Raw genomic sequence first — 144,179 nt, forward strand, 5'->3', positions numbered from 1 at the left:
ACATTACAGGCAAACTGTTCATAATAACAAGTCTCCCAGAATAGAGCAATCTCTTGGTATTCATAAAGGACTTTTTTCTGTCTGTCTATTTTTCGTCAAAATCCGCAAGGGTGCCTAATAAATATAATATTCATGTGCAGGCTATTGTAAATATTATCTTTGTAGACTGTTTACATATCTATTCGTGTTCCACAATGTGAGAGCTCTTCATAGATACAGTAAACAAGTATTTGTAAAATAATAAGAGGAGTTTACCTCGATATAGTACGTAGAACTCTTCCGTATGATACTCTCCAGAAATTAAAACGAAAAAATCGAAAACTTACATTACATTTTTGCGTTTTAATTTCTGGAGAGTATCATACGGAAGTGTTCTACGTACTATATCGAGGTAAACTCCTCTTATTATTTTACAAATATTAATATCAACGTAGAATGTATTGAGTATTACAGCTCTGATTCATACTATCTAAGTAAAGAAGTATAGATAAGAGGAGATTACAGAAGTAGAGCAGGATTTCAAAGATTATTTAGTATATTGTAAAGTTTATTTTAATAAGTTATTTTTTCTTGTAATAGTTTGATTTTTTTTAATATTATACATATAATTATTTGAAAGTTTCTTTTATTAATAATTAGTAAATTTTTAATGGTTATTACAAGACACACCTCGAACCCTTCGTCAGAGGGTACCATGACTTATAAGGGTCTAGCCGATGGAAATTCCAGGGTGAGTCATGATTTTATCCCTTGCAGAACCTGTGGCATGAATTGCAAGGTCAGCCTAGTAGATAATCCTACTAGGATTATCTTATATTAATCACTTGGAGATTCTTTTTTTTTGTCACCGTTGTAAGGAGTGTACCGGCCTTAAGTTACAATTTGTTGCATTGCTAGAACAATTTGAGTCACTAAAAAAACGGGTGCTTGCCCTCGAGAATAATATAACTAGGAGCGCGTCAAGGACTCAAGACTCTAGCAACATACCAAGTGATGCACGCCCGATTCGGGCCCCAGAGCAGAATAACCAGGTTCAAACTACTCTGATTCCAAAGGACTTGGTTCTATTAGGAGACTCCATTGTCAGGGAAACGGGAAATATTTTTTGTAAATATTTTTACCAGAGTAACTATTAATGATGTCACCAACAGATTGTCAGATTATAAGGGGGCTAAAGAGAATATTATTATTCATATAGGGACTAATGACATTAAGCATACACAATCTGACAATTTGTTAGACAAATATAGGACCATGCTGAAGAAATGCCGCCAGTTAGGTCACAATGTATATCTGTCTGAAATTCTGCCCAGGCACGATAGGAGGGATTATATATTAAAAGCATTATGGATTAACTCAAGACTTGAGACTCTGAAAGGCTTTTGGGGGGGGGGGGATTTTCTGTCAGCTTGGTCCGCACATGCAGGTAGAAAGCATCTGTTTTGTAGAGACGGGACACATTTAAAAAAGGTGGTGCAAAATTTTTGTAAGTATTATTGAGGATACTTTAAAGGTTCAGGGAAACTGGTAGTTTTTTTTTGGGGGGGGCAAGGGTAATATAGATACGCGTTTATCTGATAATATTGGTCAAATTAACGCTTGCACATACTTCAAGAATTCTTGTTTGTTACCCTAACAGAACATGTTAGCAGCAACGTTTCTGAGGGCAGCCACGTTTCAAATGAGCGGGCAGCTAATGCCAGGGGAGCGAGCTTAAATAACTTTAAGGGGTGTGCCAGGGTAGTTAACTATACAAGAACACTAAGTCTTAATTGCTTATACAGTAATTTCAGAAGTGTCGTCAATAAAATGAGTGAATTCGAACTGCTCGTTAAGACAAGTAACGCTGACATAATAGGGCTTACCGAAACATGGTGCCACCCGGAGATAGAGGATGACGAGTTTCAGTACGGATGTATAATGTACAAAGGATAGGGGAGATAGAAGTGGTGGTGGGGTTATGCTTCTTATCAAAAGCACCCTGGACGTGACTAAAGCTTCCCCGGATTCAGACGTTTCGCATGCTAGTATAGAATCTGTATGGTATGAAATAGTTGGAAGCAAAGGTATAATGAGAGTGAGAGTAATCTACACCCCAGGTGATTGTGAAGATTATGATGAGAGCCTCTACATGCAAATGAAATGGGCAAGTAAGCGTGAATGTCTTATTATGGGTGATTTTAATTTTCCTCTAATTGATTGGAGCAAATGGGAGGGAAACTCCACATGGGGACAAAATTTTTTTAATCAACTAGATGATTGCTATTTGTATCAACATGTCCGGGAAAGTACTAGGTAGAAGAATACTCAAGACCTCATCATCACCCATGAACCAGATGACATAACAGGGCTGACAGTACAGGAACCAATAGGAGAAAGTGATTACGGAGTTCTACGGTAGACGATGAAGAGAGAGGTGCCAGTAGTTAAAGGCAAAGGAATGGGTTATAATTTCATGAAAGAAAATTACGATGCCTTAAGGTGCTACATGACCTCAATTAACTGGGTAGATATCTCTCAGAGAGCGAATACAATTGAATTATGGTATACCTTTAAAACATTAATCATAGAAACTTTGAATGCGTATATACCATTAAAAAAATACTCCACGAGGAGGATTCCATTTTGAATGAATAATGAAGTTGCCAGATTACTTCAACAGAAAAGGACAACAGGGAAAAGTTACAGAGCAATAAAAAGTACTGAAGCCTCACAGCTACAAATTGATCTGTAATCGTGCCACAGAAAAGGTTATGCTGGCAAAGGCATATTATGAGAAATCGCTGGCAAAAACAGAAAAGGGGGGGGGGGAAGGGTATTCTTCACACATAAATGCAAAGAAGAGAAGAACACACCAATTTCGACAGTTATGTAATGGACGTGGGATAGTATTAGATACCCCAGCTGAAGTTGCAGATGAACTCAATGGTTTCTTTGCATCGATATTAACAGAAGAAAAACCCTTTCCGTCAATGAGAAATTATGGGAGTGAAGTTGAAAAAAATGTAATTAATGATGTTGAAATTTCACATGTTTATTTAATGAAAAAACTTTCGAGCCTACAGGCCCGAAAGTTTTTTTGATGGCATATACCCTATAATCTTAAGGGAGGCGGTAAGTGAGTGCATTGAACCATTGAGACTAATTATGCGAGCATCACTGGACTCGGGAGTGATTCTGTTGGATTGCAAAAGTGGCAATGTATCTCCAATACATAAGGGCGGTTCTAAGAGTGAAGTGGGAAATTACCGGCCGGTTAGTCTGACTTTAGTAGTAGGGAAAATCATGGCGAAAATGAAAAAAGATGCAATTCAGGATCATTTAGATAGAAATGGAACTCTGAAGGATATTCAGCATAGTTTTGTAAAGAGAATAATAGCATTAGCATTAGTAGAGGCATATGATGCAAGAAAGCCACAAAAAACCACTACTCCCATTTCACCCCTCCGTTCGTTGGAAATACCTGTCCAGCTGAGCCTTAAATTTGTTTAGGCTATCAACTTCAACAACAAGCGATGGGAGTCTATTCCACAAACCAACTGCCCGCTGGCTAAAGGCAAATTTCCGCACATCTATCCGACATCCGTCCTTCCTCAATTTGAATTTATGCCCTCTCAGGTGATTATTCTGAGCAAGAGGAAGAATCCCATCGGCATTGAGCATGCTCAAGCCATTCAAAGCCTTATACACCTCTATCAGATCACCTCGCCGAGGCTTAGTCTCCAGGCTCTGTAATTTGCAAAACTTAAGCCTTTCTTCGTAAGAGCAACCCTTTGTTCCATTCACTAATCTTGTTGCCCTTCTCTGTACTCGTTCCAGCAGCTCTACATCCTTCTTGAAATGAGGCCTCCAGACCTGTATACAGTACTCAAGGTGTGGCCTGACCAATGCCTTATACAAGGGAATAATCACATCCCTGTCCCTGCTAGAAAACTTCCTGTATATCATTGACAAGACACCATGAGCTACTCTTGCAGCTCGTCTGCACTGCTCAGAGAACTTCATATCTGCCTGCACAATTACCCCCAGGTCCTTTTCATTCTCTACCACTGTCAGCGTAGTACCACAGAGTTGATACGTTGATCTGGGGTTACTGTTTCCCATATGTAGTTATGTAGTACTTTACATTTGTCAATGTTAAACTTCATTTGCCACCTCTCAGCCCATCTACTCAACCTTTCCAGATCCTGTTGCAGCAACATAGTATCAGTAGTGTCCTTAACAACCCTGCCAACCTTGGTATCGTCTGCAAAGTTGGACATTAAGCCTGATACACCATCATCAATATCATTTATAAATACAGAAAACAACAATGGACCCAACACTGAACCCTGAGGAACTCCACTAATAACATTAGTCCACGTTGAGCAGTGTCCATTGATTACCACTCTCTGTCTTCTGCCACTCAACCATCCCTTTATCCATAACAGCAATTTGCCTCCAATGCCACACTTCTCCAATTTGTGCAGCAGTCTTCCATGCGCAACAGTATCAAAAGCCTTTCTAAGATCCAAATATATAATATCAAAGTTATTCCCTGCATCCAGTTCTTTTGTGACTGCATCATAGTATCCAATCAAATTGGTCAGACGAGACCTGCCCTTAACAAAACCATGCTGTGTCTGAGCTATAACTGAATTCTTGTCCAGATGATCCTGCAGTGCTTCTTTAACCAGTGCATCCATTAATTTTCCTGGAACCGAAGTTAAACTAACAGGTCTATAATTACTTGTGTCAGCCTTTGATCCTCCTTTGTGAATTGGGGTTACATTTGCACATCTCCAGTCCATGGGTACCTCCCCTGAGTCCAAAGAAGCTCTCATAATTATGGCTAGGGGTTTGCATACTTCCTTTGCTGCCTCCTTTAATATAACTGGATAGATCCCATCCACCCCGGGTGCCTTTTTTATGTTTATCCTCAACAATTTCTCCTCCACTTTCCTCTCAGTTATTAGAAAATAATCTAGCTCACTGCCAATGTTTACTTCACCTACGACATTCCCCTTCCTGAATAACTCCTCATGTGTGAAATCATGTTTAACTAATCTGGTTAGGTATTTTTACAGGGTCACTCAAGAGCTGGACTTTAGGAATAATTTCGACATTGCTTATTTGGATTTCAGCAATGTATTTGACTCAGTCTCACATCAGTGGTTACTTTATAAGCTGGAACAGGTTGGAACCACAGGGAAAATCCTTAGATGGATAACAGCGTGGCTTCAGGGTAGGAGGCAGAGGGTTGTGATAAATGGTTATTCCTCAGATTGGTGGGTTGATGCAAGAAGTGGGGTTCCCCAAGGATCAGTATTAGGACCACTGTTGTTTTTGATTTTCATAAATGACATCGATGAAGGGATAGAGAGCGTGGCGAGGGATAGAGAGCATCTAAATTTGCAGATGATGTAGAGATTGGTAGAGTAGTTAATGATCGCCGCCAAGCAGAGCTTCTTCAAAATGACTTAGATAGACTTCAGGAATGGTCAGAAAAATAGCAGCTATGCTTTTATCCAATAATGTGTAAGGTATTGTACCTGGTGAAGTGTAACCCGAAAATAACTTATACACTAGGCGGATTTGAACTAAAGCTGGTAGTAGAGGAAAGGGACTTAGGCGTTACGATACGGTCAGACTTTAAGTTCTCTGAGCATTGTAGACAGATTTCAAGGAAGGCCCATGGTGTCCTATCGACGATTTGTCGAACAATCGCTAGTTCGATAGATATAAGGACGTCATAATCCCATTCTATAAGGCTATTGTCAGTTCACACATGGAATACTGTGTTCAGGTATTGACACCGCACTTAAAGAAAGACATTGTGCTTCTTGAACTGGTAACTCGCCTGGGGAGATTGGAAAAATGGCGTCCATATGAGGAAAGATTTCGAATATATGGGTTGCAAAGCTTGGAAACTAGGCACTTTAGAGTAGAATTGACTGAGGTGTTTAAGGGTATGAGAGGCATAAGCAAAATGAATGAGGACGAAATTTTTAACGGTTATAAATTATTCTAGAACTAGGTACCATAATTTAAAGTTACGGGGGGATGTTTAGACTGGATTACAGGAAGTTAATTTTTGCCAGCGAGTTATAAATTGCTGGAATAAGTTGTCTACATGGGTGGTAGAGGCTGACAGTTTGGGGAAATTCAAAGGTCAGCTCGCCTACGGAGGAGAGAAATGCTTAGGTTTACGATTTACTTTTCTCTTATTTATTAATTATTATTATTAATTTTTTAAAATTTTCTTCTTATCATTATTATTTTATTATTATCATTTTTTTTTTTTTTTGCTGGTGCAGCATAAACCATAGGCTTTCTTGCACCACGTGGCCATTGCTGATAGTAATATTAACACCAACTGTGATATCCTGTTGCGACAGGTAGGATGATTTGTCAAATGAAGTTTAACAATGATAAATACAAGGTACGGCATATTGGTAGAAGCAATTCCAGAATAGCATTTTCAAGAGTTATAGAAAACGTAGGACGCTAATAAGCAAATTTATTGTCTTGTTATGGATGCAACAGAACACGTTTTGGTAACAGAGGTAGAACCATGGATGGACAAGATATGTGGTGAACAGCTTTGGGCAGAGATGAGAAGATTCGATTAGCATTAGCATTCGTTGAGGCATAGGAGGCAAGAAAGCAAATTTATACAGCATCAGCCAAAAAAAAAAAAAAAAAAACCCTTCCCGTTTCACCCATGAGGTCACTCCAAACGTTTGTCTAGTTCAGTCTTGAATCTATTTAAGCTATCAACTTCCGCAACAATAGATGGAAGTCTGTTCCAGCAATAAACTACCCGCTGGCTAAAGGCAAACTTCCGCACTTTTATTCTACGACTGTCTTTCCTCAATTTCAATCAATGCTCTCTCAGGTTCTTAATCTGAGCAAGCAGAAGTATCCCGTCAGCACTGAGCCTGCTCAATCCATTCAAGGCCTTATACACCTCGCTCAGGTCAACTCGCAGGTGCCTAGTTTCCAGATGCTGCACTTTGGACAACTTAAGCCTTCCTTCGTAAGCACACCCCTTTGTTCCTTTCACCCATCTTGTTGCCCTTCTCTGTACTCATTCTAGCAACTGCACATCTTTCCGAAATTGAGGCCTCCAGACCTGTATAGAGTACTCAAGGTGTGGCCTAAATACAAATGGATATCATTGATAAATACCCAAAACAACAAAGGGCCAAGCACCGAACCATGGGAGACTCCGCTAATAACATTAGTCCACGTACAGCTGTGTCCATTTATTACCACTCTATGCTGTTTCCCACTCAATCATTCTTTTATCAATTGCAGTAACTTGCCCTTAATGCTATACAGCTCCAATTTGTACAACACTCTTCCATGTGCAACAGTATCAAAAGCTTTCCATGAAATCCAAGTTCATGATATCAAAATCATTATTGCATATACACTTGCGTGTACACTAATGTTAGGAGTTTACTAAATAAATTTGATGAATTTGAGGTGTTGCTGAAAACATCAAGGGCAGATATTGTTGGGATATCAGAGATGTGGTGTCACACAGATAAAAGGAATGCAGAACTGGAATTTGGGGAGTACAATGTGTACAGGAAGAATAGACAGTATAGGAAGAGCGGAGGGGCTATGCTATTAGTTAAGAAACACATAAAATCCAAGGAGGTGCAGCCAGTCGACATCGCTGGACAGTGCAGTTTCGACTCATTTTGGAGTGACATAAGCACTGGGAAATCAAAATTGAGAATAGGCTGTGTTATAGGCCTAATGACTCTGAGGAGCATAACAAAAAACTGTACAGGGAAATAGAGTAGGCCAGTAAATCAGAGAGTCTTATAATGGGGGATTTAAATTTCCCGGATATTGACTGGAATTTGTGGGTTGGTCAATCACACACTAGCAATGCTTTTGTGGATTTATTGAATGTTTTCCACAGCAGCATGTTCGGCAGGCAACAAGAGGAGGTAATACTCTTGATCTGATTATCAGTAGTGATTCTTCATGCATTAAGAATCTGCAAAAAAAAGGAACCATAGTTGGCAGTGATCACAGTGTGCTGAAGTGGGATTTACTCAAAGAGATAACTACCATCAAGGGTAACTACCATCAAGGGGATGGGTTTTTGTTTTCGAAAAGGCAACAACTGATGTCTGAGACAGTATTTAAATTCTATACAGTGGAACCAACTGATGATGTTACCAACAGCCAATTCAAAATGGGAAGCATTCAAAGAACTTATCTTGGTAGCTACTAGGCTTTACATACCAATTAAGAAATATTGTTCAAAGTTTAGACCTAAATGGGTGTCAGATGAACTAATGAGATATATGGCAGAGAAGAAAAATGCATGGGATACATATAAATTAATGGGTAACATGGAAGTCTATGATAGCTATAAGCTGGTCTGTAACCAAGTCACAAAGGAGATTAGGCAGGCAAAGGCAGATTATGAGAAATCCTTGGCAAAGGATGCAAAGAATAACAGAAAAGATTTATTTGCCTATATAAACTCTAGAAGGAAAGGGATGAATCAGATTGGTCCACTGGATATTGATAGTTCAACAGTTGAGGATCCTGCTCAGGTGGCTAACAAACTAAAGGAGTATTTTGCATCTACATTCACAGATGAGTTATTCAGGGAGTGGAATGCCAGAGGTCAACTAAATTCTGGCAGTGAGCTAGATGATTTTGTAATAACTGAGAGAAAAGAAGATGAGAAATTATTGAATATAAACATAAGAATGGCACCTGGTGTGGAAGGGATCTATCCAGTTATATTAATGGAGGCAGCAAAGGAAGTAAGCAAAGCCTTAGCCATAATCATGAGAGCTTCCTTGGACTCAGGGGAGGAACCCACGGACTGGAGTTGCACAAATGTGACACCAATTCACAAAGGAAGATCAAAGAGCGACAAAAGTAATTATAGGCCTGTTAGTTTAACTTCTGTTCCAGAGAAATTAATGGAGGCACTGGTTTAAGAAGTACACTGTACTGCAGGATCATCTACACAAGACCTCAGTTATAGCTCGGACACAGCATGGGTTGTTAAAGGGAGGTCTTGTCTGACCAATTTGATTGGATACTATGATGTGATCACAAATGAAATGGATGCTGAGAATAACTTTGATATCAGATATTTGGATCTTAGAAAGGCTTTTGGTACTGTTGCATATGGAAGACTGCTGCACAAATTGGAACAGTGCAGCATCGGCTGCAAATTGGCTGATAGGCTTGCCTGACCGAATTGATTGGATACTATGATGCAGTCACAAAAGAACTTAATACTTTGATATTATATATTTGGATCTTAGAAAGACTTTTGACACTGTTGCACATGAAAGACTGCTGCACAAATTGGAACAGTGTGGCATTGGAGGCAAATTGCTGCTTTGGATAAAGGGGTGGTTGAGAGGGAGAATACAGAGAGTGGTAATCAATGGATACTGCTTTCGTGGTCTAATGTTCTTAGTGGAGCCCCCAGGGTTCAGTGTTGGGTCCATTGTTGTTTATTTTATTTATAAATGATATTGATGGTGGTATATCAAGCTTAATGTTCTAGTTTGCGGACGATACAAAGGTTGGCACGGTTGACGATACTGACGCTATACTGCTGCAACAGGATCTGGAAAGGTTTAGCTGATGGGCTGAGATGTGGCAAATGAAGTTTAACATTGACAAATGTAAAGTACTACATATGGGAAACAGCAACCCCAGAGCAATGTATCAACTCTATGGTACTACACTGACAGTGGTAGAGAATGAAAAGTACCAGGGGGTAATTGTGCAGGTAGATATGAAGCTCTCTGAGCAGTGCAGACGGGCTGTAAGAGTAGCTCATGGTGTCTTATCAATGATATACAGGAAATTTTCTAGCAGTGATAAGGAGGTGATTATTTCCTTGTATAAGGCAATGGTCAGGCCACACCTTGAGTACTGTATAGAGGTCTGGAGGCCTTATTTCATGAAGGATGTAGAGCTGCTGGAACGAGTACAGAGAAGGGCAACAAGATTAGTGAACGGAACAAAGTGTTGCTCTTATGAAGAAAAGCTTAAGTTTTGCAAATTACAGTGTCTGGAGACTAGGCACCTGCGAGGTGATCTGATAGAGGTGTATAAAGCCTTGAACGGTTTTAGCATGCTCAGTGCCGATGCGATGCTTCCTCTTGCTCAGAATAATCACATGAGAGTGCATAAATTCAAATTGAGGAAAGTTAGATGTAGGATAGATGTGCGAAAATTTGTCTTTAGCCAGCGGGTAGTTGGTCGTTGAAACAGACTTCCATCCCTTGTTGTGGAAGTTGATAGCCTAAATAAATTTAAGGTTCAACTGGACAGGTATTTTGAACGAACGGAGGGGTGAAATGGGAGTGGTTTTTTTTTTTTTTTTTTTGGCTGATGCTGCATAAGCAAGCTTTCTTGCATCATATGCCTCTACTAATGCTAATGCGAATGCCAGTCCTAAAATAAATTTAAGGCTGAGCTACAGGTATTCGGAATGAACGGAGGGGTGAAATTGGAGCGTTTTTTTTTTTTTTTTTTTTGGTGATGCTGCCTAAGCTTGCTATCTTGCATAGTATGCCTCTTCTAATGCTAATGATAAAATTGTTTTTCATCCAGTTCCTTTGTGACCACATCATAGTATCCAATCAAATTGGTCAACCAAGTCTTTCCTTTAACCGACCCATGCTGTGTATTACTGCTGTCTTGTCTACGTGATCCTGTATCACCTCTTTAACCAGTTACTCTATTTTTTGTCCCCGGAACAAAAGTTAAAAGCAGGTCGATAATTGTTTGTGTCGCCCTTTGAACCCCATTTTGGAATTGGGGATATAGTTTTACAGCTCCAATTCATGGGGACCTCCGCTGACTTTAAGGATGCTCTCATAATTATGGCTAAGGGTTTGGTTACTTCCCTTGCCTCCTTCATTATAACTGGCATATTCCATCTGTCCCAGGCACCTTTTTTATGTTTAACCTCAACAATTCCTTCTCCACTTTGCTCTCAGTTATTACAAAATCACTTATCTCCCTGCTAGAGTTTGATAAACTTCTGGCATTCCATCTTTGAATAACTCCTCATGTGTGAATGTAAATGCAAAATACTCATTCATTTTATCAGCTACTTTAGCTGGTTCGTCAATAGTCTAACCATCTCTGTTAAGTTGTCCAATCTGATTCACTCCCTTCCTTCTACAGTTTACATAGTAAAGAACTCTTTGCTGTTTTTCTTTGCATCCTTTGCCAAAGATTTCTCGTAATCTGCCTTCGCCTGATTAACCTCATTTGCGACTTGATTACAGACTGGCTTATATCTGCCATAGGCTTCTGTGTCGGCTGATAATTTATATGTATCCGATGCATTTCTCTTTTCTGCCATGAGCTTCATTATTTCATTCGAAATCCATTTAGGCCTGAACATTGAGCAGTATTTCTTCGTTTGTATGAAAAGCCTAGTAGCCTGCAAAATTAAGTCCCTGAAGGCTTCCAATTTAGAATTCACCATTGCTAACATCATCAGCTGATCCCACTCTATAGAATTTAAAAACTGTCTGAGACCACCGTTGTCACCTTTACGAAATCAAAAACTCTTCCCTTTACCTTTGATGGTAGTTACATCTTTAAGCAAATCCCACATCAGTACACTGTGATCACTGTCACCTAGTGGTTCCTTTATCTGGAAATTCTTAATGAACATGTAGCTGTAGAAAACAATCTTCCAATAAATCCACAAAAGTCTTGCTAGCGTGCGAGTGACCAACCCAAGAGTTCCAGTCAATATCTGGAAAGTTAAAATCCTCCATTACAAGACATTCTGATTTACTGGCCTATCAGCAACTTGCTCTCTAGGCTGCTGCTCATTAAAATAGAAGCAGTGCAAGAATCACTTTCACTTCTGCCTGTGGCCACCGTTAATCTTTTCTGTGAATCTCCCAATTCTGGTTAGTCTGTGTACCCCCCCCCCAAATCTAGCAGTTTTCCAACCAACTCAACACCTGCACAAGACGAAATATTTTCACTTTTACCGCGTTCAACATTGAGTTTTATTTGTGTAATAAGTATTTCAAATAAGTGTTTGTGTAATAAGTGTTTCTGCCTTAATATAAGCATAAAACGAAGCCGGAGATTTGAATACAAGGAAATTGCAATAGTCTGCATGTGGATCATTGCTTGGATCGCTACCGATTTTGATAAGTTGGAACGGCGAAGGAATACAAAGAATAATACTAAAAGGTTTATAAGAGTTCAATAAAATAATTAATGAAAGTGAATTTTTTTGGTATTAAGTGATACTATAATTAGCTAAAAACGACGAATTGCAAATAATAGAGCAAAGTGGAGACTCCAACGTTGCACTGCCACAGCCAACGCCCAAAAAGAAGTACAAGAAATACGCCACCCCGAAGTTGGGAAGGGAGACAAGATCTCAAGGCGAACATAAAGAACAACAAGATAAAGAGGATGCACGAACAGAAAACAACGAAGAAGCAAGCAAACAGCCTGAATCCCCAAACATTGACCCCAGGCTGCCGGAAGGCTCTGTGCTAGACCAGGTACTGGCCCTTCGGGTAGAGCTCGAAAACAAACTAAAAGAGTCAACGAACAGAATCACTGCAGCCCTCAGAGGCGAGATTGTGGGAATCTGGACTAAACTAGAAACAGTCCTCCACAAGGTCAACAGCGAGGCAGAAAAAAACGCGGCCAAATTAGAGGCCTACCCGGAATGTAGGGGCACACAAATGCAACAGCGCGCCCCTACCTACGAAAATGCGCTGAGGAACCCACCAACTGTAATAAATATACCAGCTAAGGAACAACCAGAGAAAAAAACGCTACTCCCAACGCCTAACCTTGTAATATTAAGACCCAAAAACACCGAGGAAATTGGTACAAGTGACGAAATCAAAAACAAACTAATAAGCACTATGAAGGACGACTTCCAGCAAACAAGAATAAGAGGAATACGCAAACTAAGGAGCGTAGGACTCGTGATCGAAACCGAGTCAAAGCGAGAGATGCAAGAGATAATTGAAAACCCCAAGATTGCTGCCCTGGGCCTAACAGCTGAGCCACCAAAAAGAAAAGGTCCGGCGATAATAATGTATGACGTGGGCAAGGATGTCACACCTAACCAACTAGCGTCTGAGCTGTACCACAGGAACTTACAGAGCAAAATCCCGGGAAAGGACCCACAAGAAACAGTAATACCCAAATACTTCATACAAGCGAGAAACGGAATAAATAAAAATTGGGTAGTTGAGCTTACCCCGGAGGCCTGGAAGGTCCTGAAAGACCAAACAAGGGTTTTCATTGAATGGGGAAGCTACCGCTATCACGAACGAGTAATCATACCGAAATGCTACCGTTGCGTTAAGTTTGGCCACACGACACACACATGTGCGCAAACCACCCCAACATGTGGCCACTGTTCTGAAAAAGGCCACGATTTTAACGCCTGCCCCCACAAAGATAAGGAACCCACCTGCGTTAACTGCAAGACTATGAAATTAGACCACAAGCACTCACTTAGGGACCCGAAATGCCCTACATACCAACGAACCAAGACCTTATACCAAAGCAGGATCAACTATGGGAACGAGAATTAAGAATTATAACACAAATATGCTGAAAATAATCCAAATTAACGCATAACGGGCCAGATCAGTGGCTGACCAGTTACGGACCAAAGCCGAAGACGAAAACTTGGATGTCATTATAGTCCAGGAACCGTATACACATCTAAAGCGGGTCGCAGGGTACCCACACAATTATAAAGTGATCCACACGGATGACGACACCCCATGCCCATGGGCTGCCGTTCTGGTAAGAAACACCAACATCAGCGCAACTAAAATCACACAGCTGTGTACTCCATGGGCTGCTTGTGCACAACTTGGCACAGCATTAGGATCTCTATATGTGGTGGCACTCTACTGCAGACCGGGACAAGATATAGGCTTTGTAATCGACTACCTCCGATGCCTACAGGACACCCTACCAAATCAAAGAGTCATTATTGGAGCTGATGTCAACTGTCGCTCCCCGGCATGTCACAGCCTCACCCCAGACAGGTGAGGAAATGGACAACTCTTAGAAGACTACCTTGCAGGATCCTATCTAACTGTACTAAATCAACCCCACCATCTGCCAACATTTTCGAGCACCCTCTGGGAGGCCACAATTGATGTCTCCCTGGCCACCAGGAGTATGGCCGGACATGTGACTAATTGGAGGGTGGAGGAAGCATGGACCACCTCAGACCACCGGGCAATAACCTTTTCAGTTGAAAGACAACTAACAAGAATAACTCAAACAAACCAACCACAAATGAGATATGCAGTCGCAAAAGCAGACTGGACACTGTATAGAGAGTTGCTCACCACGGCAATTAGACACAATCTGGAAAACATAAACCCCCGGAGCGACCCGGATGACCTTCAGAGGGAAACTACAAAATTATTACTAAACATCAGTGATCGAGTGATAAAAAAAAAAACCCCAAAACCTGGCACAGTACCCTGGTGGACACCAGAAATTGCAGTACTACGACGACAAATGCAAAAAACAAGAAAAGACTTCCAGAGAGCTTGCAGAACCTGGCCTGAAGATGAGGTGGAGGTCCTGAGACAACATTACAGAGAAGCTAGGAACCGTTACACAGACACCATAAAAAAAAGTAAGAAGGGTTCTTGGGAGCGCCTAGTGTCTACTTCTGGAAACACCGACCCCTGGGGCATAGTCTACAAGGTGATAACCAATAAGCTTCCCAGGGGCGAGGTCATTAGTACTACCAGGACACCGGAGGGAAACCTAACGACCACTTGGGAGCAGTCAATGGGCAACATACTGGACAAAATCTTCAAGGAACCAGCAATATTAACCATGCAAGAACAACACGAAATTTGCAAGGACAACGCAATCTATAACACCTCGACAATTGAACCTCCCTTCACCCTGGAAGAGCTCAGTGAGGCTGCCACCAAGATCAGAAATCGCAAATGCCCAGGACTGGACATGATCGAACCAGAGATCTTGAAGAAAACTGCAGAATTTGCACCGCACTTACTACTTACTCTCTACAACAGGTGCCTGGAAACAGGCAAATTCCCCACAGCATGGAAAACAGCAAACACCAAGTTGTTACTTAAAAATCCTAACAAAAAACCGGACTGCCCAGAGTCATATAGACCTATTGCACTGCTCTCAGTGGTCAGCAAACTATATGAGAGACTGCTGCACAAGCGAATCAAAAACCACTATGAGAGGACAAACCTGGCAGCTAGGAATCAGTTCGGATTTAAGCCGGATTCCTCCACAGTGGATGCACTTGGAAACTTGCTTCGGAAGGCATAGGAATGCAGAAAAAAATACCTACTAGTCATTTCAATTGATTTTGCTGGGGCGTTCGACTCACTATGGTGGCCGAGCGTCCTAGCCAGACTAAGGGTGGCTGCAGTCACTATCAACCTATACAAGGTAATGGAGGACTACCTATCTTGCAGGAAAGTAGAAATAAATGCCAACTACCAAAAAGTCACAAGATCTGTATACAGGGGCTGCCCGCAGGGGTCTGTCTTGGGGCCACTCCTTTGGAATATGGTTCTCGACGAGCTCCTGAACCTGGACCTGGGGCTGATCGGAGCCCAGGCCTTTGCAGACGACCTTATTCTTACCATTGAGGCTGACTCAAGAGCCCAACTGGAAACTACCGCAAACCAAGCTCTGCAGAAAATACAAAATTGGGCTACAAGAAACCAGTTAAAAATTTCACCGACGAAAACCACATCTATTCTACTAAAAGGAACCCTGCAAATACGGCGTCCACCCCAAATTAAAATAGAAGGTGTGACCATTAAACTTGCCAACCAAATGAAATATCTAGGAGTTATCCTAGACAAAAACTTATCCTTTCAACTTCACCTACAATATATAAGGACGAAGATAAGACGTTACTCGGCACTGGTGGCGAGGGTTACGAGAAAAGACTGGGGATTAAAAAAAAACAGCACTAATGTTGTATTATAAGGCAACCTTCATCCCTGCGATAACTTATGCTGCTGCAGTGTGGTACAGCAAAACGACGCTTGCAGTCAATAGGAGAACTCTGGATATGATACAAAGGACCATTTTACTAACAACCACACGAGCATGCAGAGCAGTAAGCACACCAGCGTTGCAGGTGCTTGCTGCAGCGCTCCCCCTCGATTTGGAGACTGTAAAAGCTGGCTTGCTCTTCCTGCATGCCAGGGGGGTTGCTGCCACCTTCCAGGATTTCATAATTGACCCAGCGAGTAGTACAAAAACAGAAAAAGTCCGATTACAGGCTTACCTACTTCGGGAGTGGCAACAAAGATGGACCGATACAACAAAAGGAGAAATCACAAGAAAATTCCTTCCCAACCTCAGCAAAATACATCCCAAGCAACCAGCCTGATACTTTCCGGGGAAGCATTTGACTTCGCTCCTTACTGGTCATGGTCCCTTTAAGGAGAAGCTGCTTGGGTTCTGCCTTGTTGAGGACCCCAACTGCACATGTGGGGAGATCGAGAACTGGAACCACTTGGTCTACGACTACCCAGAATACGAAGATCTCAGAGGCATCCTGATCACAAAGATACACTACCTTCCGAAAGGACTGGAATCCCACTTCATTGACACAGAAGAGGAATACAGAGCACTTTCTCAATATGCGCAGGACCTCTTCGAGAGGAGAAAACTGCTAATTACCATAAATCGTGTCTGAAGAAAGATCACCACAAGTTAAACTGTACAAGACCATAAAATACTATCAACAGAGTTACTACAGAGAAAAACCTTGAGACAAGCGAGTGAAAAACACAAGGACGGAGCTTACCCCATGAGCGACTGGACTGAAATCGACTCAATATTGAAGAAAAGAGACTTAACGCAGCACAGCTGCCAAACGCCATTTGGCGACTTGAAGAGGGCACCCTAGCCTCCTTCATCTTTAATACCCATATCCCCGGTGGGGGAGAGAGACGGTCTTACTGTCTCATCCCCTTCTCGCCATTCCCACTTTCCCTTCTGGTGGGGCATGGGCATGCCCCACTGTGACTTGGGGTTGCCTCCTCTCTCGACTCCATACTTCTGACTTTTCCCACCAGACTTCAGTCTCCCCACCCACTCTACCTGCACATACGCAAGCGAATGCCCTACACATCGGAATTGATTTAATCATCTCCAAATTACGTTTTCGCCCATACACTCGGCGTTTCAAAAATTTAGCGTTATTCCCCATAGAATTTACAAAAAATAAAAAAATAAAATAAAAAAATATATATATATTTATATCTTAGTTTATTTTTTAACTTTCTTTTCCTCTTTTTTTTTTTTTTTTTTTTTTTTAGGTCCTAGCCGCTGAAATCTCAGGAAATTAAGCGGCAGGACCTGCCAGAGTAAATCTTAGTTTACTGGGGTTTCCTGGTCTGCCTCCACGGGGCGAAAGTGGGGCAACGTTAGGCCTCAGTAGGGGTCCAGCGGCTAAACGACCAGATGAACAACGGTACATGACATTACACATATACAATATCCATACACTTTTAAATCTCTGGCATTGCCCAGCGAACTGGTTCACTCACAATGAAAGCAATGCGGAGATGGGGGAAACCCCTGATGCCGTTTGACCCTAAACGCACTTTACACTTTACACTTTACACTTTACACTATAATTAGCTGGGTGTAGATTCAAACTAAGGGAGAATAATTTCAGACTGAATTGTAGAAACGTTTCCTTAGCTATCATTAGTTGTTAAATGTAATTAGTTGCCTCTGCAGTAGTTGATGTTGACAGTTCTGAGAAATTGCACTTTGCTAGATTGTTCTTCGAAATACACTTTGTTCGAATGTACTTAAATCAAGAGGGAGAAATACAAGGGTATTTATTTAATTTTTTGGTTTGTTGTTGTTGTTGTTGTTGGTGTTGTAAGGTTTGTTGTTGTTGTTGGTGTTGTAAGGTTTGTTGTTGGTGGTGTATTAGGTGCATCAGTGAAGTAGACCATGTTGTGCCTTATGGCCATGCAACAGTCACCCGAGACTGATAAGTTATCCACATTGTGAAAAAAAGAAAGAAAAAATACTATAAAAATTCCTGGTGTCATTGAGGAATTTAAATTTAGGCTTTTTTCCTCGCGGTATTGGGAGCGCAGTGGTTATAACCACTGTGCTGCTCTTGAGGGCTTCCATGCACTGTACAGCTAGTGATACTACCAAAGTTCTGGAAATAACTGTAGTGGGGAGAGGCACTTCTGTTCTGATTTATAATAAAACTGCCAGTGCGTTTGGACATGCTAGCGTATCCAGGGCCGTGCTGTAGATTTTCTCAGTATGATGCAAGTCTTTGAAATGCCGCCCCTTAATGGTTCAAATTGTATTTTGATTTCGCTGCTTATGCCGCCCCCTTACGGTGTCGCCTGATGCGGCCGCCTCTCTGTATCATAGCACGGCACGGCCCTGAGCGTAACTGCATAAAGCGCCCATTGTGTGTTCTCGTCAGTATCACAGTTCGAATGATCACTGTCCTTCTAACACCGCGTGAAAAAGATCTGAACTCGGGTCTCGTCAGTGACGGGAGGAATTTTTACCCTTTTTCACAATGAACCTGTGTTAGCCGGTCTCAGGCGAGGATAGCATGGTTTTCGCCCAGTCTCTCAAGTTTTTTGTCCAACAAAACAGAAAATCGATCTCAGAACACACGCAATTTACAGACAGTATATAAGGAGCAATATGGAATTAGTCGCTGATGTTCGTCAAACCCTACTACAACAACAACAGCCTATTGTGTTCAGTAGTAGTAGTAGTGGCATGTGATGCAAGAAAGCAAGTGTATGAGCTTATGCAGCATCAGCCGAAAAAAAAAAAAAAAAAATCACACCATTCCCTCCAAATGCCTGTCCAGTTCCTCCTTAAATTTATTTAACCTATCAACTTCCACAACGACAGATGGAAGTTTGTTCCAGCAATTAACCACCCGCTGGCTAAAGGCAAATTTCCACACATCTATTCTACATCTGTCTTTTCTTAATTTGAATTTATGCCCCCTTAGGTTCGTAATCTGAACAAGTGGAAGGATCCCATCAGAATTCAGCGTGCTCGACCCATTCAGTATGTCCATCTGTCCGCATGTTCGATTCCTAGTTGATGGATTTTCATTAAATTTCGCTCTTTTTGAAAACCATTTCTAGCCATCCCAAATTTCATTAAAATTGTACAACCAATATAAATGCGGAAATTATTATTTCTTTGTCCACCCTAACCATGTAATAACTCGACTCTCAGTTAGTGGATTCTTATGAAATGAAATTTTATATTTTGCTCTTTTAGAATGACTTGTAGAGCCTTCCAGAATTCATTAAAATCGGACCAATCCAGCAATTATTATTTCTTTCTTCTTTTCTTTTTTTTTTATTTTTTCATTAGTATTACTTAGGTTATCCATATACCGTATATTGTAGCCAAAGCACTGAATAATGTATTTGTTGTAGTGCAATAATTAGAGAAATGTATGGGCAATATGATAGATGCATATAAATGTAATGTTCTTAGGTTTATAAAAGTTGTTCCTTTTTGCTTGTTTTTTTTTCTTTTTATGTTTGTTATAAATCATAAATTATTACTGCACTATTTGCTAACGCGCCTGAAATAATGCACGGCGTACGTTAGCTGACTGTTTCATTTACAGTTTTTTTTTTTTTTTTTTATGTATCGCAATATATAATAAAATCGAAGTAGTGTTTGCCTAAAAAATTCTGAAAAATCTGTGGAACAGGACTTGAACTTAACATTTCTAGTTGAGCTGAAAAAAAAAAATAAATAAATAATAAAGTTCCTACCCATAAACTTGTTTTAAAGAAGTTTTTGGAGGAAGTAAGCAATAACCCTGGGGGCTCACATCTGGTGAGTATGGGCTTGGTACACCTAGGATCCTGAGCTGGATATCATCATTCTTCTACTTTTTGACTCTCTCGCGGTAACTTTTTTTTTTCCTGGTGCAGCATAAGCCTCAGGCTTCCTTGCACCATATGGCTATTAACAGCAATAATAACAATATGAATTTTCAAGTGAAAGAAGGTATAGAAAGTGTTCCTGGTGAATTAGCCATCCATCAACGATGGAAATGGTTGATAATGTATGAGAACCGTTCTTGCAATCGAAGAATATTTAAACGTTAGCAGAACAGTTTGGGAGGGATAAAGAGAATTCTTCTCAAACTTATTTAATCACACTTTGGAGAAGAAAGTGCCAAAAAAACGGGGCGCCTCCGTAGCCAGGTGGGAAGGAGCAGCAGTGCATAGTAACACTTTTTGATTAGACTGGGTTCGTGCCCGTCACTACTAAATACGGAGGATGCGGAAAGGTCAGGGAATGACCACCGCATATTCCGGAGCAATATGGCCTTAGTTGCTAATGCTCCTAAAAACCAAATAACAACAACAGCCAAAAAACGGATCTGAAAACGGAACATCCCATTTTTTGATTGGGATCCAAACTATCAAACTTCACTGAACATTTTTGGTCATTGAAGGAAATCCGGCAGATCCTCTAGTGAGATGTTCTAGAGCAGGGTTTCTCAACCCAATTTCGCGAGAGATCGTGATTGAAAAAAAAAAAAAAAAAAAAATGAACATCGTCGTTTTGAACTTCGCGAATGTTAGCGCTCGCAATGATGGACAGTAAGCGAGTAGCCCCGTTAGCATTTCGTCTTTCAGTCCCATATGGAATAGTGTAAAAAAACGTTATGGAAACCCCCCCCCAAACGGCTGTTGTTGTAAACTTTGCAAAACGTGGATTGTTTTATAATTTATTAGCGTTTGTGTTTTACAAACATGTCTGACGGTCGGATATGGCGATTTTTTAACACGAGGTGTATGGGATGGAAGAAGCGGATTCTAGACCTAAGCCTACGGACAATTCTGATAAGGTTAGTGATGAAGAATTACAATCTTCTGAGTCATTTCACTGCACTAGTGCAACAAGGGATGAAAATGTCCTCCTTTACAATGAAAGCTATTTATCAATGGGTTTTACATTGGCTGGTAATCAAAGCTTGCCCTATTCCACTGTGCGTCGTCTGTGGCAAACAATTTACAAATACAACAATGGCTCCAGCAAAATTGAAAAGACAACTACAAATCACAGCCATTTGACAAGCAAAGGTGCTGATTATTTTAAACGGTTATTGGAGCTAGTTGATAAAATAAAATTAAAATTAAAAATAACGTTATATTAAGAAATTCTAGCAATTAACCAAGTGTCACATTAACACTATTGATTAAACAGATTAAAGTATTGATGACATAACTCCAGGGGCTCACATCTAGTGAGTATGGGCTTGGAAAACCCAGGTCCTGAGCTGGATGTCATCATTCTTCTCTTCCTTAGTGATTCCTTTCTACTTCTGACTCTCTCTCTCAGGGTAACTCGGGGAATTTTTTTGTTTATTTTTATTTTTCGCTGGTGTAGCATAAGCCTTAGGGTTACTTTTTTTTTTTTTTTTTTTTTTATGAAAACTCCAAACACGAAAGGTATCAAAACCTATAGTACTTAGTACCGTGCATGGGTTGAAGGAGAAGTATGGGGGGAGGGGGATGCCGGGAACTTTGCTCTAGAGACTAAACATGGGTTTCACCACTTCAAGCCTCCAATAAGCAAAGTGGCGGTATTTCACCGGTTGATGAAAGTCATCCACCACCTTACACTTTGCACGATATGGCTAATAATAATAATAATGTCACATGATGCTGAAGAGGTTTTGTGTAATAAACTGAAAAACAACCACAGCTGCTCTATCCAGGTTGATCAGTCAACAGATTTCACCAATAAATGTCATCCTGTAGCATTTGTAAATGATGGTGAAATTCAAGAAAATGTTTTCTGCTGCAAAGGCCAAGGTATATTTAATGTTTTGTCTTCATATCTGGAAACAAAAGGTCTGTCTTGGAGGAACTGTGTTAGCATCTACACTGATGGTGCCCCATGAATGGTTGGGGCTCCACGAGAGGTTTTGCCTCTTGTAAAAAAAGAAAATCCTAACATTATTATTATTATTATTAGCCATATGGTGCAAGGAAGTCTGGGGCTTATGCTGCACCAGCCAAAAAAAATTTCTGAGTAACCTTTGTGTGTGTGTGTGTGTGTGTGAAAGAGAGAGAGAGAGAGAGAGAAGTAGAAGAAAATCACCAAGAAAGAGAAGAATGATGATATCCAGCTGACGACCTCACCAGATGTGAGCCCCTGGGGTATTGTCACAACTCACTTCTTTCTTCGCAGGTTGATCCTGGTGTCAGAAACTCTTGGAGATGAAAAGAAAAAAGTTCTTCATGATGCTACAAAAATGGTTAACTTTATTAAACAAAGACCAATTCACTCAAGAATGTTTAAAATGCTATGTGAAAACCTGGACAAAGAGCACATAAATCTCTTGCTACATACAAAAATCTGGTGGCTTAGCAGACGAAGAGTTCTCAACAGGGTGTTTGAGCTGAAAGGTGAATTGCGAGAGTACTTTCATGAAAATAGTAGGCCAGATTTTGCTGAGAGCTCTAAAGATGAAGAATAAGAGTAGGAATAAGTCTATTTCTCTGTACAATGAACAATTGTACAGAGAAATAGAGTGGGCTAGTAAATCAGAATGTCTTATAATGGAGGATTTTAACTTCCCAGATATTGACTGGAACTTGTGGGTTGGTCACTCACACACTAGTAAGACTTTTGTGGATTTATTGGATGATTGTTTTCTGCAGCAGCATGTTCGAGAGGCAACCAGAGAGGGTAATACTCTTGATCTGGTTATCAGCAGTGATCATTCGTGTATTAAGAATTTGCAGATAAAGGAACCACTCAGATAAAGGAACCTGCTCAGATAGCAAACAAACTGAATGAGTATTTTGCATCTACATTCACACATGAAGGTTTGAAAATGGCAGAAGGTTATCAAATTGTAGCAGGGTGCTTAATGATTTTGTAATAACTGAGAGCAAAGTGGAGGAGAAATTGCTGAAGTTAAACATAAGAAAGGCACCTGGGGTGGATGGGATCTATCCAGTTATATTAAAGGAGGCGGCAAAGCAACTAAGCAAACCCTTAGCCATAATTATGAGAGCATCCTTGGATTCAGGAGGTCCCCATGGACTGGAGATGTGCAATGTATCCCCAATTCACAAAGGGGTATCGAAGGGTGACATGAGTAATTACAGACCAGTTAGTTTAACTTCTCTTCCGGGTAAAATAATGGAGTCACTGGTTAAAGATGCATTGCAGGATCATCTAGACAAGATTTCAGCAATAATTCAGACAGCATGGGTTTGTTAAGGGAAAGTCTTGTCTGACAAATTTGATAGGATATTATGATGTGGTTACAAAGGAACTGGATGCAAAAAATAATTTTGATATCATATATTTGGATTTCAGGAAAGCTTTTGACACTGTTGCGCACGGAAGACTATTGTACAAATTTTAGCAGAATGGTATTAAGGGTATGTTGCTATAATGGATAAAAGAATGGTTGAATGAGAGAAGACAGAGGGTGGTAATTAATGGGTGCTGCTCTTCATGGCCTAATGTTATTAGTGGAGTCGCACAGGGTTCGGTGTTGGGTCCTCTGTTGTTTTGTATATTTATCAATGATATTGATGAAGGTATATCAGGGCTTAGTATCGAAGTTTGCAGATGATACAAAGGTTGGCAGGGTTGTTAATGACAGTAATGGCAGTGTGCTACTGCAACAGGATCTAGATAATTTGGGCAGATGGGCTAAGAAGTGGCAACTGAAATTTAACCTTGGCAAATTCAAAGTACTGCATATGGGTAGAAGTAATCCCAGAGAAACGTACCAACTGTGTGGTACTGCACTTAAGGTCGTAGAAAATGAAAAAGACCTGGGAGTAATTGTGCAGTCAGATATGAAGTTTTCTGAGCAATGCAGACAGGCTGCCAGGGCAGGTCATGGGATTTTGTCAATGATATATAGGAATTTTGCTAGCAGGGAAAAGGAGGTGATTGTCCCTCTGTATAAGGCAATGGTCAGGCCACGCGTTGAGTACTGCGTACAGGTCTGGAGGCCTCATTTTAGGAAGGATGTAATTTGCTTGAGCGTGTACAGAGAAGGGCAACAAGATTGGTGAGGGGAATGAAAGGATCCTCTTACGAAGAGAGGCTTAAGTTCTGCAAATTGCAGTGGCTGGAGACTAGGCACCTGCACGGTGATCTGATTGAGGTGTATAAGGCTTTGAATGGGTTGAGCACAGTGAATTTTGATGGGATCCTTCCACTTGTTCAGATTATGAACCTAAGGGGGCCTAAATTCAAATTAAGAAAAGACAGATGTAGAACAGATGTGCGGAAATTAGCCTTTAGCCAGCGGGTGGTTAATTGCTGGAACAAACTTCCATCTGTCGTTGTGGAAGTTGATATAAATAAATTTAAGGAGGAACTGGACAGGCATTTGGAGGGAATGGTGTGATTTTTTTTTTTTTTTTTGGCTGATGCTGCATAAGCTAATACACTTGTTTTCTTGCATCACATGCCACTACTACTACCTTGGTCCGACACTGTTGACAAGTTCTGTGATTTCTTTGAAAGAAGAGTATCCTACCATTTATAGGAAAGCAATGAACATTTTGCTGCAGTTTTCATCTTCTTACATGTGTGAGTAAGCGTTTCTTGCTTAACGAGAATTGAGGGCAAGGATAGAAATCGTCTCATTTCAGTTCAAGATGAAATCCTTGTGTATTTATCTCAAATTCGATCCAGAATTGAGCATTTGTGCAACAAAAAACAAGCACAGGTTTCACATTAAAGAAGTAAATTTCATTCTTTATTTTTAGTTTCAAAAATAACACTTTTTATGCATATATAGGCCTATGAACGATATCGAGAAACCAATGCATGTATGATAATTTTGTAATTGCTAAGTCTATATTTGAGACTGATCATGTCATACTAAGAAAATAATTTTTCCAAGTATTGTATAAAATTGTCTTAGGCCATATTTTTATTCATATTGCTTTAGCTTATTTAGTAGCTTTACTATTCAATATTGTCAAATATTCATGTTGTTAATAACATTAATTAAAATAAATTTACCACTTTTATTTAAATTAAATCTACTGAGCCCACCTTTAGAAGAGGAGGCTAATAATTTGGCCAAAATAAACAGGTCCACATAAAAATATCATTCTCTACTCAAAAGAGCTTTGATAATTATTATTGGATTATTATATCTACAACTTACAGATCATGCTAACATACTGTGAGCTGTAGATATAATAATTTTTATGCAGGGGTTCCCTGAGACCTGAGAATTATTTCAAGGGTTCCTCCAGTGTAAAAAGAATGAGAAAGGCTGTTCTAGAGGGTGTGGTCTGATGGTGGATAGAGAGAGATGCTGTTGTGGATTCAGAACTGAGTGGAAAGTTCAGGAATCCCAGATACAAGAAAGAATGTTCTGTGAACAGATAGAAGAGAGGAGGGGAGGGTCCTTGCCTGGATTTACACTACCCCAAGAACTCCCCATGTTTGGGTTAGTTCATTAATATGGAGGAGTAAACCAGTGTGGTATATTTCTATCTCAACCACCCTCCAAACTTTACCTTGCATTTCAATGCTTAGAAATATATATCAGTGTATAATACATTTATACTCATGGAAAAAAAAAAGATTGGTACCATGTTGTCTTTAGGTGGAAGTGCCATGCTTGTCTGGCTGATGTCTGGAGGTTCTCAGGTTATGTGATGGCTGGGGAAGCAAAGTGCCTGGAATCAACCTCATGACCTCCTCCTGGAATGCCATTGGAATGGAGTGGTTGTGGTATGCCTACCTTAACCAGCAGAATTGCGACCCTATGTTCTGCTAACGTAGATTTGCTTTAAAATTGTAAAGCTGTAAAATTTGCTTATTGTAATTGTAAAATTTGCTACCCTGAATGTTGACCAATCAGAAAGCAACGTTAAAAAAATTTTGTTGGATAGGCAAAGTAGGCATTGCCTGTAGGTGATGCCTACCTTGCCAACCCAACTTGTGGTGGCCCTGATCTTGAACATAGGTATGGAATGGGAGCTAGGGAACAAGGAAATACATGAGGAAAGTTATCCTCCATTTGATGTTGCTCCTTGGGCTATGCTGAATGTCCCAGGCTTCCTTTAAATTCTCTTCTTTGGGGTTAGAATGTGTGTTCTGTGATGGATCTGGTGGTTTTCATTTATGAAGTGGACTGCTTCCACCACCCCAAATGTCCTTCTGCGTAGTATGAAGTCAAATGTAGTATTAGTTGCACTGACAGCCCACTTGGTACACTGTCTTTGAATTCTTTTGATAGAAGGGCAGTAATAATGCTTTGAGAATCTGCTTCAATTTTTTGTTACCTCTGAAGAACACATGAACCTCTGTCCTTTTACTATTCTGGAGCCCTGATACTGGTGGAAAAGTTTATCTGGGTGACCAGTGTAAAGGCCATTCTGGGAAAGCTGTAGAGATCATGTAAGTCAGTAGCTTATTAGTTTTTTTCCATTTCCCAATTTGCTTATTACAGTTGAAGATCTTGAAGCAAAGATGTACAGTTTAGTCTAAATTTTCTATGGAATTTAGACAAATTAAATTAATTTATTTATTGAAACAAATTAATTTCTATAAATTAAAGTGTTTCTATTATTCTGTTTAGCTTTAACATTAGAAGTACAGAACATTAGAAGTACAGGACCAGGTGTGGTGCATCACTGCCACCATCCTAGAGCTGGCATTGCAAACTTTAGAAACACTGTAGTTCATTTAAGTCCATAATATATGTATACCCATAGCAAAAATAAATTGCTGTTGTGTTGTCTTTTAGCGAAAGTGTCATTCTTTACTATGAGTTGTCTAATTGTTAAAATGCATTTTTTCTTAATAAGTGACCAGAGAAATATTGGTGTGACTGGCCGACGTAGCCGAGTGGTCAGGAGCACAAGTGCAGTAGCACACGCTCTTTGAGTGGACCTGGGTTCAAACTTGTGACTACTAAATACTATTTAACATTTGTATTGATTGATTTATTGTAAACTCCACTGACCTGGTGGTCATGCCAGAGTATAAACAAGAACATATAAAAAATGAAGACCCCACAAGGGGCACAAATCAACTGGATCTGATTTTCACTTCTATTGCCTGTACACTCAAAACTCCTCAAGATGGTTACTTTAACTCTTACCATGACCCAATCTTAATACAACTAGAACCACCAATTGCAAGTTACAACTCAAAAGGACAGGTGATACGAAGAACAATCTATAGTCCAAGTAATGCATCTGTATGTTTCCAGATGCATTACAGCAGCATCTCTCATCCCATAGTATGTCCTTGAATCCTGTGATACCCTATTAGCAGTCGACCTGTTAACTCAATGGATTATTATTATGCAATGCCTCAAAGACAGTCACTATTGCTCCCCACTCTAGAGCATGGTGGTCCCCACATCTAAACTCCAGCTTTCAACTAAAGCTGAAACTCCATAAGCAATGGAAGCCGACCGGGCTAGCCGAGTGGGTAAAGTACCTGCCCGGCAACCCAAAGGTCGCGGGTTCGATTCCTGCCTCGGGCTTGGATCAAAGTACTGCAAAAACCTTGGGAGGTGCAATATGGCCACAGAAGCCGATGCGCCAACAACTACCAAATCAAAAAAATCAAAACCATAAGCAATGGAAGCAGTCTGGTGAAATTAATGACAGAATAGCCTTTTCAAGAGCAAGAGACATTTTCAACTGCCAAAAATAAATCCCAGGCCATCAAGAGCTATTTTGATCATTTGCTAGCAATAGGTAAGATACTGTACACCAAACAAACCACCAGTTTCCCAGTGCAACTCGACCCCCAGAGGTGGATTGATTTCATAACCAGATTTGAAGAAGTCGCGGGATCCAGCAGTAACCTCGACCACATATTCAATCATGACAAACAGAACTCTCTGACAACTATCACCATATCAAAGCACCAAATCTTTACAGCCTTGAATTCAACCCTGTCCTCTACAGCTGTGGGTGCTGATGGAATACGCAGTTCATGTTGAGATGCCTGGGACCATATATTATCCAGCCCCTCGTTATCAATTTCAATGCAGTGCTGACAAGATGCATCTTCCCCCATCAATGGAATGTATATCTGGTAAGGCCATGCCCGAAAATAAGAATGTCGTCATTGGAAAAGCATTTCAAACCCATCTCCAATTCCTCATGTCTCCTGAAACTACTAGAAAGAGCCCTCCTTCCAACTCTAATAACGCACATACTTCCAGATGCTCCACAACAAATTCATTTTTCATTACCAAATAGGTCCACCCTTACCAATCTGTTTGCCACCACCCACAGCATCCTTACAGCATTTGAGAGAAAAGAACTCCTCATAACATACCTCGACATTGAAGGAGCTTTTGATGCTGTTCAGGTACCTGCCCTTCTACAACTGCTTGAAGACCACTACTCTATAGGCGGGGATGCATTGCACTTCCTCTCATCACTCCTCAACCGTACTATCATACTCCATCATTCAAAAAAACCCATACCAAGCAAATATCTACAGGAGTAGCACAAGGGGGAGTCCTCCCAGGTCTCCTCTTTACTGCCATTATCTCCCTTTTCATAAGCCAGAGACCAGATGTATTGTCTTACACAGATGATTTAAAAATACTGACCACCATCCAAGCAAACACAGACCCCTCTAGGATCACAGAGGAAATTAACAGTGTCTTTCTTGCACTAGCAGGCTACCTTAAACAATTTGGCCTTAACATTAACCTAGCAAAGTCTAAGTGCATGCTCTACTCCCTTAAGAAAGAAACAACAATCATCTTGCTCAACATCAGTGGAGTTTCCATCCTGACTGTTCCATATTATTTAGATTTGGGGGTTGTCTTTGACACAAAACTCAGATTCAACAAGCACATTGACAAACTCATCAGTCGTGCAGCTTACCTGAAATGGAGAGTGAAACAACACCTGCATTACGTCTCATCTGAGTGGAAACATTGGTGTAAAGCTATGGTCAGCCACATTCCGAGTATTGCACGAATGCAGTACTCAATTAGGGAAGTTAGAAAGCCTCATTTTCTCAATAAATATTTCTTCTGGAAGGAATATCTCCTCTACAGATTCATCCCAATCCCAAGTTGCATGCAACATATTTTGATTATGGTTTCATAGATTTAAAATATTAATTTATTGACAGATGTTTTAAATTGTATAGTATATTAATTATATTTAATTGCATTTTTTATTTATTTATTTATTTAAAGTTTAAGAAACTACATTATTTTAGTTGATTATAATCTTAACTTATTTTTGTGCTTTCTGTTTCAGTAATAGGGACCATCTGTTTAAAACAGGAACCTGGTTTTTTTTTTTTTTTTTTGTAATGAGGTGACAGAAACTTTTAGCCATGCCTGTGTGCACAGTATTTAACCATGGGCATCATACTTAGAAGCAAGGAGTTTTTCAGAATCTACCAAAGCCAAGAATGGCATATAGGTATGTGCTGTTACCAATTTATTTGGACAGTGATGTATTATACTACTAACTTACTACTGTTATATAAAAGATATCAGTGATCTGTTTTATCTGTCTAATTCTATCTATGTGATTAGAAAATTTATTGGAAATATCATGCCACTATTGTGCAGGACTTCCTTACTTTGTTAATCCTTTGTTATGGATTTTGTGGAATGATGATAATTGTGTCTTGGTATATTCTGCCATGCAGACTAGATGATATCCATAATTTCCTAAATATAGATGGAAATAGGCTTGATGGTCTTCCTATTGAATGGTTGAATTCTGGACTGTCTTGTGTGCACTATCTTGTTGTAAGTAGCCAATGCTTATGACAATTAATGTATCTTCATGGACATGCTAAGGCTACTCAGCCATATGGCTGAATGGATACTGTGTATGTACAATGATCAGATCAAAAAGTTCAGTAAATGATCTTAATTATTGAATGTGAAATGTATCTATGTTATCTAAAAGATTGTGAGCAAGGCTTACACTGAAATCTTCTGTGCATGTATTTACTAAATCTGTTTTGCAACCATCCTTTTTACAATTTAAATTATAATTTATGTTAACTTGTGCATTTTTGTAAAAGAAAGAGTAAGCATACATCAGCAAACTCAACCATTTAAAACCTTAAACCTTTCAATCAGGTCTCACAGATACCTATTTTCCAGACACTGCCAGTCTAGCTGAATACTGCTTTGAATATTTGTCACGTGTACTAAAAGTGGTGAAATTTGAATAACATGCAAACGTTACCTTTTGTTGTAAACTTGGAAAGTAAGCCACGGAAACACATGAAATTTTTGTTACAGTTTACAGTGATGATACTATGATGAAACAATGGAAAACAAAGTCATCACCAAAGCCAAAAAAGTGCAGAGGTCAAAATCATATGTGAAGGTCATGCTGATTGCATTTTTTGACAACAAGGGAATGGTATTTAAATTTATTCTGTAATGTGTCAGTGTAGCCTCTTGCCAAGAAGTTAAAAACCATTAAGAGATGCAATCTTCAGTAAATGATCCAAAAAATGCTGAAATGGTTGGCTTCTTTGCCACGACAACATGCTATTTCTTACATTATTTGCCATTTTGTAGTTTTTGACTGGCAAAAACATCAGGTTAATTTTCCTGATGATCAGAACAAATTGCCTAAAAGCACTCACAAAAGATTTCAAAAATGCTTTGATCAGTCCCAGGGACAGTAGAATAAAAGTGTATTTCCAAAGGTTATACTGCATTATAATTTTATCTAAATATAAATATAAATAATTGAATAAAATGAAGTATTTGTGATATTCACTGAAGTTTTGATTAAATCTTGTATGCTTTTTTGAAACAGAATTCAAGCCCAACTGCGAAAATATAGGTTTTTTTTTTTTCATTATTTTTGACAAAAAATCACTGAATGTTAACATTTAACCATTTAAAACAAAACAAAAAACTGATGTTTTTTCAAATTACTTATTTAATTTTAGATTTTGCTTTTACACTTTGCTATATGGGAATTGGTTCATAGGTAGGATTACCAAATAACCTCCTCAGAAACCAGGTGACAACTTTCAGTTTCACATATCTGCAGCTTTGTTTTCATTTGTCTTTCACATATTGACAAAAAATTACTTTAAAGTTCGAGGAGATAGACTTGTTAGATGGTTTCCATACAAATACTGACACACACACATGGAAATTTTTGTACAAAAATTTATTTTTGTAATGGACATAGATTATACTAAAAAATGCTGATCTAAAATACAATGGAACTATATTCAAAATGACAATTTATAACTTTAGGATTTAAATTTGGTTGCACAGTGTTTATTGATCTTTTTTTAACAGAGAAAACTTCTTTCACATTCAAATAATTGAGAGGTACAGTATATTAAAAAACAAAGTTCCTTTGTACAGAGTTATCAGAGATTTTTTTTGTCTTTCCATAGAAATTGAAATTTGGCTGAAATAGTTGAACCATTATTATTCTAGATATGTAAGAATAATAAAGATTACAAAATACAGTTACACAAAAATGGTAACAACAGTTGCAAAATTTATTAAAACTTGAGAAAACAACTATAATGAAAATGGAATTTAACTAAAATTACACTAAAAAATGTATAAAATGATAATAAAACTTACTTAATTCAAAAATACTGGGCATTTAGATGTCTGGTATATGCTTGAGTAGTTTACCAGATAGTAAGCTCAAATACTATACTCGCTCAATCAAAATTGTACACCTGCTAATCTTTATCACAAGTATAAAGCAGCCCCAATGACACTCTGATCATTCATTTGCTACACGAATGTTCTCTTAAATGGCAGTTGTGGTTTAATGCTATATAAATTTGCTGATGCTATTGAAGCAGTATTAGATGGGTTGGACAACTTCTAGTCTGGGTAAATATATATAGACTAATAGTTTTATGGCAGCAACAAGAAGTGGAGGTAAATTGATTCTTGCTCTGCTTCTATTGGGGCATGCAGCAGCCTTAAATATATATGCAGTAGCAATCGAGATCTAAATGGATGTCAAATGAACTGATGAGGCAAGTGGCAGAGAAGAAAATGCATGGGATGATTATTAAATTTCAGGAAACATAGAAACCTACAGAAAGTGTAAAGTAGTCTGCAGTAATTTCACTAAGATGAATATACAACTAAGGCAGATTATGATAAGTCCTTGGCTAAAAATGCAAGGAAATGTAGCAAAGAATCTTTGCTTATGTTAACACTAGAAAAAAAGGGATGAATTCATTAGTCTATTAAATGACAGGACAGGAAGGGAGAAGATGTTATGCTGTTAGTTAAGAAACACATAAAATCTAAGGAAGTGCATCCAATTGATGTTGGTGGACAATGCAATGCAATGTTGTTTGTTTGGTGTGGCATAAGTGCTGGGAAAGGAAAAATGAGAGTAGGTGTGTGTTATAGTCCTAATGAATCTGATGAGTATAATGAGCGATTGTGCAGAGAAATAAGAGAGGGACAGTAAATCAGAATGTCTTATAATGGGGGATTTTAACTTTACAGATATTGACTGGAGCAACATGTCTGAGAGGCAACCAGAGGGAGTAATACTTTTGATCTGATTATCACCAGTGATTATTCATGCATTAAGAATTTGCAGATAAAGAAACCACTGGGTGACAGTGATCACAATGTACGATGCTGGAACGAGTACAGAGAAAGGCAACAAGATTAGTGAATGGAACAAAGGGGAGCTCTTCCGAAGAAAGGCTTAAGTTTTCCAAATTACAGTGTCTGGAGACTAGGCACCAGTGAGGTGATCTGATAGAGGTGTATAAAGCCTTGAATTGTTTGAGCATGCTCAATGCTGATGGAATTCTTCCTCTTGCTCAGAATAATCACCTGAGAGGACATAAATTTAAATTGAGGAAAGACAGATGTAGGATAGATGTGAGGAAATTTGCCTTTAGCCAGCGGATGGTTGGTTGGTGGAACAGACTTCCATCCCTTGTCGTGGAAGTTGATAGCCTAAATAAGTTTAAGGCTCAGCTGGACAGGTATTTCGAAACGAACAGAGGGGTGAAGTGGAAGTGGTTATTTTTTATTTATTTATTTATTTATTATTTTTTTTTTGGCTGATGCTGCATAAGCTTGCTTTCTTGCATGAAATGCCTCTACTATTGCTAATATTACTTAAAGATGTAACTACCATAAAGGCTAAAGGGAAGGGCTATTGCTTTTGTATAGGTGACTACAGGGGTCTCAGACAGTTTTTAAATTCTGTACAGTGGGATCAACTGATGATGTTACCAACGTTGAATTCTAAATGGGAAGCCTTCGGGGACTTAATTTTGGAGGCTATTAGTCTTTTCATTCCAACTAAGAAATACTGTTCAAGGTTTAGGCCTAAATGGATGTCAAATGAACTAATGAGGCTCGTGGCAGAGAAAAAAAATGTATGGTATGCACATAAAGTATCAGGTGACACAGAAGCCTATTGCAGATATAAACTAATCTGCAGATAAAGGAACCACTAGTTAGCAGTGATCACAGTGTGCTGAAGTGGGATTTACTCAAAGAGGTAACTACCATCAAGGGTAAAGGGAACAGTTTTTGCTTTCTTAAAAGTGACTACGGTGGTCTGAGACAGTATTTAAATTCTATACGGTGGAACCAACTGATGATGTTACCAACAGCAAATTCAAAATGGGAAGCATTCAAAGAATTAATCTTGAAAGCTACTAAGCTTTTCATACCAACAAAGAAATATTATTCAAGATTTAGACCTAAATGGATGTCAGATGAACTAATTAGACATGTGACAGAGAAGAAAAATGCATGGGATACATATAAATTAACATGTAACACAGAAGCCTATGATAGATATAAGCTGGTCTGTAACCAAGTTACAAAGGAGATTAGGCAGGCGAAGGCAAATTAGGAGAAATCTTTGGCAAAGGATGCAAAGAAAAACAGCAAAGAGTTCTTTACTTATGTAAATTCTAGAAGGAAGGGGATGAATCAGATTGGTCCACTTGATATCGATGGTTCAACTGTTGATGATCCTGCTCAGGTAGCTAACAAACTAAATGAATATTTTGCATCGACATTCACACATGAGGAGTTATTCAGGGAGGGGAATGCCAGAGGTGTATTCAGCTCTGCCAGTAAGCTAGATAATCTTGTAATAACTGAGAGTAAAGTGGAGGAGAAATTGTTGAAGATAAACACAAGAAAGGCACCTGGAGTGGATGAAATATATCCAGTTATATTAAAGGAGGCAGCAAAGGAAGTAAGCAAACCCTTAGCCATAATTAAGAGAGCTTCCCTGGACTCAGAGGAGGTACCCATGGACTGCAGATGTGCAAATGTGATCCAAATGCACAAAGGAGGATCAAAGGGAGACACAGGTAATTACAGACCTGTTAGTTTAACTTCTCTTCCAGGGAAATTAATGGAAGCACTGGTTAAAGAAGCATTGCAGGATCATCTAGACAAGACTTCAGTTATAGCTCGGACACAGCATGGGTTTGTTAAAAGGAAGTCTTGTCTGACTAATTTGATTGGATACTATGATGTAGTCACAAAGGAACTGTATGCAAAGAATAACTTTGATATCATATATTTGGATCTTAGAAAAGTCTTTGATACTGTTGCACATGGAAGACTGCTGCACAAATTGGAGCAGTGTGGCATTGGAGGCAAATTGCTGCTATCGATAAAGGGATGGTTGAGTGGGAGAAGACAGAGAGTGGTAATCAATGGATACTGATCATCGTGGACTACTGTTATTAGTGGAAACCCTCAGGGTTCAATGTTGGGTCCATTGTTGTTTTCTGTATTTATAAATGATATTGATAATGGTATATCAGGCTTAATGTCCAAGTTTGCAGATGATACGAAGGTTGGTAGGGTTGTTAATGACATTAATGACAGTACACTGCTGCAACAGGATCTAGAAAGTTGAGCAGATGGGCTGAGAGGTGGCCAATGAAGTTTAACATTGAAAAATGTAAAGTACTACATATGGGAAGCAGTAATCCCAGAGTAATGTATCAACTATTTGGTACCACACTGACAGTGGTAGAGAAAGAAAAGGACCTGGGGTAATTGTGCAGGCAGATATGAAGTTTTGTGAGCAGTGCAGATGGTCTGCAAGAGTAGCTCATGGTGTCTTGTCAATGATATACAGGAATTTTTCTAGCAGGGATAAGGAGATGATTATCCCCTTGTATAAGGCAATGGTCAGGCCACACCTTGAGTACTGTATACAGGTCTGGAGGCCTCATTTTAAGAACGATGTAGAGCTGTTGGAACGAGAACAGAGAAGGGCAACAAGATTAGTGAATGGAACAAATAGTTGCTTTTACGAAGAAAGGCTTAAGTTTTGCAAATTACAGTGTCTGGAGACTAGGCACCTGCGAGGTGATCTGATAGAGGTGTATAAAGCCTTGAATGGTTTGAGCATGCTCAATGCGGATGGGATTCTTCCTCTTACTCAGAATAATCGCCTGAAAGGGCATAAATTCAAAAATTGAGGAAAGACGGTTGTAGGATAGATGTGCGGAAGTTCGCCTTTAGCAGCGGGTAGTTGATTGGTGGAACAGGCTTACATCTTTTGTTGTGGAAGTTGATAGCCTAAATAAATTTACGGCTGAGCTGGACAGGCATTTGGAACAAATGCAGGGGTGAAATAGGAGGGTTTTTTTGGCTGATGCTGCGTAAGCTTGCTTTCTTGCATCGTATGCCTCTACTAAAGCTAAATGTCAATGTCATAACTATTGGAGATACTGCTCATGTTGCTGATAAACTGAATAAATATTTTGCATCTACATTCATACATGAAGACATTTTTAGGGATGGCAATTCAAAAGTATACCAATCTCTAACTGGGTGATAAATGATTTTGTGATAACAGAGGAAATCAGAAGAGAAATTGTTGAAGCTAAAAGTGAATTTGGCACCCGGGGCTGATGCATTCGGTCCAGATATATTAAAGGAAGCAGGAAACAAGCTAAGCAAACCTTTAGCCACCATTACGAGAGCATCCTTGGGTTTAGGGCAGATCCCTACAGATTGCAAACAAGCAATTTATTCCCTATAAATAGAGGGGAATCAAAGGCAAAATGAGTAATTATGGATCTATAAATTTGTCTCCTGCCTCAGTGAAAACAATAGTCAGTGGTCAGAGCAGTATTGCAGTCATGTGGTAATCACAGGACAGATTTGTTAATGGAGATCTTCTCTGACCAATCTGATTAGCTACTGTGATGTAGTAACAAAGGAACTGGATGAAAAATATAATTTTTACATTACATTTGTAGATTCCGGTAAAGCTTTTGATGCTGTTCCATATGAAAGACTACTGTACAAGTTGGAGCAGCGTGGTTGGTTCAAGTTACTACTACTACACTGGATAGAGAGATGGTTGAGTGGTAGAAAGCAGGGAGTGATGATTAATGAACACTGCTCTTCTTGATCTAATGTTATTAGTGGAGTGGACCTCTTATTTTTTTCAATATTTATTAATGGTATTGAGGAAGACATATCAAGTTTAATGTTAAGTTTTCTAATGGTACAGAAGTTTGCAGAGTGTATAATAACAGGAATCAGGATATACAACAAGATCTAGAGAAAGTAGGCAGATGAGCAGAGAAGTGGCATTTCAGGTTTCACATTGAAACCTGAAATGATAAATGCAAAGTAATCCCAAAACATACCATTTGGGTAGTACCACACTCAAGGTGGTGGAGAACAAAAAAAAAAGAGTAGGGATAATTGTGCAGTCCAACAAACTGTTCTCTGAGTAGTGCAGACAGGCTACTAGGACAACTCATGGAGTTAGTGTTTATGTTGTAAAATGATGCAAGAAAGCAAGCTTGTACAGTATCAGCCAAAAAAAAAAAAAAAACAAAAAACAAACTTCCCTTATCACCTCTCCATCCCCTGTAATAGTTTGTCTAGTTCTTCCTTGAATTTATTCAAACTACCTACTTTCATGGCAACAGATGGAAGATTGTTCAATAATCAAATACCCACCAGCTAAAAGCAAATTTCTGCACATTTCTCTTGCAACTATCCTTCTTCAATTTGAATTTATGCCCCCATTGAGTGTGTAGTCTTAGCAAGAGGAAGTGTGTCATCAGCATTCAGCTTACTCAATCCATTCAAAGCCTTAAACACCTCATTTAGATTTCCTCATAGGTGTAGTATAGTATTTCATATTTCAGTGTAATACTTTGCCATCACAGACAAAGTGGTGATATCCTGTTGATTAAGCTAATGGTTGGGCTGCATAACTCAGTATTGCATACAAGGATGCTATTTGGTGAAAGGTGAAAAGAGGAGTAACAAAATTAGTCAGAGGCACAGAACGGTACTCTAAGAAAGACTTCAGCAGTTCTTAAAATTGCAGTTTCTGGAAACTTTGCACCAGGGAGGTCATTTGAAGTGTTTAAGGCTTTAAATGGATCGTGTAAGCTAAATGCAGATGGCATCCTTACTATTTCTTGTGACACCTATCTAGGGATATAAATATAAATTGGAAAAGGATGATTGTAGGATAGATATGCGAAAATTTTAAAATTTGTTTTCGGTGAGTAATTGATTGTTGGAACAAACTTCCATCTGGCATTGTAGAAGTGGATAGTTTTAAGGAAGAATTAGACAACTTAAGGGAGATAATTTAAGGAAGAATTAGACAAATTAATAAGGGATGGACAAATGATGTGAGTATTTTATTATTATTATTTTATTTTTTTTATTTTTTGGGTGCTGTAATACTTACTTCCTTGATTATTTGCCATTACTAATGCTAAATGCATATAGAAAATAATAACCCTAATATAACCTATGAATTGTGGGGGGAGAAGTTACAGGTAGTCACTGATGAGAAAGATTTAAGGATGTTGATATGAGGAGATAAAGATCTCTGTGCACTGTAGCCAGGATGGTACATGGTGTCTTTTCAATAATTTATTGAACTTTACATGTAGCAAGAAGTTAATTATGATTCCATTATATTCCATTACATGAGTCTGATGAAGAACAATTGGAAACTTCATCTTCTAATGGCAGTAGAGGTGAGCCACACTTAGAACACTGTGTTTGGGTCTAATGTCTGCATCTGAAAAAAAAGAAAAATTGCACTATTCTAAAGGAACTGAAGAAGAAGGGTAACTTGGACCCATATAAGTAGTGCGATGCCCCATCAGTATTAGGAAACTAAATGCTGATGCAAAAGGACACCATCAGCATTTAGTTTACTCAAATACATTTAAAGACTTAAGCATGTCAATCAGGTCTCCTCAGAGATGCTTTAATTTGAGAATGCTAAAATTTGCAGAGCTGAAGTCTTTCTCAGTAAGAATATTCTTTTGTCCCCCCTCTGGTAGGTACAGCTCCTTGCACTCTTTACTGGACTTATAAAGATCACAAGAAGCTGTATTTGCAAGAAAAGACTGGCTTCTGGGCATATGATGTGTGGAGTGGGGATCTGTTTGAGGTTTATGAGGTCCTAAAGGGGATGAGTTCTCTCAATTGTGATATGTGACTTACCCACTTTTCTTTGATGTATTTATAAATATTTGCTTTATTGCTATCAGATTTTATTGAAATAAAATGTGGCAATAATATTTGCCACATTTTCTTAAACAATTCTGCTGCATTGTCTTATTACATTGTCTGCAGAATATTACCACAGTGTATTTCTATTCCCAGCTTAATGAGCCGTATAATTCTTTCTTTTAAGTAATAATTTTTTTCAGATTAATATATATGAACATAATGTGTCTAGTGTGTTAAATAATCATAATAAAATGTGTATGATTTGTTTATAATGTTTTCTCTTTTTTCTAGTGTGGATGAGATTTCTTTGGCTGTTTGTAGTCATCACAAAGTGTTTATGCTCACGTCTTCAGTATCCTGACTATTTTGAGTCTGATGACCTGTATTATATTCGAAATCCATACAATGAAGAACGATTGGAAACTTCATCTTCTAGTGGCAGTAGAGGGGAGTCACGCAGTTCTGGGCTATTTAATTTTCCCGATCCTTCAGCACTACGTGGAAAACCTAAGTCTCATTTAGGTAGTCATGCTGATAATCCGTATTCATTTTCTCAGTGGACACCTATTGGACCTTCACAACTTAATAGACACGATAGACAAATTTTCACTCATAACTCTCAGCAAAACAAAGATGATGAAATTATTGAAACTGCACATCAATTCTCACCTCCCTATCTGCAGCCTAATTATGATTATAAAGAAAATGACTTTAGAATTTACATGAAGAAATCCATCCAGGTTGGCAATGCAGCACCACTAGGTTCAGATAAAAGGCATTCCGATGAAGAACTGAAACAAACAACACTTTATTCGGTGGATCCTAGTAACTTCAGAAGAGGAAGAAGTAATGGCCTTATAATATCTGCACCAACAATTAGTAGAGGCTACCAGCCAGTTACAAGACAACCACCTCAGCCAAAAATACATTACTCGTTTACTAATTCTGGCTCAGATCGACAAAATATTGGCCGAATAGTAATGCCACAGTACTCGTCTGTTTCAGGAAGAAATGATAACTTTGACAGAATTTCCGCACATTGGACAATACCAGCTGACAAAAGCAATAAGCAGAAAATTATAACTAAATTAGTGAGTGCTAATCAAAAGAAACAAGAATCCATTTCAGCATTACATGAGGCAGATCTTTCCATCAACAAAGGGATTGACAGAGGAGCTTCTACAACACTGGAAATGATCAGCACACCTAGCAGTGGTAGCATTCTCTTAACACCTGGTAACATTGGCTTAAAGTATTCCACTCCCGAAAGTCTGGCTCAGGTCAATATGCATACCGAAATTACACAAATCACATCCTTTAAATCTAATGAACATAATGGAGAACTGTGGTCCCCTGATTTATCTGATGTCTTAATAGATCCAGATATTCCTGGAAATACTGAAATATCAAAAAAAATATTCCCTTCTGTGAAACACATCACCACACCACTTCCCATTGAATACAATCTTAGTAGTGTAAATAAACTGAGTACTTTAACTCCATCTAATAAAATTACCATTTCTAAAAGTTCTGCCACAGCCACTACTCACACCATCCCATTAAAAAGCTCTTCTTCTGATGAAATAATAACATTACCTGAAATATCAGTGGATGGCACAACTACTTCCTCTTCATTTCAAATCCCTTATGATATTGTGGACAGAGATTTTGGTCTTTCTGTAAGTGCAGAAACTGGCGGATCACAATCATTTGTAACTCAAGGAATTCCTCAAGGAGACTTAGATATTAATAATGGTGAAAGCAATAACACTGGACCATCTGTAAATAAGAATGGAAGGATGAAACTGACTTCGGGTGTCCTTGCAGCAATTCTTGTAGCAGTGCTCATTGTTTTAGGGCTAATGACAGGTAAGATAATCTTCACTGCACCGAATTGATTATATATGTTCTGGATGCAACAAAAATTAATACAAAGTGTATATTCTCCTTTTTTTTTTTTTTTATTAAATATTAAGTGTTCCTGGAGCAGTCATGCAAAAAAAGAGTATAACTTAAGTGGCTGCATGAGGTTATGCAGTTTAAGCACTTATAATATGGCCCTCATTGAATACATCTCACTTTTTTTTGTTGTTGACCAATAATATAGGGATTTTAAATGCAAATAATCCTAATGGAATATAATTTTTATTCCATTAGGATTATTTTTTAAGAAAAAAGATTTGAACATAAGTGACTGTTTTGGAGCACTTTTTGGAGTGCTATAACAGCTGAAAATATATATTTCTTGTTCATAGATTTTGTTATTTATGTACCACAGTCAAACAGATTGATATTTTTATTTATTTATGTTACAATCTAACACTTTACTATCTGTAGTTCTTTAAAATCTGGCACAGTGTACAAAAAAAAAATTTTTACTTTAAGAATCTACACACAAAAAAGATAACATATCTCTCATTTAGTGGTATTGCTTATTCAGTTAACATTTATGTCACTTTGGAACAGCCAAGAGCAAAGAGAGATAAAATGCCAGTGTGGGTACAACTGAAAAAATATATGCTTAATTATCTATGGTTAATCTCTTCTGTAAACACTGGCTTACTGATGTGTGCAAACGATAGATTTAATTCCATACAATTAAAGTTTATGCAGCCATTATAACTAATCATAATGTTGTCAAGTGCATGACTAGTTATAATGGCATAAATTAAATTAATTGAATTTCTCAGTTTCTCCACAGTACATTATTAAAATGTCATGTAAATTGATAAAGATTGTACATACCTCATTATAATTTTTTTTTATCCTCCAATACAAAAGTATTTTTCCTCTGGAGGAGCACATCCATTGATATTCTCTCTGATACTGTACTAGGCATGCATTTAAAATTGACCTTTGCTGTGACTTAGTTTATTTGTTTGCATTTAAAAATCTTGAATTGTTTACATTTTTAGCCACTAGCACTACGTTTTGCTCATTATAAATGTTTACAGATGTAAATAAATTTTGTTGTTAGTGCTTAACATTGAACGAAATAGCTTCTCCAAAATTGCTCATTCGCTAGATTTACCTCTCTAGTATCTGGAAAAATTTAAAAATCCAACACTGCTTAATCTTCAGATTAAGCAGTGTCGGATTGTAGTATGGTATTAAGGGCAAGTTGCATATCTCAATGGAAACCATAATTAGAATGCTTGAACAAAACTCATAAGAAAGAAACATGGAGAGGGGGAAAAAATTTAAACAATGAATAAAGTAAATAAAAACAAAACTGAAAAGTCTACATACCATATAACACTTCCATATAACTTGGAATAGTTATAAGATTATTCATTTCATATGTATTTTTAACTTCATTTAAATGTCATTTTAATCTGTCTCTTACTGATATTCACTAATTTCTCTTTCTCTTTCTCTTCTTGACATTTGTTGCTCCAGGCAAAAGTTTTTGCCATTTTGTAATATTGTGAATTTAAAATAAAAATATTAGTAAAAATAAAAATAGATCTTGCAATAACTGAGAGTAAAGTGGAGGAGAAATTGTTGAAGATAAACACAAGAAAGGCAGTAGACGTTGTACTCCCCAAATTCCAGTTCTGCATTCCTTATATCTGTGTGACACCACGTCTCTGATATCCCAACAGTATCTGCCTTTGATGTTTTGAGCAATACCTCAAATACATCAAATTTATTTACCAAACTCCTAGCATTGGTGTACATGCAAGTATACATGCACCTGTTCCTATTCTTAGATAATAATGGATGTTATTTCACTTTATTTTTGTTGTTCCAAATCTTATTTTTCTTCTCTCATCATAAATGAACAAAATATTGCTTATTCCGATAGTTATATGGGAGTGAATCTGTTAGAATAAGCCACATTTCATTCTGTATGAAAACTTCTTTTAATCGTTTAAAAGACAAAGACAAGAACAAAATCTAAATCCACTTTTCTAGCCTTTCTCTCTGCAAAGTCTGTTGAGTTTTCTACTTGTTTTTTGTTTGTTTACTTGATATCAATTACAGGTTTTGTTGAACTGGTTATAAACATGTCATGGAAATTATGTTACAAGAATGTAGGCTGACACCGTTACATGTAGAGAATTCTATTTTCAGACCATGAATTTTTATTATAAGTGACTGTCTTGTTGGGAAGATATAGAATACATGCATAACTTAACAAACAATTTCTCTCTGGTAACTTAGAAATTTACAACCCAGTTTTGTTAATTTCATAAAAACTTGGCTTACATTTGTGTCTTCTGATATCTACAAATTACTCTTATGAGATAAATAAAATTTCACCATCTACAAACCAGAAACAAGTTTTGACTTAGATCATGAGAAATAAATAAGTTTCTCTCATTTGACAGATTCAAACTCAGGTTTTTGCATTTTGAGAATAGTACCAGATCCATATGTTTGCTCCCTGAAGTTGTGTAAACTCCTCCTTCCTTATTAGATAACGTAAATGGACTTTTCTATTGTGATTGATCTTCACTAATAAGAAAAGAGAATAATTTCAAAACATAAATATCACTGTTCTTCTCTACATTGATCACTCTTCAGTAATATGACACTTGATATTACCTTGTAAAAGTAGGAATGTTTTATTTTGATAAAAATTTTTGCTTTTTACTTCAATATTTTTGTCTTTTTAGGTTGCTTATACTCAAAAAATGAATAATGAATTTTGATTTTATTTAAGATTTGTATCTTTTATAATTTAACTATTACTTTTCTAATAATTATGTTGTTTTATCTGTAAAGGTGCTGCTGCTTATGTTTTCCATAAGTGGAAGTTTGGTAAGCATTCTAAAAAATTAGAGAAGAGATCAAAGACATATTCGCCAGAGTATATCGATGATAATTTTGTAATAGGAAACTACATCAATCGCCATGTGTATCTGCCAAGGGTAGGAGTTGAAATCTCTGTAAAATTTCTCTTTATTTAAATTTCCTATACATCATATGCTCATTGACAGTTTAGAATTTTTAAATATTAATACATTTGTAATAAATAAAACGGAAGTATAATGTATTAAAAACTAAATATTTATATGGTTTACTTCTTATCAATACAGTATTATCAATTTGTCTTTTTTAACACACTTAAGCAGACATAATAAATCAGTGAAGTATGTCCTAAAATGCTGATGTGCTTTAAAAGCTACAAACCAATGAATTGTTGATATTGTTTGGAAAAAAAAGCAAGTTATATTAGCTGATGCATAATTTTGATACTAAGTAGATAAGGTATTCGGCGCCTCCGTAGCCAGGTGGGCAGGAGCAGCAGTGCATAACACATGCTTCTTGATTAAACCAGGGTTCGAGCCTGTGACCACCAAATACGGAGGATGCAGAAAGGTCAGGGAATGACTGCTGCATATCGCCGGAGCAATATGGCCTTAGTTGCTAATGCTCCTAAAAACAAAATAACAAACATAACAAACAAGATAAGATATGCACAATATGGTCAGCAATGAATGATACCAAGTGTATGTTCAAAACCAAAATTCAGGTTTAATTGGCAGCACTATTCCACACTATAGAGTTAAATACCAGATAATATATATTCGAAAAGAATGAGCATATTTCACAGCTGGAGCAATATTTATAAAATTGAAGTGCTTTGATATTGCACAATATTAAAGCACTAAGCATCTGGAAATTTCTGTGTTCGAGTGATTCTGAGAATCTTATATGAGCTTTTTGTTTGATATCCAATAAGTTTCTTGCTTCTTTTAACCATTTGTTCACTTTAAAAAAATATAAGAAAAGACTTAGAAATGAGAATAGTTTTGATTTTTTCTTCCCTCCCCCCCTTTTTTTTGTCTGCAGTAACTCCACTAGTTTCAACCACTGCTCAATTACCAAGTGGCAGATTCCTTAGCTCCACTTCGTAGCATCAGAGCTTATGTGGAAAAGCAAATCCCAGGATTAAACGGAGCAAAATCTGGATAACAACACTTCTCCTCCATCTGAGCTTTAGGGACTGATCATATTTTGATTTGAACAAAACTGGCTATGATGCATCTCGGTCAATTTTCTGATGGTACCGAGGCAGTGTTAGGTGGGTTTGAAAACTGCTAGCTTGAGGGAGATTCACAGACTAAAAGATTAACAGTAGCTGCAGGCAGAAGCGAAAGCGATTTTTGCACTGCTTCTATTGTAATGAGCAGCAGTATAGAGAGCAAGTTTCTGGAGATTTCGAGAGCTGCTGGGAGTCATCATGGAACAAGTAAATACATAGGCTGTGTTAGGGTAACTAAGAGTAAGAACAAGTGCATGTATCTTTGCATGTACATGAATGCTAGAAGTATAGTAAATAAATTTGATGAATTTGAAGTGCTGATCAAGGCATCATGCAGATATTGTTGGGATATGGTGTCACACAGATATAAGCAGTGCAGAATTGGAATTTGGGGAGTACAATGTGTACAGAAAGGATAGACGGTAGGAATGGAGGAGGGGTTATGCTGTTAGTTAAGAAACACACAAAATCTAAAGAAGTGCACCCAGTTGACATCGGTGGACAGTGCAATTTTGAGTCAGCTTGATGTGACACAAACACTTGGGAAAGGGAAAATGAGAGTAGGAGTGTGTTATAGACCTAATGACTCTGATGATTACAATGAACAGTTGTGTATCAAAATAGAGTTGTCCAGTAAATCAGAATGTCTTGTAATGGGGGATTTTAACTTCACAGATATTGATTGGAATTTGTGGATTGGTCGCTCGCACACAAGCAAGACTTTTGTAGATGATGCCAAGCTTATAACTATTTAGTATAAGGTATAAGGTATGTTAGTGTCTAACGGCTCCTGGGATTTCTCCCATCTCCGCGGGTGTACATTGTATCGGGGCCAGAGATTTGAAGTGTGTGGGGGTCATGTGCTGTATATTGTGTTGTGCCCTTTGTTCCTCCGGTCTATTAGCCGCCGAGCCCCTAGTGGGACCCGACGTTACCACACCATGCCACGGGGAGGCTGACCGGGTGTACCACTGTAGCTAGAGTACTCTGGCGGGTCCTGCCACCTACTTTCCTGGGATTTCAGTGGCTAGGACCAGATTTGAGAATGAGATGATCGCTGTTTCTTGAGCAACGGTTGTAATTTTAACAGAGCATAGGGTTGTTCGCTGATAACTTGTTCTAGGGCCAAATAGGTCGGGCAGTAATTTTGATGTTTTTAGATTTAGACCTGTGGGGAATGTGTGTGTGTATATATATAAATATATGTATATACACACACACGCACACATATATATATATATATAAACTAAATAAAAAAAAAAAAAAAAAAAACGTTGTGCAAGAGAAAAGTAAGGGAGGAAGGCAGAAGACTGGAGGGTAGGAAACAGAAGAAAGGGGCCAATAGGGAAGATGGCCCCTGATGACAGTGTGGCATGCCCAGTGCCTCACCAGAGAGAGGAGTGAAAAAAAATCATTCTGTAAGAGAAAAATGGGGGGGGGGGAGTAAAAGAACGGATGGCAGGAAACAGAAGAAAGAAGCCGAAAAAAAAAAAAAATAAATAAAAAAAATAAAAAAATAAAAAAAAAAAAATGAGAGAGAGATATACTCCACAAGTTCAGGGTAGGTACAGCTAGCACGGCCAGTTAGTTGGAGCCGACAACTTGCTGGAAATCCAGCAGTGTGAGTGCTGCTATGGTGGATGGGTCATGTTCAGTAAGGTCTAGTTCAGGTGCCGTCATTGGGGCTCCATTTGGTGAGTCTGTGTCGCATCCAGACCGAAGGCTGGTCCAGTAGTCCATCAGAACGAACAGTGGGGGTGGTCAAAACCGGGAGTCCAAGATTGATGGTAAAGTCCAGGGATCGATGCTAGGCCTCTTCTTGATGAAATGTGTCACATCTGGTCGAGAGAAGTTTGTCCAGAAATCAATGATGAGGAATTTGTCAAGGTATGTGCGGACCCTGTCTTTTATTGCACTGCTGTTCAAGTCTTGTGCAAGTTGGTCCAAGGCGTTAGCATCCATGGCTCAATGATGCGTAGCAACAATTGGCAGTCATGGTTGTTATGACCTATTGATTCGGATACTAAGGTGGTGGTAGCGCTTTCTGCCTGGTAAATAAGTCCATTGCAAATTGAGTCAGAGCTCGGTAAGTTTCTTCATTCTGTAGGGTGAGGTGTTCTTGAATTTGGTAGTTGAAGCGTAGTTTTGTTATTAGGATCCTCCTGAAGTCCTCGTAGATTCCACAGCTGTGGGCAAGGTGCTCCCACGTCTGATCCTCTCCACAGTGGCAGCGGGATGATTCTGAAATTCTGAAGTCATGTAGTTTTTTCTGGAAGGAGCCATGTCCAGTGAGGAGGTAGGTAGCATAGAGTCCTGGTGAAAACCAGACAGGTGTGAGGGGGTAGGAGGCCCTGACATCAGGGAGGAATCTTTTGGTGACAGCGCCTTTAGTTGATGCCTGCCATCTTTCTTGCCAGGTGTCTGTTAGATGTTCATTAAGTCTCTTCTTTTCAGCATTTCTATTATTTGCTGGGTCAGTGGTGAAACCTGCACAAGTAACTGCTCTTCCTTTGGCTATTTGGTAGAGCAACCCATGACGAACAATCTCCAGGTCCAGTGGAAGAGATCCAGTGAGGACCTGGAGCACATGGGTGCTGACAGTGCGACAGGCACGCGAGGACAGAAGGAGAAGAGAGCGCTGGATAGTTCCTAGGCGCGATCTGTTTACTACAGTATTGGCCTTCTTGTACCAGACTCCAGAAGCATAGGTGATAACCGGGATGAAAACTGCCTTATATAACTATTTAGTAGTTAGCTACGAGCAGATCTGATGCATTTGCACTAACTTGTAAGCATGACTTTTTTTGTAGATTTATTGGAGGATTATTTTCTACAGCAACTTGTTCGATGGGTAACCAGAGGAGGTAATTATTATTATTATTATTGGCCATATGGTGCAAGGAAGCCTGAGGCTTATGCTGCACCAGCCAAAAAAAAATTCCCGAGTTACCCAGAGAGAGAGAGAGAGAGAGAGAGAGAGAGAGAGAGACAGAAGTAGAAAGGAATCACTAAGAAAGAGAAGAATGATGATATCCAGCTCAAGACCCTGTGACTCCTCCGTAGCCAAGTGGGCAGGAGCAGCAGTGCATAGCACACACTTCTTGATTAGACCGGGGTTCGAGCCCACGACCATCAAATATGGAGGATGTGGAAAGGTCAGGGAATGACCACTGCATATCCCCGGAGCAATATGGCCTTAGTTGCTAATGCTCCTAAAAATCAAAATAACAACAACAACATCAAGACACTGAGTGTGCCAAGGCCATACTCACCAGATGTGAGCCCCTGGGGATGTACTCTTGATCTGATTATCAGCAGTGATGACTCAATGTATTAGGAATTTGCAGTGATCACAGTCTGCTGATGTGGTATTTACTTAAAGATGTAACTACCATCAAGGGTAAAGGGAAGGGTTTTTGTTTTTGTAAAGGTAACTATAGTGGCCTCAGGCAGTTTTTAAATTCTATACAGTGGGACTGACTGATGATGTTAAAAACAGTGAATTCTAAAGGGGAAGCCTTCAAGGAATTAATCTTGGAAGCTACTAGGCTTTTCATACCAACTAAGAAATACTGTTCAAGATTTAGGCCTAAATGGATGTCAGATGAACTAAGGAGGCCCGTGGCCGAGAATAAAAATGGTGGGATGCATATAAATTAGCAGGTGACACAGAAACCTATGGCAGATATAAGCTAGTCTGTAATCAAGTCACAAAGGAGGTTAGGCAAGTGAAGGCTGATTACGAGAAATCCTTGGCAAAGGATGCAAAGAAAAACAACAAAGACTTCTTTACTTATGTATACTCTAGAAGGAAGGGAATGAATCAGATTTGTCCACTTGATGTTGGTGGTTTGACTGTTGATGATCCTGTTGAGATAGCTGACAAACTGAATGAGCATTCTGCGTCTACATTTACACAGGAGGAATACTGTAAGGAAGGGGTGGACAGAAGTTTACTAAAATCTAACAGGGAGCTAAATGATTCTGTAATAACGGAGAGAAAAGTACAGGAGAAATTGTTGAAGTTAAACATAAAAAAAAGGCATCTGGGGCAGATGGAATCTATCCAGTTATATTGAAGGAGGCAGCGAGGGAAGAAAGCAAACCCATAGCCTTAATTATGAGAGCATCCTTAGATACAGGGGAGGTACCCAAGGACTGGGGATGTGCAAATGATCCCCATTCACAAAGGGGGTTCGAAGGGCCATGTCAGTGATATATATTGTCATTGGTATATATTGTCAATGATATACAGGGTGTCCCAAAAAGGTGTAACCAATTTTAAATGTTTGTAACAAATGTAATTTTAATGATAGAAACACAAAATCTGCGCTAAATGTAAGAAAAACAGTTGAAGTTTTTATGACATTCAACATGTGCACTACTTGTCACACGAACAATATCTAATCGGTAATAAAGTTCATCCCACATTGTTTCAAGGACGTCACGTTTAATCATGGTAATTGCATTTGTAATTTTGTGCTTTAAGTCTGCGATATCTGCAACAGGGGTCTTGTAGACTGTGTCTTTGATGAATCCCCATAAGAAGAAATCACAAGGGGATAAATCTGGTGAACGTGATGGCCATGCAATGGGACCATCACGCCCAATCCAACAGCCAGGAAACTTGTCATCAAGAGACCTCCTCACACTCAAAGCCCAATGTGGCGGTGCTCCATCCTGTTGGAAAATAATCCCATTTGGCAGTTCATCCAATTGAGGATATACATAAAGCTCAATCATGTCCTGGTAATAAAATCCGCTCTCACAGTCGCTTCTTGAAAGAAAAAGAGTAAAATAACACGATCAACCATGATTCCACACCACACATTCACCTTTGGGCTATCTTGCTGATACTCATGCGTGCAGTGTGGGTTTTCAGTCCCCAAATTCTGACATTTTGCTTATTCACCTTTCCCGAAACATGAAATGTGCACTCGTCTGTGAAACAAATCCGTGTGATTACACGTTCATCTTGTTCCATTTTTTCCAATATGTCTTCTGCGAATTGTTTACGTTTCACACAGTCATCCCGGGTTATGTGCTGGAGAATCTGCAGTTTATAAGGGTGCACTTTCAATTTTCTTTGCAACACTCTATGCACTGAAGTCTTGGGGATGGCCAGTTGCTGTGCTGCTGTTCTAACAGATTTTCGAGGACTATGAATGAATGCGACTCTCACAACTTCCACTCTTTCCTGCATCAATGCTGGTCGACCAGGGCTTTTCTTAGGATGGACGCTACCTGTTTCCTTGAATAGCTGATACCACTTTCTGTTGCTGTTATGGGTTGGTGGCTTTATCCCGTATTTACTCCTGAAATTATGCTGAACCTGCGTTTCAGACCGGGTGTCAGTAAACCACCCCACTATCTGTGCTTTAGTCACGGGATCCATTTGTTACCTCTCTACTTAAACTTCAGGACAACCGTCACAATCTGCAAAAGAAAAGAATGGATTATTAGAACAGATTATTGAAATAAAAACTTCAACTGTTTCTCTCACATTTAGCACAGGTTTGTGTTTCTATTATTAAAATTACATTTTTTACAAACGTTTAAAATTGGTTAGACCTTTTTGGGATACCCTGTATATGTCATTGGTATATATTGTCAATGATATATAGGAATTTTGCTAGCAGAGACAACGAGGTGGTTATACCTTTGTATAAGGCAATGGTCAGGCCACACCTTGAGTACTGCATATAGGTCTGGATGCCTCATTTTAGGAAGGATATAGAGTTGCTAGAATGAGTACAGGAGAAGAGCAACAAGATTGGTGAGAGGAACACAGGAGTTCTCTTAAATTCTATAAGTTTAAGTTCTGTAAGAAAGGCTTAAATTCTGTAAGTTTCAGCATCTTAGGACTTCTTTTGACTCTGGGGATGTCTCCACAGACTGCAGATATGCAAATGTATCTCCAATTCACAAAGAGGGATCAAAGGGTGACAAGTAATTACAGACCTGTTAGTTTGACTTCTATTCCAGGGAAAATAATGGAGTCACTGGTTAAAGAAGCATTGCAAGATCATTTAGACAAGACTGCAGCAATACTTCACACACAGCATGGGTTTGTCAAGGGTAAGTCTTGTATGACCAATTTGATTGGATACTGTGTGGTCAGAAAGGAACTGGGTGCAAAAATTAATTTTGATATCATATACTTGGATTTCAGGAAAGCTTTTGATACTGTTGCACATGGAAGACTACTGTACAAATTGGAGCTGTATGGCATTAAGGGTAAGTTGCTACGATGAAAAAAAGGATGGTTGAGTGGGAGAAGACAGAGAGTGGTGGTCAATGGGTGCTGCTCTTCGTGGCCTAATGTTATTAGTGGAGTCACACAGGGTTCGGTGTTGGGTCCTCTGTTTTGTATATTTATCAATGATATTGATCAAGATATATCAGGGGTTAGTGTCGAAGTTTGCAGATGATACAAAGGTTGGCAGGGTTGTTAATGACAGTAATGGCAGTATGCTACTGCAACAGGATCTGGAAAAGTTGGGTAGATGGGCTGAGAAGTGGCAACTGAAGTTTAACATTGTTATAATTCTGAGAGATAGATGAAAAGAAAGAGAAATAATCTATCATTAAGAGAGGAAGCAGATCAATACAAATAGATGTAAGTCCCTCCAGCCATGTCAGTTGTAGAGCAGGCCTGAAGTATATTTTCATCCCAACTGCAGTTCCCTAAACAATGTATATTAGAACGTGCTAACAAAATCCAAAACATTTCTGTCAGTTGCTTTCTATATCCTTTCAGCCAAAACCTGTAAGATCAAAAGTATCAAGTTCTTCTGAGTACAAGGACACTGTACATCCTACCTTCCCTAAAAGGGATAGCACAAAAAATGATTGCAGTTACCATACAGCAGCATGTTAAAGAGGCAACAAGAGGAAACAGTACTCTTGATCTGGTTATCAGCAATAATTCTTCATATATTAAAAATCTGCAGATAAACAACCCACTGTGTGGCAGTGATCCTACTGTACTGATCTGGACTTTATTTATTTATTATTTTTTTTTATGAAAACTCGAAACACTAGAGGTATTAGAACTACAGTACTTAATACCATGCATGTGCTGAAGGTTGAGAAGATGAAAGAAAATACATGTTGACATTAGACATGAATTTCTGTAGATTGTAATTTGCAGGAAATACATATGAAGGAAGGTTGTTCCAGAAAAGAGAAGATGAATGAGTAAATGAGGAAGAAGAAAAGTTGGTTTTGTAAGTTTGAAATTGGACAGTAATAGCATGTTGACTGGTTTTGGCACGTGTTCGGATTGTTTTGAAAGAGAGAGTGTGTGAATTTTAGAAGCCAATTCAGAAAAACAGTGCCCATGGAAGTATCTATAGAAAAGGCATCAGCAGAAACATAATGTCTGTGAGACAGAGAGGGGAGACACTCTGTTAGAGATGAGTCATTAATTAGCCTAACTGCCCTCTTTTGAATAGAATCTAGAAGCCTGAACGAGGTTTTAGGGGCACTATCCCAGATATGGGAACAATTTTCCATGGTAGGGGGATTTCCGATTTTAGCATTAGTAATGGCATATTATGCAAGAAAGCAAGCTTATACAGCATCAGCCAAAAAAAAAAAAAAAAAACCACTTCCAATTTCACTCATCCATTCGCTCCAAAAGTTTGGCCAGTTCTTCCATGAATCTCTTTAAGTTATCAACCTCCAAAACAACAGATAGAAGTTTGTTCCAGCAATCAATGACTCACTGGCTAAAGGCAAATTTATGCACATCTATTCTGCAACTGCTTTTCTTCAATTTAAATTTATGCCTCGTGAAGTGCATAATCTGTGCAAGAGGTAAAATCCCATTAGCATTGAGCTTGCTCAAACTATGTCTTTTACACCTCATAACCTCAGAAATATGTACAAACTGTGTGGTACTACGCTAGTGTAGTACGACACAGTTTGTACATATTTCTGAGGTTATGAGGGTAGTGGAAAATGAAAAAGAGCCGGGGAGTAGCTGTATCAGATATGAAGTTTTCTGAGCAGTGCAGACAGGCTGCCAGAGCAGGTCATGGGGGATTTGTCTTTTTGATTACAGTACTTACTTTACAGTGCTATTAAGATCCTTGGATGGCATGTATTCTTTCCTTTATATAATAATGTTCCATTCATTTGAATTATTTTCTAATTTTACAGATTTATCTATAGTAGTAACTGTATGATGAGCTTTGTTACCTTTTCTTATTTGAATAACAAGTGTTTCTCAAGCTTAATTGTTTCTTATTGTGGTTATTTAATGGAAAAACAGAAACTTGTTTCTTGAAAGGGCTCATTATTTTAATGCTATTTTAATTATATCAACATTTTTGGAAAATAAATTTTAAGAAATAGTGCTTTGTGAACAACCCATCTACGGTGGCTGTCAGAAAGTTTATGTTCTAAGTACTAAAGTATTGACTTTAAATTTCATATAGTTAATATAAACATTGGAATTATGTTCAGATTTTGTAAAGGAATCATATTTTATACAGGAATTTAAAAAGTAGATGTCACAGTTGTCTAAATAAAAACTCCATCCTTAATGCATAGTGAAAAACTACAATAAAAATTTCCCTGTTTTTTTTTTTTTTTAAATTTTAATACTCAGCCTTATTAAATTATTCTACAGACATTTCAATAATTTTAGCAGTCAAATAAACTTTTGTCCATTGGTCGACTGTGTGGTACTACACTGACAGTGGTTGAGAATGAAAAGGACCTGGGGGTAATTGTGCAGGCAGATATGAAGTATTCTGAGCAGTGCAGACAGTCTGAAAAAGTAGCTCATGGTGTCTTCCCAGTGATATACAGGAATTTTTATAGCAGGGATAAGGAGGTGATTATCCCCTTGTATAAGGCAATGGTCGGGCCACACCTTGAGTACTGTATACAGGCCTGGAGGCCTGATTTTAATAAAAATGTAGAGCTACTGGAACAAGTACAGAGAAGGGCAACAAGATTAGTGAATGGAACAAAGGATTACTCTTACAAAGAAAGGCTTATGTTTTACAAATTACAGTTTATGGAGGCTAAGCACCTAGAGGTGATCTGATTGAGGTCTATAAAAAAAAAGGCCTTGAATGGTTCGAGCATGCTCAATGCTGATGGGATTCTTCCTCTTGCTCAGAACAATCATCTGAGAGGGCATAAATTCAAATTGAGTAAAGACAGTTGTAGGATATATGTGCAGAAGTTTGCCTTTAGCCAGCGGGTGGTTGATTGCTGGGACAAACTTCCATTTCTCGTTGTAGAAGTGATAGATTAAATGGATTCAAGGCAGAACTAGACAAACATTTGGAGCTAATGGATGGGTGAAATGAGAAGGTTTTTTTTTTTTTTTTTTCGCTGATGCTATGTAAGCTTGCATAGGCATATGATGCAAGAAAGCAAGCTTATGCAGCATCAGCCAAAAAAGCCCTCCCATTTCACCCCTCCATTCGTTCCAAATGCCAGTCCAGCTCAGCCTTAAATTTATTTGGGCTAACAGCTTCCACAACAAAAGATGGAAGTCTTTCACCAATCAACTACAGTCAGTCCTTGTATAGCACGATAGTTGCGTTCCTAGAAACCCTCGTGCAATGCAAAATCATGCAATATAAACAGGCCCTATGGGAAAAATGGGGTTAGGTGCCGACCACCCAAGATTGAACACACATTTGTAACCAAAACATTACCAAACACAATAAATAATCGTAACAAAATACTTACGCATTTTGTTACGACTATTATGTAATAAAATATTGCTAATGCTTTTGCTTCTATCATAAGCAAACTTGTTTTTTGTTTGATTTTCTATCCAAACAGATGACAGCCGTTCCATCTCTTCCAATTCTTTGTGTCTTGATCTAATGGATTTTAATTACACTTTGAGTTGTTCCTGCTATGAAAGTTGTTTTTATTTTCTCTGCATTCTTTGTAATTCTCGGCGTTGCCTCATTTAGGTCTGTAGCACATGCAATATCACATGGTCTTTCATTTCGCTCAAAGCGTTTCACAATTTCATATTTTTTTCTCTATCGACAGAGGTGGACTGGCCATAATCCTTACCGGGCAAACTCCGGTGGGCCAGAGGCCGATGTGATTTTGGTCATAAACCATAGTATGAGGCCATATAAATTTTCCTGGGTAAGAATTTTTGACCCAGTCCGCCTCTGTTTATCGATATTGCTTTTCTTTTTCTCTTGAATCTGCAGTATCTTCACCAGGACACCTCCTTTTCACACCTTTTAAGTATTTTACTCATTTTTAGGGAATAAAGCGAGGAGGCAAAACGAGCGGCACCCTTGATACACATTAACAAAGCTGGGCGCCTGTAGCAACTGAATAAATAACACCGTAAAGGCTGAGATACACTATTAACACCTCACATTTTACTAAAGCACATTTCGAGGGGTTACTACCATAAAACAATAAAAACAATTTCCAGTTGCGTTTCTGCTAGTGGAATCTTATAAACTGGTAGTAAACTCGATCTAATTTCATTTGCGATTATACCGATAGCTGGAATTGTGTTGGTTTTTACGTTATTATGGTGAAATGTGTTTTCCCTTCACTGATATAAAAAACATAAATACATTTTCAGAATCTTCTCTTCATTCCTATCGTGTTGCGTTCGGTTGGGGTGATTCTGCATTCGACTGCCATTTCTTGTAAACACAATGGCAAATCGTGCATAAGCGAATTCGGTTCGTGTTATATAAGATATCGTTCCCCTATTTATAAATCGTGTATGATCGAATTCGTGTAGTGTAAACACGTGTTATACGAGGACTGACTGTACCTGGCTAAAGGCAAATTTCTGCACATCTATTCTACAATTGTGTTTCCTCAATTTGAATCTGTGTCCCTTCAAGTTCTTAATCTGAGCAAGAGGAAGAATCCCATCAGCATTCAGCTTGCTCAACCCATTCAAGGCCTTATATACCTCAATCAGATCACCTCGCAGGTGCCTTCTCTCCAGGCACTGCAGATTACAGAAATAAAGCCTTTATTGTTAAGAGCATCCCTTTGTTCCCTTCACCAATCTTGTTGCCCTTCTTTGTACTCATTCTAGCAGCTCTACATCCTTCCTAAAATTAGGCCTCCAGACCTGTACACAGTATTCTAGGTGTGGCCTTACCATTGCCTTGTATAATGGGATAATCACCTCCCTATCCCTGCTAGCAAAATTCCTATATATCATTGACAAGACTCCAGGATCAGCCCTGGCTGCCCATCTGCACTGCTCAGCAAACTTCATATTTGACTGCACAATTACCCCCAGGTCTTTTTCACTTTCCACTTCCCTGAGTGTAGTACCACACAGTTGGTACGTTTCTCTTCGCTTATTGTTACCCATATGCAGTACTTTGCATTTGTTAATGTTAAACTTCGGTTGCCACTTCTCAGTCCATTTGCCCAACTTATCTAGATCTAGTTAGAGTAGCATACTGTCTTTACTGTCGTTAACAATCCTGCCAACCTTTGTATCATTTGCAAACCTGGACATTAAACCTGATATATCTTCGTCAATATCATTCATAAATATACAAAACAACAATGGGCCCAACACCGAACCCTGGAGAACTCCACTAATAACATTTGTCCACGAAGAGCATCCATCCCTTTATCCATTGTAGCAACTTACCCTTAATGCCATACCTCTCCAATTTTTACAGCAGTCTTCCATGTGCAACAGTATCAAAAGCTTTCCTGAAATCCAAGTATATGATATCAAAATTAAATTTTGGCATTCAGTTCCTTTGCAATAACATCATAGTATCCAATCAAATTGGTCAGACAAGATCTCCCTTTAACAAACCCATGCTGTGTCTTAACTATTACTGCAGTCTTGTCTAGATGATCCTGCAATTCTTCTTTAACCAGTGATTCCATTATTTTCCCTGGGACACAAGTTAAACTAACAGGTCCAAAGCTACTTGTGTCACCTTTTGAACCCCCTTTGTGAATTGGTGATACACTTGCACACTCTCCAATCCATGGGGACCTCACCTGAGTATAAGGAAGCTCTCATAATTATGGCTAAAGGTTTGCTTACTTCCTTTGCTGCCTCCTTTAATATAACTGGATAGATCCCCTCCACCCCAGGTGCCTTTTTTTATGTTTAACTTCAACAATTGCTATTACAAAATCACTTAGCTCCCTGTTAGAGTTTGATAAAGTTCTGGCACTCCCCTCATTGAATAACTCCTCATGTGTGAATGTAGATGGAAAATACTCATTCAGTTTATCAGCTACCTTCAACAGTATTTCTTAGTTGGAATGAAAAGACTAGTGACCTCCAAAATTAAGTCCCCAAAGGCTTCCCATTTAGAATTTAACATTGGTAACATCAACCATTGATCCCACTGTACAGAATTTAAGAACTGTCTGAGACCCCTGTAGTCACCTTTACGAAAGCAATTGCCTATCCCTTTAGCCTTGATGGTAGTTACATCTTTAAGTAATTCCCACATCATTACATTGTGATCACTGTCACCCAGTGGTTCCTTTATCTGCAAATTCTTAATGCACGAATAATCACTGCTGATAATTAGATCAAGAGTATTACTCCCTCTGGTTGCCTCTCGGACATGTTGCTGTAGAAAACAGTCATCCAATAAATCCACAGAAGACTTGCTAGTGTGCGAGTGACCAATCACAAGTTCCAGTTAATATCTGTAAAGTTAAAGTCCCCCATTATAAGACATTATGATTTACTGTCCCACTCTATTTCTCTGCACAATTGCTCATTATACTCATCACATTCATTAGGACTATAACACACACCTACTCTCGTTTTTCCTTTCCCAGTGTTTACGTCACACCAAACAGACTCAACATTGCATTGTCCACCAACATCAATTGGATGCACTTCCTTAGATTTTATGTTTTATGATTAACAGCATAACCCCTCCTCCCTTCCTGTCTTGTCTATCCTTCTGTACACATTGTACTCCCCAAATTCCAATTCTGCACTGCTCATGTCTATGTGACACCACGTCTCTGATATCCCAACAATATCTGCCTTTGATGTCTTGACTAGCACTTCAAGCTCATCAAATTTATTAACTATACTCCTAGCATTGGTGTACATGCAAGTATACATGTACCTGTTTCTACTCTTAGTTATCCTAACACAGCCCATGTATTTATTTTGTTCAACTATGACTCCCAGCAGTCCTGGAAATCTCCATTGCCTTGCTTTCCAGGCTGCTGCTCATTCTAATAGAAGCAGTGCAAGAATCACTTTTGGCTCTGCCTATGGCCACTGTTAACCTTTTAGAGCTAACTGTTAACTTGGCTTGATCTGTGTCTCCTCCCAAGCTAGCAGTTTTCTGACCCACCTAACACTGCCTCGATAGCATCAGCAAATATTCTTGCACCCTTTCTATTTATGTGTAACCCATCTCTGTAGAAACAGTCTCTCCTGTCAACAAGAACAGACCAGGCTGAAAAAATTTTACCCCTTGAGCCTTGCACAATCTCTGTAGAGCTGAATTGAGCGACAAGGCTCTCATCATATACTCCCTCCTATCATGTCTGGGCAGAATTGCAGACACTTTCACATTCAACCCTAACTCATGACTTTTTTTTCAACATTGACCTGTACTTGTTGAGTAAATCTGCAGATCTCTTACTCTTAATGTCATTAGTTTGAGGGCATTATTAATTTCTTTGAGGGCTTTTACCCTACACCTCCAGCTCTCATAGACGCCCATGAGAACGCTGTGTTGGCGCCTAATTTCTTGACACTCTAGACACCTAGCACATGCAAAGGCATCTTCCTTGGCTAGATCATGTCTTATTTAAAAAGGTCAATAAATGTTTCACATTTCGCACATTTTTTGAGACTGTGATGTGTTGGAGAATTTCCCCCCTTTGTTTCTCCCCTGGGTCACAGCACTCTCGCTATTTCAATTTAAATAAAATTTAATAAGATTAATAATATTTTTGATTAATTGATAATACTCTAAGCTAACAGATTCCTAATCAGTGCTTCATATTATGTTATCTTGTTTTACTTTATACTTTACACTATCAGTTCGCAATATATATATGTTATGCCATTTCTTATTTACTATAATATGGTGGTTAGTTCAACAATATTGGCGCCAACATCGGGAGTCATAACTTCCAAAATTCGCTAGTGGAATTCAAAATAAGAAGCTAGCGAATGCTACTAAACTTATTTAATATCTCTGTAAAACACAATAACACAATATAGTATGTTAATTAACAAAGAATATAGTAAAAATTAAAAATACTTATCCCTTTACAGCAGCCAAAAATCCACCCAAAAAATCCACCAATGCTAATGCTAACATTAATGAAATCTTATATTAATGAAATCATCTTTCCTTCTAACCTAATATCAATATTAACTGTGCATAAAATTTAAATAGGAATTTTTAATATTAGCAAGCTTATATAGCATGAAACAAAAAAAAAAAAAAAAAATCCACAATTTTTCCCAAATCCACAAATTTTCCAAAATCCCAAATCCACCATTACTCCAGGTCTTTTTCATCCTCTAACATCTTGAATGTAGTACCACATAGTTGATATATTATTCTAGAATTTCTGCTATCCATATGAAGTACCTTGTGTTTGTCAATATTCAGTTACCAGTTCTTAATCCATCTACCCAATTTCTTGTTACTCTGAATACTGTCATTAATCATGTTGCCAACCTTTGTATCATCTGCAGACTAGATATTAAGCCTTCATCAGTATCATTAATAAATTTTGAAATCAACAATGGGCCCAGCACTGAACCCTGGTACCCCACTAATAACATTAGTCCAAGAAGAGCGGTGCCTATTGATAACCATTCTCTTTCTTTTCTCTCACTCAACCATCCATTTATCAATAGCAGTAACTTGCCCCTAATGTCACATTGCTCCAATTTGTACAGCAAACTTTCATGTGGCATTATCAAACACATTTCTTAAATCTAAGTATATGAATTCAAGATTATTATTTGAATCCAGTTCCTTTGTTATTTTACTGTGTTATAGTATCCAATCAGAATGCTCAGACAAGACTGTCCATTAACAAATCCAGGCTGTGACTACAGTGTAACTTCATTCCTGTCTAGATGGTTCTGCATAACTGCTTTAACTAGTGACTCTGTTATTTTCTCTGCAACAGAAGTTAAACTTACAGGTCTGTACAGGCAGTTCTCGCTTTACGAGTTCCCGGGTTTACAAGTTTTTTGTTCCCAATTACTGTTGCACATGGAAGACTGCTACACAAATTGGAGCAGTGTGACATTGGAGGCAAATTGCTGCTATGGATAAAGGGGTGGTTGAGGGGGAGAAGACAGAGAGTGGTAATCAATGGACACTGCTCATCGTGGACTAATGTTATTAGTGGAGTCCCTCAGGGCTCAGTGTTGGGTCCATTATTGTTTTCTGTATTTATAAATGATGGTATATCAAGCTTAATGTCCAAGTTTGCAGATTGTACAAAGGTTGGCAGGGTTGTCAAGGACACTACTGACACTATGCTGCTGCAACAGGATCTGGAAAGGTTGAGCAGATGGGCTGAGAGGTGGCAAATGAAGTTTAACATTGACAAATGTAAAGTACTACACATGGGAAACAGCAACCCCAGAGCAACGTATCAACTCTGTGGTACTACACTGACAGTGGTAGAGAATGAAAGGGACTTGGGGGTGGTTGTGCAGGCAGATATGAAGTTCTCTGAGCAGTGCAGATGGGCTGCAAGAGTAGCTCATGGAGTATTGTCAATGATATACAGGAATTTTTCCAGCAGGGATAAGGAGGTGATTATTCCATTGTATAAGGCAATGGTCAGGCCACACCTAGAGTACTGTATACAGGTCTAGAGGCCTCATTTCAAGAAGGATGTAGAGCTGCTGGAACGAGTACAGAGAAGGGCAACAAGATTAGTGAATGGAACAAAGGGGTGCTCTTACGAAGAAAGGCTTAAGTTTTGCCAATTACAGTGTCTGGATACTAGGCACCAGCGAGGTGATCTGATAGAGGTGTATAAAGCCTTCAATGGTTTAAGCATGCTCAATGCTGATGGGATTCTTCCTCTAGCTCAGAAAAATCACCTGAGAGGGCATAAATTCAAATTGAGGAAAGACAGATGTAGGATAGACGTGAGGAAATTTGCCTTTAGCCAGCGGGTGGTTGGTTGGTGGAACAGACTTCCATCCCTTGTGGTGGAGGTTGATAGCCTAAATAAGTTTAAGGCTCAGCTGGACAGGTATTTGGAACGAACAGAGGGGTGAAGTGGAAGTGGGTTTTTTTTTTTTTTTTTTTTGGCTGATGCTGCATAAGCTTGCTTTCAAAAAAATGGGCCAACAGCAAACTCCACCTTCCCCCAGCTCTCAGATCAACGCAGTTAGCAGAAGCTCTTCAACTACGCAGGCTCCGGTCCTACATCGCAGAAAGAAGGCTGCTGTTCACCATCAAGATGGCCACCGGTAAAATTACAGAGCCGAACTTCTGGGATCACTGCTCTTGGCGCATTCCTCCCCCTTATCTCCGGTCTTCAGCACAGCTGCTAGCAAACCGTAACCGGTTAGTACTAACCGACAGATTCCTGCCAAAGCAAATGCTGCCCTCACTGCAAGCCATCGACGGGGACTTCCAAGAAGTAGTCAATAATAAAAAATACAGGAAGGGTATCCTCGTCGAACTGAAAATGTAAAACTGTGTCTTGTTAATAATCTGATTTATCTTTTTTTCTCATGTGTATCTCTTTTGTAAATATGTTTTGTTAACCCCTGGCACCACCATGCCATGACGGGACTAATTGTATGTCTATCATTGCTGCAATTAAAGATTCTATTCTATTCTATTCTTGCATCAAATGCCTCTACTAATGCTAATGCTAATCAAGTATCAACAAAATCGAAAATATGAACATTAATTACAAAAAATGGATGTTAAACATTCATAAATACCACATTTCAAACCACATACTTAGCTATTCAATACAGTGTACCCCGCTTTACGATATTAATCAGTTCCAGAGACACCATCGTACCGTTAAAATATTGTAATGTGAACCAAATAACACATTGTTTTTTGGTAATTCGTTTCAAGATCTCGGAATTTGAAATTTTCGCTGTATAACTAAGCTATTTATCTCTCTAAAATGTCATTTTTAAGGTGACCTTAAGGCCATATAAAAGGTCATGAGCATGGTTTGTAAATTGTATTAATTACCAATTCAAATCATTAAAATGCATTACACTTTCATTGTTATCATATGTTCCGTTATAAAAATCGATTTTAAACACCTTTGTGATATTTTTCTAAAGCACATTTCTGGAGGTTACTACCGTAAAACAATAAAAACAATTTGCACTTTTCGGTTTATTTGGCTTTTCTGTTACTGCAAGCAGTTATAAACGGATAGTAAACTCGATCTTCTTGCATTTGTGAAAATACCGATAGCTGGGATTGTGTGGTTTTTTATGTTATTATGGTGAAATGTATTTCCCCTTTACTGAAATCTTCAATCGTATAAATAAACATAAATAAATTTTCAGAATATTCTCTTCATTCCTTTTTTTTTTAAGCTTCGTAAACTTGTTACTCCAAGCAAATCATGTTAGTTGCAATTTGTGCGTTCCATTAAAAAATGCTTATGCATGCAATCGTGAAATTTATAATTAAAAGAGAAGATTATCTTGGAAACAAACGCCTCTTGAAACATTTCTGAAGAAGATGACTCCTTGTGCAACAAACCAAAGAGTACAGAGCCAATAATAAGTGATCAATGAGTGTGCATTTAGTCAATGATGATGAAGAATAAACATTCTTTAACATTTGTAAGTCGTAAATAATTTCTCTATTATTATAATTTGCTTGATTTTACAGGCTACGTTTTCATTTCTTTCGATAAATCAATCATTGTTTAAACATAAACTAATTAGCTAGCTAATTTCATTGTTGAGAACTTAACCCCTATTTTTAACCTTATGTCCATGGGAAATAAATTCCCTCTTTACGAGCGCATTCTAGGAATGAATTAACTCATAAAGTTGAGAACTACCTGTAATTACTTACTTCACCCTTTTATCCCTTTCTATGAATTTGCTTACCTCTTTTGATGCCTTTCTTAATGCCTTTCTCCATCTCCACCACAGGTGCCTTATTTACTTTAGCTGCAAAAATGTTGCAGCTAAAAAAGTGCATTGCACAAAACAGAAGGAACTGGAAAGTTGCTGGAGAAGCCTTCATCCTGCAGTGGATTGAAAATGATTGATAATGATGAATTGGGGAGACATTTGAACATCTCAATTTCATAGGAATCTCCCTATGATTATGGGAACATCCAGAGATGTTCCCATAATTATGGCCAAAGGTTTGCTTGCCTATTTTGTTGCCTTTTTTAATGCCTTTCTCCATCTCTGCCACAGGTGCCTTATTTACTTTTATCTGCAAAAACTTTGCTTCCATTTTCCTCTTAGTTATCAGAAAAATCATTAGCTCCCTGTTAGAGTTTGGTTTATTTCTGGTATCTTCAATCCTAAGAAAATTCCTCTGGTTTGAATGTAGATGCAAAATATTTATTTACTTTATATAATAGTTCTAAATATTTTAATTTATTTTCTTAATATTAAGCAGCTAGCAGTTGCATCTCCAAATATAACATGTATACCTCCAATGTAACTCCAAATATACTCTTGCTAACTTCTTTTTATTTCTAAAAAAAAAAAAAAAAATATTTTACTTGCATATACTGATGTTTGTTCTTTTCCTACTGAATACTTATTAAATTAAATACTTATTAATTATAATTATTTTTTATTTTTATGAAAAATTAAAATTTAAAACTGTTGTGCTTTTAAAAATTTATTATTTTCAATATAATAAAACTTTTAACTTTTATTGTTTTAAAAATTAAAACACTATAAACATAAAATTATTAGTCTCTTCCATTTTCAAGTTCATATATCCATTAAGCATGAAAAAGTTGAAACTAATGAATGCACATATATTACTGACTTTTTTATATATTAAATTTAAAAAAATATATATAATAATTGTGAAAATAAACAATTTTATATAAATAATAATAATTAAGACAATAAACCATTTTATATAATAACTAAAGTTGAACAAAGAGTACTAATTTCTCTGGCAGTGGTAGCAATTATCTGCCAAGAAATTTCATTGCTTACATTACACTGAAATGCAAAACAGTAGCACAGAGTGGAAAGCAGTAAATAGAAACACATTATGGAATGCCACATCTATCAGCACATTTCTCTTAACCCTCTAACAAGCACACTGGTGGTTTATGTCCACCAAAACTACATAAATTTAAAAATTAAAATTTTTATAAGTGATGTCAATATGAATGTTAGTTTTCTTTCATTATTGGTTTGACTTGCAATCTCTTGCATTAAAAAAAATGTTTATTCTTGCTTATAATTATCAAATATTACAAATTTGAGTGTTTAAAATTAGCATCATCTCTTTCATCCAATTATTGAACATGTTGGCTTCACATTTGATTGCAATGTCTTCCAGCTGCCAGTATTTGTTTCAGATGTTGTTGACATGTCTGGCTAATAACCAATTGTTGGAGTACATGGGTTTTCAAATTTTTTTATTTTAAATTTTGCTTACCAACGGTAAAAGTAATAGTCAAGATGTAGGCATTAAAAACATGTAAAAGAAACATGTCTAAAGTGCATCAGAGGAGATTTTATTCTAAAAAATATACCTTTTAAATATGAAAAACAAGGTAGTTAATGTATACAGTGCATTACATTTCAGACGTGTTTGATATTTTTAACTTAAATTAAATTACTTTCTTTTTCTGTGATTAATAGAAGTGAAAAGTAAATATAGTTATCTTCTTATCAATTAATTATTAAGTTTATAACTTTATAGATTATTTAATAAAACTCTGTGGTTTTACGTTCTAAATTAGCCCTTCAGTTTAATTTCAATATTTATTACTCTTATAGATATTATACATAATAAATATTATAACTAATAAATAAATATAACTAACACAATATAATAGCGTAGCTTAATTTAATTTATTATGGTACTCACCTTTTTATATAATCTGCATTGATATTAGAATAAAATGGATGATAATTTTAAATTTAAGTTAGCGTAAATAAGTTAGGATTTAAAAACAGAATTAAAATATGCGCAAGGAAGTAGAAGTGCACGTCTTCGTCCTTGGTTGTCAATGTTGAAATTGGAACAATTGAAGTTCTGTTTTCAACTATATAACTTCAATTGTTCCAATTTCAACATTGACAACCAAGGACGAATACGTGCACTTCTACTTCCTTGCGCATATTTTAATTCTGTTTTTAAATCCTAACTTATTTACGCTAACTTAAATTTAAAATTATCATCCATTTTATTCTAACATCAATGCAGATTATATAAAAAGGTGAGTACCATAATAAATTAAATTAAGCTATGCTATTATATTGTGTCAGTTATAAATGGTACTTTAAGAGATCTATAATTTTCAAATTGTCATAAATATAACTAATAAATAAATTTTACATAATAAATAAATTTTACATAATAAATAAATATTACTTAATAAATAAATAACTAATAAATATTATGCATAATGTTTATTACTCTTCTCCAGTATATATATATCTATATATATATTTTTTTTTTTGTCTCTTTTTTTCTCTTTATATAAGGTGACCATATGTCCCTGTTTAGCTGGGACAGTCCCGGATTTTAGACCTGTCCTGGCAAGTTTAGCATATGTCCTAGTTAAAAATATTTTTATTTCAACTGTAAATTTTTTATTGGTCTACTTTTCCATTCCATAGAGATTAATTAACACTAACTTCCTAAGGAATTTATGGCTTCCGAGTTACTTAATAATGGAATTATACACAAATGTAGAATCTTAAGCAAACAATAAATATGGAATAAATAAATTATCATGCTATATTAAATCTCAAACACAGCAGTGCTATTAAACACCTGCGGGCACCTGGCAGTCTGCAAACTTTTCTCTAGCTACCTTCAGAGCAAATATTTTTCATTAAAAATGATCTATTATTTAAAAATCCACTGGAGAAGGCTTAACTTAACTATAATAATTAATAAAATTATTATTTTCAGCTATGTCAACTTAAAAAATGAAAATGCACTTTTAATGAACAGCTATGTGCAGTTTATGTGCATATAATTAAAAATACATGAACACTAATGCTGTCATAGTTTTGTCCCAGATGCAAATGCATCTGGGACAAAACAGTTGCATTTTCCTGGATTTTCTTCTTTGGAACACGTTTTGTCCTGGTTTTTCTCCAAAACTGTATGGTCACCTTATCTCTATATATTCACACCACATTTTCAAGTCTTACATAATAATACATGCAAAGTGGGCACTGACTCTAAAATACTGCACTAAAACTACATTTAATTATTGAATTTCTTTTTTCCATACAATTTGTATCTAAAACAGAAATAATAATTGCAGGATTTCTATTTGTCTAATTTTAATGAAATTTAGAATGGCCTGACAAATATTTTTAAAAGGTCCAAGTATTCATGAAATTCCATGCACTGGGAATAGTAGTAGTAGTAGTAGTGGCATGTGATGCAAGAAAGCAAGTGTATGAGCTTATGCAGCATCAGCCAAAAAAAAAAAAAAAAATCACACCATTCCCTCCAAATGCCTGTCCAGTTCCTCCTTAAATTTATTCAACCTATCAACTTCCACAACGACAGATGGAAGTTTGTTCCAGCTGTTAACCACCTGCTGGCTAAAGGCAAATTTCCGCACATCTATTCTACATCTGTCTTTTCTTAATTTGAATTTATGCCCCCTTAGTTTCGTAATCTGAACGAGTGGAAGGATCCCATCAGAATTCAGCGTGCCGAACCCATTCAAGGGTTCGGCACGCTGAACCCTTGAATGGGTTCAGATCACCACACAGGTGCCTAGTCTCCAGCCACTGCAATTTGCAGAACTTAAGCCTCTCTTGGTAAGAGGATCCCTTCATTCCCCTCACCAATCTTGTTGCCCTTCTCTGTACATGCTCAAGTAAATCTACATCCTTCCTAAAATGAGGCCTCCAGACCTGTATGCAGTACTCAAGGCGTGGCCTGACCATTGCCTTATACAGAGGGACAATCACCTCCTTCTCCCTGCTAGCAAAATTCCTATATATCATTGACAAAACCCCATGACCTGCCCTGGCAGCCTGTCTGCATTGCTCAGAAAACTTCATATCTGACTGCACAATTACTCCCAGGTCTTTTTCATTTTCTACCACCTTAAGTGTAGTACCACACAGTTGGTACGTTTCTCTGGGGTTACTTCTACCCGTATGCAGTACTTTGCATTTGTCAAGGTTAAACTTCAGTTGCCACTTCTTAACCCATCTGCCCAAATTATCTAGATCCTGTTGCAGTAGCACACTGCCATTACTGTCATTAACAACCCTGCCAACCTTTGTATCATCTGCAAACTTCGACATTAAGCCTGATATACCTTCATCAATATCATTGATAAATATACAAAACAACAGTGGGCCTAACACCGAACCCTGTGGGACTCCACTAATAACATTAGTCCATATCTTTGTTACATACAGACAGACAGATGGGAGGCCATGGTGAAGACAATAGGTGCATATACACATATATGTGTGTGTGTGTAAAATGTGTCTAAAAATTGTTTTTTCACAGTTGTTTGCTCATAAATTTAAGAAACACATAAAGTCAAAGGAAGTGAAGCCAGTTGACATCGATGGACAGGGCAGTGTCGAGTCAGTTTGGTGTGACATAAGCATAGGGAAATCAAAATTGAGAGTAGGAGTGTGCTATAGGCCTAATGACTCTGATGAGTATAATAATATATTGTACAGGGAAATAGAGTGGGCCAGTAAATCAGAGAGTCTTATAATGGGGGATTTTAATTTCCCAGATATTGACTGGAATTGGTGGGTTGGTCACTCGCACACTAGCAAGGCTTTTGTGGATTTATTGGATGATTGTTTTCTACATCAGCATGTTCGTGAGGCAACAAGAGGGAGCAATACTCTTGATCTGATTATCAGTAGTGATTCTTCATGCATTAAGAACCTGCAGATAAATGAACCACTAGGTGGCAGTGATCACAGTGTGTTGAAGTGGGATTTACTCAAGGAGGTAACTACCATCAGAGGTAAAGGGAAAGGTTTTTGTTTTCGTAAAGGCGACTATGATGGTCTGAGACAGTATTTAAATTCTATACAGTGGGACCAACTGATGATGTTACCAACAGCAAACTCAAAATGGGGAGCATTCAAGGAACTAATCTTGGTGGCTACCAGGCTTTACATACCAACTAAGAAATATTGTTCAAGGTTTAGGCCTAAATGGTTGTCAGATGGACTAATGAGACATGTGGCAGAGAAGAAAAATGCATGGGATACATACAAATTAATGGGTGACATGGAAGCCTGTGATAGATATAAGTTGGTCTGTAACCAAGTCACAAAGGAGATTAGGCAGGCAAAGGCAGACTACGAAAAATCCTTGGCAAAGGATGCAAAGAAAAACAGAAAGGAGTTCTTTACATACTTGAACTCGAGAAGGAAAGGGATGAATCAGATTGGTCCACTGGATATTGATGGTTCAACAGTTGAGGATCCTGCTCAGGTGGCTAACAATCTAAACGAGTATTTTGCATCTACATTCACGCATGAGGAGTTATTCAGGAAGGAGAATGATGTAGGTAAAGTAAACATTGGCAGTGAGCTGGATGATTTTGTAATAACTGAGAGGAAAGTGGAGGAGAGATTGTTGAGGATAAACATAAAAAAGGCACCTGGGGTGGATGGGATCTATCCAGTTATATTAAAGGAGGCAGCAAAGGAAGTATGCAAACCCCTAGCCATAATTATGAGAGCTTCTTTGGACTCAGGGGAGGTACCCATAGACTGGAGATGTGCAAATGTAACCCCAATTCACAAAGGAGGATCAAAGGCTGACACAAGTAATTATAGACCTGTTAGTTTAACTTCTGTTCCAGGTAAATTAATGGAGGCACTGGTTAAAGAAGCACTGCAGGATCATCTAGACAAGAATTCAGTTATAGCTCAGACGCAGCATGGTTTTGTTAAGGGCAGGTCTTGCCTGACCAATTTGATTGGATACTATGATGTAGTCACAAAGGAACTGGATGCAGGGAATAACTTTGATATTATATATTTGGATCTTAGAAAGGCTTTTGATACTGTTGCACATGGAAGACTGCTGCACAAATTGGAGCAGTGTGGCATTGGAGGCAAATTGCTGCTATGGATAAGGGGATGGTTGAGTGGCAGAAGACAGAGAGTGGTAATCAATGGACACTGCTCAACGTGGACTAATGTTATTAGTGGAGTTCCTCAGGGTTCAGTTTTGGGTCCATTGTTGTTTTCGGTGTTTATGAATGATATTGATGATGGGATATCAAGTTTAATGTCTAAGTTTGCAGATGATACAAAGGTTGGCAGGGTCGTTAAGGACACTACTGATGCTATGCTGCTGCAACAGGATCTGGAAAGGTTGAACAGATGGGCTGAGAGGTGGCTAATGAAGTTTAACATTGACAAATGTAAAGTACTACATATGGGTAACAGTAACCCCAGAGCAATGTATCAACTCTGCGGTACTACACTGACAGTGGTGGAGAATGAAAAGGACCTGGGGGTAATTGTGCAGGCAGATATGAAGTTCTCTGAGCAGTGCAGACGAGCTGCAAGAGTAGCTCATGGTGTCTTGTCAATGATATACAGGAATTTTTCTAGCAGGGATAAGGAGGTGATTATTCCCTTGTATAAGGCAATGGTTAGGCCACATCTTGAGTACTGTATACAGGTCTGGAGGCCTCATTTCAAGAAGAATGTAGAGCTGCTGGAACGGGTACAGAGAAGGGCAACAAGATTAGTAAATGGAACAAAGGGTTGCTCTTACGAAGAAAGGCTTAAGTTTTGCAAATTACAGAGTCTGGAGACTAGGCACCGGCGAGGTGATCTGATAGAGGTGTATAAGGCTTTGAATGGTTTGAGCATGCTCAATGCCAATGGGATTCTTCATCTTTCTCAGAATAATCACCTCAGAGGGCATAAATTCAAATTGAGGAAGGACAGATGTCGGATAGATGTGCGGAAATTTGCCTTTGGCCAGCGGGTGGTTGGTTGGTGGAACCGACTTCATTACATTAGCATTAGCATTAGTAGAGGCATATGATGCAAGAAAGCAAGCTTATTCAGCATCAGCCAAAAAAAAAAAAAAAAAAAAAAAAAAAAACAACCACTACTCCCATTTCACCCCTCAATTCGTTTGAAATACCTGTCCAGCTGAGCCTTAAATTTGTTTAGGCTATCAACTTCAACAACAAGCGATGGAAGGCTATTCCACAAACCAACTGCCCGCTGGCTAAAAGGCGAATTTCCGCACATCTGTCCGACATCCGTCCTTCCTCAATTTGAATTTATGCCCTCTCAGGTGATTATTCTGAGCAAGAGGAAGAATTCCATCGGCATTGAGCATGCTCAAGCCATTCAAAGCCTTGTACACCTCTATCAGATCACCTCGGCGATGCCTAGTCTCCAGGCTCTGTAATTTGCAAAACTTAAGCCTTTCTTCGTAAGAGCAACCCTTTGTTCCATTCACTAATCTTGTTGCCCTTCTCTGTACTCGTTCCAGCAGCTCTACATCCTTCTTGAAATGAGGCCTCCAGACCTGTATACAGTACTCAAGGTGTGGCCTGACCAATGCCTTATACAAGGGAATAATCACATCCCTGTCCCTGCTAGAAAAATTCCTGTATATCATTGACAAGACACCATGAGATACAGGAATTTTTCTAGCAGGGACAGGGACAGAATTTTTCTAGCAGGACTTCCATCACTTGTTGTTGAAGTTGATAGCCTAAACAAATTTAAAGCTCAACTGGACAGGTATTTCGAACGAACGGAGGGGTGAAATGGGAGAGGTTTTTTTTTTTTTTTTTTGGCTGATGCTGAATAAGCTTGCTTTCTTGCATCATATGCCTCTACTAATGCTAATGCTAATGCTAATAGATTGAAAGTAAAGGTGGTAACAAAAACTGAAAAATAATTAAATATGTTATAAAATGTTATATGTTTATAAAATGGGATTACTTTTTCTGAGTACATGTGTGGATTAAATATAAATTAACAAGCCCACTGGAGGATTAATTACCCTTCATAAACAACACATATCACTTTCAGAACTACTGAAATAAAACTTTATGTATATTTAGGATAGTAAATGGAGGAAGAGCTCCTAATCTTCAATTGGCAATTAACACACTAGAGATATTTTGCAAGCTGGGTCTGATAAGCCCCATGCCATGCTGTCAGATTAATTTAATGCCAGAGCCAGTCCTGTAAATTTACTGTTAATTTACTGTTAATTTCTGTTAAAGAAAGTTATGAAGATAATGTTGCTGAAAGTTTTTTTAGAAAAAATAACTAATAATTTTTGTGACATTAAGAAAAGAAATTTTAAAATAATTTTGGAATGGAGTATTATTTTGAGTACTACTGCTAAAGCAGATGGAAGTTGTCAGAACTTTGAAGTTCTGATTGGCCTGGAAAAGTTGAAAGCTGAATGGTATATGGTCCTTTACACGAAGAGTTGTATTTCTTAACAAAATGCAGTTTTTTTTTTTTAAATTTTCATGATTAGACCATTAGAAAAGAATATCTCTTGTAAAATTTAATTTTTAAGGTAAAACAAAAAATCAAAGTGATTGAGAAATACTACAGTGAACTGCATTCTAAATTTTCTAGTTCAATTCATACTATTTCTCTGTCCCTTTATAAGGCAGTTATTTTGTGAAGTGATCCTGACATTACATTTAGAAAACAATTTTTAATCCACTCATATATCTTACAGGAAGGGAGAAACTGTCTGCATGTAGTGAAAGCCCTCAAGAACTATAACACTCTTCCTTCAGATACAATTGCAGGTACATATCAGTGATAGTGTCATCACAATATAACTTTCTCTTATAATTAAGATTAATACAAAGAGGTACGCTTGACATACTGTCTAATAGACTGCTATCATAACATCAGATTTTATGACATAAATCAACATTTATGATTTTTGAAAACCATGCATTACTAGATGTTATTTTTATGTTTAAAATTGCACTGAAGAAATATATTTTGTAGTAATAACAAGGTAACTTAGGTTATCTGTTGTGCACTGTGTAGAAGACTGAGAAAAGCCCATAAAATATAAATATCTGTAAAGATCTTGAATCGTTTTATTTAATGGGTCAGTAGAAAAAGTCTGCAACAATGTTCAAGTCAGATTTTACTATCCAGGCATACATTCATGGGCATCAGGATTCCTAGCATCTCCCAACAAAACATGTCCACCACCACTACCACCACAGTGGTTCCACAAATTTGTTCATTGACAGGTTTGTGGAGCCACTATTTATTTCTATTTATCTGTTATATTTATTTCTACTGAGGATAGATAGATCAGCGAATTCATATTGCTTTCTCCACACCCTGTCATCTGTATGATGCAGCTTGAACCAAGGTTTATTGAACTGTGTGACTCCTTTTCCAGTCCTCTAGTTCCAGTGACTCCTTGACCTACTGCACCTATTTGTTATTTGTAGACAATAATGATGTGCAACTTGTATCACTATATGCAATGCATCAGATGGGAATAGTGATGTATTTTGTATGGGAACAGTGATCATCATGATTTTTTATTATATTAAGTTTAAATGTTAAATGTACCAGTATGACTTATGTGTATGCATAGGCAATTTTGACCAGCTATCCTCATTTTCTTGGCTACAAGCCAGGTACAATGTTAATATTGCTGTACCTTAAAAAGGTGCAGCCATGGCCAGCACTGCAGTGATAATGTTTGCTGCCCAGATTCCTATTATTCAGTTTCATTATAATGCATGCATATACTGTATATGTTTTTTCCATGCGAGGGACAAAAGAAGTACAGTCAGTCCTCGTATAGCATGATAGTTGTGTGTGTTCCTAGAAACCCTCGTGCAATGCAAAATTGTGCAATATAAATAACAGGCCCTATGGGAAAAATAGGGTTAGATGCCGACCACCCAAGATTGAACACACATTTGTAACCAAAACAATACCAAACACAATAAATAATCATAATAAAATACGTAAGTAGGTTATTACAACTATTACATAATAAATATTGCTAATGCTTTTGCTTCTATCATAAGCAAACTTGTTCTTTGATTTTTTATCCAAACAAATGACAGCCATTCCATCTCTTCCAATTCTTTGTGTCTTGATCTAATGGATTTTATTACACTTTGAGTTGTTCCTGTTATGAAAGTTGTTTTTATTTTCTCTGCATTCTTTCTAATTCTTGGTGTTGCCTCATTTAGGCCTGTAGCATGTGCAATATCACATGGTCTTTCATTTTGCTCAAAGTGTTTCACAATTTCATATTTTTTCTCTATTGACAGAGGCGGACTGGCCATAAGCCTTACTGGGGAAACCCTGATGGGCCGGAGGCCAGAAGATGATGGAGGCCGGTGTGATTTTGGCCATGTTGTTGTTATTTGGTTTTTAGGAGCATTAGCAACTAAGGCCATATTGCTCCAGGGATATGCGGTGGTCATTCCCTGACCTTTCCGCATCCTCCGTATTTGGTGGTCACGGGCTTGAACCCCGGTCTAATCAAGAAGCGTGTGCTATGCACTGCTGCTCCTGCACACCTGGCTACGGAGGCGCCCACACACACACACAGGACTATTGATTGGCACAACATGGAAAATGGCACTGAGGCTGCATGAACCACTGCTGGTTACTTTCAGAACAATAAAATAAAACTATTGAGATGCATATGGAATAAACTAATTCTTAAATATTTATAGAAATTATAGATATGCTGATTTGAATCCACATTAAAATTGGATCAGATATTGCATAAAACTGAACAATCAGGTATATGAAAGTTTATCATATATTTGTTTCATACATTATATGCATTTCACATCATTTTATACAGCAATACCTAACAGTACATTTCTATGAAGCTGATTCACCAGTGTGATTTCTCAAATACTGAAGTGCTTTAATTTTTAACATGTGCTAGTGAAATAGATATGACTGATTCAGAGATTTCGTAATTATGCTGATACTTAGTTATTACAAACATTTAAATGATTGTAGTCTAGTTTAATTTTTATAAATGTATATCTAAAGGTTTGAAATTTCACTTTCAGCAAGAAAGTACGGAAGAGATGACTTCCTTAGATAATGACTCCTTCTTAAATAGCCTAGAGGCAGTGACAATCCAAAACTACTGGACAGACAATGCAAGAAACACCAAGGTCTGAAGACTGCTTTATAATTCATTGAATTTTTATTTGAGTAACCTTTCGTAAATGGTGATTAGATGCATTGGAATTTGTTCGGTTAGTGTTATTTGCAGGTGTATTGAACTGGGGACTTTTTTAGAATTTTGGAAAATGCAACAATAGATTTGAAGAGAAAATTTTATCGTATTTGTAATGAAAAACTGGAAATTAACATAGATGTCCATACTTAAATATTTTATGTGAAAATTGTGATATATTTTTAGCCATTCCATTAGCAAATGATATAATTAATGTATTATAAAATGAGCAATTCTTGTAATAAATCATGTTATCACTTTTTCTGGAAAATATTTTTACATGTGCAAGTAATACAGTAGAAGATATGTAAGAAGGATATGTGATTGATATATGCAATTCACTTTTTATGTATTTTGAAATAAATATATTAAAAACAGAAGTCACATGTGATTGTTTAATATAATTTTAATGGCAAATCAAAACCATCATTTTCTAAAGTGTACATCTCATCTGTTTTCTGATTATCTGATAAGTTTTCTTAATTAGGTTGATATGATCCAAGTGTTCCTCTTGGTAATGAAGCAGGAGTGTTTTATTTTATGTCTTTTAGCATTTAATAATGGAGTAATAAGACAAAGAATAAATGTTATTATACCATCACACTGCATTTTTTCTAGAATATCTTATTAGCATTAAAGACTCCTATTTCTCATTTCCCTTATTCTGCAATATTTTTAATTCAGCTTTATTATCTATGAGGTATCCTTTACATGATGCCTGAATATAATTTGTTCCTAGAAAACACTGATATGAAATAAAAAACTGACAAATGACTCCAATAGGCAGAGAATTTTTAAAGATTCATTTCTCATTCCATTGCTTTCCAATGTATAAATATCAATCAAGGGATAAATACTGGCCACATTTAGATCAGTGCCTATGAGTTCCTTCCAAAATAAGATAAAACATTATTTGCTGCCTGTACTTCTTAAGTTTCCGCAACACGGAGACCATTAAGTAGCTAATGGTGACTCTACTAGTTAATAATCATTGCTCCAAAGTAGAAGTTTCTGGTCTGAGACCAGTATTTTTTCATTCAAATATTTGAATAACCATCAATTATTAAACTGCCCATTTTCTTTTTTATTGTTTTAACTTTTTGTATCATTCTACACACCTGATCTCTTTTTCCTATGAAAAAATTAGAAGAATATCTGTTGATCATAAGATTTTGTATCCAATCCTAGAGACTTTATTGAACCTATGCTGCAATCATTCATGCCTTTAAGAAGTTCCCTAATGAAATTTTTCATTATTTATATTAGGGTTATCTAATTTATTTACTATTGCATTATTTCTTATGATAATTATTGTAGTAATTTATTTTTGCCATTCTAGTTTATTTTCAGAGAAGGTTTTTGATTACTTGAGTTATTTTAGCTTTCTTCAAGTTGTCATTTTAGAATTTTATGCAGGCATATGTTGCAGGTCAACTTTTTATCTATAAGGAGCAAAATCCAGTTTTTGGAGCTGTCGTTTTGTATATTGAATTTTTTATTAATTACATATTTATATAGAGATATATGAATACATTGAAAGTTACATATATTACAAATTCTTCATTGTAGTAACACCTGACATTTGTGTGTTTGTACTTAACTTTCTGTTTTTGTTAGTAATTGTTTTATAACAGAGATTTGCAAAGTATGGGGTTCACCAACATACTTTGTACACACTTGATTTTTTTGAAGAAATGCTTGTTGCTTTCATTAAACACTTTTTTTTAACAAAATGTGGACAAACCATTCCACTCATTCAGCTACAAAGCAATTATTTATTTATTTCTGTTATTTGTATTTTATTTCTTTGAGATTAAATGAATTGAAGTGCACTGAGTGATCACTGAATTATGACCACCTACCTAATACTTCGTAGGTCCTCCTTTTGCCCTCAGTATAGCAGCTATCTGACATGGCATTGATTCAACAAGATGTCGGAAGTGTTTGGGAGGTATGGCCAACCAAGCTGTGTGCAATGTAGTCAGCAATGCAGGTATGGAGGTGATTGGTGTATCCAGACGTATGATATGCCTTTCCATAGTGTCCCACAACTCCTCTATGGGATTGATATCGCTGGAGTTCGGAGGCCAATCGATACACTGGAAGTCAGAACTGTTTCTCAAACCATCCCTGCACAACAAGTGCCCAATGGCTCGGTGCATTTTCATCTTGGAAAACACCATTGCCATTCGGGAAAAAGTGTAACATAATGGGGTGTACACAGTCAGCAAGCAGTTGATGATAGTGGAGACCAATGATATTTTGTTCCACATGCACCAGGGGTCCAAGTTCCTGCCAGTGAAACATGCCCCACACTATACAACCGCCTCCACTGGCCTGCACTGTTGATACTATGCATGATGGATCAAGAGCCTCATGTTGTTGATGCCAAATCCGTACACAACCATCCATGGTGCGGAGTAAATAACGTGACTCATCCGACCAGCACACCTTCTTCCAGTCTTTAACATCCAACTTGCATGCTCTTTGCACCAGGCGAGTCTTTTACACCGATAAACCTTGGTTAGGAAAGGATGCCATAGGGGTGGTCTGCTGGTATAGCCCATACTTGCGAGCATGCGATGTATGATCATGCCAGATATTGTTCCGGGTTGGCACATGTTGTATTGGTTAGTCAGCTCTTCAACAGTGCTGCACCTGTTCGCCTGTACGAGTCATCGGACCCAGCGCTCATCTCTAAAATCAACCTTTCGCTGACCTTTGCAGTTTTCCGTAGGGTCATTGTTTGACCATTTTGATGCCAGTCCTGGTACACTTTAACTACGGCGGCTCTTGAACACCCCACCAGTTCAGCCGTTTGGGAAATCGAGGCACCAGCTCGTCGAGCACCCACAATGTGTCCTTTACCAAAGTCCAATAAATCCTTCCTTTAGCCCATCATGCCCAGAATTTTACTACCTACTGAACCACTGTAACCTTATATATGCTATATAGGTTGACTAACTCCGCACTCTCGTACCTCACGTGGTCAGTTGGTCACATTCAGTTTTCATAGGGGTGGTCATAATTCAGTGATCACTCAGTGTATATATTAATTTATCAAATTATGTCAAATCTCTTTATTTGCACTTGTTCTGGACTTTGGGGGGCATGTGAAATTTATGAAAAATTTTAAGGGGGCTCAAGGTATAAAAGTTTGGAAACCTGTTTTATAGTTTTGTTGTCTAAATTGATTATTCCTGTTTCAAATTGTGGATTTAACAAGTTTCCTGTTTCAAAATTGTGGATTTGATATGGATTTAACAAGCCATAATTTGCTTCAGAACAAATTTATATTGAAAAGTATCAAAATATTTGTTAATCACATATTAATTTTTATAAATTTGAAAAAAAAAATATTTGCTCCATATGTCACATTAAATCAAGAACACACCACTATTATTTATATTCAGAAAAGTTAAGATGGCCTAGTTACAGAACAAATGTAACTTTTGCATAATTATACTTATTTTATCAATTAATATTTATTAGTTTTTTTTAATTGCATTATTTTATATAATTTTTAAAATATTTTTTATGAATTACTTTTTATATAGAAAACCAATTTATGGAAACTTAAGAGTTTGATAAACAATTTGCAAAATATTTTCATATAAGTTAGGAAAAAAATTATCATTAAGATATTCTTATGTAAAATGTATGCCTTTGAAGAGTTTAGTAATAGCGAAGAATGGTTATTTATAGCAAAACAGTATGTATAATTTAATCGTATTGTTACATCTGAGAAATTATGATATAGAAGCTACATCAGCACTATTCTGAAGGATATACAAATTATTAATACTGTGTAATAACAGTTTTTGGTCAATCATGTTTAACATTATTATAGTGTGTATCTCTCAGTGGTAATTATGGAATAAGATTTCTAAAGAATTTGATACTATTTTGTTCTGAGGCTTTTTATATAGAGCTCCAACTTTTTGAAGGCAATATGTAATATATCAGAATTATTTGCTTTTTTTTTATTGAGAATAAATATTTGCAAAAAATCAAATGTGTTTGTTTGTAATAGATCTGACTCAGTCCTACCAGTTTCCTCTTTAAACAAACTTGCCAATTGTACACAGTGGCAAAGAATTGTCCAATGTATTTTAAACTCATAAGATGTCCAAGAATGGTAACATTAATATACGGGGTGTTTTGATTAAAAAGCACCCAAATATTTATTTCTTAATTTAATATTAGGCTATTTGTTGTCTGGATCATTTTTGTCATGTTGGGATGGCAATTTTTGAATTTAAAATTGTACTGTGTATTACCATTTTGATTTTATAATTTCTAAATTTCAATTTGCCATCAGCTGCTTTTCCTCATTGGGCAAGTTGTTTCCTGCCCTCAATTTAATCTAGAAACAATATTTCCCTCTACAGCTAACGGTAGAGGGAAATTTATATCACATTTCCTCACACTACAATATTATTAATGTGTAATACGTATATAATATATGAAACACATTAAAAAAATGTACATATATTGTGCAATATTGTTAATGTTTTTAATATTTTTTCTTAAAATAAAATCAGTTTCTATTCATTAATTAAATTTAATCTGGAAACATGCTGATTATATGTTTATAGAGTAAACAGAAGATGAGAGAAACTTTTTAATTAAGAAAAAAAAAAGCAGTTGATTAGCCAAAATTTAAATTTAGAAAGCATTTACTATTGACCATTCCCAGCTGTAGTTTTAAGATTTAAATAATCAAAGTGGTTTAAATTACACATAAGACAACAGAAGTAAATTTTTCAAATGTTCACTTAAGTTGTATTTATTAATAACTAATTATTTATTCAAGTTCCTTTTGTTGTATCATGAAGGAAATTTATCTTTCCTGCATTGAGAAAGATAACTGGTGTATTTCCCTCTATATTTGAGCAGTATAGAATGTCCACCACTGAACTGGTGTTAGACATTTGTTTTAGCTTTGCAGCAAAAGCAGAAAGATGACAAAGCATTATAAAATATTATAAATGTCCACCACTGAGATGGTAATTGGATATTTCTTGTCCAATACCAACTTTGTATCATAAGTGCAAGGGTGACAGAAAGGTCATAAAATAATGTAAAACAGCAGATCATTATCTAGATGTACAGCTGATGTTCTGGGTTAAAGTTTTAAATGATTTAAATAATCAAAGCATAAGGCTACTTTCAAGTAAGAGGTTCATCCATTTTACTTAAGTTATATTTAAAATTGATCTCTCTCTACATACAGAAAATTGAACGTTACTCTTTGAATATCACAGAGGAAAATACACTAGTTATCTTTCATTGGTTATAAATTTTATATTATTATTATCTTTATTTTCTCCTAAGAGACACCCAGTTATGGCTGGTGACCAGGGGGTACACATACAAATATACAAGTGCAAGTTATACACTTAATTATCCACTTATAATTTATACATATCATTTTCTTATTATATAGTTATTCAATTCCTACTATTAGTTCACACTCTCCCTATATATATTTATATATAAGGATGAAGGATGTAGAGCTGCTGGAACGGGTACAGAGAAGGGCAACAAGATTAGTAAATGGAACAAAGGGTTGCTCTTACGAAGAAAGGCTTAAGTTTTTCAAATTACAGAGTCTGGAGACTAGGCACCGGCGAGGTGATCTGATAGAGGTGTATAAGGCTTTGAATGGTTTGAGCATGCTCAATGCCATTGGGATTCTTCATCTTTCTCAGAATAATCACCTCAGAGGGCATAAATTCAAATTGAGGAAGGACGGATGTCGGATAGATGTGCGGAAATTTGCCTTTGGCCAGCGGGTGGTTGGTTGGTGGAACCGACTTCCATCACTTGTTGTTGAAGTTGATAGCCTAAACAAATTTAAAGCTCAACTGGACAGGTATTTCGAACGAATGGAGGGGTGAAATGGGAGAGGGTTTTTTTTTTTTTTTTGGCTGATGCTGAATAAGCTTGCTTTCTTGCATCATATGCCTCTACTAATGCTAATGCTAATATCTTGTTCTAATTTTCAATCGTTAATAAAATACTTTTTATTCATCCACTCAAGTTCAAATAATTTTTTTTTAAACTTGTAGTGGATGACACTTGATGTTAATACAGTTTTTTCAAATATTAATTCATTAATTAAATTTAATTAATTAATTTTAGTTTTATATGGGAAAAAAAAATTTCTCTGTATATAAATTTAGGAATAAAATTGAAATCAACAGGCAGTAGCTCAATCGGTAAAATGCAAGGATTTCAGTATTTTTCACGTGAAGGTGAAGTATGCGAGTTCAATTCTTGCGAAAATCAATAATTTTTTGATAAATTTTTGTTATTCATCCACTCAAGTTCAAATACATTTTTTTAAACTTGTAGTGGATGACACTTGATGTTAATACAGTTTTTTCAAATATTAATTCATTAATTAAATTTAATTAATTAATTTTAGTTTTATATGGGAGAAAAAAATTTCCTTATATAAGATATTTAGCAGGATATAAATTTGGGAATAAATACCGTCAGTGGCGAATCGTGTAGATCGCTGGAAAAAAATTTCTTTTTCAGATTCTTTTTTCATTCTGGGTTCTAGTGTGAGTCAAGGAGGGAACAAAATGGAAAATGAAACATGTGAATAAAAATAATAGTCCAACACCATATATAGAAAGGAAAATGGAAAATTGCAAGGAAATTCGCTTTCTATTTTGCCACTTAAAATTGTGATTCTGTCATATGTATATACATATTTATATTAATTGTAATTATTTAATAAAAAGTAACTAAAATAAAATTTTTCTTTGTTGACCCAAGTAGGAATTGACTTTAAAATTTTTTTTTTTATATTACTTGTTTTTACATTTAAAGCACAATTTGTAATTTTACAAGGAATTAAAGTAACATTTAGGAATATTCACATCTACACGACTAATTAGAGCAAGACAGCATAATAAAACATAAAAATAACAGAAGTGCCATTCTGCCAGTCAGTGTAGAAATAATACAGTATAATGAGTATGATGCACATCGTTTTTTTCAGACTACACATTCAGTTTGTCTTCCTTCAATACCCACTGCTGCTTCTGCCCACCTGGCTACAGAGGCACCGCTGTTGTTTTGTATATTTATCAATGATATTGATGAAGGTATATCGGGCTTAATGTTGAAGTTTGCAGATGATACAAAGGTTGGCAGTGTGCTAATGACAGTAATGGCAGTGTGCTACTGCAACAGGTTCTAGATAATTAGGGCAGATGGGCTAATAAGTGGCAACTGAAGTTTAACCTTGATAAATGCAAAGTACTGCATATGGGTAGAAGTAACCCCAGAGAAACGTATCAACTGTGTGGTACTACACTTACGGTGGTAGAAAATGAAAAAGACCTGGGAGTAATTGTACAGTCAGATATGAAGTTTTCTGAGCAATGCAGACAGGCTGACAGGGCAGGTCATGGGGTTTTGTCAATGATATATAGGAATTTTGCTAGCAGGGAGAAGGAGGTGATTGTCCCTCTGTATAAGGCAGTGGTCAGGCCACGCCTTGAGTACTGCGTACAGGTCTGGAGGCCTCATTTTAGGAAGGATATAGATTTGCTTGAGCGTGTACAGAGAAGGGCAACAAGATTGGTGAAGAGAATGAAGGGATCCTCTTACCAAGAAAGGCTTAAGTCTGCAAATTGCAGTGGCTGGAGTCTAGGCACCTGCACAGTGATCTAATTGAGGTGTATAAGACCTTGAATGGGTTGAGCATGCTGAATTCTGATGGGATCCTTCCACTTGTTCAGATTACGAACCTAAGGGATCACAAATTCAAATTAGTATTAGTATCAGTAATGGCCGCATGGTGCAAGAAAGCCTATGGCTTATGCTGCACCAGCCAAAGAAAAAAAAAAATCCGAACAAAACAATGATAAAAACAAAAAAAAAATAAATAATAATTAATTAAAAAAAAGGAAATTAAACCTATCATCCTATGCGCTTCCCTTACCCGAAAATATTATCCAGATGACCTTTGAATTTCCCCAAACTGTCGGCCTCTACCACCCATGTAGGCAACTTATTCCAGTAATTTATAAGTCGCTGGCTAAAATAAAACTTCCTGTAGTCCAATCTAAACATTTCCCCCCGTAACTTGAATTTATGTCCCCTAGTTCTAGCATCATTTATAATCTTGAAAATTTCGTCCTCATTCATTTTACTGATGCCTCTCAGAGCCTTAAACACCTCAATCAAATCTCCTCTAAGGTGTCTAGTTTCCAAACTCTACAACCCACATATTCTAAGTCTTTCTTCATAAGGACGCAATTTTGCCAAACTCACCAGGTGAATTACCCGTCTTTGCACCCTTTCAAGAAGCTTGATGTCTTTCTTTAGATGCAGTCTCCATACTTGAACACAGTATTCCAAGTGGGGTCTAACATAAGCCTTATATAATGGTATTATCACGTCCCTATCTCTACTTGCAAAAGTTCGATAGATCATCAATAGGACACCATGGGACTTCCTTGCAACCTGTTTACAATACTCAGATAATTTCATGTCTGACCATATTGTAACAACCAAGTCCCTTTCCTCCAGTACTGGGTTTACTTGAACTCCACCAAGTGAATAAGTTATTTTTGGATTACTGTTTCCCAGGTGTCATACCTTACACTTTGTTGGATTAAAGCATAGCTGCCATTTTTCTGACCATTCCTGAAGTCTATCTAGGTATCTCTGAAGAAGCTCAGCTTGACAGTGATCATTAACTACCCTACCAATTTTAACAACATTGCAAATTTAGACATCACACCCTCTATCCCTTCATCAATATCGTTTATTAAAATTAAAAACAACTGGTCCTAATACTGATCCTTGGGCACCCCACTTCTTACATCAACCCAATCTGAGGAATAGCCATTTATCACAACCCTCTGCCTCCTGCCCTGAAGCCATCCTTCTATCCATCTAAGGATTTTCCCAGTGCTTCCAACCTGTTCCAGCTTATAAAGCAACCACTCATGTGGGACCGAGTCAAAAGCTTTGCTGAAATCTAAATAAACAATGTCGAAATTATTCCCTAAATCCAGCTCGTGAGTGACCCTTTAGAAATAGCGAACCAGATTTGTTAAACATGATTTTCCCTTTACAAAACCATGCTGACTATCCTTGAGAATTTCAATTCGATCCAAATGATCCTGAATTCCATCCTCGATCATTGCCTCCATGATTTCCCTACTACTGAAGTCAGACTGACAGGTCGATAATTTCCAACTTTGCTTTTAGAGCCACCCTTATGTATGGGAGATACATTAGCACTTTTCCAATTCAAGGGAATCTCCCCAGAGTCTGGTGATGTTCGCATAATTAGCCTCAATGGTTCAATACACTCGCTTGCCGCCTCCCTTAAGATTATAGGGTATATTGTTGGGTATAGATTATAGGGTATATAGGGTCACTGTTGAACAAAAGCCGAGAATTAGGGTTGAATTTGAAAGTGTCTCCAATTCTGCCCAGACACGATAGGAGGGAGTATATGATGAGAGCCTTGTCGATCAATTCGGCCCTGGAAAGATTGTTCAAGGCTCAAGGGGTAGAAATTTTTTCAGCCTGGACTGTACTTGTTAACAGGAGAGATTGCTTCTACAGGGATGGGATACACTTAAATAGAAAGGGTGCAAGAATATTTGCTGATGCTATCGAGGCAGTGTTAGGTGGGTCGGAAAACTGCTAGCTTGGGGGGAGACAAAGACCAATAGATTGACAGTAGCCACTGGCAGAGGTGAAAGAGATTCTTGCACTGCTTCTATTAGAATGAGCAGAAGCCTGAAAAACAAGATGCATGGTATTTTAGAGACTGCTGGGAGCCATTACGGTACAAGTAAACACATGGGTTGTGTTAGGGTAGCTAAGAATAGAAACAGCTGCAGGTACACTTGCGTGTACACCGATGCTAGGAGTTTAGTAAATAAATTTGATGGATTTGAGGTATTGCTCAAAACATCAAAGGCAGATTTTGTTGGGATATCAGAGACGTGGTGTCACACAGATATAAAGGATGCAAAACTACAATTTGGGGAGTACAACGTCTACAGAAAGGATAGACAGGATAGGAAGGGGGGAGGGGTTATGCTATTAGTTAAGAAACACATAAAAACCAAGGAAGTGAAGCCAGTCGACATCGCTGGACAGTGCAGTGTTGAGTCAGTTTGGTGTGACATAAGCATTGGGAGATCAAAATTGAGAGTAGGAGTGTGCTATAGGCCTAATGACCCTGATGAGTATAATAGCATTAGCATTAGTAGAGGCATACGATGCAAGAAAGCAAGCTTATTCAGCATCAGCCCAAAAAAAAAAAAAAAAAAAAAAAAAAAACCCTCTCCCATTTCACCCCTCCGTTCGTTCGAAATACCTGTCCAGTTGAGCTTTAAATTTGTTTAGGCTATCAACTTCAACAACAAGTGATGGAAGTCGGTTCCACCAACCAACCACCCGCTGGCCAAAGGCAAATTTCCGCACATCTATCCGACATCCGTCCTTCCTCAATTTGAATTTATGCCCTCTGAGGTGACTATTCTGAGAAAGATGAAGAATCCCATTGGCATTGAGCATGCTCAAACCATTCAAGGCCTTATACACCTCTATCAGATCACCTCGCCGGTGCCTAGTCTCCAGACTCTGTAATTTGCAAAACTTAAGCCTTTCTTCGTAAGAGCAACCCTTTGTTCCATTTACTAATCTTGTTGCCCTTCTCTGTACCCGTTCCAGCAGCTCTACATCCTTCTTGAAATGAGGCCTCCAGACCTGTATACAGTACTCAAGATATGGCCTAACCATTGCCTTATACAAGGGAATAATCACCTCCTTATCCCTGCTAGAAAAATTCCTGTATATCATTGACAAGACACCATGAGCTACTCTTGCAGCTCGTCTGCACTGCTCAGAGAACTTCATATCTCCCTGCACAATTACCCCCAGGTCCTTTTCATTCTCCACCACTGTCAGTGTGGTACCGCAGAGTTGATACGTTGCTCTGGGGTTACTGTTTCCCATATGCAGTACTTTACATTTGTCAATGTTAAACTTCATTTGCCACCTCTCAGCCCATCTGTTCAACCTTTCCAGATCCTGTTGCAGCAGCATAGCGTCAGTAGTGTCCTTGACGACCCTGCCAACCTTTGTATCATCTGCAAACTTGGACATTAAACTTGATATCCCATCATCAATATCATTCATAAACACCGAAAACAACAACGGACCCAACACTGAACCCTGAGGAACTCCACTAATAACATTAGTCCACGTTGAGCAGTGTCCATTGATTACCACTCTCTGTCTTCTGCCACTCAACCATCCCCTTATCCATAGCAGCAATTTGCCTCCAATGCCACACTGCTCCAATTTGTGCAGCAGTCTTCCATGTGCAACAGTATCAAAAGCCTTTCTAAGATCCAAATATATAATATCAAAGTTATTCCTTGCATCCAGTTCTTTTGTGACTACATCATAGTATCCAATCAAATTGGTCAGGCAAGACCTGCCCTTAACAAAACCATGCTGCGTCTGAGCTATAACTGAATTCTTGTCTAGATGATCCTGCAGTGCTTCTTTAACCAGTGCCTCCATTAATTTACCTGGAACAGAAGTTAAACTAACAGGTCTATAATTACTTGTGTCAGCCTTTGATCCTCCTTTGTGAATTGGGGTTACATTTGCACATCTCCAGTCTATGGGTACCTCCCCTGAGTCCAAAGAAGCTCTCATAATTATGGCTAGGGGTTTGCATACTTCCTTTGCTGCCTCCTTTAATATAACTGGATAGATCCCATCCACCCCAGGTGCCTTTTTTATGTTTATCCTCAACAATCTCTCCTCCACTTTCCTCTCAGTTATTACAAAATCATCCAGCTCACTGCCAATGTTTACTTTACCTACATCATTCTCCTTCCTGAATAACTCCTCATGCGTGAATGTAGATGCAAAATACTCGTTTAGATTGTTAGCCACCTGAGCAGGATCCTCAACTGTTGAACCATCAATATCCAGTGGACCAATCTGATTCATCCCTTTCCTTCTCGAGTTCAAGTATGTAAAGAACTCTTTTCTGTTTTTCTTTGCATCCTTTGCCAAGGATTTTTCGTAGTCTGCCTTTGCCTGCCTAATCTCCTTTGTGACTTGGTTACAGACCAACTTATATCTATCATAGGCTTCCATGTCACCCATTAATTTATATGTATCCCATGCATTTTTCTTCTCTGCCACATGTCTCATTAGTTCATCTGACAACCATTTAGGCCTAAACCTTGAACAATATTTCTTAGTTGGTATGTAAAGCCTGGTAGCCTCCAAGATTAGTTCCTTGAATGCTTCCCATTTTGAGTTTGCTGTTGGTAACATCATCAGTTGGTCCCACTGTATAGAATTTAAATACTGTCTCAGACCATCATAGTCGCCTTTACGAAAACAAAAACCCTTCCCTTTACCTCTGATGGTAGTTACCTCCTTGAGTAAATCCCACTTCAACACACTGTGATCACTGCCACCTAGTGGTTCATTTATCTGCAGGTTCTTAATGCATGAAGAGTCACTACTGATAATCAGATCAAGAGTATTGCTCCCTCTTGTTGCCTCACGAACATGCTGGTGTAGAAAACAATCATCCAATAAATCCACAAAAGCCTTGCTAGTGTGCGAGTGACCAACCCACAAATTTCAGTCAATATCTGGGAAATTAAAATCCCCCATTATAAGACTCTCTGATTTACTGGCCCACTCTATTTCCCTGTACAATATCTTATTATACTCATCAGAGTCATTAGGCCTATAGCACACTCCTACTCTCAATTTTGATTTCCCTATGCTTATGTCACACCAAACTGATTCGGCACTGCCCTGTCCATCGATGTCGACTGGCTTCACTTCCTTGGACTTTATGTGTTTCTTAATTAATAGCATAACCCCTCCTCCCCTCCTGTCCTGTCTATCCTTTCTATACACATTGTATTCCCCAAATTCCAGTTCCGCATTACTTATATCTGTGTGACACCACGTCTCTGATATCCCAACAATATCTGCCTTTGATGTTTTGAGCAATACCTCAAATTCATCAAATTTATTTACCAAACTCCTAGCATTGGTGTACACGCAGGTATACATGCACCTGTTTCTATTCTTAGCTACCCTAACACAACCCATGTGTTTACTTGTAACGCAATGACTACCAGCAGTCTCTGAAATATCCTGCATCTTGTTTTTCAGACTTCTGCTCATTTCAATAGAAGCAGTGCAAGAATCACTTCCACCTCTGCCAGTGGCTACTGTTAATCTATTAGTCCTTGTATCCCCCCCAACTAGCAGTTTTCCGACCCACCTAACACTGCCTCGACAGCATCAGCAAAAATTCTTGCACCCTTTCTATTTAAGTGTATCCCATCCCTGTAGAAGCAATCTCTCCTGTTAACAAGTACAGTCCAGGCTGAAAAAAATTCTACCCCTTGAGCCTTGCACAATCCCTCCAGGGCCGAATTGATCGACAAGGCTCTCATCATATACTCCCTCCTATCGTGTCTGGGCAGAATTGCAGACACTTTCAAGTTCAACCGTAATTCACGGCTTTTTTTCAGCAGTGACCTGTACTTGCTAAGTAATTCCGCCGGTCTCCTACTCTTAATATCATTCGTGCCAACGTGTACAACTATATCACCTTTTGTGCCCTTAAAAGATGATATCCGCTCTACAATGTCATCAACCTTTGCCCCTGGCAGACATACCCTGGTCCTATTCCACCTATCCTTTTTACAAAGCATGTTCCCCGTTTCCCTGACAATAGAGTCACCAACAACTACTAGTTCCTGTGGGACCAGCGCATTCTGCCTAGGGGGCTGCTTCTGTGTTGCCTGATGACCAAGTGCAAGCTCTGGCGTTGATGTGGGCAGCTGAGAGCTTGATGGGCCCCTCAATTTATTTCCTTCGAGGGCATCCACCCTGTCCTTCAAGCTCTCATAAAGGCCCATAACAACGCTGAGTTGTCGCCTGATTTCCTTGCACTCCTTACATCGTGCACACACAAAGACATCCCCCTTGGCAGTATCATGTCCCGTACCCAACTGCTCCGCAAACATCAAGCAAACAGTGCATTTTAATAGACTGTGATTCAGAGGGCAACTGGCCCCCTCAGTTCTCCCCTGAACCACAGCACTCCCATTAGCTTGAGCCTTTTGCTTTGCTGCTCTGGTTAGAGTCATGATTCCAATGTAATTCAATAAAATTTAAAACAAAAATTAAATCCTTAAGTTATATTATATATATATATATATATATATATATGGATATATATATTGTTTTTTTTTTTTTTTTTTTTTTTTTTCGGTATCTAGTGTTCCCTTTATACAACTTCCGTATCACGTGTACCACTATAGTTATGTATTAATTATTTGTTACGATTAAGTCGTTATATATATTTATAGAGTTAAAAATACAATTTAATTGACAATAAAGTTTATCAAGATTAATAGATTTACTGAATAATTGACAATATTATATTATGCACTATACTACACTAAGCTTATGCTATCCTGTAAAAATGGCGGGAAGTCACGAACGAGTATCAAGTATGTATTAATTATTTGTTACGTTTGTACTCTAAGTCGTTATATATATATAGTTAAAAGAACAATTTAATTGCCAATGAAGTTCGACAAGATTAATAGATTTACTGATTAATTTTCACGTAACTATGGCGGCTGTCTATGAACGGTAAACTCGTGTATTTGATACCCTTTCCGATACTAAGTAATACCTACAAATCTCTATCTAAGTTACTTTAACTTTAAGTACCGTAAATAGGAATATAAAGCTACTCTAGAAATAAGTTAATATGTCAATTTAAACTAATAAAGCAGAATATAAATCAGAAAAAACTTCTCTGTTCCAGTAGCGGCAGAAAGGCACGTCCGCACAGGAAACCCTCGTGCTCAAAAGCCTAATAAGGAACTGTACAGGGAAATAGAGAGGGCCAGTAAATCAGAGAGTCTTATAATGGGGGATTTTAGTTTCCCAAATATTGACTGGAATTTGTGGGTTGGTCACTCACACACTAGCAGGGCTTTTGTGGATTTATTGGATGATTGTTTTCTACATCAGCATGTTCGGGAGGCAACTAGAGGGAGGAATACTCTTGATTTGATTATCAGCAGTGATTCTTCATGCATTAAGAATCTGCAGATAAATGAAACTCTAGGTGGCAGTGATCACAGTGTGCTGAAGTGGGATTTACTCAAAGAGGTAACTACCATCAAGGGTAAAGGGAACAGTTTTTGCTTCCGTAAAGGCGACTACGATGGACTGAGACAGTATTTAAATTCTATACAGTGGGACCAACTGATGATGTTACCAACAGCAAATTCAAAATGGGAAGCATTCAAAGAACTTATCTTGGAAGCTACTAGGCTTTACATACCAACTAAGAAATATTGTTCAAGGTTTAGGCCAAAATGGATGTCAGATGAACTAATGAGGCATATGGTAGAGAAGAAAAATGCATGGGATACTTACAAATTAACACATGACACAGAAGCCTATGATAGATACAAGTTGATATGCAACCAAGTTACAAAGGAGGTTAGGCAGGCGAAGGCAGATTACGAGAAATCCTTGGCAAGGGATGCAAAGAAAAACAGCAAAGAGTTCTTTACTTATGTAAACTCTAGAAGGAAGGGGATGAATCAAATTGGTCCACTTGATATTGATGGGTCAACTGTTGATGATCCTGCTCAGGTAGCTAACAAACTAAATGAATATTTTGCATCGACATTCACACGAGGAGTTATTCAGCAAGGGGAATGCCAGAGGTGTATTCAACTCTAGCAGTAAGCTACAGAATCTTGAAATAACTGGGAGTAAAGTGGAGGAGAAACTGTTGAAGATAAACACAAGAAAGGCACCCGGGGTGGACGGGCTCTATCCAGTTATATTAAAGGAGGCAGCAAAGGAAGTAAGCAAACCCTTAGCCATAATTATGAGAGTTTCCTTGGACTCAGGGGAGGTACCCATAGACTGGAAATGTGCAAATGTGACCCCAATTCACAAAGGAGGATCAAAGGCTGACACAAGTAATTATAGACCTGTGAGCTTAACTTCTGCTCCAGGAAAATTAATGGAGGCACTGGTTAAAGAAGCACTGCAGGATCATTTAGACAAGACTTCAGTTATAGCTGGGAGACAGCATGGTTTTGTTAAGGGGAAGTCTTGCCTGACCAACTTGATTGGATACTATGATGCAGTCACAAAAGAACTGGATGCAGGGAATAACTTTGATATTATATACGTGGATCTTAGAAAGGCTTTTGATACTGTTGCACATGAAAGACTGCTACACAAATTGGAGCAGTGTGACATTGGAGGCAAATTGCTGCTATGGATAAAGGGGTGGTTGAGTGGGAGAAGACAGAGAGTGGTAATCAATGGACACTGCTCATCGTGGACTAATGTTATTAGTGGAGTCCCTCAGGGCTCAGTGTTGGGTCCATTATTGTTTTCTGTATTTATAAATGATACTGATGAAGGTATATCAAGCTTAATGTCCAAGTTTGCAGATGATACAAAGGTTGGCAGGGTTGTCAAGGACACTACTGACACTATGCTGCTGCAACAGGATCTGGAAAGGTTGAGCAAATGGGCTGAGAGGTGGCAAATGAAGTTTAACATTGACAAATGTGAAGTACTACACATGGGAAACAGCAACCCCAGAGCAACGTATCAACTCTGTGGTACTACACTGACAGTGGTAGAGAATGAAATGGACTTGGGGGTGATTGTGCTGGCAGATATGAAGTTCTCTGATCAGTGCAGACAGGCTGCAAGAGTAGCTCATGGAGTATTGTCAATGATAAAGAGGAATTTTTCCTGCAGGGATAAGGAGGTGATTATTCCATTGTATAAGGCAATGGTCAGGCCACACCTAGAGTACTGTATACAGGTCTGGAGGCGTCATTTCAAGAAGGATGTAGAGCTGCTGGAACGAGTACAGAGAAGGGCAACAAGATTAGTGAATGGAACAAAGGGGTGCTCTTACGAAGAAAGGCTTAAGTTTTGCAAATTACAGTGTCTGGAGACTAGGCACCAGCGAGGTGATCTGATAGAGGTGTATAAAGCCTTGAATGGTTTAAGCATGCTCAATGCTGATGGGATTCTTCCTCTAGCTCAGAAAAATCACGTGAGAGGGCATAAATTCAAATTGAGGAAAGACAGATGTAAGATAGACGTGCGGAAATTTGCCTTTAGCCAGCGGGTGGATGGTTGGTGGAACAGACTTCCATCCCTTGTGGTGGAGATTGATAGCCTAAATAAGTTTAAGGCTCAGCTGGACAGGTATTTTGAACGAACAGAGGGGTGAAGTGGAAGTGGGTTTTTTTTTTTTTTTTTTTTTTTTTGGCTGATGCTGCATAAGCTTGCTTTCTTGCATCAAATGCCTCTACTAATGCTAATGCTAATTTCTGACCCATGTTCTCTCTCTCAAGGTAATTCAGAATTTTTTTTTTTTTTTTCAGAATTTTTTTTTTTTTTTTTGCTGGTGCAGCATAAGCCTCAGGCTTCCTTGCACTGTATGACTAATAATAATAATAATAATAATAATATTCCATCAACTCCAGGAGCCTTACTGGTCTGTAGGCTCGAAAGTTTTTTCATTAAATAATCTGACGAAATTTCAATATCATTAATTACATATTTTTTAACTTCGCTCCCACAATTTCCCGTTGCCACAAAAGGTTTTTCATTTGTAAATATCGATGCAAAATAACTGTTGAGTTCATCTGAACTCAACAGTTATTTTGCATCGATATTTACAAATGAAACAGCAGTAAACGATATTTACAACATTATTTTGCAACAGAATTAAGAAATGACATGTAGAATAGATGTGCGGAAATTTGCCTTTAGCCAGCGGGTGGTTAATTGCTGGAACAAACTTCCATCTGTCGTTGTGGAAGTTGATAGGTTGAATAAATTTAAGGAGGAACTGGACAGGCATTTGGAGGGAATGGTGTGATTTTTTTTTTTTTTTTTTTTTTGGTTGATGCTGCATAAGCTCATACCCTTGCTTTCTTGCATCAGATGTCACTACTACTACTACTACTACTATCATTGCCCTCTGCTGTTTGACAAGGCATTCTCTTTTGCACGTTTACATTAACCTTAAGCTTAACCACCGCCTTCACTGCGTTCCGATGCCGGACCAGGCTTTCTTTCTCTCATGTTTTTTTTTTTTTCTTCACGAGATGTGAATTCCGACCACAAAAAAATCAACTTTCACCCGCAACTCACGACCTCCTCGCCTTAGACCAGAGAAGTCAGATACAGAGTGGACACTCGCTCCCTTTTCTTTCCGCGAAATTTTCTTTTTTCCCTCAAGTTTGGAACGCCTCCCCCAAGAACTCCAAACAATCCCCATACTGTTGAATTTTCCATTCCTTCCTATTTGCTAAAACAACTCACTACAGCTGTCTCCCTAGTGCACAAATCAACCCTTCTCTAGAAATTCCTTTTTTTTTTTTTTTTTTTTTTTTTTTTCACACGGCAGGATGACCTTTCATTTTTGCTGGTTACCTCCAAAACACTCAGTTTCGTGTTCACACCTTCACTGCTAAATACATAAAAATTACCCAAATATCAACCACACTGACGTCGTTTTCTTTTGACGCGAACACTGGACGTCCACAAATTTCCTGTTTACTTCCTAACGGTGGCTTAGATCAAAAGAGACGCTTCACAATCCCGTTTCACGGTCCTGTTGTTCTTGCCATCAGCAACCCTTTCACGCTTGTTCTAAAATGGCACCCCCTTCTCTAGTGCTGACCGATGTCCATGTTTGCTCTCTGTATTACTCGAAATTACTTGTTTTCATTTAGCTGCTATTTAACATATAGTCTATAACTTTCCTATCCCCAAGTCCAGTGTTTCTTCAAACTTTAACCTTATTTAGATTAAAACTAAATATCCAATCTTAATAATTACTGTCCTTAAACTTAGTACACCCTTCCCATCGCTCTTCCTGTATTTATTTTAATAAAGCAAATATTTTTATTATATTTGTAAGAACTACTTCTTACAGTGCCAATCCTTGTAGCCAAGGGAACATCCTGCAATAGTAATGGAAGTTCGTTTTGCATAAATTCTAGGTAAATGGGCCGTGTAAGACGATTTTGTAACACAACAGTTCAAATCAACTAATTGTCGGTGATACCGCACGACAGAGAAGCGATGTTGAAAATTTGTTTCTACAGTGGCATCTGGATTTTCGTCTGATGACAGTTATGGGTGAAAGTAGCATTACCGCCTGACATACGGTCACATGACATAATAATATGCCAGAGTTGAAATGGAGAAAAATAAACGGCAAATTTTTAAAAAAAGGAAACAAAAATGCACGTTACTGGGAATCACACTTTGTCACGAGACATTACAATTTAAATTAGATACTGCATTCCATTGGAATATATAATTTTCAATAAGTTCTTGCCATCCAAATTTGTTTTGCTTTTGCTGTGAGTAAAATATCAACAAACATTTTAAGTTTTATTATAATGTAATAAGTTGTATAATTAACATTATTAATACTTTATTCTCTTTAGAGCAAGTAGAAGAGGGATAAATCATGACATTGTTTTCTAAACAAATAAATTTTCAGTGACCTGTTGCCTGGCATGGCGTTGGCCTGGAAGTAGTTTTAGCAGGAATCATTCTGTCTTTATTGGGTTAGTTTAAATTAGCTTTAGCATTAGTAGAGGCATATGATGCAAGAAAGCAAGCTTATACAGCATCAGCCAAAAAAAAAAAAACAAAAAACCCTTCCCATTTCAATGATCCATTTATTCCAAATGTTTCTCTAGTTCTGTCTTGAATTTATTTAATCTATCCACTTCTACAACGACAGGTGGAAGTTTGTTCCAGCAATCAATCGCCCGCTGGCTAAAGGCAAACTTCCTACAACAGTCTTTCCTCAATTTGAATTGATGCCGTCTGAGGCAATTATTCTGAGCAAGAGGAAAAATCCCATCAGCATTGAGCATACTCGAACCATTCAAGGCCTTATACACCTTAATCAGATCGGCTCCCAGGTGCTTAGTCTTCAGAAGCTACAATTTGCAGAACTTAAGCCATTCTTCATAAGAGCATCCTTTTGTTCCCTTTACCAGTCTCGTTGCGCTTCTCTAAACTCGTTCTAGCAACTCTACATCCTTCCTAAAATGAAGCTTCCAGACCTGTACGAGGTACTCAAGGTGTTGCCTGACTATTGCGTTATACAAGGGAACAATCACTTCCTTATCCGTGCTCGCAAAATTCCTGTATATCACTGACAAAACTCCACGACCTACTTTGGCAACCTGTCTCCACTGAACTTCAAACCAACTCAACAATCATTGAATTGTTGAAATGTTTTGAATAATTTTATCATAACACGGAACCGAAACTAAATTATTTCATTATTGCGTCATCACTGAAATTTTCAGAATGACGTCACTCTAAGAACAAAATATTATAAAAACCCCTGGGCTCTCACGGATACTTCAGTATACCTTTTGGTTACACGACCACCAAGGCTAATTGGATTTTATTAAGGATTAGATCTCTTGAAGAATCAGCGGTCCAAAAAACACATACCAATTAGGAGAGGAGTGGTGAGGGGTATGAATTCGGAATTCGGCATACGACACGACAGCGTCGAATTAGTTAATTATGTACATTTCTCCAGGTAGATTTGAATGTTGTATTGGACCATCTGCACACAAGTTAGTGAATATGGAAATATATCGTGTGTAGCGTACACTTAGGAATCTAAATTACAGACGCTTCGTCAGAGCTTGCGCATGATGTCCTGTTGTCGATGGCGTATGGGGTGTATCATCGTACGTCAGCTCTGTAGAAAACGTAAATATTAGTCTCCTAACGTATGCGTTTCGATCGATGTGGGTTTACATGTTTTAGAAAGCTAATTTTGTTGCAGAGTTGGCTTCAGCGCATTCAGTTCACTTTGGGGAAGTACGTTATGCTATACACCTGATACATATAGTGTGTGATTATGTGTTGGGTAATACGTATTATTATGTATTAGATGTTAGGAACACAGTATCATGTATTAGGGGTATTCATTGGCACTGATTTCCATCTACATTTGGAATCGTTTAACGTCCTGTGGATGCAGTGTGCACAATGAGAAGGCCGAAGAGGTATACAAAAGGAGAGGGGTGGCGAGGGACTTTATATTTTGGCCATCGATACATTTGGTATTTAAGAAAATGAATCCGCTTGACCTATTATTAAAAGAATTTAGCTAAAAAACAAACAGTTTATTAGAAGTAATCATTCTAAGACGATGTGAAAGATATTACTGGAACTCTATTAGGTTGGATTCCAGCGCTCTCACTTTTGTATGATTTAAGAGGGAATATTTCAAGTTGTTAGTCTATTTGCCTAAATAAACCATATAAGTTTTCACCTGTATTTTCGTCTTATTTGAAGAAATTTGAAAACAAAAGCTCTTTTTTTTTTTACCACACTGTTTACATTAAGAATGTTAAAGAACGCGCATCTTCTTAATTTACACTACCCAGACATTACATTTCTTTTTAATTTTGAAATTTATTCTATTCTCCACACGAGGTGAGAGCATCTGTGGTTTTTGCTCTAATGCCAATTTTCAAATATAAATATTCATAAATGGAAATGTGTGGTGCACCTTCTAAGAACTCTGCCATCCAGCACATACTGAAACATTTAAATTAAATTATATCTTCTTAAACCAAAAGTTTTAGTATTAAATATCACTATCATTGGCCTTATTATAACCATAATTACATCTGTTCCTTGTAAGGAATTTGGGTGTCTTTTATATCCTAATCTTATATGATTGCAGGAGGCGGCCTCGTGTAACTCGAATCAAACTGTCACATTAGGGCTGCTAGAGGGCAGCGTTATGTACCCATGTGTAATGTCTATGAGTTTTCTAGTTGTTCTGCTTGTTTTACAGTAATAAAACTAAGGTTCCGGGTGGGGCTACTGCCTTCCTCCTCCGAGCCCGACTAACTCATCCACGCGTGAAAAATGCCAATAAAATTTCCCTCCGGTCATTGAGAGCATTGGAATGCTGGCATTTTCGAAGCGGTAGGGAAAAGCTAATCCAAATGTTCCGAATAGAACACTTGAACTTCTAAACAGCCTATTGTGCTGTTCAGCAGTTCAATTCTTCTTTTGGACTCACACATCGAACATAGTAAACGAATTGGTCAAAAATAGTTTTTATAAACTGCGATTAGACGGAATATTTTTAAGGTAAAGATCACACAAATAATTTGCAATCGCACAAGTAATAAGAAACTTCAGAGTGTGAAATAAAAGTAAATATGCATTAAAAATTAAATTCTGTTTGTAATCATGGACCGCCATATAAGAACAAAAGAAGTGCACCATAGTTACTAACTTACTAGGGATTAACTAATGGTCACCAAACCGAGTGCACTCGTCTTGAAACATCAAAATTATTTAAAAATGGGAATAATAAATTGAAAAGCATCAGAATAAAAAGCTTGATGTAAATATAAAGTACACTGTGTGCAAAAGTTAAGGAACAACACTATTTCTAAAGGTTACAACCAAAAAATCTTTGCTTAAGGTGCTCTTTACTGATGAGCGTAGATTCAGTCTCAGCAGCGATTTTGGACGTCAGCTAATCTGGCGAGAGGTTGGCACACGGTATCACTTCGCAAACGTCACTGAAAGGGGTCTATATAGCGGACGAGGTGTTCTCGTCTGGTGAGGCGTTATCTTGGATGGACGTACAGAACTCCAGATACTGGAAGGTGGTACTGTAACTGGTGCACGCTACTTTACTGAGGTAATCCTTTCCCATTTGCGTCTGTGCCGAGGTGCCATTGGCACCGAGTTCGTGTTTATGGATGACAACGCCGCACCCCATCGCACTGCGGCTGTTGATCTACTTTTAGAGTAGAAAGTGAGGACATTATTCTTCTGGATTGGCCTGCCCGTTTTATCGATCTAAATCCCATCTAATACATACAGAACGCTCTGGGGAGACGACTAGCGGCACGTTCACATCCACCAGAAAATGTTCACCAGCTGAAGATGGCGCAGACAGAGGAATGGACGACGTTACCGCAAGAACTTATCAACAACATTGTTCTAAGTATGGACAGGCAATGTAAAGCCTGCATCGACATTAGGGGTGGCCATATCTCCTACTAAGTACCACCTCTTCCCGTTGTTCCATCTTTGGCAGTGATGCATCTGTATCATGGCAGTCGATGCTATGTTGCAATTTTTGAATAAAGTCCCTCTGTACTGTTTTGTTTCCGTTGTTGTGTCGGTGTTGTTTCCTTCATCATTTCTGTACCTCACGAGGTTCCTTTGGTATGTTGCCGCCGCCGTAGCCAGGTGGGCAGGAGCAGCAGTGCGTAGCACACGCTTCTTGATTAGACTGGGGTTCGAGTTCGTGACCACCAAATACGGAGGACGCGGTTAGGTCAGGGAATGACCTTTCCCTGACCTTTCGGCATCTCCCCGGAGCAATTGGCCTTAGTTGCTAATGCTCCTGAAAAAAAAACAAAATAACAACAACTTTGGTATGCTTTTCCCATATCCAGGCCACTCCTATGAGACGCTAAAGGTGAAAACCTGACTGGTCCTTAAATTTTGTACACCAGTGTATAAGACTAATTTTCGCATAGGATTCCTAAAATAATTATTTAAAAGGCAAATAGCGTATGCTATCCTGAAGCATGGATATATATTTTCTAAAACTGAAATAAATCAATTTTAAAATATATTGTTGAAATTACATAAATGAAAATTTAAATATCAGCATTAATATATAATGTTGACATTTAAATATTCGTTAGATTGGTTGAAAATGTAATTAAAAGACGGGTCAAACCGTTTTCAGCTAAGATTAAGTGTGGAGAATATTGAACAGTAATCAGTCAAGAAGAAACGTTTACTCTATCACGTATGGAAATAAATATATGTTTTTATTAATGATTTCATTTAGTCACACTTTCTGCATAAGTTGAGATTTAGTTATTGTCGGTGTGAATGCCATTTAGTTATGGATTAAGCTGGTTTAATAATTCAGCTAATAACTCATGACTGAAACATACATATAGACTTAATTTTGGACTCAATACTCTAAAATTAATAGTGTATACATATTTTCATCAGTGTCCGATAATAAGGGGATAGTTTAATTTGACGATTGAGTTTGGAGATTCAAAAAGCAGCAACCATTCTTTATCTTCAGTTTTACTGTTATTATTATAACAGATTACATTAAGTGGTAAAAGTTATTGCCAAATGGTAACACACGCTCTAGTAACGATCCTTGAAGAGAATTGACAGTTTGTTATCGTTTAAACTTTTGATTTGTAACAATGACTGAGGCTTCCATTCTCACAAGCTTTGTTTGTGCATTATTCTCCCTTTTTAAGCTGTCTGATAGACAAAAAGTCTAAGAATTCCGGGTGTTCAATTATGTAGATGTGATCTTCCTGGGAAAATGATGTACTGCATTCGCTGTAAACAAAACGCTTCTGCTCAGTGACTGAAGTAATAACACACAACTGCAACTGTCGAATAGTTGCTTATGACAGGGTTGTTACTCAAGCAATGTGAATGAAAAAATTAACTCAGAGAACTTTGGTTGCATAAATTGAATCACGTGATACTTAAGATCCCTAGTTTCATAAAATTAATTAAATATTTCAAGAATACCTTTCATAAATGGAATATATTCGAAGACCTTGTTCTAATACAAACTGTTAAACTGTGCTGTGTACTATACAGGGTGATTCACTACCAGTGCGACAAACTTGCAGGAGGGGTAGGGGGCACAAAGAAGAATCGGAATCACATAGCATTGCAGGGTCCGAAATGCATTCGTCATGCGGGAGGTCGCGTGAACAACGAAGCAAAGAAAAAGAACAGAAACAGCAACTCGTTAGTGTAACAGAAATAATTTTAATGACAAGTTTTGCATTGGCAAAAAGCCATGCTACAGAAGGTGTTCGAAAGTTCAGACCAGAAGCAGTCACACAGGCTTCACAGCGCCGCCGCATCGAATCCCTAACGTTCTGGAAGATTCCTGGCATGTCTCGAATCTCTCCGGCAGCTACAGAGATGCGAGCGACGAGGTCTTCAACTGAATCAATGCGGGTCTCGTACACCAATGTCTTCATTTTACCCCAGCAGAAGAAATCCAGGCATGATAGGTCCGGCGATCTAGCAGGCCAATGAACCGGACCACCACGACCTATCCAGTGCTGTCCAAATGTAACGTTTAGGTGTTGGCGGACATCATTGGTGTAATATGGGGAGCTCCATCATGCTGGAACCACATTGAGCGGCGCAACGACTGAAGAACATGTGCTTCTTCAATAAGTTCGAGCAGGACTTGCTGTAGAAAGATCAAATATGCCCTACCGTCCAGACGAGGGGGCAGAAGGTACGGTCCAATGAGGTAGTCTCCAACAATGCCGGCCCAAACATTGACAGAAAAACGGCGTTGAGTTGCACGTGTTCGCGTACCATGGGGGTTCTCCAAAGCCCACAAATGGGCGTTATGTTGATTGAAGGTTCCCTCTCTTGTTAAACTTGCCTCACCCGTATACAATACGGACGCAGCAAATGCGCTGTATGCCGCACTCTTTTGAAGAAACCAAGTAGCAAAAGTCCTCCGGAGTGGATAATCCGCAGGCTCCAATGATTGGATGCGTTGCAGATGGTATGAACTCATTTGGTTTGTTGACAGTATCCTCCATACAGTGGATTGGGAAATACCCAATCGTTGGCCTATCGCTCGAGTACTCGTACTCGGATTGCCTTCTGCAAGATGTAGGACATTCTCCTCATTGTCTGGCGTCCTCGTCGTTCGTTCTCGATTCATGGTACCTCTCGTGAAACAACCAGTCTCACGTAACCTTCTGTGCACAAGTGCGAAAATCGTATGATGAGGAGCGCAGAGCGGCGCGCCCATTACAGTCCGCAGCTCCATATGCGAGGTGCATGTCGGCCAGTTCAACGTCTGAATACTCGTCCATCCTACTGCCTCGGGAACCGGTTCACAAATGCTGACTTCCAGCGGGATCGCTGTTCACACGACCTCCCGTTCAACGTCCTTTACCGCATGACGAAGGCATTTCGGACCTTGCAATGCTATGTGATTCCGATTCGCCTTTGTGCCCCCTACACCTCCTGCAAGTTTGTCGCACTGGTAGTGAATCACCCTGTATATACTAATTTCTGGTACAAGAGTGGTGGTAATCAACTCAAGAAGGGTCTTGTTAAATTCAAGAAGATCTTGTTCATTCTTTCAGCATTCCAGTTCATCAAAAGGAGACTGTATTGAGTTAACGTCGATGCAATGTATAGGCGACAGGTTGGATTATTCCAATTATTTCCTTATTTACCAGAAAAAAAGAAAAAAATAAATAAACAAATCAATATCTTCACCGCCGTAGACTACGAAATTTATAGACAAAATTGTGGATATATTGACACAAATTAAAAGAAAAATAATTTAAATTAAATTAAAATGGTAGAAAAGGCACAATACAAATTTAGGTGAAAGTAGCAGTTTCCGATATTTTTAGCTCATCCAGCGAAGTACAAAAACATCCACAGAATTTTGATTATCACACACCAACAGCCGATTCATTCACCTTGCTTGGTGCAACTTCCGAATAACTCAAACACTCATTGAATTGTTGGGCAGTTTTGAATAATTTAATCACAACAGGAAGCCAAAGCTAATTTTCATTTTGACGTCATCACTGAAGTTATAAGAATGACGTCACACTAAGAACAAAATATAAAAAGCGCTGGTCACTAACAGATTCTTCAGTATACCTTTTGGTTAGAGTTCGACGACCAACAAGGCTAATTGGATTTTATTAAGGGTTCGACTTATTGAAGAACCGGTGATCCGAAAAGCACATACCAATTAGGAGAGGAGTGGTGAGGGGTATGAATTCGGAATTCGGCATACGACACGACAGCGTAGAATAACTTAATTACGTAAATTTCTCCAGGTAGATTTGAATGTTGAATTGGGCCATCAGCACAAAAGTTAGCGAATATGTAGATATGTTGTGTCTAGGGGTACACTTAGGAATCTAAATTACAGACGCTTCATCAGAGCGTGCGTACGATATTCTGTCGTCGAAGGCGTACGGGGAGTATTACTGTAGTCGGCTCTGAAGAAAACTGCAGAAATTAGACTCATAACATATGCGCCTCGACCGATGTGGATTTACATATTTTGAAAGCTAATTTTGTTGCAAAGGGTTGGCTTGAGCTCATTCAGTTCATTTTGGAGCAGTACGTTATGCTATACCCCCTGATACATGTAGTGTGCTATTACGTGTTGGGTAATACGTATTATTATGTACTAGCTGTTAGAAACACAGTATCGTGTATTAGGGGTATTCATTGGCACTCACTTCCATCCATATTGGATTCGGTTAACGTCCTGTGGATGCAGTGTGCACGATGAGAAGCCCGAAGAGGTATACAAAGGAGAGGAGTGGCGAGAGACTTCATATTTTGACCATCGATACATTCGGTATTTAAGTAAATGAATGCGCTTGACTGGTATTAAAAGAATTTGTTAATAAACGGTTTAATAGAATTAATCATTTTTATACTATGTGAAAGAAATATCACTGGAACCCTATTAGGTAGGATTCGAGCACTCACTTTTGTATGATTTAATAGTGATTATTGCAAGTTTGTGTATTTGCATAAATAATCCATATAAGTTTTCATCTGTATTTTCATGTCTTAGAAGTTTAACTCATTTGTAAACAAAAGCTCAGGTTTTTTTTTTCCGCCTTGTTTACTTCAAGGATGGCAAAGAAGGAATATCCTTTACTTTACTGCCCAAGCATTCCACTTCTTTTTAATTATGAAAAGTATTGTATTCCCCCCACGAGGCGATAGCATCTGTGATTTTTGCTATAAAAGTAATATTTAAATATAAATATTCATAAACGGAAATGTGCTATCTATAATGAAATATGTGGTGCACGCTCCAAGAACACTGCAATCCAGCATGTACCGAAACATTACGTTAAAATATATCTGCTTAAGTCAAAATTTTTATTACCAAATATCACGATCATTGGCCTAATACACCAAAAATTACACCTGTTCCTGGTAAGGAATGTGCATGTCTTTTATATCCTAACCTTAAATGAATGGATGAGGCATCATGTAACGTGAATGAAACTGTCACATTAGGGCCACTATTAATTGTGGGAGCTTTCCGGAGAGAGAACTCATACAATCTGCCTGTCTTAATGTAATGAAAACCAGAATTCCCGGGGGAGGGGCTGCCTTCCTCGTCTGAGACCTACTAACTCAGCCACGTGTGAAAGATGCCAATAAAATTTCTTCGAGTCATTGATAGTATTCGAACCCTGGCCTTCTCCAAGCGGTGTATGGAAGATCGTGATTATAACCACTTTTAATCTGACATTTAATTTTTGAAATGAAGTGTTCGGACAGTTCAAGTGACCGTAACCAATCGTTTAGTCAATGTTAACTTTTATAACAGGGGATTAGCCCGAATTTTTTAAAGGTAAAGTATTCACACAAATAAATAACAATCGCACACCACGTAATAAGGAAATTCGGAGTGTGAAAAATACAGTTGCATTAAAAACAGTTTAAATTTTGTGTTTATAATCATGGAACACCACAAAAGAACAGCGCCATATTCGCTAACTTAGCATTTTAGCATTAGCATTAGCATTAGTAGAGGCATTTGATGCAAGAAAGCAAGTTTATGCAGCATCAGCCAAAAAAAAACAAAAAAAAACCCACTTCCACTTCACCCCTCTGTTCGTTCAAAATACCTGTCCAGCTGAGCCTTAAACTTATTTAGGCTATCAACGTCCACCACAAGGGATGGCAGTCTGTTCCACCAACCAACCACCCGCTGGCTAAAGGCAAATTTTCGCACGTCTATCCTACATCTGTCTTTCCTCAATTTGAATTTATGCCCTCTCAGGTGATTTTTCTGAGCTAGAGGAAGAATCCCATCAGCATTGGGCATGCTTAAACCATTCAAGGCTTTATACACCTCTATCAGATCACCTCGCTGGTGCCTAGTCTCCAGACACTGTAATTTGCAAAACTTAAGCCTTTCTTCGTAAGAGCACCCCTTTGTTCCATTCACTAATCTTGTTGCCCTTCTCTGTACTCGTTCCAGCAGCTCTACATCCTTCTTGAAATGAGGCCTCCAGACCTGTATACAGTACTCTAGGTGTGGCCTGACCATTGCCTTATACAATGGAATAATCACCTCCTTATCCCTGCTGGAAAAATTCCTGTATATCATTGACAATACTCCATGAGCTACTCTTGCAGCCCGTCTGCACTGCTCAGAGAACTTCATATCTGCCTGCACAATCACCCCCAAGTCCCTTTCATTCTCTACCACTGTCAGTGTAGTACCACAGAGTTGATACGTTGTTCTGGGGTTGCTTTTTCCCATGTGTAGTACTTTACATTTGTCAATGTTAAACTTCATTTGCCACCTCTCAGCCCATCTGCTCAACCTTTCCAGATCCTGTTGCAGCAGCATAGTGTCATTAGTGTCCTTGACAACCCTGCCAACCTTTGTATCATCTGCAAACTTGGACATTAAGCTTGATATACCATCATCAATATCATTTATAAATACAGAAAACAATAATGGACCCAACACTGAGCCCTGAGGGACTCCACTAATAACATTAGTCCACGATGAGCAGTGTCCATTGATTACCACTCTCTGTCTTCTCCCCCTCAACCACCCCTTTATCCATAGCAGCAATTTGCCTCCAATGTCACACTGCTCCAATTTGTGTAGCAGTCTTCCATGTGCAACAGTATCAAAAGCCTTTCTAAGATCCAAGTATATAATATCAAAGTTATTCCCTGCATCCAGTTCTTTTGTGACTGCATCATAGTATCCAATCAAGTTGGTCAGGCAAGACTTCCCCTTAACAAAACCATGCTGTGTCTGAGCTATAACTGAAGTCTTGTCTAAATGATCCTGCAGTGCTTCTTTAACCAGTGCCTCCATTAATTTTCCTGGAACAGAAGTTAAGCTCACAGGTCTATAGTTACTTGTGTCAGCCTTTGATCCTCCTTTGTGAATTGGGGTCACATTTGCATATTTCCAGTCTATGGGTACCTCCCCTGAGTCCAAGGAAGCTCTCATAATTATGGCTAAGGGTTTGCTTACTTCCTTTGCTGCCTCCTTTAATATAACTGGATAGATCCCATCCACCCCGGGTGCCTTTCTTGTGTTTATCTTCAACAGTTTCTCCTCCACTTTACTCCCAGTTATTTCAAGCTTCTGTAGCTTACTGCTAGAGTTGAATACACCTCTGGCATTCCCCTTGCTGAATAACTCCTCATGTGTGAATGTCGATGCAAAATATTCATTTAGTTTGTTAGCTACCTGAGCAGGATCATCAACAGTTGACCCATCAATATCAAGTGGACCAATCTGATTCATCCCCTTCCTTCTAGAGTTTACATAAGTAAAGAACTCTTTGCTGTTTTTCTTTGCATCCCTTGCCAAGGATTTCTCGTAATCTGCCTTCGCCTGCGTAACCTCCTTTGTAACTTGGTTGCATATCAACTTGTATCTATCATAGGCTTCTGTGTCATGTGTTAATTTGTAAGTATCCCATGCATTTTTCTTCTCTACCATATGCCTCATTAGTTCAACTTAATAGGGATTGACTAATGGTCACCAAACCGCGTGCACTCGTCCTTTAAACATTAAAATTATTTAAAAATGGGAATAATAAATTGAATTGTTGATATTAAAAAGCTTAATGTAAAAATAAAGTATAAGACTGATTTTCGCATAGGATTCCTAAAATAATTATTTAAAACTCAAATAGTTTAGTCCGTCCTGAAACATGTATATAAATTTATAAACTGAAATCAATTTTAAAATTGGGTACCCTTACATAAAAATCTAAATGTCTACATTAATATATAACTATTCATTAAATTTGTTTAAAGTGTATTTCAAAACGTGTGGAGAATATTGAACAGTAGTCAGTCAAGAAAAATTTACTATGTCTTGTATAGAAAGCATGGAAATAAAATATGTGGTTTCACTTCGAAACGCTTTCTACATAACTTGGGTTTTAATTAGAGTCGATATCGATTCCACTATTTTAGTTACGGTTTAGGCTGATTTAATAATTCAGATAAAAACTCATGACTAAAACATACTGTATATATAGACTTAATTTTGGACTCAATACTCTAAAATTAATAGAGTATACATCTGTTCATGAGTATCCAAAACATAATGGTCGCTTCCATTGTGTGGATGGTTGCTGTTGAAACAATATCCAAATTAAGGGAATATTTTAATTTTACGACTCAGTTTGGAGATTCAAAAAAACAGCAACCCATCGTATATCTTCAGCTTTACTGTTATTTTGTATAACAGAGATTCCATTAAATGGTAAAAGTTATTCCCAAATGGTAACAAACGCTCTACTAACGATCTGTGATGAGAATTGATGCAGTGTTTATCATCTTTGAAATTTTTAATTTGATAATGACTAAGGTTTTCAAAAGGTTGTTAGTTCATTATTCTCCTTTTAAGCAGTCTGAAAGATGAAACTCTATGAATTGCGGGTGTTCAATTATATAGAAGTGATCCTCCTGGAAAAATGCCGTACTTTGTAAACAAAACACTTCTGCTCATTGACTGACGTATAAACACAACTGCAACAGTTGAACATATGCGGGTGACAAGGGTTGCTACTATGCCAAGTTCCATCCAGTTGTAAATGAAAAAAATTAACTCGTAGAATTTCGGTTGCATAAATTGAATGACGTGTTACCTATGATCCCTAGTTCATAAAACTAATTAAATATTTCAAGAAATTTACTTTCATAAATGGAATATATTCGAACACCTTGTAATACAAACTGTTTAACTGTGCTGTGGACCACATATACTAATTTCTGGTACAAGAGTGGTAGTAATCAACTCAAGAAAAGGACCTGTCTGGTTTATTCTTACAGCGTTCCAGTTCATCACACGGAGACTGAAATGAGTTGATATCGATGCTATGTATTGGCGACTGGCTGCAGTTTCAATTCTTTATTTACCTCAAAAAAAAAAAAAAAAAAAAAATTGCAATATCCTTTATCGCAGTAGACAACGGGATTTATAGACAACATTATTATCATCATTATTATTAACAGCTACAAAACAGAAATAAAACGTGCCCTAGGGTGTAGCTACAAAGCATTATTACACAGCTTCAAAGGAGAAGCTTGGAGTATACATTTCCAAAGTAAATAAAAAGTTCGTAAAAAGAAATTGAAATTTACAGATAAATATAAAAATAGGACTGATCCGTCCTATTTAAGTGAACAGTAGGAGTAAGGTAGAGCACAGGTATTTCTTCACACACATTACACAATCAGAGTCTTAGAACTTGCAAGAAGAGCCTATTTTAAGGTTCAGTAACGGATGAGATTAGCAATTTCAGTTGCCTCTTGAAGTGTCCAGGGGTGTCAAATATCTCCAGATTTGCTTTGTTTATTGATCTTGCAGTTCTGTTATAGAAGTTGTAGTATTCACAATTTGTTGTTGCATAGGGTGGTTTCAGCAGTGGATGGTTTCTTAAAGCTTTTGTTGGTGCGTTGAAATTTATTTGTGAGACGTGATGAGGGCAATTCAGGGTACCATTTAACAGCTGGTTAAGGAGGAGTAATTCGGCTTTATCTCTTCTTTCTTTCAGCGTTTCAAGTCCGAAGAATACACACCAGTCTTGGCAGGATTGTATTCAAGGCCACTTTTAAAGCAAACGTACTGTACCCTTAGCCATAATTATGAGAGCATCCTTGGACTCAGGGGAGGTTCCCACGGACTGGAGATGTGCAAATGTGTTCCCAATTCACAAAGGTGGATCGAAGGGTGACACGAGTAATTACAGACCAGTTAGTTTAACTTCTGTTCCGGGTAAAATAATGGAGTCACTGGTTAAAGATGCATTGCAGGATCATCTAGACAAGACTGCAGCAATAATTCAAACACAGCATGGGTTTGTTAAGGGAAAGTCTTGTCTGACAAATTTGATTGGTTATTATGATGTGGTCACAAAGGAACTGGATGCAAAAAATAATTTTGATATCATATACTTGGACTTCAGGAAAGCTTTTGACACTGTTGCGCATGGAAGACTACTGTACAAATTGGAGCAGAATGGTATTAAGGGTAAGTTGCTACAATGGATAAAAGGATGGTTAAGTGGGAGAAGACAGAGGGTGGTAATCAATGGGTGCTGCTCTTCGTGGACTAATGTTACTAGTGGAGTCCCACAGGGTTCGGTGTTGTGTCCACTGTTGTTTTTTATATTTATCAATGATATTGATGAAGGTATATCAGGCTTAATGTCGAAGTTTGCAGATGACACAAAGGTTGGCAGGGTTGTTAATGACAGTAATGGCAATGTGCTACTGCAACAGGATCTAGATAATTTGGGCAGATGGGCTAAGAAGTGGCAACTGAAGTTCAACCTTGACAAATGCAAAATACTGCATATGGGTAGAAGTAACCCCAGAGAAACGTACCAACTGTGTGGTACTACACTTAAGGTGGTAGAAAATGAAAAAGGCCTGGGAGTAATTGTGCAGTCAGATATGAAGTTTTCTGAGCAATGCAGACAGGCTGCTAGGGCAGGTTATGGGGTTTTGTCAATGATATATAGGAATTTTGCTAGCAGGGAGGAGGTGATTGTCCCTCTGTATAAGGCAATGGTCAGGCCACGCCTTGAGTACTGCGTACAGGTCTGGAGGCCTCATTTTAGGAAGGATGTAGATTTGCTTGAGCATGTACAGAGAAGAGCAACACGATTGGTGAGGGGAATGAAGGGATTCTCTCTTACCAAGAGAGGCTTAAGTTTTGCAAATTGCAGTGGCTGGAGACTAGTCACCTGCACGGTGATCTGATTGAGGTCTATAAGGCCTTGAATGGGTTGAGCACGCTGAATTCTGATGGGATCCTTCCACTTGTTCAGATTACGAACCTACGGGGACATAAGTTCAAATTAAGAAAGGACAGATGTAGAATAGATGTGCGGAAATTTGCCTTTAGCCAGCGGGTGGTTAATTGCTGGAACAAACTTCCATCTGTCGTTGTGGAAGTTGATAGGTTAAATAAATTTAAGGAGGAACTGGACAGGCATTTGGAGGGAATGGTGTGATTTTTTTTTTTTTTTTTGGCTGATGCTGCATAAGCTCCTACACTTGCTTTCTTGCATCATGTGCCACTACTACTACTACTACTATTGCTCTTTTTGGAATTTCTAAATTTTGGTAAGCTGCATGTGAGGACCAGACCTGTGAGGCAAATTCTAGGGCTGGCCTAACATAGATTTTGTAGTGAAAGATGAAAAGTGTCAGTTGATTGAAGTCTCGGTTAATTCTTTTCAGGAAACCTAGTTTTTTGCTAGCTGCCTTTACAATGTTTGAGACATGGACATCAAAGAAAATGATTCTTTAATAAAGATACCTAAATTTTTGGCTGTACTAACATTTTTGATTGCCTTGTTGTTGATACAATAAGAAAAATTAAGTTTGTTCTTCTTGTGTGCATTAGCAAAGCTCATTAGCTCACACTTATTTTCATTAACTACCATTTTGTTCTCCTTCAGCCACTGAATAACTCGTTGAAGAGCTTCGTTTAGAATGATGCAGTCATTGGTACTGCGAATTGCTTAATAAAGTTTTGTCATCTGAAAATATTTTGATTTGGTAGAGTCCAAGCGTGCTTGGCAGGTCTTTGATGTAGATAATAAATAATGGAGGGCCTAAGGTGCCCTGTGGGACACCAATTTCAGGCTTGAAAGGATATGAAATTTTACCTTTAAATGTCACGGACATTTCTCTACCTTCCACGCGTTGTATATCTGCCCGAGTAGCACAGTGGTATCGTCACCATCCTCCCCACACCAGGTGGAAAAGGCCCGGGTTCGAATCCCGTCGACGACGAGAGGAACTTTAGTGGACTTTTCTCACTCCGTGGCTTAGTTAGTCGATCTCAGGCGTAGATAAGGTTTTTACCCCATAAATTGGGATTTTTTCGTCCAGAAACAGGCAAATCGGCGAGAGAACACAGGCAATTTTCAAATAAAAATATTGCTAGATGTAATCATTTACGGTGACCCTAATATCGTATTTTTTTTTTTTTTACCTTCCAAGTAGTTTGGAATCCAGTTTAGTGCCTGTCCTCTGAGACCATAGCAATGCAGTTTATTGATTCGTCTCTGATGGACTACCTTGTCGAAGGCTTTGCTTAAATCAAGGAAGATGGAGTCGACTTGTTTTCCTTCGTCAAGCGCCTGAGATATATTCGAAACAAACGAAATCATATCTGTGCAGGTGGAACGACCCTTGATAAATCCATGAGAGTAATCTGACAAATTAAGTTTCATAAAGTTAAATAGCTCCTTCATTACAATGGATTCAATTATCTTTGAGAGTGTATTTAATTGACAAACTGGTCTGTAGTTGTTGGGTGAGGATAGGTCTCCTTTTTTCTAAAGAGGGGTAACAAAGGCCTTTTTCAGTTGAGTTGGTTAGATTCCACTCTCAAAGAACAATTTTATTAAGTGAAGTAATGGCTTTACAAGTGGGTTTCCACATTTTTTCCATAAAACAGAAGGGATACCATCCGTGCCTCATCTGGAGTCCTTTTTTTATACTGTGGATTATAATCAACAATTCTGCTTTCTTGATGTCAAGTACCCCAGGGGCTCACAACTAGTGAGCATGGGCTTGGCACACCCAGGGCTGAGCTGGATATCATAATTTTTCTTTTTCTTGGTGATTCCCTTCTACTTCTGATACTCTCTCAGGGTAACTCAGAATTTTCTTTCTTTCTTTTTTTTTTTTTTGGCTGGTGCAGCAAAAGCCTCAGGCTTCCTTGCACTTGAAAGGCAAGTGGGCAAAACCATACTCCAGAATCGGGACTTTCGGGCATTAGCGTGATGTGCAAAACAAAATTGCAAGCAATAGCTGATCAGCTGAGCACGGATTTCGATGCAGGACGTACGATGCCACTTTCGTTCAAAAACTGGACTTCGGGCATTACAGCCTTAGCTGCTCATGCACCACAAAAACTGAAATCAAATCATTCAAAAGCATTACGCTGAGAAGTCCATGGAGATGCATATTATGGCTGATTTGCACTTCACACATCACAAATGACAATGCACATCTTCATGTATAGTGGTGCAGAGCAGAAGTAGTAGATTCTTGAGTTGCAGGGCAACGTAATATGGTTCAACGAATACTCCTATACTTTGTTTGCAGCAAATGGATGGGTGCACGTGTGGCTCCAACCAATGGAAGCCTGCAACAATTTCCTAGTGTTACAATTCTGTAATAGTGATTGCTTTGTGGTGGCATGGTTTGGATATACTCCTATTAGAAGGCAAGATTGATGCCAATCACCATTTAACAATCCTGAGTGATATCCAATGGTCAAGAATTTGTTTCATGATGAGAGCTGTCTTTCAGGATAACAATACTCCAATCAACAGAACACAGGTGGCCACCCAGTGGTTTGAGTAGCACGAGACTGAACTTTTTCACATACCAAAGCTGTCAGAGTACAAATTTAAACTCGTTAAAAAATATAGGATCTTCCAGAACTTTCTCACACAAGGTTTACCAGCTCCAACAACCAACTAGAACAAGTAGAAATTGAGTTTCTTGTGGAATTGTGGAAGAATGGCGTTGCATTCCTCCTGCTGACTCTCAGACAACGGTACTTTATGCCACGATGTATACAGGCTGCACTGGACTCACCCTTGTATCATCCGCAAACATTGACATTAAGCGTGATTTACCTTCATCAATATCATTGATTAATATACAAAACAATGGGCCCAACACCGAACCCTGGGGGATTACTAATAACATTAGTTTATGATTAACATTACCATCAACATTAATTTTCATAAAATCATTTACCTTCTTATTAGAATTTGATAAACGTGCATCCCCTACTCTAAAGAATCCCTCATGTGTGAGTGTAGATAACTTTTTCTTAAAACACTATAATAACAAATTTCAGTTTTATTTGGACTAAATATATACAATGAATATAGAACAATAATAAAATACAGTGAATATTTAAAAGGTATATAAACATTAAAACCCTTATCTAGTTTAAATATTTCAAAAGAACAATTTTGAATGGCAGTGAAATTCATAGGCATTACATCTGATTTCTACAGTTCTTGAAGAAAAAGTCAAATTGCTATGTTTATACAGTACCATTATTTTATTAGAGGATATTTCTGTTATATCACTTCAGACTATTAAAACTTAAAGTAAGCTTTGTTTAAGTCTTAGATCCTTAGGAGGAATAGAACTCTATCAGCTTGTTTGCACTTCGAATAAACTTCTCAGATGTGAGTTTTCCCCATCTTTAATATTAGAAATTGAGAAAAAGTTACTAATCTTATCAATTAATATTTTGTATCTTTTACATAGCTGAAAACTTTCAAGGATTGGAGATTGGGTAACCAGAAAACAGGAGGAAATCAGATTTTTTTGGCCAAAACAGGCAAAAAACTGAAAAAAAAAAAAAACATTTTTTTAAAAGTCCACACTGCAATAGAAATTAAATTTCACTGGCAACATACACATTTTATATTAAAGTACAGCCATAGGACTGTTTACCAGTACAATATGCTTTCAAACATTAGCATACAAAGACTTTTGTCTGCAGATTTTTGTTTGGACTGTCTGTTAGATATCAACTGATTATGACTGCTTCAAGAAAGATACAAGAGTGATTCAAAAAGTTTGTATTCTAGCATATACGTGAAAGTCAAAGCATTATGATTCTCCTTTTATTTTGACATAGAACCCGGCCACTGCAAGCAGTTCTCCCAAAGATGCTCTACTGCCTTGACCCCATTCGAAAAAAAAAAAATTATGCCCCTCCAATCACACAACCACCTGAGAGCCAGATCCCTTTCCATGGGTTATAATTAAGCTTCGGGAACAAATGAAAGTCATCAGGGGAAAGATCTAGAGGATAGACTGGCTGTTAAAGCAACTGAAATCCCGCAGTCTGTATGGCAGTCATTGCAATATGAGCGGTGCAAATGGGTGCACCGTGTTGAAGAAGCAAGACACCTTTTCACAGTTTTCCATGCTGCTTTTCCTTAATAGCTTCACAAAGTTACCCCTATAAGGTTGCCTTAGTAAGCACCAGTAACAGTGGTGCCCATTTCCAGATAGTCAATCATTATGATGATTCCCAAAAAACTGATGCCATTCCCTTGCAAGATGACAAGGGATTGGCATGTTGGGAGCTGGAGAATATAGACACTTGCATATTAGACTTTGTATTTTTGCTTCTGGGTCAAGTGATGAATCCACGTTTCAGCCATCGTATTGATCTGGAACCAGAAATTTTGAATCCTCACGAATCATGTAGAAGTTGGTGATGCATATGTGCATCACCAACAAACGATGCCATTTTTTTCATCTGTCAACATTCATGGGACCAATCAAGCTCTGACCTTTGTTATTTTCAAAGGTTTCATCAGGATTCAATCAATACTAGCAAATGAAATGTCTACAGATTTGGCTATACACCTAACAGTCATCACTAGGTTATGCATGTGGCTGTTTTCCTCAGTGGTGGATGTGGAGGGCCATAAAGAATGATATGAATCTTGCACAATTCCCTACAACAACGAAATTCTCTGTGCCACTTTACCACAGTGGAATGCGCAAGAGCCTCATCTCTCAATGTCTATCATATCGGCATGAACATCCTGTGGGTCATTCCTATCAAAAACAGGTAATTTATCATTTTTCCAATAGTTCTTTGTTTTCTATCTCAAAAGTTTTCTACTTCCAGGTCACAAAATCACATTTGGTACAGTGATGTATAAGACTATGTAGTACATGCTTAAAAAATAATGCACAATCATAAACACTGTGTAAGTTACAATACAAACTTTTTAAAAGCCCCTCGTACTGTTACAGACATTTTCCTCCTCAAAAATGTTGGATCAAAGTTTTATTTATATCAATGGCACTTTTGTTGTCAAGAGTATTGCCAAAGCTTCACCAGAATGAGATTGTAACCAGTATTGGTAAATGATGCAAAGAAGCAAGTTTATACAGCATCCACGAAAAAAAAAAAAAACTCCACATCACATCTATCTCCTCTAATAATTTTAATTCCTCCTTAAATCAACAGTTTTTTTTATTTTTTACAGGTTAAATATTTTTCTCCACTCAGCACTGCTATGAGTATTAAACTAAACTTTTTATATTTCAAGCACTCATCAGTTCACCAAGGATCACACTATATCAATTCTTTCTTCTTTCAAAAAAGCAGCTGGAAATTGAAAAAGCTGACACTGCAAAATATCTATTTCGTTATCTTCAATGACTGACAAGTATGGGAAACTTATTTTTTTAAATATTACATATATTAAAATATATATTTATAAAAATATCATGTTTTATTTTAATATGTATAAAACATGGCGAAGTCCACATGAATGTTGTGGCACACTACTGATCAGCTGATCACCTATTAACAAAACTGTTTACCTACTGCCTTTGTATTCATCTCTCACTGATCTTACAATTGCGATTGACAAGGAAGGAAGCCTTTACTAATTCACTGATATGGAAGGGAAGAGTTATAGCTTATATTTCTACTCTATCAGCAACATGAGTTGAGTTAGTTATGATCCCATAATTTGTTTTATTTGAAAATAAAATTTTAATTTTAGTTTTTAATAACCTTTTAAGTTAATAAATTAATCTTTATTTCTTTCTAAACTGAGAAGGATATCATCCCTGTGCCATAACATATACATTATGTCTGAAATGAAAAATGTGCAGAATAAAGTTTGATTTTTTATGGTTTAATGAACAATTATGGCAAACTATTCTTAAGTATTTATTACAGCTGTATTCCTTAACAAAAATAAGAAATTCAGAGAATTCTTAAAATATTTAATTTTCACATACTTTCTGCTATATTTTGCAAACAGAAAAAGATAGAAAATTATGGCATTGCAAAAATACAGAAAAACCTCTTAGCTATGAACTACGTTATGAGAGAGAGAGAGAGAGAGAGAGAGAGAGAGAGAGAGATCAACTTGAGTCAAAAACACTGAGCCTCCATTATACCAAAAGCCATTCATTCTTTACATAATACCCTTTTATTTTGCTTTAAATTGTGAATTTCTTTTGTTTTCAACTGTAAGTCAGTTTTCTCAATATTTGTCTTCTTATGTTACACACTGATATGAAGAGAGGGGCAAAATTATTTATCATTTTGAAAGCAAGAACTGTTAACTTCATTTTTTTCTAAATTATTATAAAAGGCCACTCTTTTTAAAAAAATTGCACCAAGGCCAATAAGAGGACATTTATAGTAATAGTATTTGTCATATAGTGCAAGGAAGTCACAAGCTTTGCTGCACTGACAAAAAAAACAAGCTGATAAGAAAATACAAATTATATTCTTCCCTTCTCATATAGGTAACTATCGAGTTGGCCTTTGAATTTATTCAAATCATCAGTCACAACCACCTGCAAGGACAACTTGTTCTAGCAATCAATGATTCGCTGTCTAAAAGAAAGAAAAAAAAAAAAAAAAAAAAAAAACCTTTCTACAAAATAAATTTTCTGCAATCTAGTCTAAACCTCTTCCCCTGTAATTGGAATTTATGACCCACAGTTCTGGAATTCTTTATAACAGTGAAAATTCCACATTCATTCATTTTACTAACCCTTCTCAGAGCCTTACAAACCTCAATCAGGTCACCTCTGAGGTGCTGGTCGCAAAGTTCTGCAGCTGACATAATCAATCTTTCCTCATACGGTCATCCTTTTTCTGATCTCACTATTTCAGTTGCCCATGTTTAGACCCTTTCAAGAAGCTCAACATGTTTTTAGAGATGTCTCCATACTGTAACACAGTTTATCAAATGTGGTCTCCAATTGCCTTATACAGTGGAATTATGACCTCCTTATCCTGACAGGACAGTTTGATAAATCGACAGGACACCATGAGCTTTCATGGCTGCCTGCTTAAACTGCTCAGAAAACTTTATATTTGCACACATTGTACTTTCAGATTGCTTTCTTCCTTCACTCTCTTTAATTGAACCCCACCAAGTGGGAAATTTATTTTGCAGTTGCTAATCCCCATGTGTAAGACCTTGCATTTTGCTGCAATTATCCAGTTAATTAGGATCATGACTGAAGTTTGTTTGATTCATGCACACTCCAAAGTCAAAAACAACAGTGAACCAGAGAGAGTTGTTGTAAGAGCTAGTGGCTGAATTTCAAAAGTTTTAAGAACTGGTTTAAATGTAAATGTAGTGCTATAAATCAATTTTATATAAAAAGAAATAAAATTTCAAGGGCTCCTCAAAATGCAAAAATACTTGCAAATTCTGGAAAATTTTCCATTTTTATTTATTTTAAAATTATGTTTTTCATATTTATGGATACAATGATTTACTGTTGTCGCTAGTGATGTCAACAAGTTTATTACTATTTGAGGAAGCAAAGGTTTATAACTTTTATTAGACAAATATTGGTACTGGCACATAAGGAGACTGAGTAATCTTGATGCACCACTGTCTTAAATATGTCCACAAAATGGAAATTAATTCTGCTTTGGATATTCTCTTCAGTTATATTAAATAAATAAATAAATAAATTCTTTATTGCTAATAAGTACAGGACATGTACTAGAGACAATAATACTCAACACGGCGACATGGCCAGGAGTTTTACATTATAAATGAAATTATAAATGAAATTAATTGGCAAAAAGGAAAAAAATTACCGTTACATGGAAATTAAGAGTTACAAACATGTAAATTATGAGTTACAAACATGTAAATTGTAATAATGAAAAATGAGGACTAAACGTCATATGGAGGAAATTATCCCAGTTCCACAGATGGAATCCACTCGAAGAGCATGTGACGGTATTTGTAGTCGGTAGCTAATTTCTGAAGGTCGACTCCAAGACGGAGCAGTGCCTGAATTTTGGGGAGTGCCTGGGCAGGTAGGAACCGACTACACAGTTTCAACCGGTTGTATTTGAGGATTAGAGTGGGCTCTGACCTCAAGGATTACTGAAAATATATTTAGAACTAGTATATTTTTCACAATTATTGGTCATTCACTATTGTGCCATGGTAGTGGATTTCAATGAGAGTACTGTAAGCAGTTCTTTTGAAAGTATAACACTTTTAAAAGAAAGTAACAGGCCTTGGGGCCTGTTACTTTCTCTCACTATCTTTGCTGAGGTATTCTGACTCTTCCCAGTCAGTTTATAATGCATTTCTTTGGGATTCTTTAAATATCCATTCTCTGCCCATAGCCTCTCCATCTTCTTCTATAATTCTGTATGTTTCAGTTATTGGTTTTTTACTTTTGTTCTTTCATTATATATATTTTTTTCTGCCACGTCTAGAATAGCAGTTCTTCACACAAATAGCATCTATTATTCTTCTTTCATCCTTCTTACACCTGGTCCAAGCCTCACTTCCATATATAATAATAATCTAGTGTTTTGTAAATTCTTCTTCTTGCATGTTTTTGTATAAGTGAAGGTATAAAAACTTGTCTATTTAATATATTCCATGGTAAGTAAATAAGTTTCATGAGTTAAGTGTTTCTGTGTGTAAATGATGAAACCCAACAGTGGATGTTAATTTTTTTTAATTTTTTTTTTTTATTCCTATTTTTTGATTGACAATGAAGTGACATAAATGAAAAAGCTTACTGCTGGGAACAGAGGCTGAACATTAAAATATAACAATTTATCTTTGATATAACAAATAAATTATGTAAGCAATTTAAGGAAAATTGATACACAATCTATTTTTTGAAATATTTCTTGCATTCAACTTCTTCATCGCAATACTGAGAATTATGTGGGGATTAAACAATTGGATTCAAAAATCTATCATGGAACAAGGCATACCTCCAGGTAATATGACATATTAAAATAATGCTAGGCTTATTATCACATTTACCAATATACAGTATATTCTAAAATATCTCTGAATACAGATAACTTCTCAAAAATATTTCATAAAATTAAAGATATAAGTAAATGTTATTAACCAATAATGATTAAGTGGAAAAAAGATATATATATATATATATATATATATATATATATATATATATATATATTATTATTATTATTAGTAGTATGCATAATAGGTTAGATTTTAGCTTATAGTTTAATGAATACTTATGTGCAATGTTAATGCAATTGTAATTATGCCAATTGGACATTATACATGCCTGTATATATATGTGAGTGTTTGTGTTTTTTTCTTTTTAATGGCACTTTGACATAAGTATTATTGTGCATACAAATCTGGTAATCAAGTTAGCCCAACTAGATTATCTTAATTCAGCATGGCCTACACATTAATTTTAAGAAGTATATTACTATATGATAATGAATTTTTCATTACACTTTACTGATGAATTTTCATTACCTTCAGCTAAAATTATGTTTAAGTCAATACTAATTTTAAATAACAATACATTTACATATATTATAATATAAAACATTCCATCACGTGGCTGTCAAATCCCCTACTTCTTCGGGGGCTTTGAGTGGATTGAGAGACCATTTGATGTAATGTCTCATACCTACCCGTTTCTGTTGTCCCTATACCAGTTTTGCCTTTTTGCTATATTAATTTAACTTTCAAATTTATATTTTAATTTTAAATTATTTAATTTACTTATTTTTATTTAAAATTTTTATAATCATTCTCTGCAGCAAACTGTGATAGGGGACACAAAGCCCAACAGGTAAGTATCCGATATCGTGAAGGCTCTTACCTACTGTTACTGTCCTGAGGAAGTTGTAGATTAGAAAGAGGTTATTTCCTGCCTTCTAATTGTTATATAGGTAGCGAAGCTTTTTACTGCGTAGTCACACTTACTTTATACTGTGTCGTGTTGGTGCATTAGCCTCAGGCCCCGACATCCTATGCTAATGTCTGCTGTGTGGGGGGGGGGTGTTTATTTCGTTGTTGGTTTTCTGTTAATTCCTTATGAAATATGCCAACAATGGGATTTAAGTTTGTCTTATCAAATTGTATTTATATGAGTATTCACATTTGCTTTTACCTTTGTATTTACATATGTTTTTACCGTTATTTGTACATTTGTTTCTGCCTTACCTCGGACTGCGCCAGTAACGCTTTTCTAAGGCATAACAGCACATAATGTCCTAAGGTATGGCTATATACATATATACAGCCTCTTACTTGGTGATATTTTCTAATACTTTTCTAATATTTTTATCTTATTTTTATCTGGGGGGGGGGGAATTTTTGCTGATGGTTGTAGTGCGGTCAGACGACAAGCCTCGTCGTCTAAAACACATTTGGACTATATCACAAAACAAAGCAATAACATAAAAAGTATATACACATACAACTTCAAAAACCTCTTTACAAGTATAGCACATGGCAATTTAATAGAAGTACTCCTGCTATACTACCAAAAATATCACAATATCATAAAATAGAGCAAACAATATTGGAATGACCTCGTCAAACTCTGTGTCAAAGGCAACTATGTACTAATGGGAGATAAGATATACATGCAATGCAGGGGGATAGCTATGGGTTCTAGCAGTTCATGCTCCATAGCTAACCTTTACCTGCACCACTATAAAAGCAGCATCACTGACAATATTACATTTTACAGATTTATTGATGACGTACTTGTGATCAACCATGACAATTTTGGAACAGTAGCACAGTATATTTATCCAACAGACTGAATCATTGAATGTACAAACCTAGATAACAACCAGCAAGCAGTCTACTTAGACAGTGATATCACCATCAACCATAACAAAATATATACACATCACTACGATAAGAGAGACCACTTTAACTTCAATACAATAAAACTCACTCACTGGGAGAGCAATATAGCAAAACACATACATAGAAATACAATCAGAAATCAAATAAACAGGTTGTTAAAAATATGCAACAATATAAATAGCGTAAAGGTAGCCATTCAAAAACTCATTAAAACTCTCAACACAAATCTTAGAACGTACCACCCTAATGTCGACCCATATACATTCATTAACAATAATCTAAAACTACCATAGCATTTAATAAAATTAATCCCCATATTTATACGTTTTTTTGCACTCAGACGAGGCTCGTCGTCTGACCGCACTACAACCATCAGCATAAATCCACCCCCCCCAGATAAAAATAAGATAAAAATATCATAAAAGTATTAGAAAATATCACCTAGTAACAGGCTGTATACAGGGTGATTCACTACCAGTGCGACAAACTTGCAGGTGGTGTAGGGGGCACAAAGACGAATCGGAATCACATAGCATTGCAGGGTCCAAAATGCCTTCGTCACGCGGTAGAGGACGTTGAACGGGAGGTCGCGTGAACAGCAATCCTGCTGGAAGTCAGCATTTGCGAACCAGTTCCCGAGGCAGTAGGATGGACGAGTATTCAAACGTTGAACTGGCCGACATGCACCTCGCATATGGAGCTGCGGACTGTAACGGGCGCTCGGCTCTGTGCTTGTACCAGGAACGTTTCCCGCACAGGCATGCTCCTCATCATACGATTTTCGGATGTGTGCACAGATCGTTACGTGAGACTGGTTGTTTCACGAGAGGTACCATGAATCGAGAGCGAACGATGAGGATGCCAGACAATGAGGAGAATGTCCTACGTCTTGCAGAAGGCAATCCGAGTACGAGTACTTGAGCGACAGGCCAACGATTGGATATTTCCCAATCCACTGTATGGAGGATACTGTCAACAAACCAAATGAGTTCATACCATCTAATTCTGCCGGTAGGAGACCGGCAGAATTACTTAACAAGTACAGGTCACTGTTGAACAAAAGCCGAGAATTAGGGTTGAATTTGAAAGTGTCTGCAATTCTGCCCAGACACGATAGGAGGGAGTATATGATGAGAGCCTTGTCGATCAATTCGGCCCTGGAAAGATTGTGCAAGGCTCAAGGGGTAGAATTTTTTTCAGCCTGGACTGTACTTGTTAACAGGAGAGATTGCTTCTACAGGGATGGGATACACTTAAATAGAAAGGGTGCAAGAATATTTGCTGATGCTATCGAGGCAGTGTTAGGTGGGTCGGAAAACTGCTAGCTTGGGGGGAGACAAAGACCAATAGATTGACAGAAGCCACTGGCAGAGGTGAAAGAGATTCTTGCACTGCTTCTATTAGAATGAGCAGAAGCCTGAAAAACAAGATGCATGGTATTTCAGAGACTGCTGGGAGCCATTGTGGTACAAGTAAACACATGGGTTGTGTTAGGGTAGCTAAGAATAGAAACAGGTGCAGGTATACTTGCGTGTACACCAATGCTAGGAGTTTAGTAAATAAATTTGATGAATTTGAGGTATTGCTCAAAACATCGAAGGCAGATATTGTTGGGATATCAGAGACGTGGTGTCACACAGATATAAGGGATGCGGAACTGCAATTTGGGGAGTACAACGTCTACAGAAAGGATAGACAGGATAGGAAGGGGGGAGGTGTTATGCTATTAGTTAAGAAACACATAAAAACCAAGGAAGTGAAGCCAGTCGACATCGCTGGACAGTGCAGTGTGGAGTCAGTTTGGTGTGACATAAACATTGGGAGATCAAAATTGAGAGTAGGAGTGTGCTATAGGCCTAATGACTCTGATGAGTATAATAAGGAACTGTACAGGGAAATAGAGTGGGCCAGTAAATCAGAGTGTCTTATAATGGGAGATTTTAATTTCCCAGATATTGACTGGAATTTGGGGGCTGGATACTCACACACTAGCAGGGCTTTTGTGGATTTATTGGATGATTGTTTTCTACATCAGCATGTTCGGGAGGCAACTAGAGGGAGTAATACTCTTGATTTGATTATCAGCAGTGATTCTTCATGCATTAAGAATCTGCAGATAAATGAACCACTAGGTGGCAGTGATCACAGTGTGCTGAAGTGGGATTTACTCAAAGAGGTAACTACCATTAGGGGTAAAGGGAAGGGTTATTGCTTCCGTAAAGGCGACTACGATGGACTGAGACAGTATTTAAATTCTATACAGTGGGACCAACTGATGATGTTACCAACAGCAAATTCAAAATGGGAAGCATTCAAAGAACTTATCTTGGAAGCTACTAGGCTTTACATACCAACTAAGAAATATTGTTCAAGGTTTAGGCCAAAATGGATGTCAGATGAACTAATGAGGCATATGGCAGAGAAGAAAAATGCATGGGATACTTACAAATTAACACATGACACAGAAGCCTATGATAGATACAAGTTGATATGCAACCAAGTTACAAAGGAGGTTAGGCAGGCGAAGGCAGATTACGAGAAATCCTTGGCAAGGGATGCAAAGAAAAACAGCAAAGAGTTCTTTACTTATGTAAACTCTAGAAGGAAAGGGATGAATCAGATTGGTCCACTTGATATTGATGGGTCAAGTGTTGATGATCCTGCTCAGGTGGCTAACAAACTAAATGAATATTTTGCATCGACATTCACACATGAGGAGTTATTCGCAAGGGGAATGCCAGAGGTGTATTCAACTCTAGCAGTAAGTTACAGAATCTTGAAATAACTGGGAGTAAAGTGGAGGAGAAACTGTTGAAGATAAACACAAGAAAGGCACCCGGGGTGGATGGGATCTATCCAGTTATATTAAAGGAGGCAGCAAAGGAAGTAAGCAAACCCTTAGCCATAATTATGAGAGCTTCCTTGGACTCAGGGGAGGTACCCATAGACTGGAAATGTGCAAATGTGACCCCAATTCACAAAGGAGGATCAAAGGCTGACACAAGTAATTATAGACCTGTGAGCTTAACTTCTGTTCCAGGAAAATTAATGGAGGCACTGGTTAAAGACGCACTGCAGGATCATTTAGACAAGACTTCAGTTATAGCTCAGACACAGCATGGTTTTGTTAAGGGGAAGTCTTGCCTGACCAACTTGATTGGATACTATGATGCAGTCACAAAAGAACTGGATGCAGGGAATAACTTTGATATTATATACGTGGATCTTAGAAAGGCTTTTGATACTGTTGCACATGGAAGACTGCTACACAAATTGGAGCAGTGTGACATTGGAGGCAAATTGCTGCTATGGATAAAGGGGTGGTTGAGGGGGAGAAGACAGAGAGTGGTAATCAATGGACACTGCTCATCGTGGACTGATGTTATTAGTGGAGTCCCTCAGGGCTCAGTGTTGGGTCCATTATTGTTTTCTGTATTTATAAATGATATTGATGATGGTATATCGGGATTAATGTCCAAGTTTGCAGACGATACAAAGGTTGGCAGGGTTGTCAAGGACACTACTGACACTATGCTGCTGCAACAGGATCTGGAAAGGTTGAGCAGATGGGCTGAGAGGTGGCAAATGAAGTTTAACATTGACAAATGTAAAGTACTACACATGGGAAACAGCAACCCCAGAGCAATGTATCAACTCTGTGGTACAACACTGACAGTGGTAGAGAATGAAAGGGACTTGGGGGTGGTTGTGCAGGCACATATGAAGTTCTCTGAGCAGTGCAGACGGGCTGCAAGAGTAGCTCATGGAGTATTGTCAATGATATACAGGAATTTTTCCAGCAGGGATAAGGAGGTGATTATTCCATTGTATAAGGCGATGGTCAGGCCACACCTAGAGTACTGTATACAGATCTGGAGGCCTCATTTCAAGAAGGATGTAGAGCTGCTGGAACGAGTACAGAGAAGGGCAACAAGATTAGTGAATGGAACAAAGGGGTGCTCTTACGAAGAAAGGCTTAAGTTTTGCAAATTACAGTGTCTGGAGACTAGGCACCAGTGAGGTGATCTGATAGAGGTGTATAAAGCCTTGAATGGTTTAAGCATGCTCAATGCTGATGGGATTCTTCCTCTAGCTCAGAATAATCACCTGAGAGGGCATAAATTCAAATTGAGGAAAGACAGATGTAGGATAGACGTACGGAAATTTGTCTTTAGCCAGCGGGTGGTTGGTTGGTGGAACAGACTTCCATCCCTTGTGGTGGAGGTTGATAGCCTAAATAAGTTTAAGGCTCAGCTGGACAGGTATTTTGAACGAACAGAGGGGTGAAGTGGAAGTGGTTTTTTTTTTTTTTTTTTTTTTTTTGGCTGATGCTGCATAAGCTTGCTTTCTTGCATCAAATGCCTCTACTAATGCTAATGCTAATCTGCAACGTGTCCAATCATTGGATCCTGCGGATTATCCACACCAGAGGACTTTTGCTACTTGGTTTCTTCAACAGAAACGGTTCACAAATGCTGACTTCCAGCCGGATCGCTGTTCACGTGACCTCCTGTTCAACGTCCTCTACCGCATGATGAAGGCATTTCGGACCCTGCAATGCTATGTGATTCCGATTCGTATTTGTGGCCCCTACACCTCCTGCAAGTTTGCCGCACTGTAGTGAATCACCCTGTATATGTATATAGCCATACCTTAGGACATATATGCGCTGTTATGCCTTAGAAAAGCCTACCGGCGCAGTCCAAGGCAAGGCAGAAACAAATGTACAAATAACAGTAAAAACATATGTAAATACAAAGGTAAAAGCAAATGTAAATACTCATATAAATACAATTTGATAAGACAAACTTAAATCCCATAGTTGGCATATTTCATTAGGAATTAACAGAAAACCAACCACCCAACAACCAAATAACCCCCCCCCCCCACACAGCAGACATTAGCATAGGATGTCGGGGCCTGAGGCTAATGCACCAACACGACACAGTATAAAGTAAGTGTGACTGCGCAGTAAAAAGCTTCGCTACCTATATAACAATTAGAAGGCGGGAAATAACTGCTTTCTAATCTACAACTTCCTCAGGACAGTAACAGTAGGTAAGGGCCTTCAAAATATCGGATACGTACCCGTTGAGCTTTTGTGTCCCCTATCACAGTTTGCTGTAGAGAATGATTATAAAAATTTAAGCTAAAATAAAAATAAGTAAATGAAATAATTTAAAATTAAAATGTAAATTTGAAAATTGAAAATTAAAATTTTAAAGTTAAATTAATATAGCAAAAAGGCAAAACTGGTATAGGGACAACAGAAACAGGTAGGTATGAGACATTACATCAGATGGGCTGTCAATCCACTCAAAGCCCCCGAAGAAGTAAGGGATTGACGGCCATGTGACGGAATGTTCTATATTATGATATTATAATATATGTAAGTGTATTGTTATTTAAAATTAGTATTGACTTAAACATAATTTTAGCTGAAGGTAATGAAAATTCATCAGAAAAGTGTAATGAAAAATTCATTATCATATAGTAATATACTTCTTAAAATTAACATGTATAGACCATGTTGAATTAAGATAATCTAGTTGGGCCACTTGATTACCAGATTTGTATGCACAATAATACTTATATGTCAAAGTGCCATTAAAAAGAAAAAAACACATACACTCACATTATTATCTATTAAATTTTAAATCAGCAATTCACAAAGCATAAGTATAACTAAACTACATAAATCAATACTAAGTTATATAATTCAACAAATGACAACTCACAAAATGCATGCAAACTGTTTCTGAAGTCTGTGAGTAAGAGTGGAAAAGGGTAGAAGAGGAAATCTGTTAAAAGATGTGAGGAGGGTTCAAAAGAGGTCTAAAATTACATAAATCAAAGGCAGGGAGGGTAGGGGACCAGTAAAATGCTACTATGTATTATGGGTCAGGAGTCATGCAAATATTTCATGATTAAAAATAATGCGATGTGAATTGGAATATCCCCACAACACTTTCTAATTAGCAAATATTCTAAATTCAATAATGCACAATTTGGTAAGTCATATGGAAACTATATCAGTTCTGTATTATTTGCTAGAACACAATAGTTCCTATACAGCAAGAACTTATGAGATGTGGCTAATAAATAATGAGACAAGTTATCTCCTTCAAAATAAATTGCCTTGGGCTTGCACACAGTTCCATATGTTTCTTCCAAGCACAAGAACATTTCTGTTGTTTTTTTTTTTTTTTTTTTTTTTTTCTGAATGTCTTCAGTGGACTGAAAATGGATTACCCTAAGTACACTTCAGTTTAGGGGCTAAGGTTCACACACACAGATTTGCTTTTTGGCCAGAAACTAGTGAACAGCGAGCTCATCGTATGCTGAAGCATTACCTTGATGGAACATTCAACTATCATTCTACAATTCATGTTTCTTCCTTTGAATTTTTTGCATAGCCACATCAGACTTATCGGACTAAACAGTCTTCCTCCCACGATATCGCCCTCTATGATTTATTTATATGGAATTGCTCCACAGTCAGATTTGGTGGGGCATATTCAGTATTTAATAGTGAAGAAAACAACAAGTTTGGTTTGAATTTTTGATTTCAAGACTTGCTTTTTTTTTTTTTTTTGAACAAGCAGCACACACCTGGAAAGTTTTCCATGGTGTTTTTCCTTTATGACATCCCTGAAGTTGTACAGTAGGAATGCATATGACTCCCCAGTAACTGTCTGCTTATATTCCAAGTAGGGAATGTACAAAATTCCCTCAGCATCCCAAAAAATAGTGGCCATATATGGCCACCATAGATGGCCTCCGTAGCCGAGTGGGCAGGAGCGGGAGTGCAGTAGCACACGCTCTTTGAGTAGACCGGGGTTCAAGCCCCTGACTGCCGAATACTGTCGATCTGCCAACCCGCAATGGACCAGCGTGGCAGATTATGGTCCATTTCCCTCAGCATGAATTGGTGAGGAGGCTTCCATCCTGCAGTGGGTTGATAATGGCTGCACTTTACTTTTTTTTTTTTTTTTTATGGCCACCATTCTTCCATGAATGGCCTTTGGCCCAGTTCCTTCTTTGGTGAGAAACTTGATGACTGAATGATGCTCCAATTTCAGCAAATGCAGAATTTGATACAGGCTTCATTCTGTTACAGCAGTGCAACCTAAAAACATAGTGGGATCAAGATTAGTATGATTCAAGTTGAGATATGTAGGAACATAATAAATCATGACTCACTGAAACATAACTCTGGGAGTACCTTGGGTAGATAATTTATTGAACACCTTTCGTTTGTATGTTAATACTTAGTACCGGTAAAACTTGTACCGTTCGAAACTTGCCACCATTGTGTAGAAAGGATAGGCTTATGACTCTGATGAGTACAATGAACAATCATACAGAGAAATAGAGTGGGCCAGTAAATCAGAGTGTCTTATAATGGGGAATTTTAACTTCCCAGATATAGACTGGAACTTGTGGATAGGTCACTCACACAATAGCAAAGCTTTTGTGGATTTATAGGGCGATTGTTTTCTACAGCAGCATGTTAGAGAAGCAACAAGAGGGAGCAACACGCAATCTGTTTATCAGCAGTGCTCATGCATTAAGCATTAAAAATTTAGAGATAAAGGAATCACTGGGAGGCAGTGAACAGTGAACTGATGTGGGATGTGGAAATTAAAGATGTAACTACAATCAGGGATAAAGGGAAGGATTTTTCCTTTCATAAAGGTGACTACAGTAGTCTTATTAGAGATTGTTTAAGTTCTATACAGTGGGACCAACTGACGACATTACCAAAAGCTTCTACAGGGATGGGATACACTTAAATAGAAAGGGTGCAAGAATATTTGATGATGCTATCGAGGCACTTAGGTGGGTCGAAAATTGCTAGCTTGGGGGGATACAAGGACTAATAGATTAACAGTAGCCACTGGCAGAGGTGAAAGTGATTCTTGCACTGCTCCTATTGGAATGAGCAGAAGCCTGGAAAACAAGACTCAGGATATTTCAGAGACTGTTGGGAGTCGTTGCGGTACAAGTAAACACATGGGTTGTGTTAGGGTAGCTAAGAAAAAGAACAGGTGCATGTATACTTGCATGTACACCAATGCTAGGAGTTGAGTAAATAAATTTGATGAATTTCAGGTATTGCTCAAAGCATCAAAGGCAGATATTGTTGGGATATCAGAGACGTGGTGTCACACAGATATAAGGAATGCAGAACTGGAATTTGGGGAGTACCATGTGTACAGAAAGGATAGACAAGATAGAAAGGGAGGAGGGGTTATGCTATTAGTTAAGAAACACATAAAATCCAAGGAAGTGAAGCCAGTCGACATCGCTGGACAGTGCAGTGTCGAGTCAGTTTGGTGTGACATAAGCATCGGGAGATCAAAATTGAGAGTAGGATTGTGCTGTAGGCCTAATGACTCTGATGAGTATAATAAGAAACTGTACAGGGAAATAGAGAGGGCCAGTAAATCAGAGAGTCTTATAATGGGGGATTTTAGTTTCCCAAATATTGACTGGAATTTGTGGGTTGGTCACTCACATACTAACAAGGCTTTTGTGGATTTATTGGATGATTGTTTTCTACATCAGCATGTTCGAGAGACAACTGGAGGGAGTAATACTCTTGATTTGATTATCAGCAGCGATTCTTCATGCATTAAGAATCTGCAGATAGAGGAACCACTAGGTGGCAGTGAACACTGTGTGCTGAAGTGGGATTTACTCAAATAGGTAACTACCATCAGGGGTAAAGGGAAGGGTTATTGCTTTCGTAAAGGCGACTACGATGGACTAAGACAGTATTTAAATTCTATACAGTGGGGTCAACTGATGATGTTACCAACAGCAAATTCGAAATGGGAAGCATTCAAAGAACTTATCTTGGAAGCTACTAGGCTTTACATACCAACTAAGAAATATTGTTCAAAGTTTAGGCTTAAATGGATGTCAGATGAACTAATGAGACATGTGGCAGAGAAGAAAAATGCATGGGATACATATAAATTAACATGTGACACAGAAGCCTATGATAGATATAAGTTGATCTGTAACGAAGTTACAAAGGAGGTTAGGCAGGTAAAGGCAGATTATGAGAAATCTTTGGCAAGGGATGCAAAGAAAAACAGCAAAGAATTCTTTACTTATGTAAACTCTAGAAGGAAGGGGATGAATCAGATTGGTCCACTTGATATTGATGTTTCAACTGTTGATGATCCTGCTCAGGTAGCTAACAAACTAAATGAATATTTTGAATGGACATTCACACATGAGAAGTTATTCAGCGAGGGGAATGCCAGAGGTGTATTCAACTCTGGCAGTAAGCTAGATAATCTTGTAATAACTGAGAGTAAAGTGGAGGAGAAATTGTTGAAGATAAACACAAGAAAGGCACCTGGGGTGGATGGGATCTATCCAATTATATTAAAGGAGGCAGCAAAGGAAGTAAGCAAAACCTTAGCCATAATTATGAGAGCTTCCGTGGACTCTGGGGAGGTACCCATAGACTGGAGAAGTGCAAATGTGACCCCAATTCGCAAAGGAGGACCAAAGGCTGATACAAGTAATTATAGACCTGTGAGTTTAACTTCTGTTCCAGGAGAATTAATGGGGGCACTGGTTAAAGAAGCATTGCAGGATCATCTAGACAAGACTTCAGTTATAGCTGGGAGACAGCATGGTTTTGTTAAGGGGAAGTCTTGCCTGACCAATTTGATTGGATACTATGATGCAGTCACAAAAGAACTGGATGCAGGGAATAACTTTTATATTATATACGTGGATCTTAGAAAGGCTTTTGATACTGTTGCACATGGAAGACTGCTGCACAAATTGGAGCAGTGCAGCATTGGAGGCAAATTGCTACTATGGATAAAGGGGTGGTTGAGGGGGAGAAGACAGAGTGGTAATCAATGGACACTGCTCATTGTGGACTAATGTTATTAGCGGAGTCCCTTAGGGTTCAGTACTGGGTCCATTATTGTTTTCTGTATTTATAAATGATATTGATGATGGTATATCAAGCTTAATGTCCAAGTTTGCAGACGATACAAAGGTTGGCAGGGTTGTCAAGGACACTACTGACACTATGCTACTGCAACAGGATCTGGAAAGGTTGAGCAAATGAAGTTTAACATTGAAAAATGTAAAGTACTACATATGGGAAACAGCAACCCCAGAGCAACGTATCAACTCTGTGGTACTACACTGACAGTGGTAGAGAATGTAAAGAACCTGGTGGTAGTTGTGCAGGCAGATATGAAGTTCTCTGAGCAGTGCAGACGGGTTGCATGAGTAGCTCATGGTGTCTTGTGTCTTATCAATGATATACAGGAATTTTTCTAGCAGGGATAAGGAGGTGATTGTCCCATTGTATAAGGCAATGGTCAGGCCAGACACTGAGTACTGTATACAGGTCTGGAGGCCTTGTTTTAGGAAAGATGTAGAGCTGCTGGAATGAGTACAGAAAGGGCAGCGAGACTGGCGAGTAGAACAAAGGGCTGGTGTTACCAAGAAAGGCTTAAGTTCTGCAAATTGCATCTTCTGGAGACTAGGTACCTGCAAGGTCATCTAATTGAGGCTTTGAATGGATTGAGCAAGCCCAATGCTTAGGCTTTGAATGGATTGAGCAAGCCCAATGCTAATGGGATTCTTCCTCTTGCTCAGATTACTCACCTGAGGAGGCATAAATTCAAATTGAGTAAAGACAATTGTAGAATAGATGTGCAGAAATTTGGCTTTAGCCAGTGGGTAGTTGATAGTTGGAACAAACTTCCATCTGTTGTAGTGGAGGTCAGCAACTTAAGTTCAAGGCAGAACTAGACAAACATTTGGAGTGAATGGATGGTTGATGGGAGGGTTTCTTTTTTTCTTTTTTTTTTCTGATGCTATATAAGCGTGCTTTTTTGCAATGAAATCTTATGGAAGCAATACTGCTCATAAGTAAAGGGAAAAGAATTCCAAATAACTTTAAGGTAGAATTTTCTTATGCTAGAAATAGCAATATCAGAATGATTACAAATAGTGGCAATTATAATACACTGGGAAACAATTTAAATCAATATTAAATTAATGCTTTTATAAATAGATAGCCAATGAGAAAAATTAACCACACATCAAAATTAAAAAGACATGTTTATTATAAAAATCAATAATAGCATGCCCATTATCAATGCTTCAGGTCTAAATAACTGGCTTTTTGGTTACAAATATTAGTATTTTACACAAAGTAAGCTACTGGGGAGATAAAGATGGCCAAAATACTCAAATATTTGGGCATTTGAGCACACATAGCTCGTCATCATAATATGCTGATGGACATTCTTTTAATCAGGTATATTATACCTAAATAAAAGAATGTCCTGCATAAAAGAGACTTCAAAATAGTACAGATTAAAATTTTTTAAATTATACATGAAGTACGATTGCCCATAGGTTGTTTCTTGAATTTGCTGGTAAACCAAATTATCATCAAAGACAGTTATTGAAAACACAGATTAACAAAATTATTTCAATATGTGGCAATGCATTAAATTACATGTTTATATATATATATATTCTGGTCAATTGATTTAATGCTTCAATATTGGTCAATTTAATCTATTTTCTGGTATTTATTTATTAATGTTATTTATTTATAGGAATTTAAATGTATATGGAACAGGTTAACAAGTTAGCATATGTGGGCTAACTTTATGCCTGGGGGCCTGTAAATGTAATGGTAATAATAAGTGAAGTTAAAAATATATATATACTAATGGTATTAAGCAATGCAAATTTTAGGTAAATCATCAAATAACATTCCTTCGCCTGGTCATCTATCCACTACTTCATCAGGGGCTTCGAGTGGATCGATAGCCAGACTAAAGGAATGTCTCATACCTACCCGTTTCTGTTATCCCTTTATCAGTTTTGCCAATTATTGATTTTGCACTTAATTTAATTTTGACTTACTTTAATTTAATTTTAAATTAAATTTTAATTATAAATTAATTTTTTCTATTCAATTTAATTTTAAATTAAAATTTTTTCAATCAGAGTCGAAAGCAGCAAACTGGTATAGGTGATACAAAGCCAAACGCGTAAGTATCTGAATAAAAGAGAAAGGATTTTACTTACTGCTACTTGTCCTGTTGTGGTCTGTCAGAAAGGGGGTTATTCCCGCTTTCTGTTTGTTTTATTGACTGATCGGTTTTTACTGCGCAGTCGCGCCTATTGTGTGTTATGGTGTGATGTTGATATTGCTGTAGGGCAATATATTTTGAAAGTCATGAGAGGGTTTATTTTTACGTTTGCCGGGGGGGGGGGAACCTTCCGAGTTGAAATGATGCGTTTTTATATATACAAGTATTGGAAAATACGTGGTAATTATTGAAATGATGCGTTTTTATATATACAAGTATTGGAAAATACGTGGTAATTATTGAAATGATGCGTTTTTATATATACAAGTATTGGAAAATACGTGTGATAAAGATGTTTTGCTGAAAAGGATGATGTTATGATGAAAGGATGATGTTCATATACGTTATTTACATGAAATTGTTTTGCTATCCCTTGGACTGGGCCGATATAGCTTTTCTAAGGCATAACGACCCGTATTGTCCAATTTTGCTGCTTCCGACTCTTGAAAAAATTTCAATTTAAAATTAAATTAAATTAAATTAAGTGAAAAATAAATAATTGGCAAAACCGATAAAGGGATAACAGAAATGGGTAGATAAGAGACATTACTTTAGTCTGGTTATCGATCTGCTCAAAGCCCTCGATGAAGTAGTGGATAGATGACCAGGTGAAGGAATGTTACTTGATGTTTAACCTAAAAATTTTACTGAAATTTGCATTGCTTAATACCATTAGTATATATATATATTTTTTTTTTTTAACTTCATTTATTATTACCATTACATTTACAGGCCCCCAGGCTAAAGTTAGCCCACATATGCTAACTTGTTAACCTGTTCCATATACACTTAAATACCTATAAATAAATATATAACATTAATAAATAAATACCAGAAAATAGATTAAATCGACCAATATGAGAGCCCTGTCAATCAATTCGGCCCTGGAAAGATTGTGCAGGGCTCAAGGGGTAGAATTTTTTTCAGCCTGGTCTGTACTTGTTAACAGGAGAGACTGCTTCTACAGGGATGGGATACACTTAAATAGAAAGGGTGCAAGAATGTTTGCTGATGCTATCGAGGCAATGTTAGGTGGGTCGGAAAACTGCTAGATTGGGGGGATACAAGGACTAATAGATTAACAGTAGCCACTGGCAGAGGTGAAAGTGATTCTTGCACTGCTTCTATTGGAATGAGCCGCAGCCTGGAAAATAAGATGCAGGATATTTCAGAGACTGCTGGGAATCATTGGGGTACAAGTAAACACATGGGTTGTGTTAGGGTAGCTAAGAAAAAGAACAGGTGCATGTATACTTGTGTGTACACCAATGCTAGGAGTTTAGTAAATAAATTTGATGAATTTGAGGTATTGCTCAAAACATCAAAGGCAGATATTGTGGGGATTTCAGAGACGTGGTGTCACACAGATATAAGAAATGCAGAACTGGAATTTGGGGAGTACAATGTGTACAGAAAGGATAGACAGGATAGGAAGGGAGGAGGGGTTATGCTATTAATTAAGAAACACATAAAATCCAAGGAAGTGAAGCCAGTCGACATCGCTGGACAGTGCAGTGTCGAGTCAGTTTGGTGTGACATAAGCATTGGGAGATCAAAATTGAGAGTAGGAGTGTGCTATAGGCCTAATGACTCTGATGAGTATAATAAGAAACTGTTCGGAGAAATAGAGTGGGCCAGTAAATCAGAGAGTCTTATAATGGGGGATTTTAATTTCCCAGATATTGACTGGAATTTGGGGGCTGGTCACTCACACAGTAGCAAGGCTTTTGTGGATTTATTGGATGATTGTTTTCTACATCAGCATGTTCGGGAGGCAACTAGAGGGAGTAATACTCTTGATTTGATTATCAGTAGTGATTCTTCATGCATTCAGAATCTGCAGATAAATGAACCACTTGGTGGCAGTGATCACAGTGTGCTGAAGTGGGAGTTACTCAAAGAGGTAACTACCATTAGGGGTAAAGGGAAGGGGTATTGCTTTCGTAAAGGCGACTACAATGGACTGAGACAGTATTTAAATTCTATACAGTGGGATCAACTGATGATATTGCCAACAGCAAATTCAAAATGGGAAGCATTCAAAGAACTTATCGTGGAAGCTACTAGGCTTTACATACCAACTAAGAAATATTGTTCAAGGTTTAGGCCTAAATGGTTGTCAGATGAACTAATGAGGCATATGGCAGAGAAGAAAAATGCATGGGATACATACAAATTAACACGTGACACGGATGCCTATGATAGATACAAGTTGATCTGTAACCAAGTTACAAAGGAGGTTAGGCAGGCGAAGGCAGATTACGAGAGATCCTTGGCAAGGGATGCGAAGAAAAACAGCAAAGAGTTCTTTACTTATGTAAACTCTAGAAGGAAGGGGATGAATCAGATTGGTCCACTTGAGATCGATGGGTCAACTGTTGATGACCCTGCTCGGGTAGCTAACAAACTAAATGAATATTTTGCATCGACATTCACACATGAGGAGTTATTCAGCGAGGGGAATGCCAGAGGTGTATTCAACTCTAGCAGTAAGCTAGAGAATCTTGTAATAACTGAGAGCAAAGTGGAGGAGAAATTGTTGAAGATAAACACAAGAAAGGCACCTGGGGTGGATGGGATCTATCCAGTTATATTAAAGGAGGCAGCAAAGGAGGTAAGCAAACCCTTAGCCATAATTATGAGAGCTTCCTTGGACTCAGGGGAGGTACCCATTGACTGGAGATGTGCAAATGTGACCCCAATTCACAAAGGGGGATCAAAGGCTGACACAAGTAATTATAGACCTGTGAGTTTAACTTCTGTTCCCGGAAAATTAATGGAGGCACTGGTGAAAGAAGCACTGCAGGATCATCTAGACAAGACTTCAGTTATAGCTAGGACACAGCATGGTTTTGTTAAGGGGAAGTCTTGCCTGACCAATTTGATTGGATACTATGATGCAGTCACAAAAGAACTGGATGCAGGGAATAACTTTGATATTATATACTTGGATCTTAGAAAGGCTTTTGATACTGTTGCACATGGAAGACTGCTGCACAAATTGGAGCAGTGTGGCATTGGAGGCAAGTTGCTGCTATGGATAAAGGGGTGGTTGAGGGGGAGAAGACAGAGAGTGGTAATCAATGGACACTGCTCATCGTGGACTAATGTTATTAGTGGAGTCCCTCAGGGTTCAGTATTGGGGCCTTTATTGTTTTCTGTATTTATAAATGATATTGATGATGGTATATCAGGCTTAATGTCCAAGTTTGCAGACGATACAAAGGTTGGCAGGGTTGTCAAGGACACTACTGACACTATGCTGCTGCAACAGGATTTGGAAAGGTTGAGCAGATGGGCTTCGAGGTGGCAAATGAAGTTTAACATTGACAAATGTAAAGTACTACATATGGGAAACAGCAACCCCAGAGCAACGTATCAACTCTGTGGTACTACACTGACAGTGGTAGAGAATGAAAGGGACCTGGGGGTGGTGGTGCAGGCAGATATGAAGTTCTCTGAGCAGTGCAGACGAGCTGCAAGAGTAGCTCATGGTGTATTGTCAATGATATATAGAAATTTTTCTAGCAGGGATAAGGAGGTGATTATTCCCTTGTATAAGGCAATGGTCAGGCCACACCTAGAGTACTGTATACAGGCCTGGAGGCCTCATTTCAGGAAGGATGTAGAGCTGCTGGAACGAGTACAGAGAAGGGCAACTAGATTGGTGAATGGGACAAAGGGGTTCTCTTACGAAGAAAGGCTTAAGTTTTGCAAATTACAGTGTCTGGAAACTAGGCACCAGCGGGGTGATCTGATAGAGGTGTACAAAGCCTTGAATGGTTTGAGCATGCTCAATGCTGATGGGATTCTTCCTCTAGCTCAGAAAAATCACCTGAGAGGGCATAAATTCAAATTGAGGAAAGACAGATGTAGGATAGATGTGCGGAAATTTGCCTTTAGCCAGCGGGTGGTTGGTGGGTGGAACAGACTTCCATCCCTTGTCGTGGAAGTTGATAGCCTAAATAAGTTTAAGGCTCAGCTGGACAGGTATTTCGAACGAACAGAGGGGTGAAGTGGAAGTGGTTATTTTTATTTATTTATGTTACTTTTTTTTTTTTTTTTTTTTTTTTGGCTGATGCTGCATAAGCTTGCTTTCTTGCATCAAATGCCTCTACTAATGCTAATGCTAATATTAAAGCATTAAATCAACTGACCAGTATTACTTCATGCATGCATAATGTCAAATTGCCACATGACAATAGCATTAACGTAGCACGTGATAAAGAAATAATCATATACAATTTACCAGAATTTAAATCATAAGCTTTAATAAGAACATAATATCTATATATTTTTTTTTTTTTGGCTGATGCTGTATAAGATTGCTTTATTGCATCATATGCCTCTACTAGTGCTAATGCTGGTATATTTTCTATAGAAATATTTTTAGATTTTATATGTACTGATGTTGATGAAAAGACTATGAAATTCAAAGGTTTGAATATGTGAAATTTTAAAAGAATGTAAGGTATTATTTTATTAAGTGTAAGGGCCATGATAGGTTTAAGGAATTGTTAATTCTTATAATTGTACTTTAATTTTGGCAAAATTGTAGTGCTATGCTTGAAAAATTTATGATAGAGAGAGAGAGAGAGAGAGAGAGAGAGAGAGAGAGAGAGAGAGAGAGAGAGAGAGAGAGAGAGAGAGAGAGAGAGAGTTTTGAATAGTTAAGCCAAATGGTTTAGAATATTTATATGTAACTTTTAATTTGAAAATAATCTACTTCCAATTGATTGCCAAAATACTCTTATTAAGTTAAATATACATATTCTAAACCCTTTGGCTTAACTGTTTGTAATTATAAAACAACAGCAACTAATTTATATGCTGACACCTTTGATTTAGACAACCGTATTTGCAAACAAAATTTTCAATTATTCATCGATCCCAATTTTGGTCATTATTTCTGGAGATTTGGGTATTGTGGCTCATTGAGAACTTAAGAAATTCTTTCCTTTGGATAAGTTTAGGTTAATCCCAAAAGTTAATTTTACTTATTTTAAAAACTAACTTTATCAGAACCTTTTAGGGTCCTGATAGAGTTAGTTTTTAAAAGTAAAAATTTTGCTAGCAGAGATAAAGAGGTGATTATCCCCTTGTATAAGGCAATGGTCATGCAACACCTTGAGTATTGCATACAGATCTAGAGGCCTCATTTTAGGAAGGATGTAGAGTTTCTAGAATGAGGAAATATTGTATTTCCCTGGCCTCTAAACACAACACACTTCTTCAAGCCTTCCAGATGTGGAACAATATTGTTTTCTCTCATCTTACTGATAATTATTCAAAAATTTACTCTAAATCTCTCCATCATATATCTTTCCATTACTATAATTTTGACAAAATTAAAGTAAATTACAGGAACATTTTATTATTACCCCTGTTTACAAACGCTTCCAATAATTTTACTTTCATGTATAAAGCATAAAGCTTTTTATGCTGATAACTTGAAAAAAAGAGTGCTTCAGTTCAGTGATACATATAAATCTGTCTTTTCCTCTCTCAGTATTATTGCCCAAAAAAATTAGCATTAAAAAAGAAACTGAAATTAAACATAAATAATTACAATTTTCCTTTTGTATATTTTATTCACAAAATTCACAAAACACCCATAAGTTTCAGGTTTATTACCTATTGCAAAAACAGTTATGCTCAGATACCTGGAAAAACATTGGGACAATTATATAAACTTATCATGGGATAATAAAATAATATTTAATAATCTACCAGTTTTGGATAACTCACATTCTTATAAAAATGGAAATTTAAATTCTTTTCACCAGTATCAATCTGTCTAATCTAAAAACACTTCTATAGGAAATATACCAGAATTATAAACATGCAATGCCACATATTGAAGTAACCTTGTTAATCTGTGTGTTTTCAATAACTATATCTTTGATAGTAATTTGGTATACCAGCAAATTCAACAAACACCTATGGGCAGTCTTGCTTCATGTATAATTGCTAACTTATATCCCTACTGGTTCGAAGCCTCTTTTCAGCAGATCATTCTTTAATTGAGATATGTTGATGATCTACGTGTTCTCAGCTGTCCATATCTTTGAGGATTTCGACCATCTTTATTCGCAGTAGCTAACTTTGCAAATGACTAATTTTTGTAATTATACTCTAATCAAAATCCCAATTATTTATACCTGAACATTAACATTGGTAATGGGAATGCTATTATTGATTTTTATAATAAACCTGATGCCTTTAATTTTGATTTGGCTAATTTTTCACATTGGCTATCTAATATTTTACAGGAATTTTTTTAGCAGGGATAAAGAGGTGATATCCCCTTGTACAAGGGGATAAGGTCAGGCAACACTCTGAGTAATGCATACAGGTCAGGAAGCCTTATTTGAGGAAGGATGTAGAGGTTCTAGAACAAGTACAGAGAAGGGCAACAAGACTGGTGAGGGGAACAAAGGGGTACTCTTAGGAAGAAGGGCTTAAGTTCTGCAAATTGCAACGTCTGGAGACTAGGCACCAGCAAAATGATCTGATTGACATTTACAAGGCTTTGACTGGATTGAGCAGACTCAATGCTGATGGGATTCTTCCTCTTGTTCAGATTATAAACCTGAGGGGGCATAATTTCAAATTGAGGAAAGACAGTTGTTGAATAAATGTGCTGAAATTTGCCTTTAGCCAATGGGTAGTTGAGTGTTGGAACAAACTTAAATAACTTAACTTAAATAGCTTAAATAAATTCAAGGAAGAAGTAGACAAACATTTGGAGCGAATGGATGGGTTAAACGGGAAGTTTTTTTTTTTTTTTTTTTGGCTGATGCTGAAGAAGCTTGCTTTCTTGCATTATACGACTCTGCTAATGCTAATTTCTAAAAGTGTCCTTCTAATATCATCCTCTCTAAATGTCGGTAGGAGCAGCAGTGCATAGCACACACTTCTTGATTAGACTGGGGTTCAAGCCTGTGACCACCAAATATGGAGGATGCAGAAAGGTCAGGGAAGAAAGCATATCAACTCTGTGGTACTACACTGACAGTGGTAGAGAATGAAAGGGACTTGGGGGTGGTTGTGCAGGCAGATATGAAGTTCTCTGAGCAGTGCAGACAGGCTGCAAGAGTAGCTCATGGAGTATTGTCAATGATATACAGGAATTTTAACAGCAGGGATAAGGAGGTGATTATTCCATTGTATAAGGCGATGGTCAGGCCACACCTAGAGTACTGTATACAGGTCTGGAGGCCTCATTTCAAGAAGGATGTAGAGCTGCTGGAACGAGTACAGAGAAGGGCAACAAGATTAGTGAATGGAACAAAGGGGTGCTCTTACGAAGAAAGGCTAAGTTTTGCAAATTACAGTGTCTGGAGACTAGGCACCAGCGAGGTTATCTGATAGAGGTGTATAAAGCCTTGAATGGTTTGAGCATGCTCAATGCTGATGGGATTCTTCCTCTAGCTCAGAATAATCACCTGAGAGGGCATAAATTCAAATTGAGGAAAGACAGATGTAGGATAGACGTGCGGAAATTTGTCTTTAGCCAGCGGGTAGTTGGTTGGTGGAACAGACTTCCATCCCTTGTAGTGGAAGTTGATAGTCTAAATAAGTTTAAGGCTCAGCTGGACAGGTATTTTGAACAAACAGAGGGGTAAAGTGGAAGTGGGTTTTTTTTTTTTTTTTTTTTTTGGCTGATGCTGCATAAGCTTGCTTTCTTGCATCAAGTGCCTCTACTAATGCTAATATCTCCGGAGCAATATGGCCTTAGTTGCTAATGCTCCTAAAAACCAAATAACAACAACAATGTACCCATAGACTGGAAATGTGCAAATGTGACCCCAATTCACAAAGGAGGATCAAAGGCTGACACAAGTAATTATAGACCTGCGAGCTTAACTTCTGTTCCAGGAAAATTAATGGAGGCACTGGTTAAAGAAGCACTGCAGGATCATTTAGACAAGACTTCAGTTATAGCTCAGACACAGCATGGTTTTGTTAAGGGGAAGTCTTGCCTGACCAACTTGATTGGATACTATGATGCAGTCACAAAAGAACTGGATGCAGGGAATAACTTTGATATTATATACTTGGATCTTAGAAAGGCTTTTGATACTGTTGCACATGGAAGACTGCTACACAAATTGGAGCAGTGTGACATTGGAGGCAAATTGCTGCTATGGATAAAGGGGTGGTTGAGGGGGAGAAGACAGAGAGTGGTAATCAATGGACACTGCTCATCGTGGACTGATGTTATCAGTGGAGTCCCTCAGAGCTCAGTGTTGGGTCCATTATTCTTTTCTGTATTTATAAATGATATTGATGATGGTATATCGGGCTTAATGTCCAAGTTTGCAGACGATACAAAGGTTGGCAGGGTTGTCAAGGACACTACTGACACTATGCTGCTGCAACAGGATCTGGAAAGGTTGAGCAGATGGGCTGAGAGGTGGTAAATGAAGTTTAACATTGACAAATGTAAAGTACTACACATGGGAAACAGCAACCCCAGAGCAACGTATCAACTCTGTGGTACAACACTGACAGTGGTAGAGAATGAAAGGGACTTGGGGGTGGTTGTGCAGGCAGATATGAAGTTCTCTGAGCAGTGCAGACGGGCTGCAAGAGTAGCTCATGGAGTATTGTCAATGATATACAGGAATTTTTCCAGCAGGGATAAGGAGGTGATTATTCCATTGTATAAGGCGATGGTCAGGCCACACCTAGAGTACTGTATACAGGTCTGGAGGCCTCATTTCAAGAAGGATGTAGAGCTGCTGGAACGAGTACAGAGAAGGGCAACAAGATTAGTGAATGGAACAAAGGGGTGCTCTTACGAAGAAAGGCTTAAGTTTTGCAAATTACAGTGTCTGGAGACTAGGCACCAGCGAGGTGATCTGATAGAGGTGTATAAAGCCTTGAATGGTTTAAGCATGCTCAATGCTGATGGGATTCTTCCTCTAGCTCAGAAAAATCACCTGAGAGGGCATAATTCAAATTGAGGAAAGACAGATGTAGGATAGACGTGCGGAAATTTGCCTTTAGCCAGCGCGTGGTTGGTTGGTGGAACAGACTTCCATCCCTTGTGGTGGATGTTGATAGCCTAAATAAGTTTAAGGCTCAGCTGGACAGGTATTTTGAACGAACAGAGGGGTGAAGTGGAAGTGGGTTTTTTTTTTTTTTTTTTTTTGGTTGATGCTGCATAAGCTTGCTTTCTTGCATCAAATGCCTCTACTAATGCTAATGCTAATGTATCAGGGTTGCCACTATTTATAATGATTCTAAAATTGCTATTTCTAACATTAGAAAATTCTACCTTAAATTTATTGGCAATTCTTTTCCTTATAATATTCTGTATATCACTTTCACAAAGTTCTTAACATTATTAACTTGAAAAAAATATTACCCAATCACATTGATATTAATCAATTTTCTAAATAGTTTTGGTACCCAACAAAATTTGCCTTATTCTTGGCTACTGGTAACCGTTTTTATATTTCAATCCCGGCATGCCCTTCAGTTAATTTCCTTTCCTCCATCTCATTTTCTAGGTGTATATTCTGTATATATCATACATTGTATGACTATGTATCATGCTTGGGCCATACATCATGACTACCAATTTTTTTTTTTTTTGTTTTTTGTTCATTTAATACTTATATTTGTTAGTTATTATTCTTATTTTCACATTTCTTTAAATTCACGATTCATACTCTCAGAATTCCATTCAAGATTAAAAAATATCATTCCTTCTACAAGAACGGGATCTGCACCCCTGAACTGCCTGAGCCTTTCTATTTTTTCTATGCTTCCTTTACTTTTCTGTATCCTTCTTTTTATTTCTCATGAGCTATTAGTTTTACAAATGCACAGCAAGAAACTATAATCTTCCCATATCATCTTTTTTTTCTCCAATGAAAAGTTTTAGCACCTTTTTCTTGCTAGTTTGTTTGTTACTTTATTTTCTATTCTCACTTGTATTTATCATGAATTTAACTACACTTGATTTTTTCCTGTTTTCTCACTCTCTGCTTGAGATCGCTTGTCTGAGCTATATATATAGATACATATTTCGATGTTCCATGATTTTGGTTTCATTTCGGCTCACAATGCTGAAATTTGTGGCGATTTCATCTTCTCTCCCTCTTTTGTATAAGTTTCCTCTGTTGAGTCGATTGTAAACCACATGTTTACTACTTGTATTCTCCCCTTCATATATGTTCTTTTTGGCTTTAACATCTTTAACACCGATTTCATTAAATTTATTCCAAATTCCTATTCATCGTTTTATTATCATCAGTTTTAATGTAACGGCATGTGCATTACATCAGAAACAGAGACAATATTGTCTTCTTTATGTGCAATCTTGGTGGCTGACTCTTGAAAAAGACACCAAGATTGTGCACTATGACAATATTCTTATCTGTTTTATTTATATTATTTTTGAACATGCACAGAGAGATTTGTTTCATTTCTTTATTCTTTCTCTAGTCTTTCCTTATATTTCTTTATTCCTTTCCTTTATATGGTCTTTTTCTATCTCTCTATTACTTTTATTTCAACATTCACCATGGTTGTTGGGGTCTTTCTGATCACCATTGTAAAACTCTTTTCATTGTTACTTCATTTTTAATTTTTCATTTATTATATATATGTGTGTATTGAACACAATAAAATTACATGCCTGTTTATGTGACTTCTTTTGGTAAGCTTAATAGAGTTAAAAATTAATCAAATTCTGACTGATATTAAAATTGATATCAATCAGAAATAGATTTATTCTAAATCTCATTAATATCAATTCCTCATCAAGACCTGTCAAATGATATGATTTCCTTTTAAATGCAAAATATAAGAATAATATTATGCAGTAATATATATATATAACAGCTTTAATAATGTATAACATGTTTTTTTTTTTTTTTTTTGGGTTAAATCTTCAATTTAAAGTGGATCAATATAAAGTGGATATTCACAATTCAATGAAATAAATAATATTGAAAATACAGATATAAATATGTAGTAGAAATGTTAAAAATGAGGCTTAAAACGAAAATGGAAAATTTGGAATCTGTACTTTTACCAACAATGGAGAAAAATCATCTTAATAGTAAAAGGGGAAAATAAATCTTAATTGTTGGTATCCTGAACAAGTACAACCTTTACAAAAAGAAAAATGAGGTGAAAATTAAAAACAAAAAACTTAGCCAATGCTGCTTTTTTTTTTTCCTCTGTAATTAAGTAGAGTAAATGTATATTAAAACAATAAATCTCACTAATTCAGAGCACTTTTCTGTGTAATTTATTTATGCAAAATGGAAATTTTTTTTTTCTAAACAGGAATTTAATGATACAATTCTGAACTCCTTTCAGAATGATTTCACAATTATTCATCGGCAGTAAAATAAATTAAAAGTAAATATTAAACATAAATAAAAAATTAAAGCACTGTTATTACATAGTAGTACATCCCAACAGTTATCACATATACCTATGAATCAGGGAAGAGGTTGAATATCACTTCAAGGGGGAAGCACACAAGTTAAATTACATGAAGGTAGAAGCTACCTTGATACTCTTGTTGAATTTACTAATTCTGATAAAGGATAGGAGAAAAAAAAAAAAAAACTTAACAGACCAACATTATTAAAAAGGGTAATATAGTAAAACCCTTACACAACAAATAATCTGATTAAATTTGGTTATTAACATTTAGCACATCAGCATTATCAGAGGCATATGATGCAAGAAAGCAAGATTATTTAGCATCAGCCAAAAAAAAAAAAAAAAACCCTTCCCATTTTTACCCCATCCATTCACTCCAAAAGTTTGTCTGGTTCAACTTAGAATTTATTTAAGCTGTCAACTTCCAAAAAGACAGAAGTTTGTTCCAACAATCAACCACCCTTGACTAAAGGCAAATTTCCAAACATCTATTCTACAACTGTCTTTCCTCAGTTTGAATTTGTGTCCCCTCAGGTGCTGAATCTGAGCAAGAGAAAGAATCCCATCATCATTTAGCTTGCTTTTACCATTCAAGGCCTTATACAGCTCAATCAGGTCACCTAGCAGGGGCTTAGTCTCCACACACTGCAATTTGCACAAGTTAAGCCTATCTTTGTAAAAGCAACCTTTTGTTTCACTCACTAACCTCACTGCTCTTCTCAGTACTCTTTCTAGTAGCTCAATATCTTTCCTAAAATGAGGCCTCCTGACATGAATGCAGTACTCAAGGTGTGACCTGACCAGGGCCGGTTTTGGGCTGTTAGCTGCCGGCGTGCTAAAGATATTTGGCCACCCCTATCAATGCGGATTGGTAGAAACAATATTTGGCCACCCCTATCAATGCTCACTCGGTAGTAACGAATTTTTTGCTGTGAAAATGTTGAAAACGGTCGACAAGAGAAGTTTTTTTTTTTTTTTTTTAGGAGCATTAGCAACTGAGGCCATATTGCTCCGAGGATATGCGGTGGTCATTCCCTGACCTTTCCGCATCCTCCGTATTTGGTGGTCACGGGCTCGACAAGAGAAGTGATTGTTAGGTAAATATTTAAATTAATAACATTCGTGCGCATTTCTCTCTTTATTTAAATTTCCTTTCGGTTCTGTCAACAATTAAAACAATGATGTAAGTATCGCTTTAGTATTAATGGTACGGGAATAAAGGCCCTTTCACAATGAAAATTAAACATAACATAAGCATAAAACCTTGTGTCTATGTTATTTAATGAAACCATTCACAGTGAATTACTTAAGTGTAACCTTAAACTTAATCATAAGACGTTAACATGAAAGTTTGCAAACTCCAAGCTTTTATGCTTTTGTTTATGTGGTTTAAAACAAGACACAATCGTAGAGGTTATGGAAGTCCCATTGTTGAATCCTTCTCTGGTTCAACTCCACCATCGCCTGTGCTTGCACTTTAAGTTTTCTGATGCAAAAACATCTAACATGTATGCTTCGGCGTTATTTATGCAAACATCAATTTTTTGAAGTATGAAAGAAGAGCATGTTGTGTTTCCATGGTTACCAAATATGTTTACAGTCATGTTTATGTTCCCATTGTGAATGTTGGTATGACTTCTTAATTTTACGGTAACGTTTGTTACGCTATTTTTATGTTTAATTTTCATTGTGAATGGTCTTTAGAGAATACAATATTATTTATTAATAATG

At 37.7% G+C, this 144,179-nt stretch overlaps 1 protein-coding gene across 2 annotated transcripts; it reads left to right on the plus strand.

Annotated features, from left to right (window-relative positions):
• The first annotated feature begins 29,367 nt into the window (after positions 1-29,367).
• LOC150077732 (uncharacterized) lies at positions 29,368-74,007 on the plus strand. Of its 2 annotated transcripts, XM_090384862.1 has the most exons (5): positions 29,368-29,486; positions 38,837-40,414; positions 43,277-43,422; positions 71,420-71,492; positions 73,764-73,895. In XM_090384862.1, the coding sequence occupies exons 1-5, from the start codon at positions 29,423-29,425 to the stop codon at positions 73,796-73,798; spliced, it is 1,896 nt and encodes a 631-aa protein (XP_090240988.1). In that variant the 5' UTR covers positions 29,368-29,422; the 3' UTR covers positions 73,799-73,895. The 2 variants fall into 2 exon arrangements, with proteins under 2 accessions (XP_090240988.1, XP_090240987.1); XM_090384861.1 differs by lacking the exon at positions 71,420-71,492 and having other exon boundaries at positions 73,764-74,007.
• Positions 74,008-144,179: the final 70,172 nt, after the last annotated feature.

This window comes from Mastigoproctus giganteus, chromosome 11 (assembly GCF_048544385.1).
Source record: "Mastigoproctus giganteus isolate SK-2022 chromosome 11, ASM4854438v1, whole genome shotgun sequence".
Classification (NCBI taxonomy): domain Eukaryota; kingdom Metazoa; phylum Arthropoda; class Arachnida; order Uropygi; family Thelyphonidae; genus Mastigoproctus; species Mastigoproctus giganteus.

Coding starts and splice junctions, on each gene's coding strand:
- LOC150077732 (XM_090384861.1), top strand. CDS start 29,423: ATGGGCATCATACTTAGAAGCAAGGAGTTTTTCAGAATCTACCAAAGC. Junction 29,487..38,836: donor AAGCCAAGAATGGCATATAG/GTATGTGCTGTT, acceptor TCTTTTTTCTAG/TGTGGATGAGATTTCTTTGG. Junction 40,415..43,276: donor TGTTTTAGGGCTAATGACAG/GTAAGATAATCT, acceptor TTATCTGTAAAG/GTGCTGCTGCTTATGTTTTC.